The sequence below is a fragment of the Drosophila suzukii genome, chromosome 3 (genome assembly GCF_043229965.1).
Source record: "Drosophila suzukii chromosome 3, CBGP_Dsuzu_IsoJpt1.0, whole genome shotgun sequence".
Classification (NCBI taxonomy): Eukaryota; Metazoa; Arthropoda; class Insecta; order Diptera; family Drosophilidae; genus Drosophila; species Drosophila suzukii.
The window spans coordinates 37,500,566-37,644,744 of NC_092082.1; the positions used below are offsets into that span (position 1 = coordinate 37,500,566).

A 144,179-nucleotide genomic window follows, 5' to 3' on the forward strand; every position below is an offset into this window, starting at 1 on the left:
TTAATATTCGAATTTCCTTTTTGTATCGGCTTAGTTTTGTATGGTATAAATTCCAGGAAGATTCGCTATTGTTGTACTTAGCTCTATTAAAGTAAGTTCTACACTCTCTTTTGAGGTTCGCCAGGGTTGCGTTCCACCATGGGGGTTTGTGCTTTGCTTTGACTGTTCTGCTTGGGCAAGCCTTTTTTAAGGCCTCACCGCAGATATCAGTAAAAGTGTTAACTAGGTTATCTAATTATTGACCGTTTCGCATGTGCGTCGGTGGAGCGTGTAGGTTCCTGCTGAGGAGATTTTTGTAGTATCCCCAGTTGGTTAATCTTAGATTAGTAATGTTCTTGGCGGGAGGACAGTCTAGAGTTATTGTAAATTCTATGTATAGGTGGTCTGAGAATGAGTGCTCGATCACCACCCTTCTAGCTCGTTAAGTAGGGGATCAGATATTAGTGTAATGTCTAAGACTTCCCTCCTATTTCTAGTGATGAAAGTTGGGTCATTACCTTTTTTGCAGATGAATAGATTTGATTGAAGGAGACAGTCGTAGAGTAACTCACCCCTTTCGTTTGTGTTTGTACTTCCCCATTGTGTGTGGTGTGAGTTAGCGTCCCCACCCAGGATGAGTTCCTTAGATGAGTGAGTATGTATGCGTTGTTGTGTAGTGATGTTTGCTAGTGGCACTTCGTAGTCGTTTAGCTCCAGTCTGACCGTGGTGAGGTCGCCTTCGCTAAACTGTGGAATAAGAAATGTGTTAAAGTGTGCCTTTGTAAGAAAGCAGGTTCTGGTTTTACCTTTATCCTTGGTGTACAATAGCTTGTATAGGGAGGTTGATAAGCCACAGATGTTGATACCAACAATCCATAGCTCTTGAATGAGGACTACGTCTTGTTGCCTGTTGCCAGGCGGGTGAGGAGGGCAGCGGATGCTGCCTTGCTGTGGTGCAGGTTAGTCTGCAGAAACTGCACCATCTTTGGGACCGTGGTCGGAGAACAGTGCGCCCTGGTCGGGTTGTGTCCTGAGTGCACAGCTGCTTCAGGCTCTCTGTCAGCTCCGGGTCGGTTGACACGTAGCCAGGGGTGGGAGGGTGGCCTCCTCATGCTCCAATTCGTCGCCGCTCGGGGGTTCGTACGACGCACAGGCAGCCAGGTTGTCTGCCGCTAGCTTATCCGTGTCATAGATGCGCAGTTGCACCTTATCGAACCCATAGTTCACACGGTTTTGTTGGGCTGCGAGGGGTTCCAAGCAGGCCTGGTTCAAGAGGATTACCACGATCATGGTGACGCGCTCGGTTTTCTCCACCTTGACCACCTTCCAACCGTCTGTTGGAAGCTTCGGGTTGAACCTGGTCAGCACGCTGAGTATAGCCTCTGGTTCCGAGGGCTCCGACGGCAGCCACACCCTCGCTCTCAGTCGAGACGGGATGTCTGCGGCCTCGCAAGCTGCCAGCTTGGCCCCGGGGTAGACCCCGCCGACCATGTTATTGGCAGCCTTGTAAAGTGCTGCCGACCTCTCGTCTTCACAGGCGATCAACTTAACATTGCCCTGGTACCACCCTGCATCTGTGCAATCGGGTGGCGGGTCTTGGTTTTCGTCCAGCACTTTCAAGGCCATTGACGCAAGGGCCCGTCTAACCAGACCCCATTGGTTTCTTGGGATCCTACCGCCATCATCGCTCTGGTCGATGACACCAATGATCTTCCGATCCTTTACCACTTCCGCAAAGCATCTCGACCATGTGCCGCGGTTGGTTACTCTGGCCTTCTTGCTCGCTGGTTGAGCTGTCTCCATCGACCTTTCTCGCTTGTTGCTGTTGCTGGTGGTTATAGCGATGTCAAAGTCTGGGATTACCGCCTTTGCCCAGGCTATGTCCTCTTGGATTTTTATGTAATCCAGTTTTGACGCTTGATCCTCTCGTATCGGGTTGGTGGCCAGCCGTTTGAGGATCCGAAAAGCTTTCTTGCGCTCAAGAGGTCCTGCCTGGTTAGGTATCCTCTTGAACTCCTTTGCCCTGGTACTCACCACGAGACCGGCTTTGGCGATCCCCTCAGGTTGGAGTAGCTGGTTAGCCATACCTACGCTGGTGGGAGGCTTGGGCTTGTCGTTGTGGTGAACTGTGCTTAGCCGGCTGCGTTGTTCGCTGGCCTTGGCAGGGGTCGACGTCACAGGGACTAGGGTAATCGGAGCCGTGATTTTGCTCTTCTTGTCGTCGTTGGTTACGACTTCCGACTTTTTGAGAGTGTCGGGCTCTATTTTGTTGTTCATATCTTTTTTTGTTAGTATATGTTAAATTCTCCATATTTATTCCCACGAGCTGCGGAGAAGGGACAGAGAAGGGCAGAGATCCGCTGTACCCGGGTAAGGCTGACTAGAACAGGCGGTCGCCACTTGCCTGAGCTCACCGTTTGACACTGAGTTTTTTGATAACTCGGGCTCCCAGCCAGATTGACTCTCGGCACGGTTCCAATGACACCTTAGTCCAGCCCGGGGTGAGACGAGTTGTGTGGGTAGGAAAGAGGTAGGTTTAAAGAGTGTGGGAAGTGGGTATGTGTGAGCTATTTGTCGGAGGCGGCAGCACAAGCGCGACGTCGGTACTGCTACGGCGCACATACCCGCTGACTGTCCGGGGCTACTTAATTACGCTTCGTGTTGGGGGCCTTGCGGTAGCCGGGCCGTATCCAACTTCCACGCTTACTCGTAGCTACCCTGGAGAACCAGGGCGCTCGCTATCCGCAACCTGCGACCCGTTCGGTAGCCTTCAGCTCGGCGTCCTCCGAGCCATCCCACTAGCTCTTTGGCCGAATCAGGACGATAAAGGTGAACATCAGATACGGAATATCTATGATAACATATCCGATCGGGATAACCAACCTGGAGCAATTAAGGAAGTAATGCTACGAAGCTGAGAGGGTCTTAGCCGAAGCTGGAGCACCAGCGACCACAGAGGGAGAAGTACCAGGTGCATGAGGCGGACGCATCCCAGGATCAGGACAAGGATTGCGAGTTTTTAGAGACCTTTTCCCGGGGCACTTTGTTGGTCTGCTGGAATTTTTCCATTCAGAGACACAAGCATTACACGTGCGAAGCAGAGGTCCTTAATTAATTTAAAATTTGAAATGTAAAGACTCCATACATTTAAGAAAAATTGCCTCTCATTTAAGGCAATTTACCATTAAAATAAAAAAGGGTGTTAAATTTCTGGAGGCAGTGTCGAGCGGCAGTTCGAGATGATGTCTACATCTCGCTCGCTCGCACTCTTCTCCGCTCTCCATCTCTCCCCTAAGTCTCCGTTCCGCTCTGGAGCCCAACGTACTCCCGCGTTTTTCGAACCTCCGTTATTGAAACATCCAATTTCAGCGATCACGCCCACAAAATTTTGGTCCTTCGAGCCGGATTTCAAGATCTTTGGATTTTCATGTACTGGAGTTTCCTTTGAAATTTCCTACCAGGCTTGAGCCGCTTCAGATAAGTTCCACTTACTATTATTTGCCGGTCATACAGCCAGTTTTTCGAACCATATTTCGACTTACTTTCTGTATGATATAATGTCTAAATCCAAAAGTGATTAATCCGACGCAACGGCATTTAATATATGTTTTATATGTATTTTAATTCCGTTATTTGTGCACGAAAATATTTTAGTTTTCCTTTGCCCACAATTGTACACCTTAAACAACTCTAGTAGATATTCCAGTGCTACTACTTAACGAAATATATATCTCAAATATATTTGCAATTCCACTTTGTGTAAAATATAACTTAGCCACAGCAAAAACATCCCAATTATAAAATTTTCCCTGAAGATTTGCAGTCTTTATTATACCTATTACTCGTAGAGTAAAATGATCAGGATCACTAGCCGAGTCGATCTAGCCATGTCCGTCTGTCCGTATGAACGCTGAGATCTCGGAAACTATACAAGCTACAATACTGGGACTTGGCATGCAGATTCCTGCGCAGCGCAAGTTTGTTTCAGTAGAGTGGCACGCCCACTATAACGCCCACAAACCGCCCAAAACTGTGGCTCCTACAGTTTTGATGCTAGAATAAAAATTTTAACCGAAATGTATTGTTCTCGTCAATACCTATCGATTGATCAAAAAAACCTCCCACTCTAACGTCCATAACGCTTAAATCTGTCCACCGCCGGTAGGTGGCGCATTTCAATCTCGCTTTGCTGCTTGAATATCTCCATTTTCCTTTGATCCCATTAGTAACGGGTTTCTGATAGTCGAGGTACTCGACTATAGGGTTCATCCTTGTTATACCCGTTACTCGTAGAGTAAAAGGGTATACTAGATTCGTCGGAAAGTATGTAACAGGCAAAAGGAAGCGTTTCCGACCCCATAAAGTATATATATTCTTGATCAGGATCACTAGCCGAGTCGATCTAGCCATGTCCGTCTGTCCGTCTGACCGTCTGTCCGTCTGTCTGTCCGTCCGGATGAACGCTGAGATCTCGGAAACTATAAGAGCTAGGATATTACGATTTGGCGTGCAGATTCCTGAGCTTCTTACGCACCGCAAGTTTGTTTCAGCAAAGTGCCACGCCCACTCTAACGCCTACAAGCCGCCCAAAACTGTGGCTCCTACAGTTTTGATGCTTGAATAAAAATTTTTTCTCATCAATACCTATCGATTGACACAAAAACAAATTTTCCACGCCCCCTTAAACGCCCACAAGCCGCCCAAGCCTGGGACGCCCACAATTTGCATGCTACATAAAAATTTTTAACTGAAATGTATTGGTCTCGTCAATACCTATCGATTGATCAAAAAAAAAGGTTGCCACCTACTGCCGGTAGGTGGCGCATTATAATCTCGCTTTGCTGCTTGCACGTCTCCATTTCCCTTTGGTCCCTTTAGTTGAGTAACGGGTATCTGATAGTCGAGGTACTCGACTATAGCGTGCTTCCTTGTTTTAAAATTATAACCTCCTACACTTGGAAATAACATTTTGTAATTAGTTCTGAATTTTGGATTTTATTTAACTAAAGTCGGACCACTCTATCATATAGCTGCCATATGAACGATCGGAAAATTGGTGGGAAATTAATATAAAACAAATTATTACTGAAAAATATATTAACATCGTAAAACCCAAAAATGAAGAGAAGAAACCACTAAATAATTTAAGTATCAACATACACTTAAAGCTACCACCCTATTGTTAATCAGGTAACCCTTAATTTATTATTTAATTTTCTTTTGCCCTTGCAGAGAGAACAATGATTTCAATTAAAAGTTTTGCAATGCCGTGAAGGAGTTGATTCCGACCCCGTAATGTATATCGATTCTTGATCAAAAGCACTAGACAAGTCAATCTAGCCATGACAGTCTGCCCGTCCGTCTGTGCGTTTCTACGCAATCTAGTCTCTCAGTTTTAAAGTAATCGGGATGAAACCTTTCCAAAAGTCTTATTTCAATTGCAGGTAGTATATAAGTTGGAACGAGCCGGATCGGACAACTATATCCCGTAGCTCCCATAGAAAGGATCAACAAAAAACATTTTTTATTGTAAAATTATGACTTTAGTGTTTTTTAACATATTAAATTCTTGGAATTATAATTTTTTTAATATTTTAGAACTTTTAATTATACGTTAAAAAATCGGACGACTTTACCATATTGCTCCCATAAGAACGATCGGATAATTAATGTCAAAATAATACAAAGAATTATTTTTTGGATTTCGATAAATATATACGGTAGTAAATTGAAATGGAACATAATCTTAATATTGTTTTTTAGTTTAACAAAAAAAATGTGAAAGCTTTGCACATTTAATGCTCCCGACCTTCAGGCGTATACAAATTTCGGCTTGTCGAATCAAACTTTCTTCCTCGTTTATAATTATATTTCTTAATTTTTGTGGTAAACTATTTTTTTATTTTTATGTCAATCGATAGGTATTGACGAGACCAATACATTTCAGTTAAAATTCATAGGAACTGTAGGCACCACAGTTTTGGGCGGTTTGTGGGCGTTAGAGTGGCGTGGCACCCCGCTGAACCAAACTTGCTCTGTGCAAGAAGCTCAGCAATCTAAATACCAAATCCCAATAGCCTAGCTATTATAGTTTCCGAGATATCAGCGTTCATACGGACGCACGGACAGACGGAGACACAGACAGACGGACATGGCTAGATCGACTCGGCTAGTGATCCTGATCAAGAATATATATACTTTATGGGGTCGGAAACGCTTCCTTCTACCTGCTACATACTTTCCGACGAATCTAGTATATCTACTTGTAGTATAAGAATCAACGAGTAATGAGTATAATAAGTTCGAAACACTAAAAAAACCAAGCCCAAACGGGGTCAAAAAGTGCATAAGCCCGTCTGTTGACATTTCATGACCGCTCGTTCAAAAAATTTGACCAAAACATTAGGGTTGGATTCCGAACGAATGGGGCTTATGTGCATTTCGAGCTTAACTTGAGAACATAAAAATATAAATAAACGGGGTTTGTGTAACATTGCCAGATTTTTTGGACGCCATTGAGATTCATTTTATTTCCTTACTTTTCTTTTGTTATTGCTAGAATTTAATGTTTCCTGGTTGTTTTGCTGATGACAAAGAATTTATTTATTATTATAAGTACATATAAACACATAAGCATAAGAAATAATATTTTAATGAATCTTACCATTCACAACCGTCTTCTCGCGGACTCGAAACTGGACTACCATGTGTCAAAGGCGGACTCTCCAGCAGCTAGACCACCCAACGAATTTTTCAAGTACACTTGGCCCTCGCTTAGCACGGACTCTTTTAGCACGAACTCGGTCTTACACGTTTACAAATTTGTTCCCATCCCCCTTTTAACAACCTAAAAACCTCGTTCTAACACGCTGTAGTCGAGTACCTCGACTATCAGATACCCGTTACTCAGCTAAAGGAACTAAAGGGAAATGGAGATATGCAAGCAGCAAAGCGAGGTTGAAATGCGCCACCTACCGGCGGTAGACAGATTTAAGCATTATGGGCGTTAGAGTGGGCGTGGCACATTTTTTTGGATCAATCGATAGGTATTGACGAGACTAATACATTTCAGTTAAAAATTTTTATCTAGCATGAAAATTGAGGGCGCCACAGGTTTGGGCGGCTTGTGGGCGTTAGAGTGGGCGTGGCATATTCGCGTAACAAACTTGCGCTGCGCTGAAGGCTACGGAATCTAAATCTGAGATCCCAATTCTCTATCTTTGGTTACTTTAGTTTCCGAGATATCCACGTTCATATTTACGATATTTTCAGGCTTGTGGGCGGTTTGTGGATGTTAAAGTGGGGGTGGCAAACGGTTTTTTGGGTCAATCGATAGGTATTGACGAGAACAATACATTTCAGTTAAAATTTGTATACTAGCATCAAAACTATAGGAGCCACAGTTTTGGGAGGTTTGTGGGCGTTAGAGTGGGCGTAGCACTATGCTGAAACAAACTTGCGCTGCGCAGGAATCTCAGGAATCTGCATGCCTAATCCCAGTATTGTAGCTTGTATAGTTTCCGCGATCTCAGCGTTCATACGGACAGACGGACATGGCTAGATCGACTCGGCTAGTGATCCTGATCAAGAATATATATACTTTATGGGATCGGAAACGCTTCCTTCTGTCCGTTACATACTTTCCGACGAATCTAGTATACCCTTTTACTCTATGAGTAACGGGTATAGTGACTGAATTTTTTGATAGGGAGCCACCAAAAAAGAAAACATGTTAAAACAAATTGGCTTAAACTATAAATGCCGCCAAAAGCATTTCAAATTGATATGAATAACATTTTTGAACATTTTTAAGTTTCTATAAAGTTTAACATGTTAATTAATTATTTGAAGAAACTTTTTTAATTTAATACCAACCTTTAATTTTGAAAGTTTGAATGTTATGCATTTATTAAAGGCATATACACAATAACTTTTGGCTAATTTAAAACAAATGTATGAAACTTTAATAAAAACAGACCAAGTTTGAACAATAAGAAATTTTTTTTGCTGCTAATTTTGAGTTTTAAGAACGAAACCCCTTATTTTGTACTGAACCCATGTTTCGCTTAACACAATTTCGCTTAACACGAGGATTTCTAGGAACGTAACCCCCGTGTTAAGCGAGGGCCAAGTGTACAGACAATCGGGACACTAGACGTACATACATGCTTTCATGAACGGTTTTGATAACATTATATAAGAACGGTGTTCCCATTTCTGTCCAGGCATTTTTTAGTGACGCGTTCATAACTTTACCTAAATTTTTATTTTTTGACCAAGCGACGTTCACATAGTGAACGTATTGTTGTCAAATCATGAAAAATGTTCTTGATTTTTTTCGTTTTTTTTTCTAAGTGTACATATGTAGACCAGAAACAGAAAATATAGCGCAAAGCAGAGTATAGAATGGAAAATGTTTACCTGAAACAGAAAATATAAGTTGCTGTCATGCTAAGATTAGAATCCAAGAGGATAGATCTACGTACATAGGGAGCGCTTGAGCCTGCCTTTTTGGTTCTTTCTTTGCGATCTTTCTTGTTAGATTTCATTTATTGCGTACACAATGCGTAAGTGTAAGTGGGCTTTGTGTATATGTGTGCGAAAGCGCGGCAATAAATGTTGGACAAAATTTCATTCTTGTGATTTTAATAGAGCGAGAGCCAAGAACAAGAAAGTCGTAAAGGATTTTCCGCGATGGGCTGGGTATATTAATTAATTAATTATTAATTATTTTATTTTAATTATTTTTTCTGAACTGAAATAAATGGTACTAAATTTCATTTCTCCTTTCAATATTTTCATTATTTATAACACATGGAATAAGAAAAATGTATTAAGTTGTCGCGCGGATAGAAATCACGCCAGCAAGCTTACATAACGCAAGCACACTTACCTTTAAGCCAGCTAAGTCACGCTCAAAAGCGGAAAAATAAAGTTCGTTAAAGACTAGAAAATAAAATTGTGTTAGTATGTACTTCGTAATCTAAGGAAATATTTCAAGTTAAAATTCGAAACGGGGCATAGATTCCAATTTAGATTGCCTTTTTTCATCAGCCGCATTATTATTTTTGAGCATTTATTTAAACAATTCAATTCATTTAATCCAATTTAAAAAAAAGAAAACGGTTTATATTTTCCATCAAAGCATTAATTGATGTGGGGAAAAGTGGGGCCAGGATAGTAAGAAAAGTTTGGTTGACCATAGCAGCTATAAATAAAATGTCATGACCAAGAAAATAGTATCATTGGAAAGACTGTTCATTTGGCTATAACTTTCTCATACATCGCTTTGAAGTCAATTGCAGTCATCGAGAAACGTAGAAAATGTAAAATTAAATTAAATTTACTTCCGCTGTAAATGGTATATGGTTAGAAAAAATGTTTTTGTTTTATTTTTAAGCCTTTCGTCAAGGTATAAAAATTCCGCCTTTATTTTTTTGTTTGTTCCAATTGTTCCAGTTTAATTATACCCGTTACTCGTAGAGTAAAAGGGTATACTAGATTCGTCGGAAAGTATGTAACAGGCAGAAGGAAGCGTTTCCGACCCCACAAAGTATATATATTCTTGATCAGGATCACTAGCCGAGTCGATCTAGCCATGTCCGTCTGTCCGTCTGTCCGTCTGTCCGTCTGTCTGTCCGTCCGGATGAACGCTGAGATCTCGGAAACTATGGGAGCTAGGCTATTGAGATTTGGCGTGCAGATTCCTGAGCTTCTTACGCAGCGCAAGTTTGTTTCGGCACAGTGCCACGCCCACTCTAACGCCCACAAACCGCCCAAAACTGTGGCTCCTACAGTTTTGATGCTAGAATAAAAATTTTAACTGAAATGTATTGTTCTCATCAATACCTATCGATTGACCCAAAAAAAAGTTTGCCACGCCCACCTTAACGCCCACAAACCGCGAAAACCTGTGACGCCCACAATTTGCATGCTAGATAAGAAATTTTAACTGAAATGTATTGGTGTCGTCAATACCTATCGATTGATCCACGCCCACTCTAACGCCCATAACGCCTAAATCTGTATACCGCCGGTAGGTGGCGCATTTTAATCTCGCTTTGCTGCTTGCATATCTCCATATAGCTGAGTAACGGGTATCTGATAGTCGAGGTACTCGACTATAGCGTTCTTCCTTGTTTTTTTCTGTATTGATCTACGGCATAACATTATTGCCAAAAAGTTCGGCAGTGTCAACATTTTTTTTTTATTTCCCCGACCGCGTTTTGCACCTATTGGTTTAGTATTACTTAATGAACATCGAGTTCTCGTTGACAGGTGTAATCATCACAGGCACCACCACTGGCACCATTAAAACTATATATTTATTTCAAGAAAATCCGTAATATCAAATATTACCTTCAACTATACTTGCCCCAAAGGAAGAGTTTTAAGTTGTTGCATAATAACACTAAGATTAAATAGCAGAAAAAATGATAAACAGTTACGCTTTTGGCACAAAATTTCTCACAAGCGACCAACTTTCAATAAAGTGTCCTGAACAGAAAGAAAATATTTGATCGAACCTGACATTGACCGAAATAAATGCATAACTTCTTTAACTCACGGAGTTTAAAGCTCAACTTTTTGGTACCCCCTCTAGTGCTCATGCATTCGTTAAAAACGGCGCGCATTTTATTAGAGCCGTTTAGCCGCTAGAGCCACCAACTATCCGTGCCCCTTTACTGTCCTTACCCTACCCTCTCCTAAATATGTTTAGATCAAATCAGATCACTTATGTAAGACAAATACCACTTTCTTGGCTTTAGATGGGAAATCACAAGGTCGCTGAATAAAAAAACGATGTATTGGGTTGGCAAGAAAGTCATGTCGTTTTTTTTCAATATTTTCAAAGATGATTTATTTATATCAGGACTTATAATTAATCAATTATGTATTGGCCGTTTTGTTCGACCACTAATGACCATCTCTCGGGCAGCTGCATAATTCCGCGCTCGAAGAACTTTTGGTCTTTTCCAGCAAAGAATCGAGACAAGTGGTTTTCGACAGCCTCATCTGAATCAAAGTTTTTACCATTCAAAGAGTTTTGAAGAGAGCGAAACAAATGGTAATCTGAAGGTGCTAAGTCCGGACTATAAGGTGGATGTGGTAGCACTTCCCAATTCAGCTCCGTTAATTTTTGCCGAGTGACCAAAGATGTGTGGGGCCTAGCGTTGTCATGGTGAAAGACTATACCCTTGCGATTAGCTAGTGCCGGCTCCTTTTCTTTAATTTTTTCCGCCAAATTGGATAGCTGGCGACAGTACACATCTGAATTGATGGTTTCATTCCGTCCCAGCAGCTCAAAGTGCACTACACCCTTCCAATTCCACCAAACAGACAGCATAACTTTCCTCTGATGGATATCGGCCTTTGATGTGGCTTGGGCTGGCTCATCTTTCTTGCTCCATGATCTCTTTCGTTGGACATTATTGTAAACAACCCACTTTTCGTCGCCAGTAATGATCCGCTTCAAAAAAGGATCGTTTTTAATCCGTTGCAGCAGAGAATAGCAGATGTTGATACGCTTAGTTAGGTGAATTTCCTTTAAGTTATGCGGAACCCAAACATCGAGCTTGCTTACGTAGCCAAGTTTCTTCAAATGGTTTTCAACCGTTGTATGCGACACACTGAGCTTCTCTGACATCTCCCGCGTTGAATAGCGCCGGTTTTCATCCAGCAAAGCCTGAATTTGTTCGTCAAAAACGGCCGATGGTCGACCAGAACGTGGGGCGTCTTTAACTCCAAAATCTCCAAGCCTGAATTTGGCAAACCAGCGCTGACATTGGCGATCACTCATGGCATCTTTACCATACACTTCGCACAATTTTTCGCGAGCTTCGACCGCTTTTTTTCCTTTTCGGAAGTAAAAAAGCAAAATATGCCGAAAATGCTCACTTTGGTCCTCCATGTTTAATTTGCTATAGCTTCCACAAATGTTATCGAATAATTACCAAATTTTCGTCGATAGTACCTAAGACAATAAGCTTTAAAACGATACTAAAAAGTGTGACCCTGGTGCTCGATTAGTCGTAAATAAATTAGATTAAAAACGATTACTAAAAAAAACGACATGACTTTCTTGCCCACCCAATAGAAAAATAAAATTATATTTTACTTCTCGATTAAAATATTACAATCATAAACATTTTCTGTAAAATCATCATAAAAACAAGGAAGAACGCTATAGTCGAGTACCTCGACTATCAGATACCCGTTACTCAAAGGGAAATGGAGATATGCAAGCAGCAAAGCGAGATTAAAATGCGCCACCTACCGGCGGTAGACAGATTTAAGCGTTATGGGCGTTAGAGTGGGCGTGGATCAATCGATAGGTATTGACGACACCAATACATTTCAGTTAAAATTTCTTATCTAGCATGCAAATTGTGGGCGTCACAGGTTTTCGCGGCTTGTGGGCGTTTTAGTGGGCGTGGCAAACTTTTTTTTAGGTCAATCGATAGGTATTGTTGAGAACAATACATTTCAGTTAAAATTTTCTATCTAGCATCAAAACTGTAGGAGTTACAGTTTTGGGCGGTTTGTGGGCGTTAGAGTGGGCGTGGCAGTCTACTGAAACAAACTTGCGCTGCGTAAGAAGCTCAGGAATCTGTACGCCAAATCTCAATAGCCTAGCTCTCATAGTTTCCGAGATATCAGCGTTCATCCGGACAGACAGACGGACAGACGGACAGACGGACATGGCTAGATCGACTCGGCTAGTGATCCTGATCAAGAATATATATACTTTATGGTGTCGGAAACGCTTCCTTCTGCCTGTTACATACTTTCCGACGAATCTAGTATACCCTTTTACTCTACGAGTAACGGGTATAACAAGGAGTGGGGAACAAAATACGGGTACTTTTTTCGGTAAATAGGCATGTATTTGTCTCACATTTTTATTAAAGAAATAGGTATTACAAATCAATTGCGATTTTTCTTAAAATTATGTTGACATTTTTGTTTTATTCCTAAGTTGCCTTTAAAATAAGAAAAAAGTTTTCTAATTAACGTTACTCGCAGAATAAAAGGGTATACAAGATTCGTCGGAAAGTATGTAACAGGATGAAGAAAGCGTTTTCGACCCAATAAGGTATATATATTCTAGTTCAGGATCACAAGCCGAGTCGATCTAGACATGTCCGTCTTTCCGTCTGACTGTCCGTCTGTCCATATGAACGCTGAGATCTTGGAAACTATTTTCTAACTAACTTATAAATAAAATGATTTTTTGTTCTTATTATCAATCAAACAAAAACACCTCTTAACGAGGTAAAAAGTAGTGGCGAAGGCGCCTTTAACAAAAACTTCTGATATCAATAATTGTGACGAAAAATGATATTACATTCGATAAAATAAATAAACTATATTAAATTTATGATTTCGGCCCGCAACAGTAAATATTAATTTACCTACACGTAGATTTTCCGTTGTAGCGTGCCGAATACATAAATTTAATATAGTTTATTTATTTTTCTTTATTTTTTTTTTTCTTGTTTAAGAGGGTAAGTGCCCAAAATAAAAACGTCTTTGGGCATGTTTGCTAGAGATGTCGGCAAACATTTCCGAGAAACATCGGAACTTTTCCTTGGATCTTTTTAAGATTAAAACTTAGTGAAAGTGCAATATGCAAGGCATAGGCCACCGATTTTCTAATTTTATGGCGATTTTGCACTAAAACTGAAAAAGTGTTGATAGCATCTGATTAAAGTGAATTCTCCTTTTTTATCTAATCTTCTAAAAAACATAATTTTTCTCAATTTTAGGGCGATCCTACATAAATGGCGACTTTTATGGTATTTAGAAAACAAATTTTATGAGTGTATGCTTGAAAGGATTCCATCGTCTCAGCTTCCTGACATCAAGTTAATTCAATGTACCCAAATAAGAATGCCAAAGGGCGAAACAGCAAAACACGTGGGATCAACGCCGGATAGCGGAAACTATTTAGAACCCATAAAAAAAATATTGTGAACTTCCTAAGCATTGAATTGTTTTTAGGACTGTATCAAAATAAGCTCTGATATAAATAATGTTTGTGTCGTTCATAACGACTCGTTATTCACCACTTAACCCAGTCTTTAAGGGGGTTTAAATATAAGTAATCGGTAAATCGTAATCTTAACAATTTTATCTTTCAATTGATACCTTGGTCATTCAAATATTCCTCTTAAATCCACATCTGTCAAGCGGCAAAGCTTAAAGTATGCACTGTAGCAAATATGCCGCATACATATTGGCATATGTATAAACAGTGTAAAAGCGCTCGCAATAAGGATCGCTGTCCATCGAGCATGCTATATTAAATTAACAATTAGTCAGTTTTTTGTGCTTTTTTAAGATTTTAGAAAACAAAATTTTATTTAGCTCAAGAAAAAATAGAATGCTGTATAGAAGCAAAACTCAGAACTTTGAAATTCCGCGGATAAATGTCTTTAAGTAGAGTTCTACAGAAAGCGGATTAGATCGAGGATAATTTTTTTTAGACTTTTGGAGTACAGACCTCTGCTGTAGACTATCATATTACCAGTAAAACTTAGTTACAGAAATATGCGCTTGGCCAAGCATTTCTATATTAATCAGGGAGCGAGAATAAACTTGACCTATTTATACCCAGAAAGAGTATAATTCCGACAAGCCGATATTAATCAAATAATTATTATTAATATGTGTACACTTTAAATAATTTTACAAAATGTCCAAGAAACAAAACATAGTTATCTTAACAAGTACAAAAGTACATATACTTTAGTTTAATAAAAAATGCGAAACTATTGAGTTCCTTCGATTTAAAGAGTATAGGTCTGCTTTGTCAAGTTGTGTGATAATATGAGCTTAGCTAGCGTTTCCCTTGTTCGCAGCGACAGTTAAATCAATTCAATCTGCTCCCGTCCTAAAATGTTTGTATCGGGGGTTGGAATGCCAACGTCATTCCTATTGGTTGCCTACCGTTTCGGCTCAAAATCTTAACACGTACATGAAAATTTCACGACAAAGGAAAGCTATAGCCGTCTCTTTCCGACTCACTTCAATTGCCATAGCAGTAGGGTGCGAAAGAAACGAAATATACATCGTGAAACGAAGGTAGAAGCAGAGTTTACATCGAGCAGCAATGACCTTACGGAGAGCTTGCTTTTGGAACAGCCCACTTTATTTCTGTAGCTGGTATTGGCTGGCTGAAGTAAAATGAATAAGCAATATTTCATGTTTGTTTTGTTCAACTAAGTATGTAGCCAGTACCAAACACAGCACAAAGTCATCGTTAATAGGAAAAACTTATTCGAGGGCTATCCAGAAGCCATCTGAGGAGTACTCGTCAGTACTGTTCAGACCTCTTATTTCATTTGACGGAATCGTGTCGAGTGGATATTCATAATAAATTCACTGACGTGGGCTTATGTGTTGAAATTTACATACATACTTATATTGTGCTAAAGAAACAAGAATCAGATGTTGCATATTCTAAGTGAACTGGCGATAAATATTTTGAATTTAAGTCTTCAAATAAATCAATCTCAAATACTATATTTTTTATTGAGACTTGTAAAACATTTTTCATTTTTGTACGCATGTATATTAACAAATATACAAAATTAAGTGAGTGGAATTTGATATAGTCATAAGATAATATATATGTGTCATGTTAAACACTGAATTGACAAAATATAATGTTTAAGGGCTGTTCCATTTATTTTGCATTTTTATAAATATATGACAAACGTTTTATAATTATAACACAAGATACTTTGTTAATCAAAAGAACCATAATCTGTTTTGTAAAGTCCTTTTAATTTATCAGTACATATAGTGGTTTGATTGTTAGTTGGTTTTTTAAAACTAAACAAAATTTGTATACATGTTTTTAAAACCATGTTTATTTCACTTTTTATTCGAGTGGTACCCTCAATTCCCCGTAGGTCCACCCAATTTTTTTTTCTGTGCACTTTTGATTTATCCAGTAATTCATTATTTTTGTTTTGTCTCACACAAATTAATTCTGGATAAAAAATGATTATAGGAGGCTGAATAGTATTGAAATACATTTAGTTATTTCTGATTTCGAATAATTAGGTCAATGTCGGCGACAAGACCGATTTCTTGCGTAAATCTTTTGAAACCCGTTATTATACCCGTTAATCGTAGAGTAAGACAAGTCTAGTTTGTCGGAAGGTATGTAACAGGTAGAAGCAAGCGTTTCCGTCTCCATAAATTATATATATTCCTGATCAGGATCACTAACTGAGTCGATCTAGCCATATCCGTATGAACGCTGAGATCTCGCAAACTATAAAAGCTAAAAGGTTGGCATTTGGCATGCACGTTTTTGGGACTCCTGCGCAGCGCACGTTAGTTTTGGCAGGGTGCCATGCCCACTCTAACGCCCACAATCGACCATAACATAAATGTGGTCCAGCGACCACATTTTTTAATATATTGTAAAGAGAGTTTGTTCTTACTATCAATACCAAGATAAAGGACAAAATGATTGAAATTGGACTTTTCGTTATAAAGTTATAATTAAATAACAATCAATATTTTGAAAATTCAATCGAGATTGCACACCATATGCAGAAAATCAGCTGTTTTCACTAATACGCCACAAAGCCGCTAGGGTCAATATGGGTTGGTGTTATAGGCTTGGTGGCCCTAGTTAGCCCCAAGCAAACATATCTCCATACGTCTCGCACTCTCTTTAGCTGACTAACGGGTATCTATTATTTCGAATTTTATGTTTCAAAAATCGTATGATTATAACTGTTATTATTATGTGAAAATAAAATGAAACCAATAATAGCTTCGTTGTTATACCCGTCACTCGTAAGATTCGGTGGAAAGTATGTAACAGGTAGAAGGATGCGTTTCCAACCTTATAAAGTATATATATTTAAATATCAGTATATATCAGGACCATTATCCGAGTCGATTTAGTCATGTCCGTCTACCTGTCTCGGAAACTATAAAAGCTAGAAAGTTGGGACTTGGCTTGCAGATTCTTAGGGTTCTAGGACAACTAAAGTTTATTTCATCAGGGTGCCACGCCCACTCTAACGACCACTAACGCCCACGCTAAAACCTGTGTATCGGCCACATTTTTGAAGATTTTGTAAATAGTAAATGCAATTTTGTTTTTATTGTCAATATCTATAACTAAAACTGTTAAAACCATTAGCTTAAATTTGTCCGTTATGAACTGCCAAAATGTAACCTTTATCGAAAAAACGGCCTGCCCAACAAAACTTTGATCAACTATTCGTAGTAACGGAACAAAAAATTGGATTTTGGAAAATAAAAACTAATCAGATTTAATAATGTCAGAAGAGGGTATTATGAGACAGATTCGGCGAGATTCGGACCCTATATCGAATTTTATTTATCAAAAATCATATGGTGATAACTATCATATAGCTGCCATAGGAACAATCGGAAAATGTGTGTGAAAATAACATGAAACCAATAATACCATCGTTGTTATAACCGTTACTTGTAGATTATAAGGGTATACTATATTCGTCGAACTTATGTAACAGGTAGAGGCAAGCGTTTCCGACCATACAAAGTATACATATTCTTAATAAGGATCATTAGCCGAGTCGATCTAGTCATGTCCGTCTGCCTGTCTGTCTGTCCGTCCGAATAAACCGATTCTTGGGGTTCTGGGAAAGCAAATATTGTTTCAGCAGGGTGCCACGCCCAAGCCTGTCAAGCCTTTTTGTTTTATTGTCAGTATCTATCTTCATGCCAAAAATTTTCCAAATCGTACCATTCATTAAAAAGTTATAAGCAAATAAATAAATCGACGTAAGGTGTCGCTGATACGGGGTGTGCAGTATTGGTACAGTCGCTGCTTGTATGTATCCATCTCTCTCGCACTCCCCACTCTGTTCTATTACGATTTCTGAATACAAAATATACGTGTTAAGATGTTTGCCTAATACGTATGATTTGTTCAGCTTTAGATAGGTAATGACTTCACTCAGAAGTTTGCAACGCAGTCAATGAGACGTTTCCGGCTCCATATATATTCTCGATCAGTATTACCAGACGACTCGATCTAGCCATATCCGTCTGTTCGTCTGTCCGTCTGTCTTCCCTACGGGAACTAGTCCCTCAGTTTTAAAACTATAAGGATTAAACTTTCTTAATCATAATTTTGTATGCCTGGGCATTATAGGACAAGAAAAAACGCTATAGTCGACGGCCTCGACTATCAGATACCCGTTACTAACCTAACAAAAAAGCGCTTTCATTGACACGGCACATAACGTAAAACCTATGTGGCGCAGTGAAATTTCGTAAGCAGCCGAAGTTCTGTACAAATGTATCTCTATCCCTCTCGCACTCTATTGAATTTACTAATGACTACTGTATGGTTATAACTTTTTAATGAATGGTCTTATTTAAATCATTTTTGGCATGTAGATGGGTATTGATAATAAGAACAAAATCGCTTTCTTACAAAATATTTACAAATGTAGGTGCTAAATGTGTTTCAGGCTTATGGGCACCCTGCTGAAAAAAACTGGCGCTGCGCGGGAAATCCAAGAATCTGTATTCCTTATCCAACATTCTAGAGATCTCAGCGTTCATATGGACAGACGGGCAGACGGACATGGCTAGATCGACTAGGTTAGTGATGCGGTCAATAATATATATACTTTATGTATAGTATATGTTATGTATATCTAGTATTCCCTTTTACTCTACGAGTAACGGGTAAGATTGTTATGTACAAATTTTAATTTTTATTTAAGTTGTATCAATATTTGTATCTCAACCTTAATTTGGCAAACGGATAAGCTAAGTATTTTCGCTTTGTTTTGATAATTATTTTTAAAGGAAACTTGTTGGAACGCAATAATCCTATTTGAAGTGCGTTGTATGCACAATCATCTGATTATACTCGTTACTCGTAGAGTATTTTATCTCGGAAACTATAGAAGCTACAATTCTGGGACTAAACATGCAGTTTCTAGAGATTGTTGGACTGTTAATGGTTAAAATCGGTCCATTAGTAATTAAGTAATGCTTTTACGCCAGTATCTAGCAAAATGATGGTTAAATTAGTCACAGCCAGTAGGTAAAAGTGTAAGGAGTAGAATGTAAAACTGAAAGGTAGATAAAATGTACACATTGATACTTTTAAAGTTGGTTAGCTGAGTAACGGTTGTCTCATAGTTAAGGCACTTTAGCGCTCTTCCTTCTTTTGTTTTGAAAACGACAAATTGGGGCACGTCTGATTAGGTACATTTATAGATTTTACCAAATAAATGATAAAAAACAACATGTATTCAAAAAAAAATTTTCATAGATATATAATTACATATTTTTTAGCGCTTTAATGTTTCTATGGACTTGATAGAAATAACTTCGCATGTCATCCCACGGCCTTGTTAATACATCAATAATTGAAAACAAATCTTACAGAGATTTAAAAACTATTGGAGATAAACAATTTGTAACGGCATTAAATGAAGTAGATTTGGTTATGAGTTTATCTCCAAAGGAAATACTGATACCTACCGCCATTTCCCAACACCATCAAGTGGATACATCTACCAAATTAAATACAAACGAATCATCGACACAAAATACCGTATCTACAGCAGCCGCGGCAGCGGTTGCACATCACCATCACAATCTTTCAAGTATTCACCACCTGCAAAACCTTCAAAGTCAGCACCAGAATACTTTATTTAATAGTAATCACTCAACACCATTTAGCGTGACCGATATCTTAAGTCCTATTGAAGAATCGTATCGAAAACTGGAACTGAACGGGAACCCGCCATCTCCGTTCCGGTAAATATAATTTTAACTTTACATTTTGCTTCAATAAAGTTAAATTAAGATACATTTAACAGAAGATGAAAAAATCCTATTCGGGATGACACAGCAATCTCTTTTGTTGGAATTCTTACGTGCTAGAGCTTTGCACGAGTAGAGTTTAACACAAGATGAAGCGACATAGTCGAGTGGCTCGACTATTAAATATCCGTTACTCAGCTAACCAATTTTATTTATTAACCAATGGTCCAATTTAATTACCATCAGACCAATCATCAAAATTACGTATGTTGGATTATCATAAGCTGAAGAATCTGCGAGGACTGTTAAAATATATATATATATAAAATAAGTAAAATTGTAAATTTTACCCCGAATTCATTTAAACGTATTTCTTATCCGTAAAGTAAGGTCAAAAGATTGCTTTAATCTTGCCCAAGATTTCTAGAGCTCATGATTCCAAAAGTGTATTTTTATATTCGTAGAGGAAAAAAGTGTATAAAGTGAGTAAATTTTTGATCAGGATCACTAGCCTTGTCGATCTAGCTATGTCAGTCTGTCTCTCCGTTTGAACGCTGTGATCTTGGAAACTATGAAACTATGTCCTTAGGTTCAACGCAGTAATTTAATTGCGAAAGCAGAGACAGTCGCCCTGGCGACCCGTTACCCGTAGAGTAAAAGGGTATATTAGATTCGTCGAAAAATATGGAATAGGTTGAAGAAAGCATTTCCGACCCCATACAGTATATATATTCACTTGTCGAGTCTATCTAGCCATGCCCGTTCTTATTATGTTCTTATTATCAATTGCCTCCTATGTGACAAAAATTATTGAAATCGGACCCCATAATGGAAATATATTCGTGATCACCATCACTAGACGAGTCGATATAACCATGTCCGTTTGTCCGTCCGTTCGTCCGTCTGTCTGTTTCTACGCGAACTAGTCGCTCAGTCTTAAAGCCAAGAGTCTTACTTCTTTTGCATAGGTCGGAACGAGCCGGATCGGACCACTACGCACCAAATAGTGCAACATTTTTGTTTAATTTTAGGTTTGTTGTTTTTGACATTTTTTTTCAGAATTTGGAATTACATTTTTTTTAAATCGGACGAATATACCATATAGCTGTCATAGGAATGATCGAATAATTAATGGGAAAACAATATGAAAATATATGTAGCTTCTTTATTGATCATATTCTCTTCAACGCCGGTACAAATCCGGAAACTATGATCTCGAATTGTAAAAATCGGACCATTAGTAAATAAGTAATGATTTTACGTCAGACGATCGTTAATTTCGTCACAGCCAGTAGATAAAAGTTTAAGGTCTAAGATGTAAAAATGTAAGGTAGATAAAATGTACACAGTATGTATACTTTTAAAGTTGGTTAGCTGAGTAATGGGTAACTAATTGGCAAGGCACTCGACAATAGTGTTATTCCTTGTTTCGTTTTGAAAACGACAAAGTTTGGTTTGTGTTATAAAAAGTAAGAGGCTATTTGTACACAAATTCGTACTTAATGCCACGTCCCAACATTCTAGCTCTTATAGTTTCCGAGATCTCAGCGTTCATGCAGATGGACTTGGCTTGACCGACTTGTCTAGAGATCCTGATCAAGAATATATACTTTATGAGATGCGAAACGCTTCCCTTTACCTGTTACATACTTTGCGACTAATCTAGTTTCATATAGATTTGACAGATAGATGTGACATAGATTTATTTTTTCTTCAAAAAGGGTTAAAAATCGTACATTATAAATTTAACTGTACACTTAACTAAAAGTACACTTCAGTTCTGGGCTTCAAATGAACAAAATTAAGGTCTTCAATTCTTAGTTCACAGTTTTTGTAGTTATCGGACGTAAAATAGAATCAAATTCCGAAAAAAATTTAATCTTCATACCATACAAAATGTTCGTCACGATACCCTACAAGGAAATGTGGAAAATACGACGCAAAAGAATAATACACAACATACCAAGTACTGTTGCTAAAGATCTTGTTAATATGTGTATATATTTATCTGACTTGGGTTTCCACGAATCTTTGCTATAGCACTGCTGAAACACATAAATATTGAATAGATTTTAAAATTTTTTTTTTCTACCATGAAAATTGTGGCTACTACAGGCTTAGTCGGTTTGTCAGCGTTAGAGTGGACGTGCCAATCTTTTTGTTTGGGTCAATCGATAGGTATTGACGAGACTAACACATTTGAGTTAATCACTTTTCTAGCATGAAAATTGTGGGTGCCGCAGGCTTGGGCGGCTTGTGGGCGTTAGAGTAGGTGTGGCAAACTTTTTTTGGGTCAATCGATTGGTATTAACGAGATTAACACATTTCAGTTAAAATTTTTTTTCTATCATGAAAATTGTGGGCGCCGCAAGTTTGGGTGGCTTGTGAAACTTTTTTTAAGGTCAATCGATAGGTGTTAATGAGAGCATTTCAGTAAAAAAATGTACTCAAGCATTGAAACTGTATGCGCCCCAGTTTTGGGCAGCTTGTGGGCGTTAGAGTGGGCGTGGTACACTGACGAAACAAACTTGCGCTGCGCAGGAATCTCAGGAATTTGCATGCGCAATCCCAGTATTGTAGCTTTTATAGATTCCGAGATCACAGCGTGCATACGGACAGACGAACATGGCTAGATCGACTCGGCTAAATTAAAGTCTATAAACTTGTTTCACTTTAATTTATATTGTTAAGGGAATATATATGAATATATATTAAAAGAATTTAATCAATTTGCGCCATATTTTGGTTTTTGTTTTGATATATTTGAGCCGAAACTCACAAGTTTGATTTTGGCTGGCTTCGCTTTTTGTTCCTATTTCTAACTTATAAGATTGCCCATTACATACATTCTCCATACAGTCTCCAGACTTTTGTAGGAACAATAAACTTATAGAAAAACAAAGAAGAAACATAAGCAATCCATTGACTAACTGTTAATTTTTTAGATTTTAACACCCACTATTTTTGTATACCGTTTGCGAGCACATTACTTGCCTTTTTCTCATTACTTTAGAAGCAGTCGGACTGAACGTTTGCAAACTTATTACTTTTATTCCTAAATAAAGTACATTTTTTTTTCGCCAATGTAAGTGGGACATATCACAAATGCAAAAAAAATATAATGAAGCGTCACCTCGCTATTTTTAAAAAATAAAAGGGGATCCAGTAAAGTACCAGAAGTACTTAGTAGAGGCTGCAGAGAGAATGAGACAGCGACGTGCCAAATATAAGGATTTGACGAAAAAAGGGCAGAAGCTCCAGGAAAGTTACCGTGGAAAAATCGAGTAAAGCACCCAAATTACAGGCAAAAATTAAAAAAATATGCATACCCAACAGAAGTTGCCTTAGTCACTATAACTGTAAGCATGCGCTTGGAAAAACGTTGAAAAAATCAGAGAATTCCTTACCCCACGAACTATATAATAAAATTATAGTTTTAAAAAATCTCTGTAAGAAATACGTTCCAGCAGAAAGTTAAAAAATCTGAATCTGATCGTAAATTTGCGAAAGTACAAGAGTTCTTTTCTCGTGAACACATAAGCGTGCAGTCTGCAAACAAAAAAGATACGTTGACTTTCAATGCAGAGATAATTTGAAAACTAATTCATGGTAAGGACCGTGTCAGATTTTTTTGAAATATTTAAAAAGAATGAGTTGACGACCAATATATTATAACTATACAAATTATAACATATTTATAACATTCCAAAATTATATTCAAACGCACATTTAAATTCGAACAAGTTTCAAATTTTACTTGCGTTGCGTGGAGTTCAGATAAAACAGAATCTCTGGCTGTAATTAGAAATAGGTTTAAACCCACAAGGCAGAAGGCATTTTACATTCCTAACACAAAGTATTACCGATTAAAAAAAGGGTGGACCTAAAAGGAAATGTCTGTTTTCTGACGGAAGTAGTTCACAACGGAAGTAGTTCACAACGGAAGCAGTTCACAAGAAAGAACGCTATAGTCGAGTACCTCGACTATCAGATACCCGTTACTCAGCTAAAGGGACAAAAGGGAAATGGAGATATGCAAGCAGCAAAGCGAGATTGGAATGCGCCACCTAATTGTTTTGCATTGTCGCATGGCAAAAATGCGGTCGTTGGTGTTGTTGCTGTTAAAAAAAAAATTTGGCAAATAAAAAGAACTACAAATGTCTTGCTGGATAATGCATTGAATTTTTACAAATGTGTCCAAGCCTATGCTTCTGGTATCAGTCTCCAAAGTCCCATGGACTTCGAAAAATTCATAATGCTGCTTGCGATATATCATAGTACAGCATATTCAAGGAAAAAAATATTTTTTTAGTTCCTAATTATAATATTTTTTGATACATATCATGTGTTTCTCATTACTATTATTTGTACAGGTTTTTATGTTAAGTATGAAGTTATGTTTTTATTTCTCTTAATAAATTGTCATTAAAAATTGGAAAAATAGTGGAAATACTGTACCCTTAGCAATGCACAGTAACAAATGGTAGTTCTAAAAATTAAAAACATTATTTTATTATTGTTTAAAAATTTTTCTATTAAAATTCCTTGCTACATTTCGCAGACTTTTGCAATTTTTAAGCTGAGGTCAAACAAGACTTCTACTTTTTGTACCCTTCGTGATGCAGTATTTTTTGAAATAATTTCAAAACGACAAGTCCCCAAAGGTTGCTTTCTAAAATACAAATGAACTGGTAAAATTCATTAATCGTGCAAGAAAACACATCCGAAATGTTAGTTTTAGTTATATTTCTTCCACTTTACGTCGTACGAATGTTCCGTTCGCCATCCTGGAAGTGCCCAAATATGAACGCTGATAGCTCGGAACTTAGCAATTGTAGAGAATTGGAATTTCAGATTTAGTTTCCATAGCTTCGTACTTAGCGCAAGTTTGTTTCGCGAACATGTCACGCCCACTCTAACGCCCATAAACCGCGAAAAACTGTGGCTCCTACAATACTATTGGTTTTGTCAATACCTATAGATTGACTTAAACAAGTTTGCCACGCCCTTTCTAACGCCCACAAACCACCCAAAACAGTGGCATTCACAGTTTTCATGCTAGAAAAAAATTGTAACTGACATATCAGCAATACTTATTGACTGACTTAAGAAATGTTTGCCGCAATTTGCGATAGCAATCTCTCTTATTATAACCTTACGGGGGTTCTTCATCAGGATCACTAGCCAGTTGATCTAGCCATGTACGTTTGTCAGTGTAAACGCTGTGATCCGTGAAACTATAAGAGCTATAGAGTTGGGACTTAAGATTTAAATTTCTTTGCTTTGTAAGCAGCGCAAATTTATTATTTGAGTTTGCCACGTCCAATCAAGCATACACAAGTCACACAAATTAAAACTAGGAAGTACGCTAAAGTCGAGTATCTCGACTATCAGATACCCGTTACCCAGCTACCCGCTATCTCAATATATGGTTATGTGGCCGAGAGGCAGATCTAAGCTGAGTTAAGTTATGGGCGTTAGGGTGGGCGTGGCAAACTTTTTTTTGGGTCAATCGATAAATACTGACGAGACCAACATATTTCAGTTAAAAAAATTTTTCTAGCATAATAACTATAGGCACCACAGTTTTGGGCGGCTTGTGAAGTGTAGAGTGGGCGTGGCATCCTGCAGATACAAACTTGCGCTGCGCAAGAAGTTCAGGGATCTACATGCCAAATCCCAACTTTCTAGCTTTTGTAGTTTTCGAGATCTCAGCGTTTATCCGGACGGACAGACAGTCGGATATGGCTAGAGCGACTCGCCTAGTAATCCTGGTCAAGAATATATAACTCTATGGGGTCGGAAACGCTTCCTTCTTCCTTTTACATACTTTTTTCACTTACACACTTAGCCTACAGCGCCACCTAGCCTACAGCTTGTCACACACTTTCCGACGAAACTAGTATACCCTTTAACTCTACGAGTAATGGGTATAACAAGAGCAAACGATTTAGTCGATGGCCTCGACTATTAATACCCGTTACTCAGCTTAAGGGAATGCGAGAGGGATGGATATATGCTTAGAGCAACTCTGTTTTTTTCAGTTACACACTTAGCCTATAGTGCCACCTAGCCTATAGCGCCAACTACCCTAAAGCGCCCCTAGCGGGTTTGTGCCGTGGTGTGCAAACTCGATTAAAAATCAAAACGTTGATTATGATTTGGCTATAAATTTAAAATGAATGGTCCAATTTTTGGCATGTAGATGGGTATCTCGTTTAAACTTTTACAAAATATTAAACAATTTGGGACGCTAGACGGGTTTTAGTGTTAGTGTTGCGCAAAGTCCCAACATTCAGCTCTTATAGTTTCCGAAATCTCAGCGTTCGTACGGATAGACGGACATGGCTAGATCGACTCGGCTAGTGATTCTGATCAAGAATATGTGTCCTATATGGGGTCGGAAACGATTCCTTCTATCTGTTACATACTTTCCGACAAATCTTGTATAACCTTTAACTCTACGAGTAACGGGTATAGAAAGTTGTATTTTTCCCTTTGGGAATACCTACCGGCCAGATGAAAAATGTTAAAATATGACCATTACTTAATAAGTAATGAGCAAAAACATCGTCAATAAAGTCACAACCAGAATATAAAAGTGAGAGGGTAAAATGTAAACATCGATGTTACTTCGCCTCTACTTGAATGAACATTAAGTTTGAAGTTGGTTAGCTGAGTAACGGGTAATTGGTAGTCGAGGCACTCGATTATAGGGTTCACTCTTGTCTTTAAAATTAGTCGAGGCACTCTACTATAGCGTTCTCTCTTGTCCTTAAAGTTTAATTTTGTGTCGAAAGGGATACCTAGGATCTTAAGATACCTGTCAACCTTCGGTAATGTCGACGTGGGTAAAAAAGCGGGTTGTCAAAAAATGGGTTTGTTATCGTTGAGAACGATTAAATTTGTTCAGCATAGGAAAAGTTTGGGTTGGGAGGAATATACACATTAAAAATTGTAAATTGTATCTTGACTTATATTTCTATATATATGTATGCCACGTTTGGCAGAACAACAAGATGCAAGAATTTTTGCATCATGATAGGTAATTATGTGCGTTCAGCAGAACTATCGTATGGTATCATGTTGTTCTGCTGATCGCGGCCATTGTTAATGTAGGATTTCATTGAACTATAAGTATATGTTGATATAAATGTTAAGGTGATGTAAGATGATTAAATGAGGGACTGAGACCATAAATCTTGGTCGTTGATTTCGGTGACCTACCTTCTAAGCCTAGACGAGAGAGTTGATTTGTAAAGTTGTGTATTGTTTTTTTTGTGTTAAATATGACGTGGTTGCTAAAAGGGTGTTCGGAGTGACGTTGTCTTTCTAAATGATTTCGTTTACATAGGACTTTGCCAATAGGATTTTAGAGCGTGATGCCGAAGATGTTGCTGATTTCGGTGTCGGTGATGATGCCATTGTGGATGTTGGCTTGCCGAAGTTACCGTGGACCTTACAGTTTGCAAGGCGTAGTTCGGCGCCGTCGTTTGTTGGATATTGTTTTGCCGATAAAGGGCCTTTACTTTTCTCACGCTCCACTTGCATTTCATTTTAATTTGCAATGTTTATTTTTCTTGTGTGGCAATTTTAATTCTTCATGAAACGAATATTGTGTAAGGATTAGTAATTGACCATTCTTTACCGTTTCTTCACCGTTTGGTAATTACAAACGAATTTTTTCGAAAAAAAAATTAATTTTTTTAACAATTGTTATATTCAACAAGAAAGGAAGCTATATTCGGCAAGCCCAAGTTATATACCCTTGCCGGTCGATCCAATGCGAGCATTGTATATTAGGGAAGGTCGATTTGGGTGCTTAAAAATTATCTTATCTTATCTTATCTTATCTTATCTTATCTTATCTTATCTTTAAATACAGTTAAATGAAATATATTGGAAAAAAGAAAAGTTTATTATTAATATAAAAAACGTAACTATAAGCAACTCGTCATTGAGCCGGCCAATACACACTAAGCAATATTGCCAAACCAACTTATGGTCTAAACTGGCTTTTAACCCCGCAAACGTAAATTTTTTCCCTATTTGAGAAATATTTTAAATACAGAGAATTTTTTTTTTTTAATTTATAGAACTTAAATTTAGGAAAAATATTTATTTGAGTGTATAATTGAATTCCTATTATTTTGCGATTCCGCAAAATAAAGTAATTACATTTTCAAGAGTAGAAGTTAATATGTCAAGAAACGCGGAAGCTATAATTTGTATACCCTTGAAGATGGTGTAATGATTTCAATCAGTAGCTTGCAACTCAGTGATCACGTTTCTCATTCCATCACTTGAAGAGTTGATCTAACCATGTCCGCCTGTCCGTTTCTACGCTAACAAGTCTCTCAGTTTTAAAGCTATAAGGGTGAAAATGCCCAAAAGTCATTTTTCTGTTGCAGGTAGTATATAAGTCGAAATGAGCCGAATCGAACAGCTGTATCCAATTGCTACCATAGAAATAATCCCATAAAAAATGGTTTAAAATTATAGCTTCGGTGTTTTTATACCCGTTACTCGTAGAGTAAGATGGTATACTAGATTCGTCGGAAAGTATGTAACAGGCAGAAGGAAGCGTTTCCGACCCCATAAAGTATATATATTCTTGATCAGGATCACTAGCCGAGTCGATCTAGCCATGTCCGTCTGTCCGTCTTCCGTCCGTCCGGATGAACGCTGAGATCTCGGAAACTATAAGAGCTAGGCGTGAGAGATTTGGCATGCAGATTCCTGAGCTTCTTACGTAGCGTGCCACGCCCACCCTAACGCCCACAAACCGGCCAAAACTGTGGCTTCTAAAGTTTTGATGCTAGAGTAAAAATTTTAAATGAAATGTATTGTTCTCATCAATACCTATCGATTGACCCAAAAAAAGTTATTTACCACTTACCCCCGATTTCAATATATGGTTATGTGGGCGGCAGACAGATATAAGCGCTATGGACTTTTGGGTTCGTTAGAGTGCCAAATTTCAACTTTATAGTTATTATAGTTTTTGAGATCTCAGCGTTCATACGGACGGACAGACGCACATGGCTAGATCGACTCGTTTAGTGATGCTGATCAAGAATACATATATATACTTTATGGGGTCGGAGACGGTTCCTTCTACCAGTTACATACTTATGCCCGAATACAATACTCGTTTTCACTCTTCGTTTAACGGTTATAACAATTTCTTAAACAAAGAAAAGACTTTTTAAAAATATAAACATTTTCTAAAAAATAAAATCATGTTCATTCGTGACATATTTTTGTATATGCGTATATATTTTGCTTGTATGTACATATGCAGCCATCTTAGTCTTGTGCGCATGTTATGGTGTTGGGGTTTTTTAAATGTTGGTCGAATATTAAAATTTCGCGCGTATGTGCCTGTGGTTACACAAGTAACTGTCGTTATAAATGAAAACTGAGTGGGAGGGGTATCTGGAACGTAGACAATTTTCATTATCTTTTTGAAAAAACTTACATTTTTATTTGTCTGCCGGCGCGAAGAGCGAACACACTAGTGGAAGCAGACAAGCAAATGTGGATTATACTTGTAGAATTCTGTAACATTCGCGTTTCAGGTTTCTGTGCATTTTAATGCCAATTATATTAAGTGTAGTGACAAAAAAAATGGTGTACATGCCCTAATATGCATAAGTTTAACTGAAAACCGAAATTTTTAGGGTAATCATTTTATAGAAGGTTTGAGTATTGGCTTGCAAATATAATGTAATCTTTTATTTTGCAGAATAAATAAATGGTTACGTTGAGTATATTGTGAGCAACAGCTCGGAAACTTTGAAAATATTAAATTTTTTTTACAATTTATCTGACAAAAAGCAAGACATGTATAATTTTAAAGTTACCGTCAAAACAAACCAATCAAGCCATATTTGGAGAAAATATGTGGTCAATAAAATTTAATTTTATTAATAATAGCTTTGCTTTGCTATACCGGTAACAGAATTAGGCAGTGTTATGAACATTTTGGAGCCTAGTACTCACATCGACGAAAGCCGCGAGCTAACCATAGGAGTGATCGGGTCTGTTTTTCAGCGCGGTACTAAGATGAGCTAAGGAAATACCAAACAAATTCCAGATTTAGCGAGTGAATTTCGATGAACACCGTTAGCCGTGGCCTAAAGAATAAGAAAATTAATCTTTAATTAATAAATTAAAAATGGAAGGAAAGCCTCAAAAACGCATGCAGGTGGTCAGTGCAGATGAAAAAGTGCGCCTTATCCAAGCTGTTGCCCATTCTTGTGGGATTTCACCAACACGAAGCAATACCACGACAGGACCAATCCGCAGAATAGTTGAAGTGCTGGAGGAGATCCACTAGAGAATATCAGTTGGAAGGAACATCGATCTCCGACGAGTGGAGACGAATGGAGACATTGAGGAACCACCAAAGAGTGCGTAATTGTTATTAATTTATGTTTATTTGTTTATAAGTTTTACCAATGTTTTCGATATTTCGTAACTTAAAAAGTTTTACAACACTGTAAATATAAATATAATGAACCCCCTTACGTTGGTCAATACTGGCTTGTTTGGTTCGTTTGGGCGGTAACTTTAAAATTATACATGTCTCTTTTTTTGTCGGAATTATTTAAAGACTACGATATCAACAGAAAGCTTTTAGTCACTAAATTGTTAAAAAATGTCACATCTTAATTTTTTTTTCATCTAGCCTATTCATTTATTTGTCCAAATTAAAGAGTTACATTACAGTTGTAAACTAAAACATATATCACTTAAATTAGTCCGACTGTATAGGAACTACCATTATCTTCTTGGGGCATTTTCAAAATATTATTTTGTAATCTAGTGTTCTCAATACCAATCTACGTGCCAAAAACTGTTCAAATCGGACTATCCATTTAAAAGTTATAAGCAAGTAAAGGAATCGACGCAAGGTGGCGGTGTTGCGGGGTGTGCGTTCTTGGGAATAGTGCATATTTCAATCTCCCAAGCTCTCCCCTTGGATAAGTAACAGGAATCTGATAGTCGAGGCTGTCGACTATAGCGTTCTCTCTTGTTTTTGATCATACACTCTTTTACGCCGCTATACAGCTCTTTTTTTATTATTTCAGAGTTTCGAATGAAATTTAATAAAAATCGGACTACAATGTCATATACCTGCCATAGGGAGAATCGCAAAAAATGTGTCAAAATAACACAAAAACTGTTATAACACCTCTTAACGAGGTAAAAAACTGGTAGCAATCGCATCTTTAACATCCAAAATTTCTAATTTCAACTTTTGTAACTAGTATGTATTATACTGTCTAACAAAACAATATGCCTGTGTAGGCAGTTAGCTGTATGAAAGTTAAAGTGGTTAGATCTTAAATGTATCTTTCCAATGACATGTAAAACATGTATTTAGCATGAGGCGTTAAGGAGCTGACACTTTTTTCCCCCTAAACTTGCGGGTCTTTCAAAATGTTGTAAAACTAATGCTTTTAGTTTAATCGCATAATACGACATTAAAATCCAAAACCATAAAACAAACAATAAGGCAACCCGAAAAACATACTTTGGTCTTAATTTGAAAGTAACTTAAATTCATTGAAATTGAAAAACTTTGCAATGTAGTATCGTATTGTATTATTGCGGTAAAGAATGTGAAGAAATTATAAGATTTATATAACCGTTACTCGTAGAGTAAAAGGGTATACTAGATTCGTCGGAAAGTATGTAACAGGCAGATGGAAGCGTTTCCGACCCCATAAAGTATATATATTCTTGATCAGGATCACTAGACGAGTCGATCTAGCCATGTCCGTCTGTCTGTCCGTCCGGATGAACGCTGAGATCTCGGAAACAATAAGAGCTAAGCTACTGGAATTTGGCAGATTCCTGAACTTCTTACGCAGCGCAAGTTTGTTTCAGCAGCGTGCCACGCCCACTCTAACGCCCATAACGCTTAAATCTGTCTACCGCCCACTTAACCATATATTGAGATCGCGGGTAGGTGGCACATTACAATCTCGCTTTGCTGCTTGCATATCTCCATTTCCCTTTTGTCCCTTTGGCTGAGTAACGGGTATCTGACAGTCGAGGTACTCGACTATAGCGATCTTTCTTGTTACATTTTGCCTCTTCGGTTTCAATAGCTTAAATCAATCTCTGCTGAGCCAACCAACTTTTTAAAGGACTTAGTTCCGAAAGTTGAAGAACATCACAATATTTGATCAGTTATGATCGGACCATCGCTTCGTCTCAGTGCGAACCTAGGCCCCCTATAGAATGTTGACCAAAAACTTGGCAGCTCTAGCTTTTACTGTTGTGATGTGCGCTAATAAATTTAAATTTTCCTATTTTCCCTTATTTATCTTGATATAGAATCGAAAAAGCGTACATCTACTTGTACTTACGTCTACTTTCCGACGAATACTTGGCTAGGAAAACAAAATTAAGTTCCCCAATCGGAAAACGTTGTTTCCGACATTTCACATCAAAGCAACGCGCCACCGGGCGTCGCTTCCTTTATCTGCTTATAACTTTTTAGTAAGTGGTCCGATTTGAATAATTTATGTATATTGGTATTGATGATAAAAATGAAATCCCATTACCACTTTTACAACATCTTCAAAAATGTAAAAGCTAGACTAGGTTTCAGCGTTATGGGCATTGGAGCTGGCACTCCGATGAAATTTTAAAATTTTAGGACTAGTTCATAACGGATATCCACATCTGTGCTTGTATAGTAAATTGGATAAAAGAAATAATATATCTTCGGTTCCGAGAGCCACGTAGCGCCGATTACTATATAAGAGTTCAAGTGCGCTTGATAAACTTTTTTAGGTCGATCGATAGGTATTGACGAAACCAATACATTTCTGTTCTTGCGTAAGTACTGTAGGCGTTAGCGTGGGCGTGGGACTTTGCAGAGTCAAGACCTTAGCGTTCATACAGATAAACGGAGAAAAAAACAGTTTTGTACACCAAGAAAAGTTATAGACAACATTTTAGGTCACACATGATTTAAAAAACTCAAAATGGACCAAATGCTCATTTTTAGATCATTCACTGCCTAAAATGCTAAATTGTTCTCAGGTGAGCCGAATTATAACAAAATTTAATGTTGTTGGACACAAATGACCTAAAAATTGGGTTTTTTTTAAACAAATGCTTAGTGCTAACTTATGATAGTAATACAATTTATTTATTTTTATTTTTTATAACATCTTCCTAAAAAAATGAACAATCACTTATAATCGCTTTAAAATAGACGCAATTGACATTTCGCACAGAACATGTTCATTTCGAATAAAATAAAGTTGTAAAATATTGAATTTTAAAATTGAGGAAGTTTTAATGTTCACGAACATTTTGATTGTACACACTACTTGAACTTAGACGCTCACGCGTAACATGGTGCGATGGACCAATTGGTAAGGTGTCTGCCTCTGATGCGAGAGGTCCCACGCTTGGATACCCGCTTGAGCGTTAGGGCCACAGTAAATTAAATTTTTTACGAAACTTTAAATATTTCCTTACCAATTTTATATATAATATTGTCTTCAAAAAAAAATATCATTATTTCGTGTTAGAAAAGAAAAACAACAAGAGAGAACACTATAGTCGATGCGATCGACGATCAGATACCCGTTACTCAGCTAAGAAGAGTGCCAGGGAGATAGGGATATACAAGTAGTATTTGCTTAAAACTTTTTAATGAATTGTCCAAACTGAACCATTTTTGGCATGAAGATGGACATTTATAATCGAAGCAAATTCTAATTTAAATTTTTCAAAAATTTAAAAAAATATGGGTGCGAGACGTGTTTTAGCATTATGGGCGTTTGTGGGCGTTTGTGAACGTTTGTGGGCGTTGCAGTGAGCGTGGCGCTCTGCTGAAACAAACATACGCTGCGCAAAAAGCCAATTCCCAAATTTCTAGCTCCTATAGATTCCGTTCATATGGACGGACAGGCAGACGGACATGACTAGATTGATGGCTAGTAATTCTTATCAAGAAAATATGTACTTTATAGGGTCGGAAACCTGGCATGAAAATTGGTGGCGCCACAGGTTTGGGCGGTATGTGTGAGTTAAAGTAGGCGTGGCAAACTTTTTTAGGGTCAATCGATAGGTATTGATGAGAGCAGTTCTTTCCAGTTTAAATTTTCATTCTTGCATTAAAACTGTAGGAACCACAGCTTTGGGCGGTTTGTGGGCGTTAGAGTGGGCGTGGCTCGCTGCTGAAACAAATTAGCGCTGCGTAAGAAGCTCAGGAATCTGCATGCCATATCCCAGTAGCCTAGCTCTTATAGTTTTCGAGATCTCAGCGTTCATCCGGGCGGACAGACAGACGGACAGACGGACATGGCTAGATCGACTCGGCTAGTGATCCTGATCAAGAATATATATACTTTATGGGGTCGGAAACGCTTCCTTCTGCCTGTTACATACTTTCCGACGAATCTAGAATACCCTTTATTTCTACGAGTAACGGGTATAAAAACATAAGACGCCTTAAGATTGTTTATGTTTAGCCAACATTGAGGGGTTACATTGGGTTTTTAGCCCAAAAGCAAGCCATTTTCAGGATATTTTTAATTATTTCCAAATATATTTTAAGCTTACATGATTTGTTACACGTTAGGTACATTTGCTTAGTAATATAAACAAGGAAGCACTTTTTAGTTGAGTGCCTGGCTATCTATGCGCCATCTACCCGCAATCTCAATATATGGTTATGAGTAACGGGTTAAATCACAATTTTATATTGTTTTAAGAAAAAAGTGCCACCTATCGTTCATTCCTATCGGCTGTTTACGAGATTTCATAACGCGAAGCCAAGGTGGCGATAATGAAATTTTGTAAGCAGCCGCTTTTCTATATGAATTTATCTCCATCCATATCTCACTCTATTGGGTTTGCTAGTTATTTATTATTGTTTGGTTATAACTTTTTAATGAATGGTCCGATTTAAATAATTTTGGCATGTACATGGGTATTGATGACAAGAACAAAGTCTCATTTAAATTTGTACAAAATATTAAAATGTGTCGGCAGGAAGCCCAATAATCTTCATGCCGAGTCCCAACATCTAGATCTTATAGTTTCCGAGATCTCAGCGTTTATACGGACAGTCGGACAGACGGACATGGCTAGATCGACTCGGCTAGTGATGCTTATCAAGGATATTTATACTTTAGGATCTTTCCGATGACGGGTAACGGGTATAACATGAGAAAAACCTATAGTCAAGTGCTCCAACGAGTATCTGTTACCTAGCTAAAGGGAGTGCTATGAGCAACGCGACCGATTACTTTTTTTATAATATTTAAATCAGTGGGCGCCAGGTAGATTGAAGAAGACATTTTTAGCATTTGTAGGGGTTACAATTGTGCAATCTCAAATGTCTATCCTTTATAGTAGATCTCAGAGATCATACGGACGGACGGTCAGCCGGGCTTTTCTAGGTCGACTCGGTTAGTGTACTTTATTAAATACTTTTCAAGGAATACAATACAGTTCTTTAGTTTACGACTAACGTTTATAATTACAGGACCGTGTCGAGAAAATGACGGACAGCCCAAAAAAAATTGATTTCACATTTGTTCCCTTACCACGTACGTTTCGAGTGTAGTTTGAAATGAACCCCTATGTATCTTGTAAATCTATCTATAAGTAGCCGGCCAACTTTTGTGAAACTATGAAAAAACATATACTTTCAGGTCCAACTCAAGTGGCAGTAGCATTAATTCCCCTGGAGCATTGACTACTTCAACTATGGCCAACCCTTACGCTATGGGATCTTTATATCATAGCCCAGGAGTTCAAAGCTACTGCGGACCTACCGACAATTTATCACTTGCTGGTCACTATACTGACATGAGAAGCTCTGCATCATGGTACGGATCAACCGCAAACGATCCCAGATTTGCAAGTAAGTTATTTACTTAGGGGTGCAGTCCCCCTTACTTAAAGATGAATTGATAGATTTAATTAGTAGCTCGGTTGCTGTCCTTTTACAATGTCCAAGATAAAAAACCCGGAAAAGTGTGCAAAGAATTTTACCAGATTAGTTTAATTTTTTAAGCGGACACGTCTTTTGTCGTTGTTGATATTGTGTACATACGCTGATTCGTTTGAGTTAAATCAAGAGAGAACGCTGCAGTCGAATACCTTGACTATCAGTTACCCGATACGCAAGTAACAAGTCCTAAATAGCCTCGTTAATCATCTAAGGGGAGTTATAACAATTTAGTAAATGGTCCGATTTGAATAATTTTTTTCATATATATTGGTATTGAAACAAGAACCAAATCGTATTTAAATGTAGATTCGTATAAGTAACAAAAACAAAATCTTATTTAAATTTTTACAATTTATGGGCGCTAGACGGGTTTTAGCGTTATGGTCGTTTGTGGGTGTTAGAGTGGCTTGCCACCCTGCTGAAACAAACTTGAAACGCAGGAAGCCCAAGAATCTGCATGCTTAGTCCCAACATTCTAGCTCTCATAGTTTCCGAGATCTTAGCGTTCATACGGGCGGACAGACAACGGACGGACGGACATGGCTAGATTTACTCGGCTATTGATCCTGATCTATAGTATATATACCTTAAAAAGTCGGAAACGTTTCCTTCTACCATACTTTCTGTCAAGAAAAATCGATGCTTACATTCTTATTTACTTTACATTATTTGTACTGACCATGTTCTTGTTAAATACGGACGAAAGGTTATTACTTATTAGCTATTGGTCCCATTTTAATAATTTTCGGCGAAGGAAAATTTGAGTGCCAAAAACTCTTTCGCTTTATTGGCGAGGTACCCTGCTGAAATAATCAAGTAATCAATAAGATTTCGAGATCACAGCATTTACACGAAGAGACGGACATGGGTAGATCGACAGGGACACTTATCCTGATCAAGCTTATATATTGGCTGTAATTATACCCGTTACTCGTAGAGTAAAAGGGTATACTAGATACGTCGGAAAGTATGTAACAGGCAGAAGGAAGCGTTTCCGACCCCATAAAGTATATATATTCTTGATCAGGATCACTAGCCGAGTAGATCTAGCCATGTCCGTCTGTCCGTCCGGATGAACGCTGAGATCTCGGAAACTATAAGAGCTAGGCTATTGAAATTTGGCGTGCAGATTCCTGAGCTTCTTACCCAGCGCAAGTTTGTTTCAGCAGAGTGCCACACCCACTCTAACGCCCACAAGCCGCCCAAAACTGTGGCTCCTACAGTTTTGATGCTAGAATAAAAATTTTAACTGAAATGTATTGATTTCATCAATACCTGTCGATTGACCCAAAAAAAACGCCCACGCCCACTTTAACACCCACAAACCGTTCAAACCTGTGACGCCCACAATTTTCATGCTAGATAAAAAATTTTAACTGAAATGTATTGGTCTCGTCAATACCTATCGATTGATCCAAAAAATTTGCCACGTCCACTCTAACGCCCATAACGCTTAGATCTGTCTACCGCAGGTACGTGGCGCATTTTAATCTCGCTTTGCTGCTTGCATATCTCCATTTCTCTTTGGTCACTTTAGCTGAGTAACGGGTATCTGATAGTCGAGGTACTCGACTATAGCGTTCTTCCTTGTTTTACATTCAAAACACCATGTTTTAGGTAAAATTCCTTATATTTCTGAACTTTTTTTTTGCAATACTATTTAATAAAAAAACTCAAGGACCAGGATTGAGCCAAATTATCTTATTAGTTCGAATTTTTTAAGAACACCAACATGTAGTTTTACAATTGACATCGTTTCTTTTGTATTTATTTTTCTGAAATCTCTACCTATAAAATAATTTTTGGACACTTCGAAAATATTGTATAACCGCGGAAGCGGAGACTTTTTAAAGAGATTGGAGAGGGCAAGCGGAGGGCAGTGGTAGCGAGCGAGATGTAGACATCTGCCTCCACAGCGATCGCCACGACCCCATACCTCGTTAAGATATGTTTTTGTTTCATATCAGAAGTTTTTGTTTTAAACATCAATTATAAAATGGAAGTTTTATTTACTTTTGCCGTATATTGTACAATTATTAGAAGTCGTCATCCCCACACACTACCTGTAAAATTCGTCACTATATGGACTACCGTTCACAGTGATAAAAATTCCACTTGATATTGCTTTGCTTTCTTTTGTTCCTTGGCAACGGACCTTGAAGGTAGATGACGAAGGTGGAAAGGGAGAGACAGTAAAAATTATTGTCGGTGAAAAGGTTTGCCAATGCTTAGTGTACGATGCAGACGTTCTTTTTTTTTCCTCTTTTGCGACGGCATTCCAGAAATGAAGAAAAAGGTGGAATTTTCCTTAATTTAAAAATTAATATGTATGCTTATATCTTAAGCATAAATCGCATTCAGAACCGGACACCTTAAATCACGAGAAAGGTCGCTTACCAATGCGCTGTAAATGAATTCAGACCCGGACATATTAAATTACGAAAAAGGTCGCTAGGCCAATGGCTTACCGATTTTCTCAAATTAATGATAAATATCCCTGATGTAAGCTATGCTATCTTAGAATACACATAAGATCGCAAATAACTAACTATTGAAATCGATTACGTTCAATTCTGTTGACTAAGACACTACGAAGATAACGTTTTCAATATGCCAGCGCTAAAAAAAAAGCCTAAGCATGATATTTTATATACCTTATAGTATATATTTTAAATATCTTAGAACTCTGGTAACAAACAATATGACATTTAGCGCTGATCGCAATAAGTTCAGGTAAAAAGGTATTTGAGAAAATAATTGATTTTGAAATTATTTAGCTGTCATTGTTTACTTTAGAAATGGAAAGATGATTGTTGGTTTTTGCTTTTATGACCCTACTGCTTCAAGAGGTTATTATTGTTGTAAATGTAAACAAAAATACCCTAGTACATTATAAGCATGTAGTTATATATAATGCTTTATGTAGACTCTTATATACGAATATATAACATATTAATTCAATTGTTCCCTATATAAGCATAACCCAGGTAAAAATGTACTTCATTTGTTATACATGGTATAGGTATACATGCTTTCAGATATACAATTTTTGAGTCCTAAGTTTGAAACGCATTGAATGAGAGGGTTTCGTAAAATTCAAAATACTTGTTTCAATAGAGGACCCAAATAGAGGACCCGTTATTCGTAAAGTAAAATCGTATACTGTATGTGTCCAAAAGTTTCTAACAAGTAGAAGGATAAATCCCATTTATACTGTTACAAAATCTTCAATGTGTGCGGTAGACAGGTTGTAGCGTTATGGTCGTTTGTGGGTGACGGTCAGACGAATAACCGGGCATGGCAGTGCGACTCGGCTAGTGATTCTGGTCAAGAATATATAACACTGTGGACGGCAACCTACGTAGTGTCGAACCACAACAGGAGAGTGTGCGAAGGCGACTACCATATATAGCCGCAGAATTAAAAATCTGTTGTGATAGTCCGATTCTACCGAGTGATACACTAAGACTTTGAGAAAATCAATTGGCTTGGGAGAAAGAGCAGTGATAGTGCAAAAGTAAAAATTGGATTGTTAAAATCCGATGCCGTTTAAAAGTTATACCCAAAACGTTATATTAGTTTTACCACTTTTGAAAAAATCAGATAGTTTAGCGGTAAAACCGCTATAAATAGCTACATAAATTTCTAAAGGTTGTTACTTCAGAACTACTAAAACTGAAGGCCTATATGTCGTTGAAAGATATTTTAAAATGCTATTCAAGGCTGCTTTACATAATTTGTCTAAATACCATAATTTGAAAAAATTTGACCAAACGTTTTTTTAAATATTTTTTAAAATCTTTTTTTTCTATTACTCGAAACGGCCTTAACGATTTCTGTTTAAGCTTTAAACAGTATAGAGTGATTCTGTGTAAAACGTATAGAGATTTTATTTACGGTCTCAAAACGATTTCATAATTTTATCACAATAGTACACCAATTATAAAGGATTGAAAAAAAATAAACCCATTTGACAGAAGCAATGATATGGCGATACCATTTTTTGTTAAGTGGTGTAAAAAACTACTAGTTAATTATTATTGTTTTAACCTTTCAGATAACCGATAACTTTTTCCAAGCAACTTATAATCAAAACTTAAAACTAAAATTTCAATCGCGTTTTTTTGCAAATCGGCATTTTTAATGTTTATAAAAACGAGTTTCCCCACAGTTCATTAAAACAGTTTATATCAAATAAAATATCAATGCAGTCATTTCTTGATATTATTATACCCGTTACTCGTAGAGTAAAAGGGTATGCTAGATTCTTCGGAAAGTATGTAACAGGCAGAAGGAAGCGTTTCCGACCCCATAAAGTATATATGTACTTGATCAGGATCACTAGCCGAGTCGATCTAGCCATGTCCGTCTGTCTGTCCGTCCGGATGAACGCTGAGATGTCGAAAACTATAAGAGATAGAAATGCAGATTCCTGAGCTTCTTACGCAGCGCTAGTTTGATTCAACAGCGTGCCACGCCCTTTCTAACGCCCACAAACCGCCCAAAAGCTGTGGCTCCTACAGTTTTAATGATAGAATGAAAATTTAAACTGAAATGAATTGTTCATATCAATACCTATCGATTGACCCAAAAAAATTTGCCACGCCTTCTTTAACGCACATAAACGCCTACAAACTTAAAAAAATCGTAAGTATGAACGCGGATATCTCGGAAAATGTAAAAGATAGAGAATTGGGATTTCAGATTTAGATTCCGTGGCCTTGAGCGCAGCGCATTTTTGCTACGCGAATATGCCGCGCCCACATACCGCCCAAACCTGGGTCGCCCACTATTTTTATTCTTGATAAAAAATTGTAACTGAAATGTATTGTTGTCATCAACACCTATCGATTGATTGAAAAAAAATTTGCCACGCCCACTCTAACGCCCACAAACCGCGAGGTACTCGACTATAGCGTTCTTCCTTGTTTTAAATAAATCTTAGTAATAGTTGTTCAATAAAGTGTTGGGTCGCGTCATTCGGCTTTCAAATATTTACATGCATAAATAAATACGTCATTCTCTGGAGCTGACGTCATTGCTTTATTTAACTTCTTAATAACGTTCAAACTTTGGGGCGGTTTGTAGGCGTTGGAGTGGGCAAATATTTTTGAGTCAACCGGCCATTTCTGGATTTCAGGTTATTCTCAGCCTAAAATTAGTAAAATAGTACAAAAATCACTTGTTTGAACTTACAAAAGCATTTTGCCACGAAGAAAATCATATGGGCTTAGCTCAATGGAACACAAAGTGGTGCGTCCCGACACCTTTTTGTTTTAGCCAAAACACTTTATATTATACCCGTTTCTTGTAGAGTTAAAGGGTATACTAGATTCGTCGGAAAGTATGTAAAAGAAGGAAGCGTTTTCGACCCTATAAAGTACATATATTCTTGATAAGAATCACTAGCCGTCAGTCTAGTCATGTCTTTCTGCCTGTCCGTCCGTATGAACGGAATTTATAGGAGCTAGAAATTTGGGAATTGGCTTTTTGCGCAGCGTATGATTGTTTCAGGAGGGTGCCACGCTCACTGTAACGCCCACAAACGCTCACAAACGCTTATAACGCTCAAACACGTTTCGCACCCATTTTTTTTTCAAATTTTTGAAAAATTTAAATTAGAATTTGCATTGATTATAAATGTCCATCTACATGCCAAAAATGGTTCAATTCGAACCCTTCATTAAAAAGTTTTAAGCAAATACTACTTGTATATCTATATATCCCTCGCACTCTTCTTAGCCGAGTAACGGGTATCGAATCGTCGATAGTTCTCTCTTGTTTTAAAAATAATGTTGTAACGAACTGCTTCCGACGCGACTAGCTCAGAAATATTTTAAGTTCGTCTCACCAAATTAATATTGCGTAGCAGCCTTTAACCCAAGAAAATGCAAGATATCCGACTGGGACAAATCTGACAAATTTATTGTTATACCCGTTACTCGTAGAGTAAAAGGGTATACTAGATTCGTCGAAAAGTATGTAACAATGTAACAGGCAGAAGGAAGCGTTTCCGACCCCATAAAGTATATATATTCTTGATCAGGATTACTAGCCGAGTCGATCTAGCCATGTCCGTCTGTCCGTCTGTCCGTCTGTCTGTCCGGATGAACGCTGAGATCTCGGAAACTATGAGAGCTAGGCTATTAAGATTTGGCGTACAGATTCCTGAGCTTCTTACGCAGCTCAAGTTTGTTTCAGTAGACTGCCACGCCCACTCTAACGCCGACAAACCGCCCAAAACTGTAACTCCTACAGTTTTCATGCTGGATAGAAAATTTGATCTGAAATGTATTGTTCTCATCAATACCTATCGATTGACCTAAAAAAAAGTTTGCCACGCCCACTTAAACGCCCACAAACCGCGAAAACCTGTGACGCCCACAATTTGCATGCTAGATAAAAAAAAATGGAGATATGCAAGCAGCAAAGCGAGAATAAAATGTGCCACCTACCGGCGGTAGACAGATTTAAGCGTTATGGGCGTTAGAGTGGGCGTGGAAAATTATTTTTGGATCAATCGATAGGTATTGACGAGAACAATACATTTCAGTTAAAATTTTTATCCTACCATTAAAACTGTAGGCGCCACAGTTTTGGGCGGCTTGTGGGCGTTAGAGAGTGCGCTGCGCAGGAATCTCAGGAATCTGCATGCCTAATCCCAGTATTGTAGCTTGTATAGTTTCCGAGATCAAAGCGTTCATACGGACAGACGGACAGACAGACATGGCTAGATCGACTCGGCTAGTGATCCTGATCAAGAATATATATACTTTATGGGGTCGGAAAGGCTTTCTTCTGCCTGTTACATACTTTCCGACGAATCTAGTATACCATTTTACTCTACGAGTAACGGGTATTAAAATTGTCAATTTCCGATGATGAGGATGAGGATTATAGTCTTTTATTAGGAATGTGTCTTTAACAAAAATAGTTTAGTAAAGTCAAATATATGGCAAACATCGTTTTTTTGTAATCTTAGTTATACCAAGGAACCTGTAGGTGTTGACCCCATTACCATGGAAAAGTAGAAATGGTTTCTGGCCCTATCTAGCCATAAAACTGTACCTACCACAATTTTGGTCGGTTTTTGGGCGTTGCGATGCGCAGGAGTCTTGCTAGCTTTTATAGTTTCCGAAATCAAAGCGTTCCTATGGACAGACATACTTTTTAGGGTCGGAAATGCATCCTTCTACTTGTTACATTCTTTCCGACGATTCTCATGTACCCTTTTACTCTAATAGTAACGCGTATTAACATATTTAAAAAAAAATTACTATGACATAACCCAAAAACGCATTGGTTATCTAAAATTTTGGAATAATTCCTAAAAGGTCCACGGTTCCGTAAAGTGTTTAACTTAAAATAATTATTTGTTATGTAAGAACATCAAATTTTAGACAACTTTGACTAAAATACAAAATAAAGGCAATAAATCGTCAATTCCTTTTATTTTTTTGGAACCTATTTTTTATGAGTGTTGAATTTTAAGAACTCTCAACTTCATTCATGATTTAATAACTACTTAGTTTAAAGTGGGGATTATGCTAAAACTGTACTAAGTGGAAGGCATCTTAAGGCTTGACTTACCTACACAGCTCGTGCTTGGCCTGAACGCAATTAATATCGTCGGGCTTGACATCGAAATATGTATATTTTAATTGAAGTGTCTGGTTCAAATCGGTCTCTTAAAATAATTTATCATGTTTAAATAAGTAATTATTCCCTAAACCGTTAAATTACTGAATTTTTGAATTTTGGTTAGCCCTTATCAACTGCTCAACACAAACTATATTTCCAAAAATTTTAAGTTTTCATTAACTTCTAATCTAATTAGAAAGTGTCCTTAGTTTTTATTATCTTGTTCATAACCACATAAGACGTTCCCTCAATTGCTTTCATTTTCAGTCAAACTTTCAGTAACTCAGTAACTTAACAGTTTACTTAATACCAAACAGTCAACATAAATTGATTTTTTAAAATAAATATTTCAGTATCTCGCCTCATGAGCTCGTCAGCCAGTGGGACAATGAGTCATATGGGAAATATGAGTGGTCTAGCAGCTTGCAGCGTAAGTGATACAAAACCACTACAGTTTCCTTTAGCGCAAAGGAGAAAACGGAGAGTTTTGTTTACACAAGCTCAGGTTGGTACTATATATCCTTATTCTTAAATAATCTTTAAATGACATGGGATATCATATTGGAAATAGTATTATCTTAAGAACCCAATCTTACTTGCCGTTGCAATAAAACCGAAAATAAATTGTAAAATTGAGTCACTGGAACAAAGGGGACGCGCCCTGTAAATATGTTAAAAATGTATCACCATTTTTCTCGAAACACCTTGTTTCGATTTTGTAAAGGCCATTCAGGCTTAATCTAAAGGTTTCTTCTTCGTGACAACAAAGGTTTAAAAAGAGTTGTTCGCCGTTTTTTATAAACATAATCAAAACTTTATAAAGCGTAAAAATATGTACATTTTACATACGGTACAATAGGTGCACTGTTCCTAGTAGTTCTTTTAAAAATCAGTTTCTTTATAAATAAAAAGTGTTCCGATCTAGAAATTTTTTTTTGTGTGCTGGAAATATGTTTGTAGAGAAGTACGGTATTTCTTACAATTAAAATAGTTTGCATAAAACATTGAATATCTTGAAAATGACGAAAAAGTACAAAAATGTTTCTTTGGTTCTCTTAAGTTGGAAAGGAAGCTAGCTTCGTCAAGCCGAAGTTTATGTACCCTTGCAGGTCGTTCCTCTGGGAGCCATGTATATACAAGGTTTTTCGATTTTAAGGAAATTTAAGTAGTAACAAGAAAGAACGATGGAGATAAATATATACAACCAGCGACTGTTAGAACATTGCACACCCCGCATCAGCGCCACCTAACCGATTTATTTATTTGCTTATAACTTTTTAATGGATGGTCTGATTTGAACAATTTTTGGCAAGATGGTAGATACTGACAATGAAAAAAATGTTAGACCGGCTTTAGCGTATGGGTGTTTGTAGGCTTTACAGAGGGCGTGGCACCTTGCTGAAACAAACTTTTCCAGAACCTCAAGAATTCGCATGCCAAATTCCAACTTTCCACCTTTCCATCATGACCAGATCTCGGCTAGTGATCCTGATCAAGGATATACGAGTATATACTTTATATACGGAAACGCTTCCTTCTACCTGTTACATACTTTCCGACGAATCTAGTATACCCTTATACTCTACAAGTAATGGGTACAACAACCATGTTACCAACCATGTTTTCACATACATTTTCCGATGGCAGCTATATGATAGTTATAACCATACGATTTAAAAAAAATAAAGTTCTAAATAGGGACCCAATCTCATAAAACCTCATACTCTGCACAAGTACTGACATATTTTTTTTCATTCTGATTAGTTTTTAATTTTCAGAATCCACCTTTTCTGTTCCATTACTATGAATAATTAGGTAAAAGTTGGCGACAAGACAAGTTTCTTGAACAAAAACCCTTTTTTTGGTTATTTGTCAAGCCGTTTTTTCGATGAAGGTTACATTTTGGCAGTTCATAACAAACAACTTAAAGCTACGGGCTTGAACAGTCTTAGTTTTAGATATGACAACGAAAACAAAATTGCATTTACTATTTTAAAAAATATTCAAAAATATGGGCGCCACACAAAAACCTCAAAAAAAAACATTGCCTAAATAGTCATTGGATTTTAGACAATATTAAGTAGCCTAAGCTTTTGCTTAAAACTTGTAGGCAATTAAGTTAAAGATTTTTAGGAAATAGAATAGTTACGAAGCGCACCAGAAGAGTGTGCAAAGGCGACTACTATTAATAATCTGCAGTGAGGGTCCGATCATATTGAGTTATATACCAATCGAAAGGTACCGCAAACGCTAAATGGATTTCATACTTTAATAAAATCAATTGGTTTTCGAGATAGTGTAGAAGAGCAATTTTAGAAACTGTACACTGTTGGGGACGGCGGAGATAAATGCCCCAGTTTATTCTTACAGAAAATACGCGAAAAATAATAAAAGTTATTCAAAAAACAAGATTTTTAAAATGAAAATTTTAATTTTTAATTTTTTTAACAGTTGTTACGTGCACAAATTTGAGATCCTTTTACCCTCTAGTACTCCCTGTTAGAGGTGTCAGAACATCGATGTTTTTCACCCAAAAAATCGATGAAACATCGATGTTTTAAAAAATTAAAATTAAATTTTGGTAATTCTTAAATAGTTATGTCGGAACGACCCGACTAATTAACAAAAATCCGTATTTAGAGGGCGATGAATCAAGAATTTTGGTGTAAAAATTATTTTGGGGACGCGCTTAGTTTATTTCTTTCTTATTGTTTTTAATTTTTGTTTTTGTTGGTTTTGTTTTTAGTAATTTGCAATGATTTAAGTTGCATTTAACATGTGTGTTTTAAAAAAACACCAATAACTATAAGTGTATCTTCACTTATACACAAAATATACATACATTTATGCTTATATGTGACAAGTATATAAATCATTTGAAATTTGCAACTCTTTAATGAATATTATGTAGCCCTAAAAAGGGTCGATTTGGTAAAAAGGCAAACTTTAAAAATTTCTCCTGGCTAAACTAAGCGCGTCCCCAAAATAATTTTACACCAAAATTCTTGATTCATCGCCCTCTAAATACGGATTTTTGTTAATTAGTCGGGTCGTTCCGGCCCGACTATTTAAGAATTTCCTAAATTTTTTAAATTATTAAAATGCACACTTGTGGTTGCATTAAAAATAGAAAACAAAACATTTATTCACTTGGTGTTTTAGACTGAGAGAGAGATCATTTCGGAGATCATTTCTTATAACTATTGTAAATTAAACATTTTTGTTTTGTTTATAATTTTTGTTAATAAACATAAGTTTGTCGACGACGTCAGGCTTTGTCGACGTCAAGAATTTGTCCATCTTAGCGCCGTCGCCTGCACCACCAATTTAATGTTCTATTACTGAAAAACAGCAAAAGAAGAACTTTAATATTATAATAGAAAAAATTAAAAAAAATCTGCTCTTCTACGTACCTTTCCTTTGCCGGCACAGAAACATCGATGGTTGAAAAAAACATCGATGATTTAGAAAATTTCAAAAAATCGATGCATAGATGTTTTCATCGATGTTTTGACACCTCTACTCCCTGTACACTTAGCTGAGTAAAGGGTATCTGATAGTTGATGGCATTAATCACTGTGGACGGCAGTACACGTAGCGACGAAGCGCGCAAGAGAGCGTGCGAAGACAACTACTACATATAGCCGCAGAATTGAAAATCTGCCATTATGGTCCGATCGTAACGAGTGATACACCAATCGAAAGGTATCGCACTAACTAAGAAGATTGCATACCAAGACTTTGAAATAGAGATTTGTTTGGGAGAAAAAGCGGTGAAAGTGTAAGAGTAAAAATTAAGAAAATTGGAGCTGCTGGATACGGTGGGGATAAAAGCCGCCAGCTGTCTAGCTAGTTTTATTCTTCCTGAGAATACGCGTCGAATGACACCTCATTTGTTGAAATCCGATGTCCCGTTCAAAAGTAATTCAAAAAACAAGATTTTCTTCTTCTTCTCAAAATGAAAATGTTTGTCCCTTTGTTTGTGGGTTTGTTGCATCCCATCTTAGTTTAAGGGTTTTGGAAACCCTATGGGTGTATAAAGTAGCTTGAACTAGAGAACGTTTGTAGATTTCGAGTTATGACAAAAAGTTATTTTTTAAAACCACTTTTTGACTATTTTCTCAAAATTAAGTCAAACGATTTCCTTTTAAATTTCAAATCATATAGCCCTTGAGATTCCTTAACTTTTGATATATAACACTTTTTGCCCTAAAAATTACCGTTTTACCGTTTGGAAGATATTAAGCGATACAAAGTGCAACTCGTTTCAGCTCCGTATACGAAATATTTCATACTTATTGGAATAAACAAGAAAAAAACCGATTTGATGAAAAATATTCTTATTAGATTTTTTAAACGGAAAATCTGTAATGGTTTTAGGGTCCTTTACGTGCATGAAGCTAATCGAAATAGGAAACTTGATCTATTTGTTCTACCACTTTGGAAAAACCCGCTAGTTCGGCGGGAAATATAAGAAACGACAGAATTCTCTTGGAATCTGAAACTATACAGCCCTTGAGATTCCAAACTTGTGCTATTAAAATAGGTAATTGAAGCGATAAACTTGTTATTAAAAAGTTTAATATTCATGGGGACGACTCCTAGTCATGGTACTGGGGTACTTAAACTCTTGTGCTGATATCAAACAAAAACACCTCTTATCGAGGTAAACAGTAGTGGCGAACGCGCCTTTAACAACAATTTCTGACATCAACAATTGTGACGAAAAATGATATTACATTCGATAAAATAAATAAACTATATTAAATTTATGTACTCGGCACGCTACAACAGAAAATTTACGTGTAGGTAAATAAATATTTAATAAATATATTTAATATAGCTTATTTATTTTATCGAATGTAATATAATTTTTCGTCACAATTGTTGATATCAGAAATTTTTGTTAAAGGCGCGTTTGCCACTACTTTTTACCTCTTTAAGAGGTGTTTTGTTTGATTCTATAAAAGCCGGAAAGCTTTGTGTATAAATTCTCCCACAGATACCAAATCCAAGGGTATATAAGCTTCGGCATGCCGATGTTTTGGTTTTTTAAAAAAATAAGGAAACATTCGCTTAACATTTAAGATGTTAGGCTTGAAATTCTGACTGTGTATACTTGCATTTCTACACACGTGTTGCACATGCTTACCAAACGGTAAAAAGGAACGTACTGAATGGGCAAGCAAGCATTTGGACAATGTAAATAAAAAATGCTTTTATTTATTCGTCGTCGTCGTTAAGTGTACGGTAAACAGAAAATACAATTTTCATAATAACATTCTCAAAATATAAAATGTATTTACTTTACGTTTCTTTAAAAAAATAACAATAAATAAAATTATTGTGAGAAACACTGCTGTGCTTCAATATCGAGTTATTGGTTAAGAACAATGTTGCATATCACTGTGGACGGCAGTCCACTTAGTGACAAAGCGCACCAGGAGGGTGTGCGAAGAGACTACTATATATACACGAAGAAATGAAAATCTGCTGTAATCGTCTGCTTGTTTCGAGTGATACATCAATCGGAAGGTATTTCCAAAACTAAACGGATTACATACCAAGACTTTAAAAAAAACAAGGAAGAACGCTATAGTCGAGTACCTCGACTATCAGATACCCGTTACTCAGCTGAATAGAGATATGCAAGTAGCTAAGCGAGATTAAAATGCGCCACCTACCGGCGGTATACAGATTTAAGCGTTATGGGCGTTAGAGTGGGCGTGGCAAATTTTTTGACCCCATAAAGTATATATGTTCTTGATAAGCATCACTAGGCGAGTCGATCTAGCCATGTGCGTCTGTCCGTCCGCTCTACGCAAACTAATCTCTCAGTTTTAAAGCTATCGGGGTGAAACTTTCCCAAAAGTCTTTTTTCTTTTGGAGGTAGTATATAAGTCGGAACCAGCCGGACGGCCAACTATACCTTATAGCTCACACAGGAATAATCGGAAGAAAATTGTTATACCCATGCAGAGAGTATATTGATTTCAGTCAGAAGTTTGCAGCGCAGTGAAGGAGACGTTTTCGACCCCATAAAGTAAATATATTCTTGATCAGCATCACTAGACGAGTCGATCTAGCCATGTGCGTCTGTCCGTCCGTTTCTACGCAAACTAGTCTCTCAGTTTTAAAGCTATCGGGGTGAAACTTTCCCAAAAGTCTTTTTTATTTTGCAGGTAATATATAAGTCGGAACCAGCCGGATCGGACAACTAAACCTTATAGCTTACATAGGAATAATCGGAAAAGATTGTTATACCCTTGCAGAGAGTATATTGATTTCAGTCAGAAGCTTTCAGTGAAAGAGACGTTTCCGATCCAGGATGCAAGGGTATACAAACTTCGGCTCGCCGAAGTTAACTTCTTTTCTTGTTTTTTAATTATAGCTTTGGTGTTTATACCCGGTACTCGTAAAGTAAAAGGGTATACTAGCTTCGTCGAAAAGTATGTAACAGGCAGAAGGAAGCGTTTTCCACCCCATAAAGTATATATATTCTTGATCAGGATCACCATCCGAGTCGATCTAGCCACTCGTAAATATGAACTTAGATATCTCGGAAACTAAAAAAGATAGAGAATTAGGATTTCAGTTTTAGAATCCGTAGCTTTGTACGCAGCGAAAGTTTACTACGCGAATACGCCACGCCCACACTAACGCGCACAAGCCGCCCAATCCTGTGGCGCCCACAATTTTCATGCTAGAAAAGAAATTTAAACTGAAATGTATTAGTCTCGTCAATACGTATCGGATAATGCAAAAGTTTGCCACGCCCACTAACCAAGAGCAAAACATTTTTTTGGGTCAATCGATAGGTATAGATGAGAACATTACATTTCAGTTAAAATTTTTATTCTAGCATCAAAACTGTAGGAGCCACCGTTTTGGGCGGTTTGTGGGCGTTAGAGTGGGCGTGGCATTCTACTGAAACAAACTTGTGCTGCGTAAGAAGCTCAGGAATCTGCATGCCAAATCTCAATAGCCTAGCTCCCATAGTCGAGTACCTCGACTATCAGATACTCATCTAAAGAGACAAAAGGGAAATGGAGATATGCAAGCAGCAAAGCGAGACTGAAATGCGCCAACTACCCCTGATCACAATATATGGTTATGTCGGCGGAAGACAGATTTAAGCGTTATGGTTGTGAGAGTGGGCGTGGCAAACTTTTTTTTGGGTCAATCGATAGGTATTGACGAGACTAATACATTTCAGTTAACATTTTTTTTCTAGCATGAAAATTGTAGGCGCCACAGGTTTGGGCGGTTTGTGTACGTTAAAGTAGGCGTGGCAAACTTTTTTTGGGTCTTTTATTCCTTCCTTCTCTGCGTAAAAAACTTCTGACCAAAACTAAAATGCACACTTTTCATACATCACTGCGGACGGCAGTCCACTTTGTGACGAAGCCCACTGCCTCACTGCTGTGATGGTCCGATCATAACTAGTGGTGAAACAATCCAAAGATAATGCAAACAAAGAAAACAATTTGAATTCGCTTGGAAAAAAGATCAGCGAAAGTGTAAAAGTAAAAATTTAGAAAATTGAAGATTTGTAAAGATGAATTATGTGATTAATGTTTAAATCAAAAACTTCTGATATCAAACAAAAACACCTCTTAACGAGGTAAAAATCCAGTGACGATAGCACCTTCAGCAAACAAAAGTTATAATATAAACTTTTGTGACGAAAATGTATTATTCGATCTACTAAATACCTCGACTATCAGATACCCGTTACCCAGCTAATAGGACCAAATGGAAATGGAGATATGCAAGCAGCAAAGCGAGATTGAAATGAGCCATCTACCCGTGATTTCAATATATGGTTATGTCGGTGGTAGACAGATTTAAGCGTTATGCGCGTTAGAGTGGGCGTGGCAATCTCTTTTTTTTGAATCAATCGATAGGTACTGAGGAGATTAATACATTTCAGTTTAAAATTTGTATCTAGCATGAAAATAGTGGGCGCCACAGGTTTGGGCGGTTTGTGGGCGTTAGAGTGGCCGTGGCATATTCGCGTAACAAACTTTCGCTGCTTACAAGGCTACGGAATCTAAATCTGAATTCCCAATTCTCTGTCTTTTATAGTTTCCAAGATATCCGCGTTCATATTTACGATTTTTTGAAGTTTATAGGCGGTTTGTGTGCGTTAAAGTAGGCGTGGCAAACTTTTTTTGGGTCAATCGATAGATTTTGATGAGAACAATACATTTCATTAAAATTTTTTATTCCAGCATCAAAACTGGAGGAGCCACAGTTTTGGGCGGTTTGTGGGTGTAAGAGTGGGCGTGGCACCCTGCTGAAACAAACTTGCGCTGCGTAAGAAGCTCAGGAATCTGCATGTCAAATCCCAATAATCTAATCCCGAGATATCAGCGTTCATCCGGATGACCGACTCGGCTAGTGATCCTGATCAAGAATATATACACTTTATGGGGTCGTAAACGCTTCCTTCCGCCTGTTACATACTTTTCGACGAAGCTAGTATACCCTTTTATTCTACGAGTAACGGGTATAACAAGAAGAAAGTTAACTTCGGCAAGTCGATGTTTATATACCCTTGAGGTTACATTGATTTTTCGATCATTCCTATGGCTGCTTTATGTACAGAAGTTCGATATTGAAAAAATTTAATCACTGTCGACGGCAGTTTATGTAGTGACGAAGCGCACCAGGAGAGTATGCGAAGGCGATTATTATATATACACGAAGAAGTGAAAATCGCAGTAATCGTCCGATCGTTACAAGTGAAAGATATCGCAAAAACTAAATTGCATACCAAACTTTAAAAGAAATCAATTGGTTTGGGAGAAAGAGAAAATTTGATCTAGGTATATTTAATTGCAGCGTGCCGAATGTAACAAATAAAGAAAACGTATCTATTTAGTAGATCGTACGATACATTTTCGTCACAAAAGTTAATAACAGAACTTTTGTTTGTTGAAGGTGCGAACGTCACTAGATTTTAACCTCGTTAAGGGGTGTTTTTGTTTGATATCAATGTCCTGAAAGTTTTAGATGATGTTAAACAGCTTAACATAAAAATATTTAGTTCTACGACTTTTGGAAAAACTCGCTGGCTTGGCGGGAAACCCGCTTTAAATAGCTCAATTTTGTACGCCCGTAACTTGTGAATTTCTAAAGCTGCATGCTTGTGCTATATGTCGTGGGGAAAGGTGAATTGAAATACTGTGTACGCCTTACCTAACATGATTTGTCTAATTACCAGCGTGTAAAAATTATAAGCAAGCTTTTTTAATTCGATTTTTAGCTTTTTTTATATTCCAAAAACTATTTTGGTTGAAACTTTAAACTTTATAGCCCTTGAGATTCCTCAACTTTGGACAACATTGATATTTATATGTGCGAGTCCAAGCACTATTTTAGGGTCCGAGAATCATTTAAACTGCTACTAACAGTTTTATATAAGAAACTTGAACTCTACGGCTTTTAGGAAAGTAGATTAATTATATGATTGATGTTTAAAACAAAAATTTCTAATATCAAACAAAAACGCCTCTTAACGAGGTAAAAATCTAGTGACGACTGCACCTTCGAATTCTTTAAAGATTTGTCGTTGTTTTCGGGCCCATACATTTTGACTCGTCCTAATGTACAGAGAAACCACGCAACTTACAATTAAACAAACATTTTGATGTACATGCTTATGAACCATTTTTACGACTTTGAATATTGTCTCGATATTTAGCACATTAAAAATAAAATTTAAATTAAAAAACTTTCCTTCGAGGTATAGAAGGGCCGCAGAAATGTCCAATTTACTAAAATAGTTTTTTAGCTTTGCAGTCTACTCAACGAGTAACTCTACGAGTAACGGGTATAAATACTTATTTTATGTCATTATACCCTTACAGAGGGTATTATGGTTTTAGTCAGAAGTTTGCAAGGCAGTGAAGGAGACGTTTCCGACCCCATAAAGTATATATGTTCTTGATAAGCATCACTAGGCGAGTCGATCTAGCCATGTGCGTCTGTCCGTCCGCTCTACGCAAACTAATCTCTCAGTTTTAAAGCTATCGGGGTGAAACTTTCCCAAAAGTCTTTTTTCTTTTGGAGGTAGTATATAAGTCGGAACCAGCCGGACGGCCAACTATACCTTATAGCTCACACAGGAATAATCGGAAGAAAATTGTTATACCCATGCAGAGAGTATATTGATTTCAGTCAGAAGTTTGCAGCGCAGTGAAGGAGACGTTTTCGACCCCATAAAGTAAATATATTCTTGATCAGCATCACTAGACAAGTCGATCTAGCCATGTGCGTCTGTCCGTCCGTTTCTACGCAAACTAGTCTCTCAGTTTTAAAGCTATCGGGGTGAAACTTTCCCAAAAGTCTTTTTTATTTTGCAGGTAATATATAAGTCGGAACCAGCCGGATCGGACAACTAAACCTTATAGCTTACATAGGAATAATCGGAAAAGATTGTTATACCCTTGCAGAGGGTATATTGATTTCAGTCAGAAGCTTTCAGTGAAAGAGACGTTTCCGATCCATAAAGTCTATATATTTTTGATCAGCATGACTAGACGAGTCGATCTAGCCATGTCCGTCTGTCCGTCCGTTTCTACGCAAACTAGTCTCTCAGTTTTAAAGCTATCGGGCTAAAACTTTCCCAAAAGTCTTATTTCTTTTGCAGGTAGTATATCAGCCGGATCGGACAACTATATCTTATAGCTCCCATAGGAATAACCGGAAAAAAATTTAATAAAATTATATTTATGGTGTATTTATTTTAATTAGTTCTGAATTTCGAATTTAATTTTATCAAAATCGGACGACTATATTATATAGCTGCTATAGGCACAATCGTAAAGTCGGTAGGAAAACAATATGAAACAAATTATAGCTTCGGTGTTTTTTGACATATTATCCTATACTATTGGGAATATAATTTTTTTTATTTTTAAATTTAATAATTATAATTGCAAGGGTATACAAACTTCGGCTTGCCGAAGTTAACTTCTTTTCTTGTTTTTTAATTATAGCTTTGGTGTTTATACCCGGTACTCGTAGAGTAAAAGGGTATACTAGCTTCGTCGAAAAGTATGTAACAGGCAGAAGGAAGCGTTTTCCACCCCATAAAGTATATATATTCTTGATCAGGATCACCATCCGAGTCGATCTAGCCACTCGTAAATATGAACTTGGATATCTCGGAAACTATAAAAGATAGAGAATTAGGATTTCAGTTTTAGAATCCGTAGCCTTGTACGCAGCGAAAGTTTACTACGCGAATACGCCACGCCCACACTAACGCGCACAAACCGCCCAATCCTGTGGCGCCCACAATTTTCATGCTAGAAAAGAAATTTAAACTGAAATGTATTAGTCTCGTCAATACGTATCGGTTAATGCAAAAGTTTGCCACGCCCACTAACCAAGAGCAAAACTTTTTTTTGGGTCAATCGATAGGTATAGATGAGAACATTACATTTCAGTTAAAATTTTTATTCTAGCATCAAAACTGTAGGAGCCACAGTTTTGGGCGGTTTGTGGGCGTTAGAGTGGGCGTGGCATTCTACTGAAACAAACTTGTGCTGCGTAAGAAGCTCAGGAATCTGCACGCCAAATCTCAATAGCCTAGCTCCCATAGTTTCCGAGATCTCAGCGTTCATCCGGACAGACAGACGGACAGACGGACATGGCTAGATCGACTCGGCTAGTGATCCTGATCAAGAACATGTATACTTTATGGGGTCGGAAACGCTTCCTTCTGCCTGTTACATACATTCCGACGAATCTAGTATACGCTTTTACTCTACGAGTAACGGGTATAGTTATAACTGCAAGGGTTTACAAACTTCGGCTTGCCGAAGTAACTTCCTTTCTTGTTTTTAATGACGTTTATACATAACCTAACCAATCAAACCGTTTTCAATGTGATATGGTTTCTTTAAATATAATATTTTTTTTGCTTGTTTAAGCAGGTTGCCACGCGCACTCTAAAGCCCACTTGATGCTAGAATAAAAACTTTAACTGAAATGTATTGTTCTCATCAATAGCTATCGATTTACCACAAAAAAGTTAGACACCTTAATGTCCACAAACCACAAACATTTATACTTAATATTTCTTATTGTATAGTGGCGCCAAACAGTGATTTATTACGAATACATTACTGGTTCAGAGTCAATGGATCTTAATATAAAACATGGAAGAACGCTATAGTTAGATACCCGTTACTCAGCTAAACGGTCTAAGAAAAATGGAGATACGCAAGCAGCAAAGCGAGATTGAAATGCGCCACCTACCTTTGGTAGACAGATTTAAGCGTTATGGGCGTTAGAGTAGACGTGGCAAATTTTTTGAATCAATCGATAGGTATTTACGAGACCAAAACATCTCAGTTAACATTTTTGATCTAGCATAAAAATTGTGGGCGTCACAGGTTTTCGCGGTTTGTGGGCGTTAGAGTGGGCGTGGCATATTCGCGTAACAAACTTGCGCTGCGTATAAGGCTACGGAATCTAAATCTGAAATCCCAATTCTCTATCTTTGATAGTTTCCGAGATATCCAAGTTCATATTTGCAATTTTTCCTATACTTAGGGCAATTTTTCTTAATGTTAGGGCGATTTCATTTTTAGGGCGAATTTTCTAGTGTTTAGAAAAATAATTTTATGAATGTATACTTCGTCAAAGGTATGCCTACTCTAGTGCCAACCAGTCGACTGAAACCTGTGGTGCCCACCGTTCTTAATGCTAGAACAAAAATTTTACAAGAATGTATTGGTTTCGTCAATAGCTATCGATTGACCCGAAAAAACACATTTTTAAAGATATTGTGAAAGTAAAAGTTAGAATTTTACCTATCACAAATTGTTTAAGTCGAACCATTCACTAGAAATTAAAGTCTCTTTTCTGATCCATCTTTCTCGCGCTCCGTTAGCTGAGTAGGCATTAGCATTCTCTCTTGTGTTCTTGTATACTTATGGTTAACTCAATAAATTTACAATTTGTTTTAGGTGTACGAACTTGAAAGGAGATTTAAGCAGCAGAGGTATCTATCCGCCCCGGAACGAGAACACTTGGCCAGTCTTATTCATTTAACCCCAACACAGGTAAGTCACAGAGATTGTTATAATTTAAGGCAGACTCCTGTAAAGCATAGAAACTAAAATTCATTATGTCACCCAATTTATGGGTGACACAAAACCACCCTCAAGCTGGTTTTTATACCCGTTACTCTTACTCTACGAGTAACTAGATTTGTATACTACAATATTTTCGAAGTGTCCAAAAATTATTTTATAGGTAGAGATTTCAGAAAAATAAATACAAAAGAAACGATGTCAATTGTAAAACTACATGTTGGTGTTCTTAAAAAATTCGAACTAATAAGATAATTTGGCTCAATCCTGGTCCTTGAGTTTTTTTATTAAATAGTATTGCAAAAAAAAAGTTCAGAAATATAAGGAATTTTACCTAAAACATGGTGTTTTGAATGTAAAACAAGGAAGAACGCTATAGTCGAGAACCTCGACTATCAGATACCCGTTACTCAGCTAAAGTGACCAAAGAGAAATGGAGATATGCAAGCAGCAAAGCGAGATTAAAATGCGCCACGTACCTGCGGTAGACAGATCTAAGCGTTATGGGCGTTAGAGTGGACGTGGCAAATTTTTTGGATCAATCGATAGGTATTGACGAGACCAATACATTTCAGTTAAAATTTTTTATCTAGCATGAAAATTGTGGGCGTCACAGGTTTGAACGGTTTGTGGGTGTTAAAGTGGGCGTGGGCGTTTTTTTTGGGTCAATCGACAGGTATTGATGAAATCAATACATTTCAGTTAAAATTTTTATTCTAGCATCAAAACTGTAGGAGCCACAGTTTTGGGCGGCTTGTGGGCGTTAGAGTGGGTGTGGCACTCTGCTGAAACAAACTTGCGCTGGGTAAGAAGCTCAGGAATCTGCACGCCAAATTTCAATAGCCTAGCTCTTATAGTTTCCGGGATCTCAGTGTTCATCCGGACGGACGGACAGACGGATAGGCGGACATGGCTAGATCGACTCGGCTAGTGATCCTGGTAAAGAATATAATATATACTATCGGAATCGCTTCCTTTTACCTGTTACTTACTTTCCGACGAATCTACTTTCGTCAATGAAAAGCTATAAATAGATAAACAGTTTTTCAAATCCTTTAGGTCTGAATACATAAATACAGACATAAATACGAACATATTTACACACATATGGTTTTATTATTTAGGTTCCTTACTGCCTTTACGCTAGCACAATGCTCATGCCCTTTAAAAGCGAAGAGCATGATCAAACAATGACCACTTTTCAATTCAGTTTAGGGGTGTGTTTAAAATGTATTATACTGTTCATTGTTCTTTAATGCACTTTTATCTTTCATAAACAGAGACTGTTGTGAATACATATATTTTGTTTGCTTTATTCAGGGGTAATCAACATCTCTGTTTATGAGGGTATCCATTAAGGAAAATTTCCGAAAAATACCTCTGAAGGGTGACAGCACAATTCAAATGTTTTTATTGTTATAACACGTCGCATCTTGAACCTCTTGTGCAAACCGCAAAAGTAATTGCTTAACCTAATGACAATTATGTATTAAGTGGTAGGCATTGTTAATATCACACCCTTACAATTATAAAATATCTTTATGTAGACCTCTAAAAACGTGTACTAGGATAAAAACAAATAAAAAATGTCCATCAGCTCTGGTAATTGTGGCATTTATACCCGTTACTCGTAGAGCAAAGAAGTATGTAACATGTAGAAGATAGCGTTTCCGACTCTATAAAGTATGTATGGATGGAAAGAAAGTGATGTCTTTGATTCTTTGTGAAACATATTGAGATTTTCTTTATGGTCTCAAAACATTTTTATATTATATAGGATTTATTTATTTTATTTATTTATATTTATATTTTATTTATTTTGTTATATTTATGTATAACTTTAAATTACGTGGTGTAAAAAAAATACTCGTTATTATTATTTTGGCCAACCTTTCAGATAAAAAATTCTGCCATAAAATGTTGTCCTAAGACCTCCATGAGTTTCACCAAAATTAAATAAGACAGCTTATATTAAATAAAAATCAAAGCAGTATTTTCTTGTTATTATTATACCCGTTACTCGTAGAATAAAAGGGTATGCTAGATTCGTCGGAAAGCATGTAACAGGCAGAAGGAACCACTAGCCGAGTCGATCTAGCCAAGTCCGTCTGTTCGTATAAGCCCTGAGATCTCCGAAACTATAAGAGCTAGGCTATTGGGATTTGGGATGCAGATTCCTGAGCTTCTTGCGCAGCTCAAGTATGTTTTAGCAGGGTGCCACGGCCACTCCAACGCCCACAAACCGCCCAAAACTTTTTCTCCTACAGTTTTGATGCTAGAACAAAAAATTTAACTGAAATGTTTTGTTCTCATCAATACCTATCGATTGACGAAAGTTTGCCATGCCCACAAACTTCAAAAAATCGTAAACATGTACGCGGATATCTCGGAAACTATTACTGATAGAGTATTGGGAGTTCAGATCTAGATTCCGAAGCCTTGTACGCAGCACAAGTTTGTTACGCGAATAGGGCACGCCCACTTTAACGCCCACAAACCGCCCAAGTCTGTGGCGCCTACAATTTTTATGGTAGATAAAAAATGTTAACTGAAATGTATTAGTCTCGTCAATACCTATCGATTGATTTAAAAAAAGTTTTAGCGCCCACTCTAACGCCCACAAATTGACTAAGCCTATGGCGCCCACAATTTTCATGCTAGACAAAAATTATAACTGAAATGTATTAGTCTCGCCAATACCTACCGGTTGACCCAAAAAAAAGTTTGCCACGCCCACTCTAACGCCCATAACGCGTAAATCTGTCTACCGCCCACATACCCATATATTGAGACCGCGGGTAGTTGAAGCATTTCAATCTCGCTTTACAGCTGTGATAGTCGAGGTACTCGACTTTAGCGTTCTTTTTTGTTTTTAAATTATGTTGTATCGAGCTGTTTTCGAACGTTCTACGTGCTACATAAACGACGCGACTAGCTCAGAGATATTGCAGGTTCGTACAACCAAATTTATGTTGCGTAGCAGCCCGAAACCCAAGAATCTGCAAGATATCCGATTGGGACAAATCGGTAGAATATATTTATAAAAAGATGAAATCGTTTTGAGACCATAAAAAAAATGTAGAAAATCTGGCGACCACATTTTAAAAGATTTTGTACAGTGTAAATCTTATTTTGTTTTAAACGCCTAAAAACAGTCCCAATTTTTATATTGTACACATTACTCGTAGATTAAAGGGGTATACAAGATTCGTCGGAAATTATTTAACAGGTAGAAGGAAGCGTTTCCGACCATAAACAGTGTATATATTTTTGGTCAGAATCACCAGCCGAGTCGATCTAGTCTTGTCCTCCTATCTGTCTGTCTGTCCGTTCGTATAAGAGCTGAGATCTCAGATTTGGGATTTGGTTTGCAGGTTCTGAGACAGTGCAAGTTTATTTCAGCCTAATCTAACGCCCACAAATGCCCATACGCCCACACTAAAACCTGTATATCTTAACATTTTTTAAAGATTTTGTAAATGTGTGAAAGACATTTTGTTTTGATTAACAATGTCTACCTTTATGCCAAAAAACCACCCATCCATCAAAAAATTATAAGACAATAAAGGGATCGACTCTAGGAAATTAATAATTTTTTCAGCTTTTTCTAACTAAAAACATAATTTATTTACATCCAGTTACATGACCATTTGACCATTCGACCTCAAGAATTCGCGAGTCATCTGATATGAAGAACTCGCGAACTATTTGTCCGGAAGAGTTCGCGAATCATTCGGAAAATTTGAAGCGACTGTTTCAGGGACCTTGCTAGCAGCCAATGAAACAGTCTATTACTGTAAGACAAGGTGCGCAGTCTGGGTTGCACTGTAAGGAAAATTGGACGCAAATTTTGTTAGGGGCATTGTAGCAAGAGTTAAGTGCTACAGCATAGAGTAATGAACTATATAGATGCGCCAATTGCTCTGCCGCTCTCTTTAGAAAATGAGGCTACAAGGGTGGTCAAAAGTATTTTCACAAAAAAAAAGTTAAATATATTCATAATTTGAACTTACATCTTGTTAACTTTGGCATCAATGGAAAGGTAATTTAAATACCGTTTGAGTGATACAATACATTTCTTAACACATTCAGTACTTATTGAAAAGGACGAATTTGTGTGAAAATGTCCTTTTTGAACTTTTTTCCTCGACTTGAAAACTTAAATTTTTTGATGCAAAAAGTTTCTTCAAACAAAAATAATAGTAACTGCAAAAAGAATTTTTCAAAAATCATTTTGCTTATATTTTTTATGATTTTTTGAAAATGCTTAGAAACATGCATTTTAGGCATATTTTTCTCTTTTTCATACAAATTTTTTCCGACAGTGTCGCCTTTAAAAAACCATAAAAAATATAAGCAAAATGATCTTTGAAAAATTCTTTTTGCAGTTACGTATGAACACTTCAGGAGCGCTAATAATTCCAAATAGATCACGATTAAATTTGAAATAAAATTTTTCGTTAAATCGGAACTAGCTTCATAAAGTTCCATTTTTCATAACCCATCAAAATTGTTAAGACCTTTTTTCAAGATAATTGTATCGTGAAATCATCTATCGTTGGTATCAGGTAATGTTCTCGTTGAATTGCCTAAGCAAAGTCTGAGTTTTCTGTTTGATTTTTCACTATTGCAAATTATTCGCCCAACTGGTGCAGTAAGTTACTGGAGAGATTATATTTTCCTTTACTGTAGCCATAGAGTAAGAATCTATATAGAGTCGCCAATTGCTCTGCCCGGACCTCTGCCCAACCTCTGCTAAGAGCCAATTCAAGGCCAAGTTTGAAGCTAACTTGGGTGCGAAGCAACAGCAATAGGGATTTCGATTAAAAACAAAAACAAAACAGTGAGCAAGAGCGGTGCAGAATGAGGTGGGAATGAATTACAAGTTCGATCGAACTTTACAAAAAGAGGGGAAATAAGCTTTTTTCGCCTAGGGACATATCATATTTATATAACAGTGCACTTTGACGACATAGGACTTTTAGGGGAAAGTACTTTAGAGGGCTAAAAGATATGGGGTACGTTTCAATCCTGACAAAGAAAAAGCACAGGAAAGTGCTGTTGCGCTTATGAGTCATATCCTATCGAAAGTCCATTCAAAATATTAAAATTCCAGAAGATAAAGCTAGAGTTCTACGTATTCTTGGACTTTTTAAGTACATATCTAAATACATTCCAGACTTGTCTTTTAGATTTACAAAGCTGAGAAATCTTTCTATGAATGATACCGTGTTTGTGTGGACTGTATAACATCAATAAGAACTAAAAGACTTCCTTAAAACTATAACAACTTGTAATTAACAAGTGTTCCGACTTAAGCTGTATAACCTGATGTTTTTACTATTATGTTTACTTTTGAGAGTTTTTAGTAGAAAGCAATCACAAGCCCGTTAAAGTTTTACTACAGTACAGTAGTATAGTAGTATACAGTATCTCGTAAAATACGCAAATATGTAAGTAGAATAAACACCTAGAACGGATATGTTAGTGTCACACTGTTTGTCACAAGCTTAATTACCGGATGAAACTGGTATCCAAAACTAGCCGATGAAGAAGAAAACTATGAGTGTTATCTCAGGGCTTTGGATAATGATGAAAACTATAAAGGAAGTAATTTTGCCCAAACTTCTACAAATTCAAATTGGAATTGCGCTTTCGTCAGAATTTCGCTTTTCTGACTAATAACTCAGGTACACAGCCAAAATTTTCCACGAACCATTTCTAGTTTTCCATGACAATTGGATCCTCCTGAGTAAAAGTCCCATACAAATTTGTGTTCCATCACCTACAGGTTCCGCGGTATAGCTAAGAACACCAAAAACCTACGTTTGCTCACATATTGAATTATGTGGCCTAGGTCATTGGACTTATGCCGAAAATTCTTGCTGAAACACACTCTCAATACATGACGGCATTACTAAAAAATAGTCTATATTCATACACCATTGTCCATGTCTTTAGAATTTGACACAAAAAATTAAAACTCACAACATGTTCACAATTGCTCTGGTGGAACTAATTTTTATTTTTCTTTGAATCGATTGTCTACTGTACGCCATAATTTCGGTTTAAACCGATTTAATGAGATATTATTTTGGATTTGTTATAGCAATTAAACTTTTTTTTTCGTTTTATTATCTACTCCTAAATGCTGTCAAATTTTAAATAAGTCTTGGCAATGTTTTATATATAAAATATGTTTTTATATATAAAATACATATTTAGTTAAATCTTTTTAGGAATAAATCATTTTTTAATACAGCCTATTGAACCCATTTGCGCGAATTAGAAGTCCTTATGAACTAAGAAGGGGTAATCCATAAAGTTGATTTTTTGTAAGTACATAAAAAGTTGCATATAATGGACATAAACAAAAATTATGCGCTTGACGTCCAAAAAAAAATCTACCTAGACTGCAGAGCATGGGTGAATTTGAAGGACAGTCTTAAATAAGGCCCACAATAAAAGGGAAACTCATTAGGAAACCCATACAGGATCAACATGTTCACTTTGATAGCTCAGAAATTATGATGCTATTTTATGTAATACAAAGTTAACTATTATTTATTTATTCAACGCTGTGCTCGATGGAGCACTCATAATCATCCACCCTCAAGGATGGGAGTCTGCTGATTCTGATTTAAACCAAAGATGTGGCTGAAAAATTTCTAAAAGCCGATCACGTACTTGGTATTTGCGAAATTGAAGCTAAGTACCACGAGCTGAGATAAATGCCGAATTGAAATTCCAGAACGTCCACGACGTATTTAAATTCACCCGGATTAATGATGGGGTCATAAAACCCACTGGCGTGATCTTGGTAACCTTTGACTTATACAACTTTCCAAGCAAACTGGATATTTGTTGGCACACAGTCAAGGTTAGGGAATATATTCCCAATCCAATGAGATGCAAAAACTTGGACCTACGGCAAAATAATGCAAAAACACTGTCATGTGCTGTACCTGTAACCTCCCCCCTCACGCCACTATAACATGCACCAGAACTGAGTGGTAATTGGTAATTGTGGCATTTATACCCGTTACTCGTAGAGCAAAGAAGTATGTAACATGTAGAAGATAGCGTTTCCGACTCTATAAAGTATGTATGGATGGAAAGAAAGTGATGTCTTTGATTCTTTGTGAAACATATTGAGATTTTCTTTATGGTCTCAAAACATTTTTATATTATATAGGATTTATTTATTTTATTTATTTATATTTATATTTTATTTATTTTGTTATATTTATGTATAACTTTAAATTACGTGGTGTAAAAAAAATACTCGTTATTATTATTTTGGCCAACCTTTCAGATAAAAAATTCTGCCATAAAATGTTGTCCTAAGACCTCCATGAGTTTCACCAAAATTAAATAAGACAGCTTATATTAAATAAAAATCAAAGCAGTATTTTCTTGTTATTATTATACCCGTTACTCGTAGAGTAAAAGGGTATGCTAGATTCGTCGGAAAGTATGTAACAGGCAGAAGGAACCACTAGCCGAGTCGATCTAGCCAAGTCCGTCTGTTCGTATAAGCCCTGAGATCTCCTGAGATCTACCACGAGCTGAGATAAATGCCGAATTGAAATTCCAGAACGTCCACGACGTATTTAAATTCACCCGGATTAATGATGGGGTCATAAAACCCACTGGCGTGATCTTGGTAACCTTTGACTTATACAACTTTCCAAGCAAACTGGATATTTGTTGGCACACAGTCAAGGTTAGGGAATATATTCCCAATCCAATGAGATGCAAAAACTTGGACCTACGGCAAAATAATGCAAAAACACTGTCATGTGCTGTACCTGTAACCTCCCCCCTCACGCCACTATAACATGCACCAGAACTGAGTGCGCAAACTGCGCTGAAACACCTTGCCTCTTCACTCTGATTCATCTATGGTTCAAGACTTTTAAAAACATCTAAACTATGAAATTAAATGGTAAACGTAAAACATAATCTATTTACTCTCTATGCCTGTTAAAATTATTCAATGGAACATAAATGGTAATTTCAACAACTACAATAAACTTAAACTAATCCTGAACGACATATCCCCCGATGTTTTATGCCTGCAAGAAACCCTTGCCCCATAACTTCCACTTCTGCCCAAAAGGCTGTTGGCTATTTTCCCAGCCTTGCACATAATACCACAAGTAAGCAAGGTATTGGTGTGCTCATAAAGCAGCATATCACTCACACCTACAAAGTAATAAATACAAATGCTTTTAGCACGGCCCTTCAACTCAGTCTTTATAGGCTAATTACCATTATAAATATATACATTCCCTCTTAACAGGCATTCACTAGCAGCGATATTTTAAAGTCGATTCCAATATGATCATTCGAAACGGTGGCTCAGCAACCCACATTTCTACCCATAACACATTTACACATTTAGGATGTATCTTTCATTTCTCCACGACTGGCACATATTTCGGACTGGTCCATTTCCAAGTCTCCACATGGTGGTGATCACTTTCTCATACAAATTGTTCTGTGCCTGAATCTCAGCCCAGACAGTTCCCCCCTTTGCCAAAATACTAAACCGATCTAGCAAATTGGAAACTCTTCGAGAGGGAATGTGCTAATATTCCTCTACAGTGGAAACCAAACTTTATTAACCACCAAGTCGCTGGGGTAACCAAATGCAGCCGTGCTGCGCCCAATCGTATTGTTCCGCAAACCAAGTGTATACGGCACAAAGCCAGAGTTCCCATGTGGTATAACACCCTTCTGGAGCTTAGAAGTGAAAAACAAGCTTTGTTCTACACTTTCAAGTCCAACTTGACCACTTCAAACCTTTTGGAATACAAGAAATTCAACTCTCGGTTAACCTCACGAATCTGTCCCCAGTCCAGCTCAAAATGATATGGTCCGATGTCAAGTGCCTAGCGGGAGTGCCTCCCACCCCAATAGAGTGCCTAAAAACAGAAGCTGTGTTTGTTACCAGTGAGAGTAAAATAGCTGAAGAATTTGGTAATACTTGGTCAAATTACTCTGCAGACTGCAATTTCTCTCGGAATTACGTTGATCAAAAACAAAGCTACGTAAACAGAACTTACCAACATAACTCCATGCAATTCTCCGAAGCAACTTGAGCAAAAATTCACTCTCTTGGAAATGGAACTTGCCATTCAAACTTCCAAACAGATCACCTCCATCTTTAACAGGCTGTTGTCTCGCTGTTGCGGACGATGCCTTTATTTTTACAAAAAAAAAAACTCGATTCCGTCAAGGAAACTTTCTCTACTTCATCCGGGGCTTCACTTTCCATTGAAAAATGCTAAGTCCTACATATATGTCGTAATGTCGTATGTCCTACATATATGTGTAACTTTCCGGAAATAGTATTCAGGAACAAAAGTATAAGCAAAACGGATAATCTGAAAATTTTAGGGATTACCTTCGACTCTAGGTTTACATTTAAAACACACTGTTTAATATTAAGAAAACAGCTAGAATCTCGACTAAATATTTAAATTTCTCAGCTCTAAGTATTCCCATGTACATATTAATACTCTTATAAACATAACCAGAGCATTAATGCTCTCCAAAATAGACTACGGTCTCCCCATCTTCGGCTGGTGCGCAGCCACACATATCAAGAAAATGCAACCACCACACCATGAAGCTGCACGCAGATCAATCTACGCCTTTCCTACGTCTCCTATAAAGCGCATACTTTCGGAATCAGGACTACCCAGCAATCCCACAAGGATAAAAGAACCAACCTCCCAACTTATTCCAAAATTGTACACCACTCCAAATCGGTTACTGGCTGATGACTTTAAGAGCACTTTCAAAGATAGAAGGAAATATAAATGCCTTTATACTCTCCGAATATGCGCTAACTTTATTCAAGAATTGGACCTACCCCCACCAAACCGTTTCGAGTCGTCCGAGCCATTTCCAACCTGGTCTCAGAAGCAACCAATTATAAACACCAACCTGCGTATCTCAAGCAAGTGACCCGCTCCTAGCTCAGTATATCGCACCCGATTTCAAAGCAAAAAAGAGCGCCTCGGGGGAAAACATTGGCTGTATACCGACGGATCCAAAACATTGGAATCAACCTCATTCGCGGTTGTAGACGCCAACAACTCCATCATAGTGGGGGGAAGCCTCCACCCTTACATTTCCATATTCGTTGCAGAAGCCACTGCTATATTAGTAGCCTGCCGCTTTGTCATCGATCACAAGGGGAAATTTGTTGTCTGCACCGACAGTCTCTCTTCTCTGCTAGCAATAAATAACACCGAGTATCGCGACCCCACCATACGGGAGATACAAAGATAAGCAAAAAGTACTACACAAAAATTACATTCTTCTGGGTCCCTAGCCATCAGGGCATACGAGGAAACGAAGACGCAGCTCGCAACATGGGCTGCTCCCCACCCTTCATGTTTACTCCCATCAATTGCAAAGATATACACATACTGATATATCACCACTTTCAAACCCAAAAGATGTTGGTATGGAATAGTTTTAACCATAGGAACAGGAGATTAAATCCTACATGCACCAAAATACATCTCCCAGCTGCGATCGGTAGACCCCAGTGCAACACTTTTATCCGGCTTCGAATAGGACACACTGAACAAACTCACGAGCACCTATCAAAAGGGCAAAATAGTCAAATTTGTAGTTTCTGCGGTGGACATCCGAACATTATCCACTTACTAAATGATGGCCCTGGTCTGTCAAGCCTTAGATCAAACTTTTTTGGGCCCCAGCTACCTATACAAGCCTTAGAATGCCCATCTGCAGAAAACATTAAAAAATGCACGAATACATTAAAAAAGCAAAGCTCTTAATATAAGAAGTAATGTAAAATATGAAAAACAAATGTATATATATATAGATATAACCTTAATAAATACATAGAATAATTAAATCACAACCAGAGTCGAAGGCCACCGCAGCCAGTGCTTGGTAATTTTGCAATTAAGTTAGTCATTGTATGCTTAGCTTAATTTGTTTAATAAATAAATAATTTATTTTGGAAACTTTACCACGATTATAAACCAAAAAATCAGATAGAGAGTCCTCCAAAGTTTCAAAACACTTAAGCTAAATGGTATAATGGGGGCCTTTCAAACCCCAGAACTAAAACACATTTAAAATCTTGGCAGAAATGTTAAAAAACTATGTTTATTATGCAAAACCGAAGAAAAAACTACCCTGGAGCTATTTTGAAAGAGTCACACAACACAAGGAAAGATTCTGGTGTCTAGTGACGTCAAGGCCGGTCGTTGTTGTTGTTGTTGCATCCCAAGCTTTAAAACAATATTTGTTTACCTTATGATGTATAACATCATACATTTCAATCAAACAAATTTTCAAATCGCGTTATTTTTAAATTTTTAAGCCTTTTCTTTAAGTGGTGCTATTTTTGTTGAGGTATAACTTTGCTACATTTTTGATAAATGTATCGAAATTTGAAAAACCATTCGCATTGAGGGCATAACCACTTTTATTTTAGTTAATAGATATGTAACACTACTTACCCTTACAAACAGAATAAAAATATTGCAAGAAATGACCATTTTGTAGCACAAAGAGGAATTGCAAACACATTGGTGATATTTTTGTTGCCGCAGCTGTAATTATAATTCTTAATTAATCGAATTCGGTGGAATAGCCTATTTTATTTCGTCATCCCTTGTGAACCTAAGGCACTCGTAAGAAACTGCGGCACCTAAAACAATACATTATTATTATAATTATTCATATTAATATTGATATTAATATTAATATATTATTCCATTTGTGTAAAACTAAACAAAAAAAAATCCATTTGACAGAAGTAAAGAAATGGCAATGCCTTTTTTTGTTAAGTTTGTGTATAACGTTAAATTACATAATGTAAAAAAATAATCGGTTGTTATTATTTTGCCAACATTTCAGATAAAAACAAGGGAGAACGCTATAGTCGAGTACCGCGACTATCAGATACCCGTTACTCAGCTAATGGGACCAAAGGGAAATGGAGATATGCAAGCAGCAAAGCGAGATTGAAATGCGCCACCTACCGGCGGAAGACAGATTTAAGCTTTATGTACGTTAGAGTGGGCGTAGCAAACTTTTTTTTTGATCAATCGATAGGTATTGACGAGACCAATACATTTCAGTTAAAATTTTTGTATCTAGCATGAAAATTGTGGGCGCCACAGGTTTGGGCGGTTTGTGGGCGTTAGAGTGGGCGTGGCAAACTTTTTTTGGGTCAATCGATAGGTATTGACGAGAACGATACATTTCAGTTAAAATTTTTATTCTAGCATCAAAACTGTAGGAGCCACAGTTTTGGGCGGTTTGTGGGCGTTAGAGTGGGCGTAGCACTCTGCTGATATAAACTTGCGGTGCGCAAAAATCTCAGGAATCTGCATGCCTAATCCCAGTATTGTAGCTTGTATAGTTTCCGAGAGCTCAGCGTTCATACTCTGCGAGTAACGGGTATAATAACTCCCATAACATATATGTGTTCTTTTGAGATTTTGTTTGTGTGTCATCGTGCTTGCAGTTTCAAGTCTGTGTTAATTATACGACGCATTAGTTTATTATCCAGCATGTACGTAAATAAATATATTTCTGTACATATGTTTAAAAACAAGTTAATACAACGTGCTACCAATTTCGTTTTCTTCAGAAAAACGTGTTCGAATAGAAAACTTATAACAAAATAACACAAATTCTGATTTACTTGCGTTTTATGTGAGAAATGTCCTTTATTAAGATGAACTCTCGGTCCAGATCCTCTTATTTACAATCATTTTCAATTTCACTCATCAACTTAACCGTACACTTTGCACAAAAACGAAGAAGTGAATTTACAGCGATACAGATATTACGCTAATTCTTGCTACGTCTTCCCAACCCCAAAACCGACACTGCTTTTGACTCAGAATACTAAAATCGACATCGCTTTCGTCTCGATATCGATAAGTATAAAGAGAAAATACAACATTTTCAAACTGAGGAGAACCCCGTAAGCACAATGCTGCTCTATCTAGTTTCTTGTTTCTTGCGTATTGTTGTTTGGAAGAATGTTTCAAACAATCACATTGAGGAAGAACGATATACCAAAGAATTGATAAAAGGTCCTAACAAAAATTGTGTCCTCAAAAACTCGGCCTCAATTATGGGTTCACTTTGTAAGAAAACCAATGAAGGAACCAATTAAATATCTTATATCAAGGGTATGATTTAAACAACTATTTAAGAAGAAACTGATAACTAATAAATAAAACTGAAAAAAATAGTAGTGATGTACATGAAAATATTCCTGATAGTATATATTAACTCAAACACAGAAGGAAACATATATCCTTTGAGTGATACTACTTTTCGTAAGTTAAAGTAATACTGATAGGTCAATGGACTACAGAATAAAGCCCCTGCATATTTCAGTTCAGAAGAAAAGGAGAACCAACAATAGTATCAGGATCAGGGATACCTACTTAGCCACCTGCTGGATGTGGCTAGAATCAAAAAGTATTAATTTATTGTAAAAAAGTGTGTAAAAATAGTGAGAACACGGCCTAGTGTGTATTTGTAATATCTGTGTTATGCTAAAAATAACCAAAATTATGTATTGGTATTGAAGACTCTAGACCTGGGATCGGCAGCGGCCTATCTAGTGAGCATAGGGAAGTGTTCTGCCCATCCTCTGCTCGCTCACGTACAACGTAGATGTTCGTGTGACTTCGGCATGGGTCTTCGGGTCTTTTTTTCACAGCTTCGGCGCGCTTTTTTGTTGCTGCGGTAGAGGATCTCAGTGCAAAGCAGAAAAACGTCAGGCTTCAGCACGCCGCGCGCAAACTTCGTGTTTGTTACACTCACACTAATGCAAGGCAAACCAAGAAAGTGCTATAAGTGCGGAAAGGAGGGTCATTTTGTAAAAGAATGTGTCGATGAAGTTATTTGCTAAAAATGCCACAAAACCGGGCACATTTCTAAACAGTGCGGTGAAACTCAGCAGTCCTCTTCAGGCAATAAGGAAGCAACGAGCAACGAGGATATATCCCCAAAAGCAGGTCTTATTTACAAAAGCTTCAGTGATCAGAATATTTCTTTTAGAACTATGGTAGATTCTGGCAGCGATCTGAGCCCCATGAGAGAAGATGTGATCAGAAAATTCGAAGGTCTTAAGCTTACGAAAGAGATCAAAAATCTTAAAGGCATTGGGAAAGGTGAATTAATTACCCTAGGAAGTTCTGACCTAGATGTTGTCGTTGACAATATCAGCTTTACAATAACCTTCCACGTAGTCAAACGGAATGAGTTAGAGTATACAGCTATCAGAAAGTCGACATTTTGTTCAGCACAAATGGAATTCGCTTCATTGCGAAAACTACCGAAGTTGAATTTGCTGAAACTTTCAAGGCGATGTGCGTCACAGAATCGGTTTGAGTCAAAAAATCGGAGGTAAAAAAGCTTATCACAGAATACGAACCGAAACAGACAATTAGGTCTCCAGTCGAGATGAAAAAAATATTGGAAGATGATGTACCAATATTTCAACATCCGAGGCGTACATTCTACGAGAATATGGTTCTAATCGAAAACAAGTTCAGGAATGGCTAGATGCGGAGATCGGTATTCCGAGTTGCTCAGAGTACGCATCACCTGTGGTGTTAGTGTCAAAGGAAGATGGATCGAATCGCTTCTGCTGCGATTATAGGAAGCTCAATATAAAGATAAAAAGGGACAACTTTCCGATGGCGTTAATCGATGACGTGCTAGATCGTTTGCAGGATTCCAAAGTTTTCACCACCATAGATTTAGGATTTTTACACGTGCCAATCGAAGTTGAGTCTAGAAAGTTTACTTCTTTCGTAACACATAAAGGACAATATGAGTTCACGCACGTCTCATTTGGAATAAGCAACTCCCCCGCAGTATTTTGCCGCTATGTAGGTGCTGTGCTAAGAAATCGTCATCTATTGTACATTGACGACATTATCATACCAACGGCAGATGAGCAAACAGGACTATCAGTTTAGAAGGAAGTCTTAGAAGTTTCATCTAAAGCAGGGTTGCGCATCAAGTGGGAGAAAGGTCAGTTTTTGAAGCGAAAAATCACATTTCTTGTATACCTAATCGAAAACGCAAGGCAGTTGTTAGCTACCCAGCCCCGTAAAGCAGAAATGCACCTGAGCGATTTTTGGGGTTAACATCTTATTTGCGTTGTTTCATGAAAGGCTATGCTCTGGAAGCAAACCCTTTAAGTGATTTACTCCGCAAGACTGAGCTTAATGATCAGTGCTTAGTTAGCTTTGAAAATCTGATGAGCCTTTTAGCTACTGGCCCAGTTCTAAGACTGTACGATCCTTGTGCAGTAACTGAAGTTCATAAGGACGCGAATCCGAATTTAATGGATTTTGTGGAATCCTCATTCAAAAGGACTCAGAAGATCAACAACTTCACCCAGTAGAAATTATGAACAGAAAGACTACACAGTGCGAAGAAAAATACAGCGCGTACAAGCTTGAAATATTACCTGTCATCAACGCTGTTAAGAAGTGGCGCATTTACCTGTTGGGAGTACATTTTACAATTGTCACCGACTGCGTAGCATTTGCGATGACCATGAAAAAATACGATGTCCCACCAAGAGTCGCCAGATGGGCTACGTACTTACAAGAGTTTAAGTTTTTAATACAGCACAGAAGTCAGAACTTGCTTTTTTATCGAAGATTCAACAAAATATCGTTATTGTTAGAAACAACATTCTCTGTAAAGATGTTGCGAAAGAGCTTCTAGTCGTCCCAAAATCCATGCGTATCGAACATTTAAGATAAAGTGGAGAGGTTCGTCAAGAGTTGCGTAGAGTGCTTGATAATAGACTCAAAGAGAGGAAAAAAGAAAGGATTGTTGACACCAATTGACAGTCGAAGAACCTCTGGGTACTTACCACATTGATCATGTCGGTCCTCTTAGCGAAACCAAAAAGAAATACAACCACATTTTAGCTGTGGTAGACGGACAGGAACGCAACGGACGGACCCTATAAGGTCACAAAGAAGATGAAACATGGGCGCTACGAAGTACAAAAAGTAGGAAACCATGAGGGGCCGAATTTAACAACTACAGCAGCCGAGTTCATGAAGAAATGGAGTTTATTCAGGGGCGAATAAAATTGTAGGATGGCCGAATGTAGGATTGGGAAATTTAGTATTAGTGTATCACCCTAGTAGCGTAAAAGTAACAGCGACATCAACGGTTTAGGCCCTGTACCTTATTTTGAATTTTAATTGCTCTCCTACTGTCCGTTTATTATTTTGTTATCCACTACTATTAATCGAGTACATTAAAGAATATCGAGTAGATTAAAGAATATCGAGTCTTTCATAGAAAGCATGGAGTATAAAAAAGCGACGCTATTAAACAAGAGTTCAGCAAGACGTAAAGGGAAGAAGTCGTCCAGTGCGAAGTTCCGATTTTGATAAAGTTAAATACGAAATTCAGAACTAATTAAAAAATAGTTTTTCAAGCGTAGGAGGTTATATGTTAAAAAACACCGACGCTATAATTTGTTTCATATTATTTTGCCACCAATTTTGCGATCGTTCCGATTTCGATAAAATTTAATTTGAAATTCAAAACTAATTAAAAAATGTTATTTCCAAGCTAAAAAACACTAAAGAGCTATAAGATATAGTTGTACGATCCGGCTGGTTCCGACTTATATACTACCTGCAAAACATATAAGACATTTGGGAAAGTTTCAGACCGATTGCTTTAAAACTGAGAGACTATTTTGCGTAGAAACGGAAGGACAGACGGACATGGCTAGATCGACTCGTCTAGTCATGCTAATCAAGAATATATATACTTTATGGGGTCGGAAACGTCTCCTTCACTGCGTTGCAAACTTCTGACTAAAATCAATATACTCTCGGCAAGGGTATAAAAACACTAAAGAAATAAATAAACAAATAGTTGTCCGATCCGGCTGATTTCGACTTATATACTACCTGTAAAAGAAATAAGACTTTTGGGAAAGTTTCAGCCCGATAGCCTTAAAACTGAACGATTAGTTTGCGTAGAAACGGACGGACAGACGGCAATGGCTAGATCGACTCGTCTGGTGATGCTGATCGAGAATATATATACTTTATGTGGTCGGAAACGTCTCCTTCACTGCGTTCCAAACTTCTGACTGAAATCATAACACCCTCTGCAAGGGTATAACAAGAGACAACGTTATATTCGACGCCATTAGCTATCAGATAACCGTTACTCAACTAAGTGTACTGGGAGCACTCAGGGAGTGCGAGGACGATAGAGATGTACAAGTAGCAAGGCGGCTGTCCGTACTCTTTATTTGTTATAACTTTTTAATGAATGTCCCGAATAAAACAATTTTCGGCATGCAACTTAAAATTGATAATCAAAACTAAATCTCTCTTTCTTCAAAAATATTCAAATATGTGGGTGCTAGACATCTTTTAGCGTTATGGCCGAATAAGGGCGTTAGAGTGGGCGTGTCACCTTGCGCTGAGCAATAAGCTCAAGAATCTACATGTCAAGTCCCAAAATTCTAGCTTTTATAGTTTCAAAAATCTCAGCGTTCATACGGACGGACGGGCAGACGGACAGTCGGACATGGCTAGACCGACTCGGCTAGTGATCCTGATCAAGAATATATGTACTTTATGGGGTCGAAAACGCTTCTTTCTACCTGTTACATACTTTCCGACGAATCTAGTATACCCTTTTACTTTACGAGTAACGGGCTTAAAAATTTGTTCTGCATTATTTTTCCGATCATCCCTATGGGAACTAAAAGAAATATATGTCCGATCCAGCTCTTTCTGACTTGTACACTCCTGCCTTTGACAAAACACATTTGGAGAAGTTTCATCCCGATTGTTTTGAAATTGAGAGGCTAGTTCGTGCAGAAACGGACAGAAAGACGAACGGTCAGACGAACATGGCAAGGTCGACTCGTCTAGTGATGCTCATCAAGTAAACGGTCGGGTTTTTTGTATTGCGCTCCCAATTTTTTTTCAATTTGATAAAGCATGTTACGAACAACGTTGAGGTGGTGATATTCCTAGCTTATAGCCCTGCACGCAAAATGGCCCGGCTCTAAATCGTCAGCAAATGACTCTGTGTTCTTGAGAGGCTATAACTTATGGCAGTTCGATTATATATACACTTATTAGATTAGATAGGTAAGGATACAAATTTTCTTAGAGCACTCCGAAAGGGGTGTTATTAGGATCAGATCGGGAACGGGGTTGTTTCGCTGATGCTGCAGGAAGTCGCCCAGCATCCTAGCAATGGCTGGTAGTGGCTCCTCCAGCTGTCCCTTAGCGGTCGGTCTATCCGTCCCTATAGAAGACATCGCTTCCTCCAGCTTTGCATTAGCTTTCAAAGGAGAGCACGCCGGAGATCGTATTACTGGTGGTTCTGCTAAAAAGATACTTTCGCCTGTTGCGGTATTGGTTCCTGTGTGTTAAGTGCCACAATGATTGACAACAGCTTAAATTCCATTTCCTTTTTCATCTGTACTGACCTCTTGGAGTGATTTTTTGCGTGGCTTAGGGTTTATCTTTCCAGAACACAGCTAACGGCGTTCATTGAAGTTCTCTTGCTAAATGTGGTATTTTTTCTGGTATTTCCTTTGCTTATCTGGGTAGCGTTAGCCGCTTATTTACTTCTTTCTTTCTCCTATGGTTAGCTCGCGGTTTTCGTCGATGTGAGTGCTAGGCTATAGAAAAAAGTAGCGGCTCCAGGTTACTCCCTTGTGGGACACCAAACTGCGTCACCTGAAGTAAACAAGGAAGAGAATTTTTAAAAAAGGACCTTTTGTGTCCTGCCATTCAGATAACTTAAGATACAACTGTAAGTATCAACAGATAAATTAAGTAGTCGAGTTTTCTAACCAGATTTGATGTGATGACTCAAATCCTTTACTAAGGTCAGTGTAAATGAGTTCTGTTTGAAAATTGTTTTTAAATCCCTTGATTCGTCTAGTGATGCTGATCCAAAATATATATACTTTATGGGGTCGGAAACGTCTCTTTCACTGCGTTGCAAACTTCTGACTGAAATTCTTATACATCTTGCAAGAGTATACAAATATTTATAGCATGTTAATGGAGACTTGCCTCCGGAAGTAACAATGCATTCGCTTAGTTGACTTCTCAAATTTGTATACTAACACAGACAAGTGTCACACAGTACAAAGTCACATCAATCATTTTAAAAACTAGGGAAATTCTCGATTTTCTCCTGGGTGGCATAATTGGCAAATTCGGCGAAGAGAGCGGCAGAGCAAATGGTGTCTCTATACATTTTTACTTTATGGTGCTACATTGGGCAGAAACACGCCGTCCGGATTAAATACAAAGCACAGATTCAGTAAACGGCCTAGTGAGTTTCTAATATGGTTAATTTCACAAAAAGATATGTCAAGCAAGGCTTCAGTGAAATCATGTTGAGCTAGTTTAAGTAATCGGTTTAGCGTCGCTTGCGACTGGGTATGTTTATCTTGTGCTCTGTGATTTTTTTCAATTTGTCATTAACATCTGGTGCCTTACTTTGTGACCTAGTCCAACATAGTGTTTGTGTTTTAAATCGTTTAACTGACTAATTTATTGTAGCAATTTTAACAAAGCTACATTATGGTTTAAGCCAGTGCATTTTGTTATTGTAACTTCTGTACGCTGTGGTGAATTTGTTTTAATAGCTTTCTGTTGTGGTTTCCCATAGCTTTCGTAATCTCTCTCCCGGGAAATGGAGATATGCAAGCAGCAAACCGAGATTGAAATGCACAGCCTGCCCGCGATCTCAATATATGGTTATTTTGGGCGGTAGACGTATATAAGCGTTATGGGCGTTAGAGTGGGCGTGGCAAACTTTTTTTTGGGACAATCGATAGGTATACGAGACTAATACATTTCAGCTAAAATTTTTTATGTAGCAAGAAAATTGTGGGCGCCACAGGCTTGGGCGGTTTGAGGGCGGTAGAGTGGGCGTGGCATGTTCGCGTAACAAACTTGCGCTGCGTACAAGGCTACGGAATCGAAATCTTAAATTCCAATTCTCTGTCTCTTATAGTTTCCGAGATATCCGCGTTCATATGTACGATTTTTTGAAGTTTATGGGCGGTTTGTGGACGTTAAAGTGGGCGGGTCCATTTTTTTTTCAATCGATAGGTATTGATGAGAACAATACATTTCAGTTAACATTTTTATTCTAGCATCAAAACTGTAAGAGCCACAGTTTTGGGCAGCTTGTGGGCGTTAGAGTGGGCGTGGCACGCTGCAAACTAGCGCTGCGTAAGAAGCTCAGGACGGATAGACAGACGGACAGACGGACATGGCTAGATCGACTCGGCTAGTGATCCTGATCAATAATATATATAGATTATGGGGTCGGAAAAGCTTCCTTCGGCCTGCTACATACTTTCCGATGAATCTGGTATACCCTTTTACTCTACAAGTAACGGGTATAAAAAGGCATCAGTTCCAAATACCAATTTTCTCAAGTACTTTTACCCGATCGGTAACGGCAGCTATGTCGACATCCACTGGCGCTGTGGGGCCTAAAGCTTCACTGCCGGCAGTACCCATAGCTTTCTGTGCCTACAGGTGAAGTTAGCTCTACAGGAGTCCCTGGACTCGGTAGTCAGAAGAAGGATGTTCAGATTTTTGGTGGGGGAAGAAAGAGACTCTCGGTTGTTCCATATAGCAAGCAACAGACGGAGAACTAATAATAGGCCTTCAACGGAAGTACCTGCGCCAAACAACTGTGCAGTTTATTTTTGGCCTATCAAAATGTAATTTGAAGCTACCGAAGCTTTATGCTGACTTCTCTGCTTTTTCTGAAGACATTCTGGCCTTTACTGAGACTTGGCTGATAGGGGAGGTATCTGGCTCTGAGGTTCTGTCCAATATTTTTAATACGTATAAAACTGGTCCCCTTTTACTGAATCACTTGTCTCTATACCCTTATCTGTCCATGACTTCGTTGACGGTCTGTTAGAATTATCATTACAGAAAGTAAGCTTTATAAATTATTTACTAAGCAGACAATTAGATCTTGTATTTGTTTTAGTTCCGTTTGAAGTCACGGTGTCTAGAACTGACGCACTAGCTGTGCCAGCAGACCGATATCATCCCACATTGGAACTAACAATTTGTCTCCCATGTGTCGATATCCTCTCTCCTCTACTTTCTTTAACTAAAAGGAGATGATTTCGTAAATGTGACTATAATAAACTCAACAACATGTATTCTCAATAAAATGGGACAATTGTTGAATATTGAAAGAGCTACGGAACTATTTTACAGCGCCCTAAACTCGTTTTTTAGTGAGTGCGTTCCTGATAGTCTTCCTCCAAAGTTAGACATGCCTCCATGGTTTACCAATGAGCTGCAAAGACTTAGAAACCTTAAAACAAACTTCTATAAAAAGTACAATAAAGTCGAGTAGTTATAGTAAAATCTCCTAGATCTACAAGTTGGTCTCTTTCGATCAGCTTATTTGATACAGACTGTAGAGCAAAAATATTATTTAAATAGTCCAAGAATTTTGATGAGGCCGGTATCCGCGATAATTAAGACTCCACCTCCTCGCCTGGACTGTTGGTAGTGCCTATAAATAGTGTACTTACCAGAAAAATTTCGGCTTAGGATTATCTCCGGATTTAACCAGGATGCAAAAGAAAGTCCATTCGTGTACTATTTCGTAAGCTTACTACGCAAGCCTGTGATAATCTGACAAGAGTTAGTTTTTTGTAGAAGGTGCTTGGACAGAAGATGAAAATGCCTCACTACTATCGCCTTGCAAGGGGAGTCGTATTTTTTCCAGTATTTTTCTTTCGTTTTTCAACTTAAACGTTGTCAACTGGAGCCGGTAGACCGGACTCACTATTTCCTGGAAGTATCAAATATTTATGGTAGGCGAAACAACGGGTAGGTTGACTGCGCACGATTCAGATTGCGATTGATTCAGATCTTTTTCAGCTGCTGATCTTAGCAACATTTAAGGATTTGCTGTGGTCGACCGCTGCTCCGTAATGGAGCTCTGATAATCATTTTCCTAGCAAGGTCATACCTAGTTCGGTCTTTGTGACCGGCACATTTGATACGACCCATTTTTTCTTAAAGCCGGCTCTGATAAGCCGATTGCATTTTTTAATGGAGCAGACAAATTTTAATTTAAATTATATTTATATCCCAGCGCTACAAGAGCACACTTATAATTATCGCGCTAGTCACATTGAGTGGATATTTTTAAATTATTGTTATTTTTAAATTATTAAAACAATTTTTCTCACTCTCTTCATTAAAATTAATAACTAACATCAAATTTTCATAGTTTCTTAGTTACTATAATTATTGTATTTAATATTTTTATTTTTTATTTTATTTCATTTTATTTGTTTTATACTTATGTGTGCTGGTATCTTAAGAGATCTTTAACTTTATTTTAAAATTATTAAAACGACAGTAGCATAAGGGTGAATCATTGCACGAGTTTCTTTATGCACTTTTTGAAATTTCAAACCTCATTTGCTTGGAAGAAGAGAGTCTGGAAGAGAGAGTCTCGGGTATTTCGTTGAGCGCATTCTAGATGCTAGATCAAATAAAACAATGGTATATCAAGCCATGAGATGACTGCTTTAAAATGGGAATACGATTTTAAGATTCGCAAAAAATCGCATTAGGCACACGGAGTTAACTGAGTAAACGATCTTCCGTCTCTTTCTTTTCTCACGCGCCTTACCTTTGTTTTTCAGCAATTTAAAGTTTAGATAATTGAAATTGGTATTGAGTTTATTGGAGAGATAGCGGAGATTTCAGCGTTCATGTGGACGATTTTTTAAAGTTTGTGGGCGGCTTGTGGGCGTAAGAGTGGGCGTGGCAACATTTTTTTGGGTCAATCGTTAGGTATTGAGAGAACAATACATTTTAGTTTAAAATTTGTTTCTAGCACTTAAAACGTAGAAGCCACGGTTTTGGGCGGTTTGTGGTTTTAACCGTTGGTCCAAATCAAAAAACAAGAGAAAACGCTAAATGTCGATGGACTCGATTATTATTTTGTTGTAACTTTTTAATTAACGCTCCGATCTAACTAAATTTCGGAATGTAGATGGGTATTGATAACAAGAGCGAAATCTTTTTAAATTCTTACATAATTTGTGCGCAGGACGGGCTTTCGCGTTATGGGCGTGTGTTCGCGTTTTGGGGGACTTTTAAAAATGAAAATGCTTGTCCCTTTCTTTGTGGTTTTTGCAACTTTATGGCTGTATTAAAAAGTTAGATAAGGAAAACTTTTTTTCTACGACTTTTGGAAAAACCCGCTAGTTATGCATAACGTCAGTTTCCTTGCAATTAGTGCTGGGCAAGCTAAAAAGTATGCAACTGCAGTTACAATAAAATAATTTTCATATATTTTTTAATTTTTTGCTTACTGCTCCGCTATTTATTCTGACGTTTCCCGAATACTAAACTTGGGTATACACGTTTAAAAATCTGTAAAAAATCGATTTACCGACGGGTTGTCGCAATCAATGGCTCATATTCTTCGTTAAAGTTCTGCCTTCAAGAAAAAAACATTAAACTAATTATGGTTTTTAGGCGTGTATTTTTAAAGAAGCCATTTATGCCAGCATTTTTGCATTTTTTCCAACTCTGACGAAGTGTAGCTTCTAAACTAATGAATGGAAGTCAATGCTGTGTATATGAAAGTTAAAGGGCATTCTATTACCTGTAAAATGAGTCTGAGGCCGAATTCGGTTTATCAGAACTCGAGTTAGAAAATAAAAAAGAAAATACAAAAATTAGTACCATACAACAAATTTTAAGTTCCCTTTTCTTAATTAGGGAGATGTACCTTGCCGGAAAACCAAGGTCGCCTTCATGGCGTATTTCGTGGAATTTGTTTTGTAAACTGGTCTTATTAAACGGTGAGAAATCAATTTCAAATGTTTCTTTAAATAAGTACAGGATACAATACCCAAGTGGACGTGGAATTGCAAATTGACACATCAGTATTACCAGCTAACGTGGATAGAAAACTTCTAATATAAAATAAAAACACCTCTTAACGAGAAAAGGGGTCGTGACGATCGCACCTTCAACTTCCAAAAGTTCTGATATCAAATTTTATGACCATTCTATAAGATGTGTTTTTAATTTACATGTACAATATCAAACAAAACAAGGAAGAACGCTATAGTCGAGTACCTCGACTATCAGATACCCGTTACTCAGCTAAATAGAGATATGCAAGTAGCAAAGCGAGATTAAAATGCGCCACCTACCGGCGGTATACAGAACTAAGCGTTATGGGCGTTAGAGTGGGCGTGGCAAATTTTTTGGATCAATCGATAGGTATTGACGAGACCAATACATTTCAGTTAAAATTTTTTATCTAGCATGAAAATTGTGGGCGTCACAGGTTTTCGCGGTTTGTGGGCGTGGCAAACTTTTTTTGGGTCAATCGATAGGTATTAATGAGAACAATACATTTCAGTTAAAATTTTTATTCTAGCATCAAAACTGTAGGAGCCACTGTTTTGGGCGGATTGTGGGCGTTAGAGTGGGCGTTGAGTTTCCATTGAGTTTCCTAATAGTACTCCAATATGCCCTGCTATTTGTTATGGAATCCAATGATCTCGCTAGGTTAATGTAAAATTTCGTCCGAGCGTGTTGACGAGTTAACTTGTATGCGGCGTTTGCTTCATGATACATTACCGCTGCACTTGCTGCGTTAGTTGATTTGGCCTGCCTTAGCAAGTTGAAGGAAAGTATTCGAGCTGCCTCACACTGCTCCGTGTACCACTCTTGCTTAAAGTCTGTGGGCTTTCTTCGTCCTCGATTATTAGCGGCTTTGGTAATGCACTCTGTAAGAAATTCTTCAATTTCGTCAGGGGTTATGCCACAAAATTTGTTGCCAGGTTTCGGTCCAATTTTGTCCTATAGTTTTCACTCTCTCGATTTCGCCAGATCAAACTTGGTAGAAGTCCAAGCGGCGCTGTGCTGGCGTCCTATGTTGTGGAGAGGATGACTGTAACTTCCAATTGGAGATGGTCAGAGAATATTTGACTGCTTACTTGGAAGTCCTTGATAGTTTCTATCCATATACCGCGTACCATACATAGGTCGATGGTGAACCGAGCTTCACCTCTCATAAAAGTGTAATCGCCCAAAGGATTGCTTGCCGACCTTCCATTGACCACCGTGAAGCCAAACAGCTCGACCAAGTCCATTAGGTGCCGGCCATTGGCGTCTGCTACTTTGTCTTTGGCATTACGGGCTTTGTTGAGGGAGCTTGTGACTAACTGTTGGTCGAATCCATGAAGTTGAGCTTCACCCAGCCTTGCGTTACAATATTTTATTATCAGTGCACTTTCGCTTAGTCGTGGTTTAAAACCTCATATAACTTCCCAGAATCTCTTTCCCGATGATTGCAGTTAATATACACTGGCAGCAGGTGCAGGTTTTCATTTTCTACAGTCCTTAGTTGGATAATACTAGTCTCATCTACATTTATGAATCTGATTATATTCCGGTCGTGAAGTTCTTTTCTTATTCCAAATAACATTCCACCACTTTCTCGTCCTCTTGCGCTAGTTCGGATGGCGGGCACCCATCCAAGCACAAAATCTTTAAATTTGACTTCGACAACATCCAATTTGAAAAGACGCAATGTACTGAAAGAAATCGTTATATATAAGCTTATTTTTTATTCCTGCCACGTTATCGGCCTCTTCATTCGCAATTGCACCTGCAACATTACTACATTTTAACAAAGGACTACATCTACTACATTTATTCTTGTTTCTTTTTAGTTTTTTGACTTCGACTTTTGGCTAAGGGACGCATAATTAATGTGAGACATTTCCAAACTGTTTCCGTATATTTCCTTTAATTTTGTGTCAGCTGGTTTTCCTTGCCACATAAGCACCTTATTATTATTAAAGGACAATCAATTTCCGTCTACGTTAATACTGTCGTTTTGGACTTTTACTTTTGTTTCCCTGCGAATGGCCAGAAGAAACTTTTTACCTCTAGAAGAGCCATATTATTCGCCTGTTTTTCCAATGTCAAATCCTTGTCAAGGAACAACTGACTACCACGCAATTTATGGCCATTCTTTAAAATATTCTCCGCTTCTCCTTGGGATTCACATCGGAAACCCTTGAACCTTTTAATTGTAGTTTCTCTTCAATCAGAGTTTTGACAGCAGTTTTTTTCCACCATCCGACCTTTTACAACTACATTTTTTTCTTTTGTTGTTCTTGCAACATATTTATAGTTCGCCTATCTGCTTCTCTATCTGAGCAAAGGCTTATAACCTCTTCTTTGAGCCGCGCATTGTCGTTGGTAAGCTGTTTGACCTGCAGAGAAATAGCTCCAATATCGCTTTTCAGCTCTTGTTTAAGCCCTTCGACGTCCGATTTAGTTGGCAGATTTTTTAACTTTATGTCGAGCAGCTTCGACATAGCTGATGTCAGATCCTTCAAGGATGTTCCACCTGCAATGTTTTGGGACATATTCTCCAGCTTCCGTTTTTGTGATGCCTGCACCGGTGATAAGTTGTTATCTTTTTCATCCGAACTCGACATGATTAATAACACCTTTTATTTACCCGCCTAGCAGAATGCTCTATTTCAATAAAAAAAAACCTAGCGCCCTTGCGTGGTGGCCGCTACCCGATATGTGCCACGTTCTCGTTGAGTGTTAGGCAACTCACTGCGGCTGCGACCAGCTGATGGTTACCACCTCTAGTCTTGTTTACTTCTTCCCACGCCGGTTCAACTCATCCGCGCTTTCCTGCCTTTTCCCGGTTTTTCACAACTTTCGCCGAAAAAATGAGTGAAAACCGAGCTCAGCTTTCTGCAAAACTAAATGCTGATTCTCGATAGGTACGCTGGTCCACTGCGGATCCTCCGTGTTTTCTGCGGTCAGTGAGCACAGCGTCGACGTTTGGCCGTAAGTTTGTGTTTATTACGGTGCGGTTGTCTTAAGAAGCGAACCTTTTCTCGGAGCCTGATAAAAAACTCGACTACACACTTCAATTCTTCGTACATATACACACAATATACCAAATATGAACATTTTATCAATGTCATCCCTTTTCACCTATTTAGTACTTATATTATTATAATCCAAAACTGTTAATTTTTTCTTTATTTTCAGGTTAAGATTTGGTTCCAGAACCATAGATATAAATGTAAAAGGCAAGCGAAAGAAAAGGCAATGGCTGAACAAAACCAACATAATCAGGTAAACAAAACAAATAAATCTCTACAATGCACATTCTAAAATAATATTTATATACCTGTTACTCGTAGAGTAAAAGGGAATACTAGATTCGTCGAAAAGTATGTAACAGGAAGAAGGAAGCGTTTCCGACCCCATAAAGTATATATATTCTTGATCAGAATCACTAGCCGAGTCGATCTAGCCATGTCCGTCTCTCCGGATGAACGCTGAGATCTCGTAAACTATAAGAGCTAGGCTATTGAGACTTGGGGTGCAGACTCCTGAGCTCCACGCCCACTCTAACGCCCACAAACCGCCAAAAACTGTGGCTCCTACAGATTTGATGCTAGAATAAAAATGTTAACTGAAATGTATTGTTCTCATCAATACCTATTGATTGACCCAAAAAAAAGTTTGCCACGCCCACTTTAACGCCCATAACGTTTAAATCTGTCTACCGCCGATAGGTGGCGCATTTTAGTATCGCTTTGCTGCCTGGTCCCATTTCCCTTTGGTCCCTTTAGCTGAGTAACGGGTATCTGATAGTCGGGGTACTCGGCTATAGCGTTCTTCTTTGTTATTTAATGAAGTGTAATAACAGTATTCCTAGCACTTATCTTAGGTAGGAGGTTATATGTTATATGATACAGTAGTCCGATTTTGATAAAATAAATTCGAAATTCAGAATTAATTACAAAATATTATTTTCAAGCGTAGGAGTTTATATGTTGAAAAACACAAAAGAAATAATTTCTTAAAATTTTTTTTCCGATTATTCCGATGGGAGCTATAAGATATAGTTGTCCGATCCGGCTGGTTCCGACTTATATACTGCTGATCAAGAATATATATACTTTATGGGGTCGGAAACGTCTCCGGCACTGCGTTGCAGAACTGACAGAAGTCATAATACTTGCAGACGGTATAACAAGAAAGGAAGTTAACTTCGGCAAGACGTAGTTTGTATACTCTTGCAGCTATATATAATAAATTTAATTCGAAATTTGGTTATAAATATAAACGATTGAGTTGTGTGGGCTGTATGTAATTTTATTCTTGCCAGTTGCAAAGCCTATTTGATACTGAGATGAATTTCACAAAAAGACGCCGTCGTAGCAGCGTTGCCAGAAACGAAAAAATGTATATATATATATATGTATGTCGGTGTTCTGTTACATATGATAGTGATGGCATTATGCGCCTAAACATGAGAGTTTATTAAAGACTGCAACCGGTTACGAACATCCCGGCCCGCCCTGAAACACAGTTTCTGAATGGGGCAAAACAGCAACCTTCGTGATTGGTCTGATCATTTCTCCAGTTGATATCTTCAGTTTGACTGCTCGAACGAGGTTGTTCTTCCCTGGATAGGTTTTCATAACTCGTGCGATGTGCCAAGATGCTGGTGGTGGTGGTCCTTAACGAGAACTAACTCACCGATCGAGAGGTTGGGTGTTGAAGTGGTCCATTTAGGACGTTGTAGCAGAGTAGTCAGATACTCCTGATGCCATTTCTTCCAGAATCCTAATCGGCCCACAGGGAATTTCACAAAAAGACGCCTTCATAGCAGCGTTGCGAGAAACGAAAAAAGGTATATATATGTATGTATGTCGGTTTTCTGTTACATAAGATAGAGATGGCATCATGCTTCAATATGAGAGTTTAATAAAGACTGCAACCGTTCATGACCATCCCGGCCCGCCCTGAAACAAAGTTTCTGAATTGGACAAAAACGGCAACCTTCGTGATTGGCCTGATCATCTCTCCTTGACTTGTCTGCAGCTTGACTGCTCGAACGAGGTTGTCCTTCCCTGGACAGGTTTCCATAACCCGTGCGATGTGCCAAGATGCTGGTGGTGTATTGGACTCCTTAACAAGAACTACATCACCGATGGAGAGGTTGGGTGTTGAAGTGGTCCATTTAGTGGTAGTAAGATACTCTTGATGTAATTTCTTCCAGAATCCTTGAAGCTTAGCCTGGATGCTTTGCCAATATCCTAATCGGCCCACAGGGAAATGGCTTAAGTCTGGATCTGGCACAGTGGTAAACGGTCAACTAATTAAGAAGTGCGCTGGTGATAAGTAGTTGTTTTCGGTATCCGATGTGTAGCATAAGGGGCGTGAATTTATCGTTGCGCTGATTTGAGCAAGCAAAGTACGCATCTGTTTGAAGGTGACAGTTGAATTGCCCGTGACTTGGCGCAGATGCAGTTTGACACAGCGAACTGCCGACTCCCATTGCACATTGTTGGGCAGTGTGGTAGCGTTGATGAGATTACGTGCTCCAATTATTTAGAATCTCGAACGAACGATAACAAACAGTGAAGAAACGCCGGGGTGAAGATTTACTCGGTGCTCGTATTCCAGGATCAGCTTCGAGATTCGGTGCGTTTTTGGTAGCAAGGCTGGGTGTTTTGCTTCTCGTGACAATTGCGATTGGTGCAGTCGTCCGCCTACTCTCAGCAAGTCGTTTTCGTCTATCATTGGTGCAAGTCTGACCAGCTGCGATCGGTTCCTTAGGGGTTTCTTGGCAAGGAGCAATTGATAGTCCTCGTAAAAACAGCGTTGCAAATGATCCTTGCTGCCTTAATCTCTTCAAGAGCTCTTGAGGCCCTATCGCAGGACTTATTTTGTGTGCGTTGAATGAATCGCTTTACATAGGCGACAATGTGAACGAGCTTGAGCCAAGAAGAAACTCGTGCGATCAGCTATTCGAGTGGATGAACCTGAGTTGCAACCGCCACTGTAGGCGAACAGTTGGACTTGACTTCTCCTTGAGTGCGTTTGTCTGAAAGAGATAAACCAAAACGTGTATCGTTCAACTTTACCAGGTATTGATCCTTGTCCCGTAGCCACAAAGGTCCATTCCACCACAAATGGAAGTCGGTGAGTTCAGCAGCCATCAGAACCCTGGAAGCGCAGTCAGCTGGGTTGGAGTCTACATGCCGTCAGGCCTTCCTAGGAATAGTGTCCGAGGTCCTGTTTCCAACAAAAGTCTTAAGTTGAGCTGGTGCATTGGATAACCAGGAGAGCACTATTGATGAGTCGGACCGGGCAAAAACAGTTATGTTCTTGTGGTGTAATCCAGAAGAAATCGAACGAATATGTGGGCTTAGAAGTGTTGCTGCGCAAAGTTCCAGGCGTGGCAAGGATTGCGGTTTCAGTGGAGCCACCCTTGTCTTCGCAGCCACAAGGGACACAAGAGTCCGAGAAAATCAAATATCCTGGAGACGTCGGACAAGACTTGTCTCTTTGATCAATCAGGATTTGCCGCTAGACCTATGTTACGACAATTGTGCGTCGGTATCATCCGTTTGTATGAATGAGGTCTTGGATACCCATTTCCCGAGTTCCAGATTTGCGCACGTCATCAGCTGAATCAACTCGTCTCGGTTTCGACGTAGTTCATCCTCATTGTTTGACCCAGTAAGAACATCATCGACATAAAAATCCTCCAGTAGAATTTTGGAAGCTTCCGGGTGTTCCTCTTGATGATCCACATCGTACCGCCAGGAATTGTGCACATGACGTTCCGTAGGTTACATTGCACAATCGGAAATGCTTAATCCAAGAAATAATTACAATCAAAACCAAGCGCAAAAAACAAATATAAGCGCCGGTCAGAACAAACCATCTGAACCACATCCACCGTTAAAGCGGGAATCAACTGGTTCAAGTAATCAGCCTGCTCAAAAAAATATGAGAGTAAATAATACAGAAGAGGAACATTTTTTAGATCAGAATCCGGAGTAAGATTACCCTACTTGATGAGAACAGACAAAAAATCGAAAAAGAATTAAAAGTTTTAATTGACACATTAGCAACATCCTGTTACAATAAAAAGGGAATTTATCAAAATAAAAAGAGCTCCCAATTTACAGGAGAGTTTCAACCATTAATGGGTTGACAATAATAAAATATTATCATTTAATAACATTATTTACTACAAAACAAGTATTTTATGAAATAGAAGGGTTAGAATCCGACTTACTTATACGTTTTAATCTTTTAAAAAGAAAGGAGCGGTGCTTGATATTCAAAAATGGACCATCAACTATAACGGAAAAGAAGAAAACTTATTTTACGATGAAGATAGTATTTTAAACCAATTATCGTTAACTGAAGGAAAAACAAGGAAGAACGCTAGAGTCGAGTATCTCGACTATCAGATACCCGTTACTCAGCTAAAGGGACCAAATGGAAATGGAGATATGCAAGCAGCAAAGCGAGATTAAAATGCGCCACCCACCCGTAATCTCAATAAATGATTATGTGGGCGGTAGATAGATTTAAGCGTTATGGGCGTTAGAGTGGGCGTGGCAAACGTTTTTTTTGGATCAATTGATAGGTATTGACGAGACTAATACATTTCAGTTAAAATTTTGTATCTAGCACGAAAATTGTGGCCGCCACAGGTTTGGGCGGTTTGTGGGCGTAAGAGTGGAAGTGACATTTTCGCTTAACAAACTTGCGCTGCGTACAAGGCTACGGAATTTAAATTTAAGATCCCATTTCTCTATCTTTGATAGTTTCCTAAATATATGCCATCATATTAACGATTTTTTGAAGTTTGTGGGCGGTTTGTGGGCGTTAAAGTAGGCGTGTCAAACTTTTTTTTGGGTCAATCGATAGGTATTGATAAGATCAATACATTTCAGTTAAAATTTTTATTCTAGCATCTAAACTGTAGGAGCCACAGTTTTGGGCGGTTTGTGGGCGTTAGAGTGGGCGTGGCACATTGCTGAAACAAACTTGCGCTGCGCAGGAATCTCAGGAACCTGCATGCCATCCCAGTATAGTAGCTCCTATTGTTTCCGAGATCTCAGTGTTCATACGGACAGACGGACAGACGGTCAGACGGACAGACGGACATGGCTAGATCGACTCGGCTAGTGATATTGATCAAGAATATATACACTTTATGGGGTCGGAAACGGTTCCTTCTCCCTGTTACATACTTTCCGACGAATCTAGTACACCCTTTTACTCTACAAGTAACGGTATAATTATCCTTCCACTAATAGAACATATTATAAAAAAATACTTTGAGGATCAAAGTGGAATTAAAACAGAATCACAAATGGTTGAAAAAAGTTTATTTAGCTTGGGATCACAGAATCCCGAGCAAGCCGACGTGGAATTATCCGTCAACAAAAAAACAAATAGTTTGGGATCTAAAAATCCTAAACAAGCAGACGTAGAATTATCCTGAACACACCAACGAAGAATTTTCCGTTTTCATCGCTACTGTGGGTGGCGAGAAAGTGCTTCTCGACTTGTTTGTCTTCCGGTTCCAATTTTGTGTTGCTTTGAACGTTCTTCAGTCCCCAAACCTTCTGAAGCGTGTAGTCAATATTCAATGTTGTGGTTAGTGCAATAGCATTGCTTGCGTTCGATGTGATAAGTGAAGTTATAAACCATACCGACGAAAAAGCGATAAGATTACCCTTGTTGTCGTACATCTTTGGTCCTGTGAACACTGACCATACCATTCCCAATAGTATATCAACTGGTGTGTTTGCGTTGAAATGTGCAGCTGCAGACCGTTAAATACCTCGTTTATCGATGCGTCGACAAATCGCGTTCCAGAGATGAGGTGATTCTGCCTAGCACTTGGGCATAGACAAGCAAATGATCATCGGATATGCGAGATTTGATTTGCAACGTGCTGCATCCCCTTGTCGTGTCTGCTTTTACCGAAGAGATTCCCGTAACCAAGATGCGTTATGCCGACCGTGGCAATATAAGATAGCTTTGGGGCACACGGGGCCAAATCTGGAGAATATGGTGGATGGGGTAGCAGTTCGTAGCCCAATTCGACCAATTTGGCCTTGGCGAGGGCGGAAGTGTGAGCCGGTGCGTTGTCATGATGGAAGAGCACTTTTTCTTCGCCAAATGGGGCCGTATTTTCTGTTATTCGGCGGCGAATCGGCCCAATAATTCGGCATAGTACAGCCCTGTGACCGTTTTGCCCTTCTCCAGGTACTTGATGTAGATAACACCTTGTGAATCCCAAGAAACTGTGGCCATCACCTTTCCGGCCGATGGGACAGTCTTCGCCTTCTTCGGAGCAGGTTCGCCGGGTGAAGTTCACTTTTTCGACTGTTCCATGGTCTCTGGTGTGTACCAGTGGATCCATGTTTAATGGCGTGGCTCATCAAAAACCGACGTGCGACCACGCTGAAACTCGTTAAACCAATTTTTGACGGTAGCCATCGAAGGAGAAGAGTCACCGTCCAAAAACAGGAATCGAATCACAGACCGATAGTGCTCATTCTCCATTTTTCTAAAATCCGCGGACACGTCCGATTCTACACGCAGTCAAAACAAAACTACGAGTCCGATTCGGCTGAAATTTCGACAACTTCACTACGAGAATGTACTAAACGATAGCAAATTTCTCTTGCGATAGTGACGCCATCGGGCGGTGAGGCTAAGTACTTATCGGACTGCCCTCGTATATATGTATGTCGGTCAATGTTACATAGGATAGATATGGCGTTATGCTCCTAAACATGAGAGCTTATTAAAGACTACAACCGTTCACGAACAAGATTCTTAAAAATACAAAAAGGATTTTCCCAATAGTATAAGATAATATGTCAAAAAAAACTGATACTATAATTTGTTTCATATTATTTTACCACCAATTTTCCAATCGTTCCTGTGGCAGCTATATGATACGGTCGTCAAATTTTGATAAAATTAAATTCAAAATTCAGATCTAATTAAAAAATGTAGCGTAGGAGGTTATATGTTAAAAAACACCAAAGGTATAATTAAAAGACATTTTTTTTTCCGATGAGATATAGTTATCCGATCCGGCTGATTCCGACTTATAAACTATCTGCAAAAGAAAGAAGACTTTTGGTTTCAGCCCGATAGCTTTAAAACTTAGAGACAGACGGACATGGCTAGGTCGACTCGTCTAGTAATGCTGATCAAAAATATATATACTTTATGGGGTCGGAAACGTCTCCTTCACTGCGTTGCAAACTTCTGTCTGAAATCATTATACCCTCTGCAAGGGTATAATAATCCCCCATCTTGAACCATGGCCCATTTCTTCGGAAATTGACGTCAAAGTTAAAATTCCCAAGTTTTTCATCATATCTTTTATCCAAAACCGCCCTTAAAAAATAAATCTTAACTTTAATTTTTCTTGGAATCTATTGACCGTTGTATGCTTTAATTTTGAATTATAGCAATTTGGTGACATTTTATTGGATTTGTTATAGCAAAAAAAAAATTTCTTTGTTTTAGTATCTACTCGTATATGTTGCCAATTTTAAAAAAGTTATGGTAGCCTATTGAGTCCGCGTAAGCAAATATATCGTCTTCAGAATATTACTTTTTTAAAACAGCGAAATGTCCCCAGAAACGAGTATTAAACATCTCAAAATAAATTTTATTATGTTTTCAAATTTGTCATAATAATAATAATTAATATAAAAATATTTTATGTATAGCCGGGAAGAACGCTATAGTCGAGTACCTCAACTTTTAGATACCCGTTACTCAACTGGAAGGACCAAAGGGAAATGGAGATATGCAAGCAGCGAAGCGAGATTGTAATGCGCCACCTACCCGCGATCTCAATATATGGTTCTTTGGGTGGCTGACAAATTTAGGCGTTATGGGAGTTAGAGTGGGCGTGGCAAACTTTTTTTGGGCCAATCGATAGGTGTTGACAAGACTAATACATTTTTTTCTAGCATGGAAATTGTGGGCGCCACAAGTCTGGGCGTCTTATGGGCGTTAGAATAGGCGTGGTATGTTCGAGTGATAGATCTGAAGTCCCAGGTCTCTATCTTTAATAGTTTCCGAGATATTAGCGTTCATACTTACGATTTTTTGAAGTTTGTGGGCGTTCAAGCGGGCGTGGCAAACTTTTTTATTCTAGCACTACAACTTTAGGAGCCACCATTTTGGGCGGCTTGTGGGCGTTAGATTGGGCGTGGCACACTGACGAAACAAACTAGCGCTGCAGGAATCTCAGGAATCTGCATTCCTAGTTCCAGTGTCCCAGCTTTTAAAGTTTCTGAGATCCCAGCGTTCATACTTTAACTGGTCGTGCGTTGTATTTTAAAATACCTATTAGTTAATAAAAATTAAGTAAATAAGTTAGTATGTTATTCTTTTAAGAGCTGTTTTACACCATTTAAATGATTCAAGGGCACTAAAAATTCGTTTATGGACAAAGTGAAGAAATGGTACGAGTTTAATCCCCCAAGACCTTGATTTTGTAGTACATTTTTAAAAGAGTATCGAATTAAAGATGAGGTGCCAATCAACGCGTATTTTCAACAAAACAGAATAATAAACTGGGTTCCGGCCACAATAGCTCAAATTTTTTTTTTATAACTTTTGCTCTTGTCCCTTAAACCAAGGGGTTTTCTTACAGTTTTGGTATACATCACAACAGATTATATTTCTGCGTATATATATACAACTAGAAGTCGACTTCGCAAATTCTCATCACAACGTGCCACAAAACTTGAAAAAATGGAAACTTTAAATGGTTTAATGTTAAAACTGCATCTTTTGGGATACCTAAACTATGGTTTTTGTAGTAGTAATTCCTCTTTAGATAAGAGCGAAAAAAGTAAACAACAATTACATTGAATTTTTTTGTCGTTAATCCAATTGTAATTTGTTATTTGTTTTCCATGAGTGTGATATTCGTTTACAGAGTGCATTTGATATTATTATACCCGTTACTCGTAGAGTAAAAGGGTATACTAGATTCGTCGGAAAGTATGTAACAGGCAGAAGGAAGCGTTTCCGACCCCATAAAGTATATATATTCTTGATCAGGATCACTAGCCGAGTCGATCTAGCCATGTCCGTCTGTCCGTCTGTCTGTCCGGATGAACGCTGAGATCTCGGAAACTATGAGAGCTAGGCTATTGAGATTTGGCGTACAGATTCCTGCGCTTCTTACGCAGCGCAAGTTTGTTTCAGTAGACTGCCACGCCCACTCTAACACCCACAAGCCGCCCAAAACTGTAACTCCTACAGTTTTGATGCTAGATAGAAAATTTTAACTGAAATGTATTGTTCTTATCAATACCTATCGAGTGACCCTATTGTCGAGACCAATACATTTCAGTTAAAATTTTTTATCTAGCATAAAAATTTTGGGCGTCACAGGTTTTCGCGGTTTGTGGGCGTTAGAGTGGGCGTGGCATATTCGCGTAAGAAACTTGCGCTGCGTATAAGGCTACGGAATCTAAATCTGAAATCCCAATACTCTATCTTTGATAGTTTCCGAGATATCCACGTTCATATTTACGATTTTTTGAAGTTTGTGGGCGGTTTATGGGCGTCAATAGCCTAACTCCCATAGTTTCCGAGATCTCAGCGTTCATCCGGACAGACAGACGCACAGACGGACATGGCTAGATCGACTCGGCTAGTGATCCTGATCAAGAATATATATACTTTATGGGGTCGGAAACGCTTCCTTCTGCCTGTTACATACTTTCCGACGAATCTAGTATACCCTTTTACTCTACGAGTAACGGGTATAATAAGGCAAGGAATGAAGGACGTTAGGGAAGACAAAGTGTGCAACTCAATCTCAATCGACAATCAATATGTAGCGAATACTACTGGGGAAAGTAAGGTAAATTTATTTGTAAGCTGAAAAACTTTTATTTATTCTTTTAAATCATTTTCATCTCCTTTAAAGTATTATACTCCCTATAAAATTCACTCAATCCAACAACCAGCGAAATGGTCACGGAGAACGAGCGAAATATGAGCCGGTGCATTATCTTGATTCAAAATCCAACAGTTGTTATTGCCCATAATTCTAGCCTTGTTAGACGAATTGCGAACAGATTCCTTGGTAACAGTTTGGCCGGGTGGAAGAAATTAATAGTGCACCACACCACGGAAACCGAAAAAAAACAAATTATTATTTATTTAATATGAATATATATATTAATATATTTAATTTAAATGGTGCTAAACATATACATACCCTCTATAGCAGAGGTGCCAACACAATTAAAATGAAATGTAAGTGAGTGAGAGCGAGGCGGAGATGTGTCACTCCCACTCTAACGCCAACAACGCTTGAGATGAGATTTGACTTTTTTATTAATACTGCTCTCAGCTGTCGCACATCTTGGGAAATATATTTTTATTTGTACAATAAACCAGTATGATTTCTTAATAAAGCACACAAGAGAAATAAGTATTGGAAACTGAAAATTAAATAAACAAGATATATTTAAATAACATTAATATTATAAGTTCACTTACGACTTGCCACTCACGGACATCAACGCGGTGTACTTTATGCGCCTTATATACCGAGCTTTTTCAGAATAAGTAAAATGAGGTGGCTCCTTCGTCCGGTACTGTCGATCAGGCGAAAACTCGGCTTTTCAAACTGTTTTAATGTCTAGTCTACATTGGGGTATACACTTCTGAGGCACTGCCTGGAGCACGTATAAAAAAGAATTGAATCCTGCCAAGCCAACATTTTAAGACATATGATAAACGCCCCATACTTTACAAGAAACACTACAACAATTCTGTTTGTACATCTACCACTAAAACTGGCACTCGCTATAGATCAAGACTAGTCTCTCACACAAACAGACTTGCTCTTACACTTTCCAGACCTATGAACAGAAGAAGACTAAGAAGATTGCACCCATCGGACAATTGGTACACTCATTCGACACTTAGAAGCATAGACTGCCACACTGCCCAATTTTTGGGATGTCCTTTTTTTTAATTACACACCATGTATATCTTACCGTGGGTGAAAGTAAATTTAGTTTCACAAAACAAATATTAATAAAGCTGATAGTTTGATTATCGAAAAATGTTACTGCTTTTGTCGCAGCACCGACTTTTTCCTCTCTTGTAAAGCTGTCCAGGTTCCTTATAGCTCTCACTGTTTCATTTTCTTTGAGGATGCCCTTGATAGTGTCACAAAGTTTCAGCGTTTTACTGCCTCTTGTATGTTCAAGGAGCATATCACCTAATTTGGATTTCCTGACCGAGCTGATGGAGATATAAGATTCGTGAGGACTTATAACTTATTTTGAGCTCCCCCAATATCAGTACCGCTTCAGTTCGTGATAGTATGCGCACCCTTTGCTCTTCTCCTTTCTTCCCACGCTTACCAATATCCTGTGTTATGGGCCTCTGTGTTTCCACAGGATGTGGTTTCGCTTTCTTTCTTTGTTGTCATTCCTTTGAAGCCGTCATTGGCTTCCTTGCCTTCTTGGTTGAGTCCTGTACGGCCGTACTGGTTGCGTACTTCCGTACCTTTTTTGATAATGATAATGATAATGATAATGATAATGATAATGATAATGATAATGATAATGATAATGATAATGATAATGATAATGATAATGATAATGATAATGATAATGATAATGATAATGATAATGATAATGATAATGATAATGATAATGATAATGATAATGATAATGATAATGATAATGATAATGATAATGATAATGATAATGATAATGATAATGATAATGATAATGATAATGATAATGATAATGATAATGATAATGATAATGATAATGATAATGATAATGATAATGATAATGATAATGATAATGATAATGATAATGATAATGATAATGATAATGATAATGATAATGATAATGATAATGATAATGATAATGATAATGATAATGATAATGATAATGATAATGATAATGATAATGATAATGATAATGATAATGATAATGATAATGATAATGATAATGATAATGATAATGATAATGATAATGATAATGATAATGATAATGATAATGATAATGATAATGATAATGATAATGATAATGATAATGATAATGATAATGATAATGATAATGATAATGATAATGATAATGATAATGATAATGATAATGATAATGATAATGATAATGATAATGATAATGATAATGATAATGATAATGATAATGATAATGATAATGATAATGATAATGATAATGATAATGATAATGATAATGATAATGATAATGATAATGATAATGATAATGATAATGATAATGATAATGATAATGATAATGATAATGATAATGATAATGATAATGATAATGATAATGATAATGATAATGATAATGATAATGATAATGATAATGATAATGATAATGATAATGATAATGATAATGATAATGATAATGATAATGATAATGATAATGATAATGATAATGATAATGATAATGATAATGATAATGATAATGATAATGATAATGATAATGATAATGATAATGATAATGATAATGATAATGATAATGATAATGATAATGATAATGATAATGATAATGATAATGATAATGATAATGATAATGATAATGATAATGATAATGATAATGATAATGATAATGATAATGATAATGATAATGATAATGATAATGATAATGATAATGATAATGATAATGATAATGATAATGATAATGATAATGATAATGATAATGATAATGATAATGATAATGATAATGATAATGATAATGATAATGATAATGATAATGATAATGATAATGATAATGATAATGATAATGATAATGATAATGATAATGATAATGATAATGATAATGATAATGATAATGATAATGATAATGATAATGATAATGATAATGATAATGATAATGATAATGATAATGATAATGATAATGATAATGATAATGATAATGATAATGATAATGATAATGATAATGATAATGATAATGATAATGATAATGATAATGATAATGATAATGATAATGATAATGATAATGATAATGATAATGATAATGATAATGATAATGATAATGATAATGATAATGATAATGATAATGATAATGATAATGATAATGATAATGATAATGATAATGATAATGATAATGATAATGATAATGATAATGATAATGATAATGATAATGATAATGATAATGATAATGATAATGATAATGATAATGATAATGATAATGATAATGATAATGATAATGATAATGATAATGATAATGATAATGATAATGATAATGATAATGATAATGATAATGATAATGATAATGATAATGATAATGATAATGATAATGATAATGATAATGATAATGATAATGATAATGATAATGATAAAGTGGGGTCCCTTGCGCGCGTTCATCGTCTACTCACACAGAGCTCTAAGGCTCGTCTCCACTTAAATACCAATATATATCACAGTAGATATTCATTGGCACCCAAGGAGGGGCGATATTATATATATTATACCATTTCTCTTTTCTTCTAGCGCAGAATTCTTCCGATAAAAGCGGCTACTGCCCTTCAGTTCTCTTCGCTTTCGCACATTTTGGTGACTATAGTTTCCGGAGTAATCTGGAAATATTTTGTAGTTTTGCTGCGTACAAAGCTAAGGAATCTAAGTCAGATATCCCAATTTTCTATTGTATATTAGGAACTTCCCGAACTATCCGCGTTCATCTTTACGATTTTCTTTAGTTTGTGGGCGTCAGAGTTTTTTTTTGGGTCGATCGATAGGTATTGATGAGAACAATAAATATCCGTTAACACTTCTTTTCTGCCTTTAAAGCTGTATGAGCCACAGTTTTGGTCGGTTTGTGGGCGTTATAGTGGGCGTGGCATATTCGCCTAACAAATTTGCGCTGAGAACGAGAGTAGGGAATCTAAATCTGAAATGTGAGTCCTCTAGCTCTTAAAGATTCCGAGTTTACGGCGTTCACACCGACAGAAGGACACGGCTGGTGCTCCTGATCAAGAATATATACAGCTTATGGGGCCGGAGACGCTTCCTTCTACTTGTTACATACTGTTCTCCGAAACCAAATTATACCCCTTTACTGGATTGGGTATAATTAGATAAAATATGTTTTTTTATATGCCGCTTGTCAATACCTACTGCATCGCCAAAAGTGTTAAAATCGGACCATTAGTTAATAAATAATGTTCTTAAGCTCGTATCTAGCAAGAACATCGTCAATAACGTCGCAGCCAGTTAGCTGAGTAACGGGTATCTGATAGTCGAGGCATTCGACTATAGCGATCTCTCTTGATGAAAATTAGCGTTTTTGTACCTAATAATATTGTTAAAGTCATGCTGATAAATTTGCGGTTTTTAATGCTATTCCCCTATATATTTTTCTAATTCTAATACTAATTAAACACTTAATTATTCTTGAGATAAAAGTTCGGGTTTATCTTTTAAAACATTTTTTTCTTATCTTTGATTCTAGTCTGCAAGCTCTCCAAGACGTGTTGCCGTTCCTGTACTTGTAAAGGACGGTAAACCCTGTTCCGGAAATAACAATTCTACTCAATCGCAATCACATGGAAATAGTACCACGTCGACAGGAAATAACGGTTCTAGTAATAGTGGAAATGCCAATAGCGGAGGAGTTTCTGTAACTGCCAATGTTTCGAGCGGTCTCAATCTTATAACAGGAGATGCTCCCAACTCTCACTCGCCAGATACATCTACTTCCTTACTTGCTGGTTATGGGACTGTTGGAGGTTCCAACGTTGCTATGCTGCAACAACCCTGCAATAATACTTTGATGTCAAATAGCTTGGCAATGGCGTATAGAAACCAAAATAATTTCATTTCGAACGGACACCAGCAGCAATGTGGCGGGTATTTACCGTTACAAGGGCGAGCATGGTAAAACTGTATGATTAACGTTCGTTTAATTTTACTAAGTGTACTCTATTCGGTTATGTATGCAGGAGAGATTACCTTAATACAAATAAAAATGTTGTATCGGATATCAGATTCATTTAATGAAATATACATTTATAGTATATCCTTACTTTAACATCAATAGTAAACAAATTTACTAAAATATACATAAATTATTACATAATAATTGCTCAAAAATATTATTAGAAGTGTATATAACTAGGCCAATGTATTTAATAAACATCTATTATTGAATGATATATGTAAATTCAAACTTTAAGAGCAGACTTGGGTTACCATGACTTAATTTTACAAGGAAGATACATGAGAAATTGTATTTATTAGCTTCTTACCTTCCAGGGACTTAAAAGAAAAGCAGTTTATGAAAATGTTTCAATTGGTTAAACAAATTAAACAATTTTGTTTCGCTGGTCTCGTAGAAGCCGCTTACTTACGTACGTTTTTATCTTTAAAACAATATAAAAAATTAAATAATTAAAAAAAGTGTTTTTTACTTGAAAATACAGAAAGAAATTTAAAAAATTTAAGTACAAGGAAGAAGGCTATAGTGCCTAGACTATGATATACCCGTTACTCAGCTAAGGAGAGCCAAAAGGAGATGGAGATATACAAGCAGCAAAGCGCGGTTGTTGTGGTTATGGGGGCTGCAGACAGATTAAAGCGTTATGGCCGTTGAAGTGGGCGTAGGAAACTTTTTTTTTAGGATAAACGATAGGTATTGATGAGACAAATAAATTTTAGATGAACTTTTTTTTAGCATTAAAGTGGGCGTGGCAAACTTTTTTTGGGTAAATGACGAGACCATTACATTTTTTATACCCGTTACTCGTAGAGTTAAGTAGTAGGGAATGACGGGTTCTGGGACAATTAGCATATTAATGGCCCCCGGCCCCCCTCCCCCCTCATTAACGTATGCGGGTTCTGGGACATTTGGCATAATCCAATAAATTAACTGATTTTAATGGGCTTTGAAGTCATAAAAATGTCACGATCATGCCCATAAAGAGTATACTTAATTGCCCCCATCGCCCCCACTTCCCCATGTGACAATATTGATCATGTATCCTTCCCCTCATTATGTGCAGTTAATAGTCAGGTAAAAAACGTGTACGTGATAAAGGTCGCACAACCATAGTATCCAAAGGTTGTTATCTTAGAGGAACACATCCGATCATGTTGGGGAAAGGTGTGATCACGTACCCTTTGTCTCATTATCACAGGTGTTGCTGTGCACGTGTGAAAGGTCGCACACCCAAAGTATTCAAAGATGGTTATCTTAGAGGAACATGTCCGATCATGTTGGGGAATAGTGTTTCCTATGATTGTAAAACTAATTTAGAAATCAAAAAAACCCCAATAAAATAAATCTCACAAGTTAATGATTCTCAGATGTGGAATATTTTCAAAGACACATTTTTGTTTCCGCCCCAGAACGTTTAACTGGTAAATTGTCTAAGATTCTCTCCTTTCCACAAATGGGTAATAAACATGTCATAAAAGGGATTCAAGCAAGAGCTACCCGAACATGCGCACCTGTCAATTACCTGACCGCAATAAAAGGGACACATGCACAACCCAGAAGGCGCACGCTCATTTACAAGATCATGGGCCTCACGCCAACGACCTCATGGCTGACTGCTAGCTCTAATACGTTCCCATAATAGGGGTTGAAATCACGACCGCGCAACAACTCGCCAGTAGCCGACATATCTCAGTCAAGGAAATATTTTCCATTCTCCGTACCTGTAATTTCAACTCGAAATAAAAAGTCAGAAGTTTATTTTGGTATTGCGAACATGTTTTATTATGTTATTTAATCATTTTCATTCTTTTTTCTAGATTATAGTATTTATTCATAATGTTGAGTGCTTCCTTTTTGTAATCCGAAATTCGATGGCATACACAAGTATCAACTCCCTCAGTGGCTGCATAATTGCTCCACACGCAGGTGTCCATATGATTTCCATGAATAGATGTTTTTATATTACCTCGTTCACATTCAAAGAGTTTTGATTGTATGAACTGGAGCCGTACATAGTGTGCATTGAACAGAATTCCGTCAAATACATTCAAAAAGTTATTTATTTTAACTGAATGCATGTTGTCTATCTAAGTCAACAATCTCGTCTTACCCTTTTAAATATGCTTACACAATTTATAAGGAAATTTTCTACAGGTTTTCATCTTCTTCTTTTACCCAAAAATATGCATTCTCGAAATTCAAAAAATGAAAAATCTTTTATTTTTCGTCTTCTTTTACCCAAAAATGTGCATTCTCGAAATTCAACGAATGAAAATCTTTGTTTTTTCCCAAACTCGAAATGATTTTTTCCAAACTGTCCCCTATTGGCTACCTGAGTATGATGGTGTGTCTAAAAAATGACCTTTCCTTTCCCACCTGCAGCAAAGTATGTGCGACCTCTTCTAACCAACACTCTCCTTTATTCTATGATTTTGTGTCTCCTTTATCGATTTGATGGTGTCCTATTGGTTACACTTGTATCAAATATTTTTCAAAATCAATACTTCTCATCTCTTCTAACCAATGAATAGTCGATGTAACCTACTAGAATTGCCTATATTGTTTTCGAATTTAAAAAAATCTTAAGTATGCATCTCTCATCTTCAATATTATCGTTCACGCCCACTTCAAACACTATAAATGATCGAGGACAATAGTTAGTCTTCCAAAAATAGTCTTGAAGTGGGATACTCTGCTACATCAAACACAACTTAAGTAAAAGTGAAAAGTGATCGTGAAAAAAGAATTTAAACAAAACGAATGAATAACCAAAATCAGCTTTGCCAATCCTGCAAGTGTTTCTTGCTAAAGAATAAGTGGGCAAATCATGTCCGTTTGGAGTTGCATAAGCGAAACGCAACTCAACCCCTTGACGAAAGAGTTAAAAAAATTTCTGAGGGATTCAAGGGAAGAATACTACATTACATGTATGTAAACGATGGATCGGACTTGATCTTACCTGAGAGTCTCTTGAGTGAAGCTGGATTGTCCCTGCTACCTCATCTCAGCATTCTGTTAGAAAGTTATACTTCAGCAAAAGTCAACTTTGAACTATTTGCAGAGTATATACTTTTTAAAGATGAATCTGATGAAATTGATATGAAAAGTTTTCAAAATAAAATGACGATCATGAATAAAGATTCTGACTTAGAAAATATCTTCCAAGAACATACCATGGAAATAATTTCAAAAACACAAGAATTTCAAGAGAGAGATAGTGGATGGTCTTTTATAAAATTGATTCGCTTGGAAATGAATGTGAATCATTATACACCGATGGCTGGTTCATCTTTCATACCACTACCTCGTTTCCTTTTAACGAAAAAAGCAATAGTTAACGTTTGTAACGAAAATGATCACTATTGTTTTAAATGGGCTTTGATTTCTGCCTTGAAAATTGTTAACAGGCCGCAAAGATGTTCGGCATATAATATTGATATATCGCTGGAGATAATTCGTATAAGTGATGAAATAATATTAGATTTCACAGGGTTGACTTTCCCCCTTGAAATAAAATGTACAGAAAATTTTTTAAAGAAGAATACTCATATGAGTTTAAACGTATTCGGATATAATGAAGAGACGAGGGAAATAATTGGACCACTTTTTCAATCGGAAGTGGAAAAGCCTCTTCATATCAATATGATGTTTTTGGAAGAAGGTGGAATTGGACGTTACATGTACATTAAAAATATTTCAAGGTAAATTCTTTTATTCATTTTTATCTCTTTTAAGCAATTAAATAATTTGTATATATTTCTCTTTCAAAGACTAATGACTGCTCAGAGAGGAAATCAGAAGAGGGCGCAATATTTCTGCAATGTGTGTTTAAATTTTTCCAAAACTGAGGAAGCTGCATTGAAACACAAAACGCTCTGCAGTAGGAAGGTCTCAAAGATGCCACACCCCCAGAATAATACATTGGAATTTACTCAGGTACAACATCAGCTTCAAGTTCCATTCGTTGTCTACGCGGATTTTGAATGCATTCTGGAACCGAAAAATCTTGAAGTGAGCCCCAAATTATTTAATATTAATGAACATATTGCAATATCATATGCGTATTATATAAAGTGTGCTTTTGATTGTAGACTAGATAAATTTGTTTTAGAAACAGAAAAAAATTCGGGAGTAAGTTTTGTAGATTCATTGATAAAAAATTTAACTAAATTGAGTGATGACTACTTAAATAAAATAGTTCCTATGAGAATGACTTTGGATGACCAGAAAATATTTGATAATTCATTGAATTGTTTTATTTGTCAGAAAGATTTAGGGACTGATAGGGTTAGAGATCATGGTCATTTCACAGGTCGCTTTAGAGGTGCAGCCCACTCTAAATGTAACTTGGATTATAAAGTTAACAAATTCATACCAGTATTTTTTCATAATTTTTCGAAATACGACAGTCATTTGTTTATTCAAGAGTTGGGAAAGATTCCCGGTGAAATTTCCGTAATACCAATAAATAAGGAAAACTATATTTCTGTCTCAAAGAAAATAAAAAGTTTAAGTGGAAATAGTTTTGAAATTCGTTTTCTCGATACATATAGATTTATGCCATCAAGTTTAGATACCGTAGCTTCTAACAATTGAGAACTTTCAGTGAACGGTCGTGTTTTTGTCTTGCGCTCCGAATTTTTGTTCTTTTTGTCCATAAACCATCGGGGTTTAATTCATATTTTCATACGTCTATATAACTTTTTATGTCCCTAACAACATCCGTTCGCTTCGCGAGTGCATAGTGATTGTTTTGTGTTTAAATTAACAAAATTAGTTTGCACGTCTAATCTCTGTGCAGTGTTTGTTGTTATAGTTTTTTTCTAATTGCCTTCTTCTTTTCTTCCAAACGCTGTTTGGAGCGGTAAGTGTCTAAACGGTAGTTACCCGCTCTCCCGCACTCCCGCTTATAACTTTGTTTTTGGAACATCTAAAACTTACGCTCCCCCAGCTTACTTACTCCCGCTCATTCTCTCCCGCTCTCTAACTCTCTCTTTTACTTGCGTAGCTTTATTCTCTTGGCACTGTGGTTCGGAATATCGCGATAATGGCTGTCTGCAATTTAAAGAAATGCAAGTCGTTAATTTCGGCTGGACAACAAAGCATTCCGTGCCATTCGTGTGAGAATATTTTTCATGCAAAATGCCTTGGCTATTCGGGCCTGGTACGCGATGCAATCGACATGAGAAGTGGCTTGCGCTACTATTGTGATGAATGCATTGCGTATGAAACCCAGGCACTCTCTATAAGGCGGCTTACAAAAAGCACTGTTACGGAATTAATCCGGAGCAGCCGTAAAAATACGGATCTGCTTGTGGCGCTTGAGTCGCAGCTCACTAGCCGTATGCTATCTGAGCCCGATTCTCCTAAGCGTAAAAAGATCGCGGTCGATAGACAACCCACGGTAGCCGCTAGTGTAACTCTCTCTGGCGATCCGGGGTCTGCAGCACAGCAGTCGATCTCAGCCGCCGCACAAATGGTACTGAGATCGAAAGCTAAAAAAGATTCGGTTTCCGAATGCAAAGGACGCGAGATTTTGCCGCATGAGACGCCCGAAAAATCTGCTATAAGCAATACTTTAGGTGACTTTAATATACCTAGGGCGACATGGTCCACCGTCGAAACCTCAAATATATTGTTACCTTCAACGCAGCATGATTTTCTTGACGGTTTGCTTGATATTTCATTGTCTCAAGTAAATCATGTATTCAATTTCTTAGGACGATTACTGGATCTATGCTTTGTTTCCAGTCCAGATTGTGTCTGCATAGCTAGAACCTCTGCAATTACTTTACCAGAAGACCATTATCACCCAACGCTAGAGCTGACTATTGACACGGGTACAAAAGTGTATGAAGTATCTGAAAAAATAGCTAAACGCATTCCCTGCTTTCGTAAAGCGAACTTTGCACTCATTAATAGCCTTATAGCTTGCTCGGATTGGTCCAATCTGTACTTAAGTACTAATATAATTGAAGCGGTTAATATATTTTATAACATATTAAATGAAGTTTTTGATACATGCGTTCCTACGTATTATCCTAAAATTTCAAACCAACCTCCGTGGTTTAACAAAGAGCTGGCACGACTTAAAAATGTAAAGTCTAGACTCTACAAAAAGTTTAGAGCTGCAGGTTCACAAGCTGCCTTTTCCCGATACTTAAGTGCTCGGTCCGATTTCACCGTGCTTAACGCTCAGTGTTATAAAAACTATTTAGCTCGTTGCAAGACCCAGTTTACACTGGATCCAAAACAGTTTTATAATTTTGTTAATACAAAGCGTAAATCTTCTAGTTACCCATCATCACTTAAATTTGAAAATTCGGCTGCTAGCACTGATCAAGCCATAGCCGATCTTTTTGCACAGTTTTTTCAAACCACCTATTCAACATCAAGTCCTCCAGATCAGTCTTACCCATATGTCATTCCTAAATCAAACTTTATTTGTTGTCCTGTTATAAGTAAAAGCTCACTTCTTTTAGAATTGCAAAGGGTCAAACCAGTCTACTCTCCGGGTCCTGACGGAGTCCCTGGATGTGTGCTTAGGTATTGCGCTGAGACTTTGTGTAGACCATTGCACAAACTGTTTACTTTGTCTTTAGAAACATCCGATTTCCCACACAGATGGAAGGAATCGTTTGTTATCCCGCTTCATAAAAAAGGGAGTAAATTGAACGCATGTAATTACAGAGGTATTTCAAAGCTATCAGCTATACCGAAGCTCTTTGAGAACATTATTACGCCTCATTTACAACACAGTTGTAGGTCCCTTATTTCCTCTTGTCAACACGGATTTATAAAACGTAGGTCAACGACAACCAACCTTTTGGAGTTTACTTCATTTGTTATAGGAGGTTTTAGAAAGAATCGTCAGACTGATGTGGTCTACACTGATTTTAGTAAGGCGTTTGATTCTGTAAGTCACCCGATTTTAGTCCGGAAATTGGACCTTTTAGGGTTTTCAGGTGATCTTCTTAGGTGGATTTTAAGTTATTTGAATGATAGGACTCAAAGGGTCATTTTTAAAAACTCTTTGTCATCCCTAATCCGAGTTACTTCCGGTGTACCACAAGGAAGTCATCTTGGTCCGCTCCTGTTTACATTATTTATAAATGACCTTCCATTAGTCTTAACGAAGTCACGGGTTCTTATGTACGCAGATGACGTTAAGTTGTGCCTGCAATATAATGACCCCGCACAAAGTTTAGCTTTACAATCGGATCTAAATGCATTTCAAACATGGTGCATGGATAATGAATTGAATTTAAATGGTTCTAAGTGTAAACTAATGACCTTTTTTCGTGTCAGCCCCCACTACTCAACGTATACTTTGAGTGGTTGTGCGTTAGATAGGATAACGCATGCTGACGACCTTGGAGTCTACATGGATCCTAGACTTAAATTTTCCGATCACATTACTACTATGGTAAATAAAGCCAGGGGCGTGCTTGCATTTATCAAAAGGTGGTCGAAGGAATTCGATGATCCCTATGTCACAAAGACCTTGTTCATTTCATTAGTCCGACCAATTCTTGAGTACTGCGCTCCTGTTTGGAGTCCCCAATATGGGGTGCATATAGACCGGATTGAGTCTGTGCAAAAAAACTTCTTAATATTTGCCTTACGGAGACTTAACTGGGATACAAGCCTAATACTACCATCCTACTCTAGTAGACTGCTTCTAATTAACTTACCATCGTTAGCTAACCGTAGAACTATGCTTGGTATTACGTTTATTAGAAATCTTATTCATGGTGATGTAGAGAGTCCCGAGTTACTGGGTCGCCTGCATTTTAATGTGCCAAATAGATTCACTAGAAACTATATTCCTTTAGTATTAAATCACTGTATCTCTAATTACGCAATGCATGAACCTTTTAGAGTACTTTGCAATGATTATAATAGACTATATCATCTAATATCTACTACTGACTCACTTCCTATCTTTAAATCAATAATACTATCCTCCCTAGTAACTAATTAGTTTTACTTGATGTATTTTGTCTATTCGTATTGACCTGTATTTTTAATTGTCTATTGTTACATTGTCTTTTTCTTTGTCCGCGATTATGTTTACTCGCCCAAAACGGTGATGGGCTCCGCGCGTAACAAGCTTTGCTTGGTGTCGTAGGGCCACTTGTTTGTACTGACCATAGTGCATCAACGTCCAAGAACTAATTTAGTTGATGATCAATTGAACTCTGTAAAATCGTTTTATCGGTAATGATATAGAATTTCGACTAATGCGTAAGAAGGGTATATTTCCCTATGAATATTTAGATTCCGCTAGTAGACTCGAGGAAACTTCCCTCCCACCAAGGGAAGCATTCTATAGTAATTTAACGGAAAGGGAAGATTGTGATCAAGCTCTTAAAGTTTGGTCGCATTTCTCTTGTTCCACTCTTAAAGATTATTTAGAATTTTATTTAAAAACTGATGTATTTCTTTTAACCGACATTTTTGAAAACTTCCGAAAAATTTGTATGCAAATTTATTCACTTGACCCAGCTCAGTACTTTACGACACCAGGTCTATCTTGGGAGGCAATGTTGAAATCTACAAATATTCAACTTGAATTGCTGACAGATATAGATATGTATAGATTTATTCAAAGTAGCATTCGAGGTGGTTTAGTTCAATGTTGTCATAGATATACAAAAGCAAATAACAAATATTTGTCAGATTATGATTCCTCGAAGGAGTCTTAATTTTTAATGTATGTAGATGCGAATAACTTGTATGGTTGGGCAATGTCACAACCTTTACCATATAAAGATTTTAAGTGGATGTCTACCACAGACATAGACAATTTTGATATTAATAATATTCCAATCGATAGCAAATACGGTTATTTTTTGGAAGTGGACTTAATATATCCATACCGTTTACATGATCTTCATAATGATCTTCCATTTTGTCCGTTAAATTGTCTGGCCTCAAAAGAGGATAAGGTAAAAAAATTAATTGCTGACCTGGGAAATAAGAAAAACTATGTAATACATTATCGGAATTTGCAACAATGTATACAGAATGGGTTAGTATTGAAAAAGATCCATAGAGGTGTTCAGTTTTTACAAAAGCCTTGGTTAAAGAATTACGTTGATCTAAATACTTTACATAGGCAAAATGCAAAAAATAAATTTGAAAAAGATTTTTTTTAAATTAATGAATAATTCTGTTTACGAAAAAACAATGGAAGATCCCGAGCGCAGGGTCGATATTAAGCTTATTAGTACATGGGAAGCTCCAGATAGCTCGAAGACTGGACGAAAAGCACATTGTGCCAAAACTTTAATTTCAAAAGTATTAGACTTATTGAAATGGAAAATGTATGATTTTCACTATCAATATATGAAGCCAAAGTTTCAGGAAAAGTTACTCTTAAATTATATGGATACTGATTCATTTATCTATACAATAAAAACTGAAGATTTTTATAAAGATATGCGTAATGATCTTGAAGCAAAATTTGATACATCGGACTATTCAGATGAAAGAATTAATCTATATAACTTCAAAAGAGTTAACAAAAAAAGTTTAGGGTTTTTTAAAGATGAGCTTAACGGTAAACTCATGACAGAATTTGTAGGTCTGTGCTCAAAGGTTTATTGTTATAGAATAGATCAAGTTAAATCTTCACATAATAAAGCAAAGGGAGTGAGTTCACGAAATCTTACAATTGAAGACTATAAAAATGTTTTATTAACTGGGGCCTCACTATATGATAATAGAACAATGTTTAGATCAAAACCACATAAAATAACTACAGTTAAAGTAAATAAAAAAATTCTTTGCGGCAAAGATAGCAAAAGAAAACGTAATGTTAATTGTGTTGAACACAATTTTTAGAGTTAAGAAATGAAGACCATGGTACGACATCAATAAAACATCAGAGATTAATTGAAAAAGATATTTTAGAAAATGTTGAATGGCTAGAATCAAATTCATTTTGCTTGGGTGAGATGATACAAAATAATTATGTGAACGATGGAGAATCATTAGATAGCCTTAAATTTCAAAAGGAACATATTGAAAAAGAACTATTTTATAAATCAGTTGAATTGGAGATGTTTTATTATGATCGAGACCTTGGAAAATATAAATGAAAATGATTTTGAGTTTGTAAAAAGTATTTTTATTATATTTAATTTTAGTTTAAAACATTGTACAAAAATGTTAATATTAAACTTATTATAAGATAAAATAAATATATAAATAAAAATTAATATACAAATAAAAATTAATTAAATAAATCATTTATTATACTACAAAATGTCTTCCTTGTTTATCCAGCTAGTCTATGAAAACCCGAGCCACTTAACCAAAACCTTATTTCCTTTTCGCCTTACAACTTTTTCAACTAGGTATGTGTGGGGAAATCGTGTTTTTTTCAGTTCTTCTTTATAGAATCCGCCCTGAATCGGGCTACCATCTAAATCTTCAAGTAAGTATGTTTTATGGTATGTATTCTTCACCTTTCTAATTTTAAAGATTTCAGTTGTATAGTTTGGTGTATACCCTTTCTCAAAGACATGTTTATATTTACTGATACGAACGTGGTCCCCCTTACGGAATTTACTTGCAACAAATATTTTCAGGTGATTATACGATGTTTGTAATATTTGTTTTTCATTGGAAGAATTGACTTTACTTGGACTCATTTTTATTGTTCTATGCACTCTATTATTATATTTATAAATTAATTGTTTATACATATCTATCCACTTATATTTTCCATTGAAACTAAACTCACGCCACATTAACTCTTTAAGAGTTCTATTGAAACGTTCAACTATTGATGCTTTTAGAGTACTGAAGGTTGAATAATGATTTATCCTATAACTTTTCATTAATACCTTAAATTTGGAATTAAAGAATTCAGTGCCATCATCAGTTTGCAGGTTTCTTGGTGTTCCGTGACCCGATTTAAATATTCTCTCCATGGCTTGGGAAACATCATTTGCATTTTTTGATTTTAATGCCTCACCCCAAGCATATTTCAAAAATGTGTCTATAACAGTCAACAAGTATCGGTACCCATCATTAGATTTTGAAAAGGCTCCCATTTCAACCAAATCTGCTTGCCACAGATCGTTTATACCCCTTGTAATCACTCGTCTTCGTTGAAAGTTTTTTCGAGATGGTCCGTGCAACTCATTTACGATTTCTCGCTTAATCATATTCTTCTAATAGGCTGAAAAGCGACACCTTCTAACTCAATTGTGGTTTATTTCGGTAATGATATCGGTTTTGTTACATATTTAAATATATAGTCCTCAATGGTTTTAATCTTTTCCAGAATTTTGTCAAAAATTTGGTCAGCGCTGTCTGCCCTCTTATTATTCAATTCAATTTTATTTTCTAAGCTTGAAATTTTTGTGAGTCGACGATTAACATTTTGAGTTATAATTTTTCTTAAATCTTCTCCCAACTTTCCGAGGATCTCATCAGTATATTGTTTCCTTGCTAGGTCATTGTTGTCTAAAGGCTTAGATCCGTTTTTGATACGTTTATTTTGAGCATTTAGATTACGTCCTCATCGATGAATAATCCCTCATTAGAATTAACACGTCTTTTCAAATTTTCTGATCGTTCCTTATCAACAGAAAAATGTCCAAACTTGTCGACAGACATGATGTTTATAAATGTAAAACATATTTGCCCTTCCTATTTATACCCATTAATATATAATCCTTTCTTCACGCAATTCCTCTAATTTTGAAAAAATTTCGTTGTTGTGGCTGGTGTTACCCGCTCCTTTTGATGCTACTAAAATTTCCAATCGTTCGACTAACTCATTTACATCATTCCAATAAACATAGTTTGGATTTGATTTCTGAAGAGTCATGTAACCAAAACCTGTTTTTGAGCGAAGTGGAGTAGACGTTGTAGGACTGAAATCTTTGTCTATCAACTTCTTAATAATATGGCTATATTTGTATGCTCGTGTACCCTTGATTCTGTTATTAGGTTTAAAGCCTACTCTATGTATATTCGTTTCTAAAATAATTTTTTTATACATTTTCAAGTCTTGATCATCATAGTTTTCAGGTTTACGAAGAAAAATTAGAGAGTACAGACCAGGAGTCAGATCAAAACTCATTCCACTAGAAAATGTTATTTTATTATCTTTAATTTTTAATTCTTTATCTCCCAAAGTTAATGAATTGTTTGCGTTTTTTTTAGGTTCATAACCCTTATCCAACACATTTCCTCTGGTCAAATTACTGATATTAAAATCATAATTATAACTAGTGTTATTATCTTCTAGCTCTGCATCCACACCCATATCGGCCTCTCCTGTATACATCGGTAAAGGTGTTGTCCCTTCTTCTTCACTCTTTTTCGTCTCCTTTTTCTCTTCTTCTATATCTTCCCCTATATTCGTTTGTGAAAAGAATTGACTATAGGAATCACTATCATCGAAAGACCTTGGTGGAGTTATGTTTCGATTAGACTGCAGATCTTTCTCATTAGTTGTAAAGTAGAAATCGTCAAGCTCTCTCTCATCATCGTCGTATTTCTTAATTTGCTTCATTTCACGCTTTACTTTTATACTATCTTTTACATTAGAAATCTTTTGTTTTTTATTTTCCTTAACAAGTTCATGTAAGGGTTCAGTAATACGTTTAAAAGTTTCCTCCAATTGTAAATTCGTATGATTTTTGACTTGTTTGAGATCATCGAATTTTCGCTTCAAAGCGAATCTAGCTTTGGTTAACTGTGACAAAATATTCATTGTAGTATATTGTTCAAACTTTATAGGTGAAAGATGTAGAATTTCCGAAATTCATGTAGTCACTCCTCAGTTACTAAACAAATACTCTTTAGGGAACGCCAAGATCTGTAATATTTATATACCATTTCCGAATAAAAAAAGATTCGATACATTTTCTTCATTATATTTTAAAAAGTGTATTTATTGTTATATTCTTAAAATCTCAATCTTTTTAATGATTACTGACTTATTTCTCAACCATTTCATTGATGATATCATCTTGAAGAGAGGTGTACCTTTCCGGCATGTACAGAATGTGCTCCTCCAACTCGAGAGCAATAGATTCTCCAACCTTTGTTGTTTTGCGCTCCGCCTTGAGGATCGGGAATCTTACATTTTCAGGCATCCTTGTCTTCGATAGCAGTGTCTTTTTATTACATTTATTGAACTCTTTAACTACAATGTTCATCTGGTTTTCCTTATTCATGATGGTTGTTGAGTTTTTTGGACTTGGTACAGTTGTTCCACGTTGTTTTTAGCTGTATTTTGATGTTTACTAACTGTTTAGCACTTGTTCAGTACTTGTTTCGTAGTTGCTTACTACTTGTTTTAGCTGGTTAATAGCTGTTATAAGATGGTTATTATCTGTTTAGTAGCTGTTAACTAGTTGTTTACTAGTTGTTATAAGCTGGTCACCAGCTGTTTTGAGCTGTTATGAGCAGTTATAGGTTTTTTTGTTAAGAATGATCAAAAATTCTTGTCCTCTAGATGACGTTCGATGTGAAGTAGAAACTTAGACTGTGAATTTGGACGCGTGCAGGTCCACTTTTTATACTATACAGAGTTCACACATACACGTACCCATACATTGATCTTCAACCCCCCAAATGTAAATTAACCATTTAAATATAACGGTTTTGACTCCACATTTTCTACGAAAGAAAGTAGAAAAGCGAGGCACAGGTGTCCACAGTTGTATGTATCAAAGTTTTGAATTCTATCGTAGTTGTATTGTATTCTATGTCACAAGTATTTCACAACTTCTCTAGGCGGCTGAAGATTTCCAAAACTGTCGAAATAATGTATATTATTTTTATTTTTATTATATGCAACCCAATGTGTACCACTTGATCGTGAATTATCTAAGTTTACTATACCACACTCCCTACTTTTTGGTGCTTCTGGGAGTAGATCTCTCATAAACACCCCTCTAAAATGTGGGATATATTTCTTAGCAAAATGTATAATGTCGATATTTGATAGTGGTCTATTGGGTAGCAGAGAAATTAGTTTTTTCGCTTCTTAATTCCTTTCCCCTTACTATAGGGCTTAAGAAAGAAACCATAACCCTTTCTATAGGGCTTGAGATATAATCCTTCTCCTACAGCAACACTTTCAATTTTCCTATTGTGACGTTTTTTCTCCTCCATATCTTCCTTAGCCATTCTCGCATTGTTAATTGTTTTTGCAATTGCTGCACTACCACTTGCTAAACTACCAAGAGCGCTGAGGTCTGTCAAGATCGGCACGATTGGTAGAAAACCTCCAGTTTTGGGTACATTAATTACACGAGGTACTTTAACATTTTTCTTAGAACCCATTGATTGATGAATTGATTTACGTGCAACTTTAATTGCACTCATAATGTCTAATGGTTTTTGTTTTTTTAATGTCTTAGTAGCAACATTAATAACAGTCGAAAGGTTTGTCTTCTTCATTTTATTCTTCAATATCTTTTTCCTTCCTTTCTTTTCCGTTTTATTCAATCCCATACCAAATTTTTTCTTGGCTTTCATTATATTTGTAACAAAGTATGCTGCTGCTGCTCTTTCACCAAGACTGCTATCTGGTGCCTTGACACGCGACCAGGCTTTGTCAATTAATATGGAGTCTGCCCTATGTCGTTCACTCAATACCTTGTTTTGAGAATATGCAATATCGTGCTCTTTGCAAGCTTCATCCAATGGGTTTATTCCTTGATCACCACGTTCCAACCGTTTCTGTAACTTTGTACCCGGTCCACAAAAATTATATCACGGAATATGGGCTTCAAACGGTAATGTATTAATTAGCTTATCGACAAGACCACCACCGTGTTTACAATTAAAAATACGACTGATGCGATTATAAAAACGATTCTCCATTTTATTGATGTTTAATCATCAAAGATTTCTCATTGAATGAGGTACATTAAGTTAAAAGATGCGTTTAATAAGACAGAAACAAAAAATTTTAGTTAGAAATATTAACGATGAAAACGAGAAAAATCTACCGCCACGACATAGTGCTCTCTTAACGAACACAATAAGGGCTCTAATTGTTGGTCCTTCGAATTGTGGTAAAACTATTATTATGTTAAGTCCAATAGAGAGTCCTAATGGATTAAAATTCGAAAATGTTTATATATTTTCAAAAAGTTTATATCAACCTAAATAAGAGTACTTGGAGAAATTAATCAAACCGATTAAAGGAATGGGATATCATACATTCTCCCATAATGAGGGTGTACTAGACCCCAGTGAAGCCCAATACAATTCCATTATGATATTCGATGACGTAGCTTGTGAAAAACAAGATAACATAAGATCTTATTTTTGTATGGGTCGACATAAAAATATCGACTCTTTATTTATGTCAAACGTATAGTCATATACCTAAACATCTGATTCGTGACAATGCCAACTTTATTATAATGTTTAAGCAAGATGATTTAAATATGGGACATATATATCGGGACCATATTAACACTGATATGAATTATGAAACATTTGTGAAAATTTGTGAAAAGAGATATTAGTTTTTTCGCTTCTTAATTCCTTTCCCCTTACTATAGGGCTTAAGAAAGAAACCATAACCCTTTCTATAGGGCTTGAGATATAATCCTTCTCCTACAGCAACACTTTCAATTTTCCTATTGTGACGTTTTTTCTCCTCCATATCTTCCTTAGCCATTCTCGCATTGTTAATTGTTTTTGCAATTGCTGCACTACCACTTGCTAAACTACCAAGAGCGCTGAGGTCTGTCAAGATCGGCACGATTGGTAGAAAACCTCCAGTTTTGGGTACATTAATTACACGAGGTACTTTAACATTTTTCTTAGAACCCATTGATTGATGAATTGATTTACGTGCAACTTTAATTGCACTCATAATGTCTAATGGTTTTTGTTTTTTTAATGTCTTAGTAGCAACATTAATAACAGTCGAAAGGTTTGTCTTCTTCATTTTATTCTTCAATATCTTTTTCCTTCCTTTCTTTTCCGTTTTATTCAATCCCATACCAAATTTTTTCTTGGCTTTCATTATATTTGTAACAAAGTATGCTGCTGCTGCTCTTTCACCAAGACTGCTATCTGGTGCCTTGACACGCGACCAGGCTTTGTCAATTAATATGGAGTCTGCCCTATGTCGTTCACTCAATACCTTGTTTTGAGAATATGCAATATCGTGCTCTTTGCAAGCTTCATCCAATGGGTTTATTCCTTGATCACCACGTTCCAACCGTTTCTGTAACTTTGTACCCGGTCCACAAAAATTATATCACGGAATATGGGCTTCAAACGGTAATGTATTAATTAGCTTATCGACAAGACCACCACCGTGTTTACAATTAAAAATACGACTGATGCGATTATAAAAACGATTCTCCATTTTATTGATGTTTAATCATCAAAGATTTCTCATTGAATGAGGTACATTAAGTTAAAAGATGCGTTTAATAAGACAGAAACAAAAAATTTTAGTTAGAAATATTAACGATGAAAACGAGAAAAATCTACCGCCACGACATAGTGCTCTCTTAACGAACACAATAAGGGCTCTAATTGTTGGTCCTTCGAATTGTGGTAAAACTATTATTATGTTAAGTCCAATAGAGAGTCCTAATGGATTAAAATTCGAAAATGTTTATATATTTTCAAAAAGTTTATATCAACCTAAATAAGAGTACTTGGAGAAATTAATCAAACCGATTAAAGGAATGGGATATCATACATTCTCCCATAATGAGGGTGTACTAGACCCCAGTGAAGCCCAATACAATTCCATTATGATATTCGATGACGTAGCTTGTGAAAAACAAGATAACATAAGATCTTATTTTTGTATGGGTCGACATAAAAATATCGACTCTTTATTTATGTCAAACGTATAGTCATATACCTAAACATCTGATTCGTGACAATGCCAACTTTATTATAATGTTTAAGCAAGATGATTTAAATATGGGACATATATATCGGGACCATATTAACACTGATATGAATTATGAAACATTTGTGAAAATTTGTGAAAAGAGATATTAGTTTTTTCGCTTCTTAATTCCTTTCCCCTTACTATAGGGCTTAAGAAAGAAACCATAACCCTTTCTATAGGGCTTGAGATATAATCCTTCTCCTACAGCAACACTTTCAATTTTCCTATTGTGACGTTTTTTCTCCTCCATATCTTCCTTAGCCATTCTCGCATTGTTAATTGTTTTTGCAATTGCTGCACTACCACTTGCTAAACTACCAAGAGCGCTGAGGTCTGTCAAGATCGGCACGATTGGTAGAAAACCTCCAGTTTTGGGTACATTAATTACACGAGGTACTTTAACATTTTTCTTAGAACCCATTGATTGATGAATTGATTTACGTGCAACTTTAATTGCACTCATAATGTCTAATGGTTTTTGTTTTTTTAATGTCTTAGTAGCAACATTAATAACAGTCGAAAGGTTTGTCTTCTTCATTTTATTCTTCAATATCTTTTTCCTTCCTTTCTTTTCCGTTTTATTCAATCCCATACCAAATTTTTTCTTGGCTTTCATTATATTTGTAACAAAGTATGCTGCTGCTGCTCTTTCACCAAGACTGCTATCTGGTGCCTTGACACGCGACCAGGCTTTGTCAATTAATATGGAGTCTGCCCTATGTCGTTCACTCAATACCTTGTTTTGAGAATATGCAATATCGTGCTCTTTGCAAGCTTCATCCAATGGGTTTATTCCTTGATCACCACGTTCCAACCGTTTCTGTAACTTTGTACCCGGTCCACAAAAATTATATCACGAAATATGGGCTTCAAACGATAATGTATTAATTAGCTTATCGACAAGACCACCACCGTCTTTACAATTAAAAATACGACTGATGCGATTATAAAAACGATTCCCCATTTTATTGATGTTTAATCATCAAAGATTTCTCATTGAGTGAGGTACGTTAGGTTAAAAGATGCGTTTAATAAGTCAGAAACAAAAAATTTTAGTTAGAAATATTAACGATGAAAACGAGAAAAATCTACCGCCACGACATAGTGCTCTCTTAACGAACACAATAAGGGCTCTAATTGTTGGTCCTTCGAATTGTGGTAAAACTAATATTATGTTAAGTCTAATAGAGAGTCCTAATGGATTAAAATTCGAAAATGTTTATATATTTTCAAAAAGTTTATATCAACCTAAATAAGAGTACTTGGAGAAATTAATCAAACCGATTAAAGGAATGGGATATCATACATTCTCCCATTATGAGGGTGTACTAGACCCCAGTGAAGCTAAAAACAATTCCATTATGATATTCGATGACGTAGCTTGTGAAAAACAAGATAACATAAGATCTTATTTTTGTATGGGTCGACATAAAAATATCGACTCTTTTTATTTATGTCAAACGTATAGTCATATACCTAAACGTCTGATTCGTGACAATGCAAACTTTATTATAATGTTTAAGCAAGATGATTGAAATATGCGACATATATATCGGGACCATATTAACACTGATATGAATTATGAAACATTTGTGAAAATTTGTCAAAAATGTTGGGAGGACAAGCACGGATTCCTATTAATTAGCAACGATAACGATATGGATAACAGATGATACAGAAAAGGATTTGATCAATTTATTATGATTTAAGGAGTAATTTCAATATAAAGCTTGGTTAGATACTTACAATCCCACAGTTTATCAAGAGATTTCAATATGTCTAGATCACTTGCATTGTCCTTGAATGGAAATAGTTCCATTATAAATACAAACTTTTTTCCACCTATCGAATTGAATGGTCGATATAAGTGCGCTCTTATCGATTTTAATATGTATAATTCGATTCCAAATATTGATGAAAAAATAACCTCTTCCACATCGGTGACAAGGTTATTACAATTCCAACTGGATCATATGAATTGAATGATATCACCGATTTTATTTACAATAAACCAAAAGACTATAACCTGGAAAATACATTTAAAATTCAAAGTAATAATAATACACTTCAAGTTGAAATAACTACCATGCGAGAGTCAGTTTACTTTAATAAGGAAAGATCGGTTGGACAACTGTTTGGTTTCCATCAAAAAGTACTAGAGCCACATCCTACAAAAACCTATCGATCAGATCAGACCGTGAACATATTAAAAATTAATACAATTCGTTTGGAATGTAATATAATCAGCGGTTCATATGTAGATAATACACCGAATCATACATTACATGAGTTTGGTATTAATGTTCCGCCTGGGTATAAAATGACAGTGACACCACATAACCTAATTTATTTACCAATCAACTGTGACGAAATAAGCACACTATCTATACGCATAGTTGATCAAAACGGTGATTTGATGAATTTACGTGGTGAAAACGTTTCTATTCGCATGCACATTCGGTTATTAGAATGATTATTTATAATAAAAGACGTAGCTTAAGTCCTCAGCCAAGCATTACTAATTGTAAAGCTATAGAAAGAGGATCGAACGAAATTTTAAATGTTCGAGAAAAGGTTTACTCAGATGAGAGTATTTCGAAGAAAGAGTTTTATACTTATTCATCGTATAATCAAACATTTAAACCAAACGACGAAATTCGAATTACTATTCAAACTCAAGACTTGTACGTGCTTCCTCACAAAAGTTACCTTAATTTTCAAGGAATTATTAGAAAAGATTCACCGAATGGACCTACAACTGATAATGTTACCACTTTTTTTTAAAATAATTCTATGGCTTACTTTTTGGATGAAATTAAGTACGAAATAAATGGATGTGAGATTGATAAAACACGATTTGTCGGTATGACTACAACCCTAAAAAATTTCTACGGGACCCCACTTTAACTTTTCTGTACCATTAAAAAATTTATTTGGATTTGCTGAGGATTATAAAAAAGTTTTGTTAAATTGTAAACACGAACTAGTGTTGATGCTAAGTAAGAATCTTGGTGATGTGTTTGAACAAACCAGAAATGAACAAACTTTTAAATTGGAAATGACGAATATAACCTGGAAAATTCCCCATGTAACTCCGAGCGATTTTGCAAAAATTAAGATGTACGATATTATTAAAAGTGGTGTAAACCTACCAATCGCATTCCGGAGTTGGGATTCATATGTTAACCCCAAATTGGGGTATGGAAGTCAACACAGCTGGAATGTGAAATTGTCGGCTAACCGCGAAAAACCAAGATTTGCCATAATTGGACTTACACTAAATGGAGAACTTATCACAAATAACTTATCAAGCTTGAAAGTTCACTTGAATTCTTAGTCATATCCATATGATAATCTGAATGTTGATTTTAGTAAGAATCAGTATGCTCACCTATATGAAATGTATACAAGATTTCAATCTAGTTACTATAATCGTGAATCACAACCATTTTTGACCCAAAATGAATTTAAATTGAAGGCCCCTATTATTGTGGTTGATCTTTCATATCAAAACGAATCAGTGAAAACTGGTCCTATTGATGTGAGAATTTCAATAGAACTGAAGACACCAAGTCATGAAAATACCCAAGCTTACTGTCTCCTCATACATGACCGTTTAGTTGAATATAACCCATTAAACGGACTAGTACAACGAGTTGTTTAACATTAGAAAAATGTTGAAAGATACTGATTAGATTGATGTTCAAGGTTTCTTTGATAATAATAATAATTTTATTCTAAAAGAAATTGGAATTGTATTCGAAAAAGATCCAAACTTGAATAATAGTTTTTTAATAGAACCACCATATGATTTTACTTTGCTAAATACAAAATCTCGAAAGACTGCAATTTGGTTAACCAATACACATCACAAAATTTTTTGGAACGATGGAGAGAACAGTTTTCCACAAACTCGAAAGTATCTAAGGACAATTACAAGCGGAAAACAAATTATTTGTATAGGTGTGGAAAAGAAACGATTTCTACAGAAGTTTTTTGGGAGTCGTCAGCTCATTAATATCGAGGAAATGGGCTGTCCGTCATTAAACAGGTTTAAAGGAAACCGGTTCCCCTATTGTGAAACACACCTTAAGGGCGGGGTTTGTGCTCTAAACAATGCATACATTATTTTGACATTTTTTAAAAGTAGCTTCAAAACAATAAAATAATTTTTATACATTATTTTAAAGTTGAGACTAGATGTGTAAGGATGTGCAAGAAAACAAAATTAACCAAATTAAGTTTCATGAGGAAATTGACCAATTTATTGAACAATTTAAAGGAGAAATAATTGGTCAACATTTTCAATACCTTCTATACACAAAAACTATGTTCATGAATCGAGGTGGACATGACCTCAAAACTACGAATTATGGTGAACACTTTACATTTTGTAATCCAGAAATGACGTCGGAAACGTGCACCTGCTTCTTCTATGCAAATCGCCGGAATCATAGCAGAAAATTAATTTCTATATATAAAATATATGTTCGCAATACCAAAATAAATAAATGTAAATGAATAAATGTTTTATTATGGTACAAAATAAACTTCTGACTTTTTATTTCGAGTTAAAATTACAGGTACGGAGAATGGAAAATATTTCCTTGACTGAGATATGTCGGCTACTTGCGAGTTGTTGCGCGGTCGTGATTTCAACCCCTATTATGGGAACGTCATATGAGGTCGTATGAGGTCGTTGGCGTGAGGCCCATGATCTTGTCAATGAGGGTGCGCCTTCTGGGTTGAGCATGTGTCCCTTTTATTGCGGTCAGGTAATTGACAGGTGCGCATGTTCGGGTAGCTCTTGCTTGAATCCCTTTTATGACATGTTTATTACCCATTTGTGGAAAGGAGAGAATCTTAGACAATTTACCAGTTAAACGTTCTGGGGCGGAAACAAAAATGTGTATTTGAAAATATTCCACAGAATTATTTTATTGGGGTTCTTTTGATTTCTAAATTAGTTTTACAATCATAGGAAACATTATTCCCCAACATGATCGGACATGTTCCTCTAAGATAACAATCTTTGAACACTTTGGGTGTGCGACCTTTCACACGTGCACAGCAACACCTGTGATAATGGGGCAAAAGGGTACGTGATCACACCTTTCCCCAACATGATCGGATATGTTCCTCTAAGATGAAAACCTTTGGATACTATGGTTGTTCGACCTTTCTCACGTACACGTTTTTCACCTGACTATTAATTGCACATAATGAGGGGAAGGATACATGATCAATATTGTCACATGGGGATGTGGGGGCGTTGGGGGCAATTAAGTATACTCTTTATGGACATGATCGTGACATTTTAATGCCTTCAAAGCCCATTAAAATTAGTTAATTTATTGAATTATGCTAATTGTCCTAGAACCCGCATATGTTAATGAGGGGGGAGTGGGGGCCGGGGGCCATTAATATGCTAATTGTCCCAGAACCCGTCTTTCCATACAACTGAGTTAAAGGGCATACTAGATTCGTCGGAAAGTATGTAACAGGCAGAAGGAAGCGTTTCCGATCAGGAAACTAGCCGAGTCGGTCTAGCCATATCCGTCTGTCCGTCCGTCCGGATGAACGCTGAGATCTCGGAAACTATAAGAGCTAGGCTATTGAGATTTGGCATGCAGATTCCTAAGCTTCTTACGCAGCGCAAGTTTGGTTCAGCAATGTGCCACGCCCACTCTTACGCCTACAAACCGCCCAAAACTGTGGCTCCTACAATTTTGATACTTGAATACAAATTTTAACTGAAATCTATGGTCCTTATAAATACTTATCAATACCTACCTACTAACCCAAAAAAAGGTGGCCAAAACCACTTAAACCCCCACAAACTTAAAAAAATCGAGAATGTTAACGCGGATATCTCAGAAACTAGACCACGAATCAATCGATCGTTATTAACAAGACTAAAACATTTCAGTTAACATTTTTTATCTAGCATTAAAATTGTGGGCATTACAGATTTGGGCGTTTTGTGGGCGTTAAAGTGGGCGTGGTGTGTTCGCGTAAGAAACTTGCGCTGCGTACGGAAGGAAGGAATACAAATCTGAAATCTATTTAGCTAAAATGACAACTTGCAAAAACAATACACACATGGGTTGTCCACTTTTTCAAAATTAAAATTTAAAAGCGGACATGGATAAGTTGAAAAAACCAACCTTTAAAAATAAATGACAGTGGCACAACTATTGTTTTAACCTCAGCTTTATGTATATGACTTTATCTTATTTCGTTTATTACTTCGTTAAAAAGAAATTATTTGAAGTGTGGGGTTCGAGAGATAAAGAGTTGCAATTTTAAAATGTTTTTACTAACTAACAAAGCAAGAATCCGATCGCCTGTAACTGCGGTCAAAGCGAATAAGAGATTCTAGCAGCCATAGAGGTAAACAAATAAAGGTCTAATTTTGTAACGCAGTGCTATTTTTTGCAAGCGGTTGGAGAAAGAACTCAGAAAGAGAGTTTGGAGACCAAGGTCGGAGAATGAACTCAGAAAGAGAGTTGGAGACTAATGTGTGGATAAGACTTTGCAGGCTAAGCGAGAGTGTCGTGTGCAAAAGGAAATAACGGAACTCCACCGGAAGGAAATGCCACGTCTCGGCAGCAGAGCGGCACACAGGCGTTCAACATGCATCATGAGAACCATCGAGAAGGCAGCAATAGGCAGAACTCCAGTTTGAAGCTGTGCGTGAAGGACAAGTGGGTCAAACAGGAACCACGGACTTTGGACCTGGAGTGAAGAGATTCAGCGGGCCGTGCGCAAAAGGGAAATAACGGTTCCCGGAGGCCCTAGGAGTCAATCCGTCAAGATCAGTCTATATATCAAAGGGAACAAGTAAGTCAACAAAGTAAACTACAAGTGAACCACAACAAGTTGAGTCGTCTAGGTCAAGGCGATCTGCTTATTCCTGTCACAACTACATTACGCCTGGAGAGACTATCAGAGTCTGAGCAGTGAAGGCCTGCGACAAGAAATCGTGAGCTCGTGGAGAAACCTGTCTAAACCCAGCTAGACAGCTACGCGGAAACGTAACGGACAATAAGCAAAAGGGTCAGGCTAGGATGGAACGTTCGTTTACACTAGGCGTAGCAGCGAAGTGAAGCGCTAGGCAGCGCCGTCAGCGCGAACGGAGTAGAGCCCCAGTGCACAGTGGTTGCGTCCATAGGACAAAATTCAAAAAATCATAACAAAAAAAATTTTCGAAAAGTAACCAAATCGCCTCTAAAATTACCAAACTTCTTCATAGCAAACCGGTTTTTTCTAGATATCTAACGGGACTTTCTAAAAATAGAATTGAAGTTGTGAACACGTGTTTATTTGCAAAGCGCATCTGCACGCATCGCGAATATTTCACAATAAAGGCGAACTTCAAAGTGTTCAGTCAACTAAGTACGCTGCCCATTTTAAATTGTATAAAATGGATTTTGAAGTTAAAGGTATTATTTTTAAGATTCAATATTAATAAACGCTAAATTGTGTTGTCGTTATTTTGAAATGAATTCTTTACTTTATTATATTTTTAGTATCTTTTGTATTCGTGTTTTTTATGTTTACTAAAAGTTTTAACTTATATCCCCCAAGATGCCCCGATTCATTTTTTATTCAGTGTATTTGTCAATATCTTAAGGTATAATAATAGTTAAAGCTAGCTGCAGATATTTTCAGATGTGTGCATAATCAACCATATACTAACACCGTCTCTTTTTTAATTCAAGGTCAAAGCAGCTGTTTTGCATTGTAGTTGTGCTGTGTCTTTGTGTTCGTCCTTAATGTTTAATGTTTTTTATAGGTTCAAATTTTAATTTTTATAGCGTTATATCTTTACTAATTTAATTTTGGTAGGTGACTCCTCTCATTGTGTCTTTACTCGCTTGTACATATTCAATTGTTGGTGTACAGTAATCGACACCAATGCAGAAAAATTACGGAAGGCCATCGAACATGTGAACCGCAATATTGAAAACATTGGCTACGTGTCCGAGATGAGCGTGTTAACGAAATGTATTGGATACATTTGCAAAAAAATTTCTTCGTTTTGGACACAATATAAACGAAAAAGGCATCAGTTCTTGAACTCCAACCTAATTGGCTTAACGAAAAGGAAACAATTTTAATGAAACGCACTCCAAGTAAGCCTCAAGAAATAATCGAAACTGCTCAGCGTGGACGTCCGAAAGTAGACTTTAGTGAGTCATCAAAATGAACTAAGAGACGAAGAATTGCTGAGCTTTCAATAACTAATGAATCTGCAGCTTGTGACTTACGATCGTGCAACTTTCAATCAAATGCAATGTGTAGTAAAGCTAACATCGATGAAGTCCTGTCGCCTCTCATGGAGGCAAACTTGAGCAAGCATCAATATTTTCTAATTCGACGCTATGTGAACTCAAAAACCTCCTTTGACCTTTTTCCAAGCTACGGTCAAGGCTAAGAAATTAACCTATCCGGACAAAATAAAAGTAAGTGAATAAAAAGCTGAAGTCGAGTTACAGAGCTTGGTTGACCACACTGCAAGGAGGATTGTAAAACTTCAGCATGATGCTCTTGAAAGCGTTGGAAGTGATTCCTCTGATAACCTGATTTTAATTGGAAAATTGGGATTTGACGGCAGCACTGGACATTCAGAATACAAATAGAAAGTCTGCAATAAGGATTTGAGCGATTCCAGTCTTTTTGTGACATCATATGTGCCATTACAACTTAAAACCATGGAAAATGGTCCAAAACATGAAAAAATAATTTGGAAGAATCCGCGACCTTCGTCTACACGATACTGCAGACCATTAAGATTACAATTTGCAAAAGAAACGGATCAATTAGCTGAAGACGCAGAAAAGTATTTCAAAGCTAAGATTGAAGCGTTGAATGCCACGCCATGAAATGTGTCCGGTAAAGAAATTAAAATTAAACACAGCTTGCAGTGCAATAAGTGTATCAAATCTTAGACTAATTAATGTAACTCACAGTCATATGACTGATGTTGTGCTAAAGGGGCCCGAAAGTAATAGCTGGCTTGGCAGGTCGTTGCGTTGTAGACGGGATCGGCTGGAAACCCAAGTCAAGCCTCTTGCGAGGCGATGGGGTGCACAGAGAGTTTTTCGTTGTCGGACGCTTTTTGTTTGTCTATTTCATCTTTTACCGTAAGAATGCTTAGGTCCCTGTGGATGTTTTGGTTGCGAATATACCATGGTGCCCCAGTGATAGTTCGCAGGATTTTCGATTGAACGCGCTGTATAATGTCTATGTTGCTTCTGCTGGCGTTCCCCCATAGCTGGGAGCCATATGTCCAGATGGGCTTGAGAGTGGAGTTGTAGAGCAAAACCTTGTAGTCCAGACGCAGGGGCGAACGAGCGTTGAGAATCCAGTGGAAGCTGCTGACCTTTAGTTTTAGATGTACTTTCTTGCGTTCGATGTGTCTTCTCCAGGTTAGTCGTCTGTCAAGGTGGACGCCGAGATACGTTACATCGTTGACTTGGGGAATCTGCGTATTATTCAATAATAGTGGAGGGCATGTTTGCCTGTTGAGAGTAAACGTTATGTGTTTACATTTTTGTTCATTTATTTTAATCCGCCAATCAGATAGCCACCTCTCTACTACGAGGAGGTGGTTTGCTAGCTGTGTTGTGGCTCGGCCTGGGCACCTCGAGCGACTTAAAATTGCGGTGTCGTCAGCGAACGTAGATGTTGTTAGCTGCTCGTTCGTGGGAATATCTGCTGTGTATAGGAGGAACAGAGTAGACCCTAGCGCGCTTCCTTGCCGGACTCCAGCTTTGATAATGTAGTCGTCGGATGTTGATGTATTGCACCTTACTGCGAAGGTCCTGTTGTATAGATACGACTCAAGAAGCTTGTGAGTGTAATCAGGTAAGTGTGTTTTGATTTTGTGCATGAGGCCATCTAGCCATACTCGATCGAAGGCTTGAGATACATCGAGGAACATTGCGCTGCAGTATTCCCGATGCTCAAAGGCTGTGCGTATTTCTGATGTTATTCTGTTAACTTGTTCGATTGTTCCATGGCTTTGACGAAATCCAAATTGATGAGCAGGGAAAACATTGTGTGTTCCTAGATATGGTGTTAAGCGAGTTATAAGACATTTTTCGATCAGCTTAGACAGACACGATAATAAACTATTCGGTCTGTAGGATGACGGAATCGTGTGGTCTTTTCCGGGCTTCGGTATCATAATGATAATAGATTTTTTCCATTTGTTCGGATAGTAGCCGAGAGTTATAATCCCATTGAAGAGCTTACAAATAACCTCAATGGCAGAGTTTGGAAGTTCAATTAACATTTTGGGGTTACTTGGTCACCGCCAGGGGCCTTTTTCGGTTTCAGTTCCCCAATGACTTTCGCGATCTCCTTTGGCTGAAACAATGGTGGTAGGGAAATAGATTCAGATTCGATTTGTGGTAGGAAAAATGAACCAGTGGCAGGGTTCGGCTGGAAGACGTTTCTTAGATGTAAAGCAAAAGTTTCGGCTCTATCTTCGTCGCTGCGGGCCCAGATGAGTTTCTTATCTTAGTGACTGTTTCGCTTGGAGAGCTCAGATTTGGGTGAGCCCTCCACAGAGGATGTTTTGTACTGGTTGGCGATAGTTTTTTAATGTACTGCAGCTGTGCATTTTCTGTTTCTTGCTTTAGAGCTCGATTTAGTGAGCGAGTGGCTTCCTTAAGACGTTGTTTTGATGACGGCGATCTGTTGGCTTGCCAGGCACGTCGCAGGCGCCTCTTTCTAGGACTAACCGTTCAATTTGCAGATTAGTTTTGAAGTGGTTGGTTTGCACGTCCCTGCCTTGTGGTGTTGAGATAGTGGCCGCCTCCACGAATACTTCTTCAAGAGCATCGGTAGAGCAGTCGATGTCCGTTTCGATGTTGAAGTGAGGAGTTAATTTGATGTGTGAGCTTACATACTTGTTATATTTTAACCAGTTGGTTCTGTGCGACATCAGCCTGAGAGGGTGTCCTGTAGTTTTTGTGCCTTGAAGAAGAGTTATTAGCACTGCCGAATGGTCTGACGACAGGTTCGAAAGAGCTTTGGCGCTTATTACATTGAGGGGAATGTTTTTGTCACCGCAAAGTCTATTAGGTCTGGAACTTTCCTGGGGTCCTGGGGTCTGTTGGCCAGTATGTGGGGCTGCCAGGGGAAACAGTCAATTGTATAATTGCCTTCCTTTGGCGTGCTCCCCAGTTCGTGTGTTTGGCATAATAGTCGCCAGCAGCTATAAAGCGATCTCCCAGCAAGTTGTAGAAGTCCTTCAGAAATTGTAAGGCGAGGCGGACAGTAGACAACGGCTTGTAAGTAATTAGTTGCAAATCTTTAATGAAAGTGGTGCTTGATGCGTTACCAGATTAGGATGCCGCTTCCACCTTTTAGACGGTCTGTGCCTCTTATTTGGAAGTTGTATTTGTTTGTGAGGTGCGTCTCTACCAGTAGCATAATGTCGATATGATTATCATTCAGGAACTGTGTTACTTCGAGGTTGTGCCGTGAAACGCCATAGGAGTTCCACTTTGTTATTCGTAGACTTGCCATCTGTTATTTAGACTGCTTACCTGCAAGTAGCTGTAACACCATGTTCTGGTTTTGAACCAGTGTTTGCATGGTCGTTTTCATGAATGACATGAATTCCATCATACTTTGCATAGTGACCATCATAGATTCCAGAGTGCTTTGTGACTGTACTTGGATCTGCTGAGCGTTTCCTAGATTAAAATGTAGTGGGATTTCCGTCCCTGACCGAAGGGCATCGGCGTATGAGAAGCCCTTCTGGGTGTTTAGTTGACCAAATGAGGATCTTGCAGCCGTGCCGAAAAATACTTCCGGCGTCGTACGCGAGTAAGTGTACGCCATTTGGGGTGTTCTGATGTCGCGTTGCTGTCACTTTTCGCATGCGGTCCTTCATGTCCTTGTAGATCGGACAGCCCCTGTAGTTTGCCGTGTAGTTACCTTGGCAGATAACGCATTTTTTCTCTTTGGGGTCTTCTTCGTTAGCGGGGCAGTTAGCCGAATTGTGGAAGTCTCCACAAGCTACACAAACTGTTCGAAGTGAACAGTATGCCCTGGTGTGTCCATACTCCTGACAATTTGTGCATTTTTTTCGATGTCATTATAACTTTCTTGATAAAAACTTAGTTTGGTGCCTTATTTTTATAATTTTAAACCGACTCTATTTTTCGCAAAGCAGCTTTCGTGCGCCTGTGATACCAAACAGCTGTTTTAACAGCCGATATTTTAGCAGATCGTGACTCTGTTAAAATTTCTGTTACGTAACATTGAAGTTTGATGTTTTCCCAACACACAACACGACCACTCGACTCCTCGTTGAGCCGCGTACCGTCTGATCTGCTCCTGAACTTTGCTCCCATGAAGTTGGTGGCGTTGTCGCTGTACATCTGCTCCGGAAGATACCTCCGGCCGGCGAACTTTTTGAAAACAGATAAAAAGCTGTCAGATGATAGATCGACAACTAGTTCAAGGTGAACAGCCTTTGACAAAAAACAAACGAGGACGGCCACGTAAGTCTTGATAGGGGGTTTTCCGTGCGATTCAGTCCGATAAGTACTTGGCCTCACCGACCGATGGCGTCACTATCGCAAGAGAAATTTACTATCGTGTAGTACATTCTCGTAGACGGCTACTGTCGAAATTTCAGCCGAATCGGACTCGTAGTTTTGACTGCGTGTGGAATCGGACGTGTCCGCGGATTTTAGAAAAATGGAGAAAGAGCAATATCGGTCTGTGATTCGATTCCTGTTTTTGGACGGTGACTCTTCTCCTTCGATGGCGACCGTCAAAAATTGGTTTAACGAGTTTCAATGTGGTCGCAAGTCGTTTTTTGATGAGTCACGCCCAGGTGCCCCGAAAACGGCTACCACGGAGGATAACGTGACAAAAATTCACTATCTCGTATTGGCAGACCACCGATTGAAGATACGCGATATAGCTGAGACAGTAGGCATGTCAAAAGACCGCGTGGGTCATATCCTGCATGAAATTTTGTGCATGAAAAAGCTGTCAGCGCGATGAGCAGAGCAGTGCTTGACACTGTTTAAGCGCAATCCGAAGGAGTTTCTGTGTCGTTTCGTGAACGACCACGAAACATGGATCCACTGGTACACACCAGAGACCAAGGATTAGTCGAAACAGTGGACTTCACCCGGCGAACCTGCTCCGAAGAAGGCGAAGACTGTCCCATCGGCCGGAAAGGTGATGGCCACCGTTTTTTGCGATTCACAAGGTGTGATCTACATCGACTACCTGGAGAAGGGCAAAACGGTTACAGGGCTGTACTATGCCGAATTATTGGGCCGATTCGCCGCCGAATTGCAAAAAATACGGCCACATTTGGCGAAGAAAAAAGTGCTCTTCCATCATGACAACACACCGGCTCACACTGTTACCCCATCCACCATATTCTCCAGGTTTGGCCCCGTGTGACTTCTTTTTGTTTCCAAACTTGAAAAAGTCACTCGCTGGACAGAAATTTGCGTCGAATGAGGAGCTCGTCGCCGCCACAGAGGCCTATTTTGCAGACCTCGAAAAAACGTATTTTTCGCTGGGTCAAGTGTATCGAGCGAAAAGGAGATTATGTTGAGAAATAAATCGCCTCTTTTCGAAAATTTTCGTTTTTTACATAAGTACATATCGGACCACCCTCGTATATTTTTTATTTTTTTAGTTTTTTAGTTTTTTTGTTGAGAGGTTTTATCATTCTCTCACTCAGGTTGCGATAAAATCGGATTATATTATTTGCTCCCTTTATTATATTGTAGTATGTTCACATATTGAATGCACACTGAACTCAGTGTTTCGCATTAATATTATTACATATACATTGCAGCACTTGGCCACAATAAGTAAGCCACAAATACAAGTCCCAAACAGTTCTTCAAGTCCCCGGTAATATGATCGCCGTTTAGTGCACTTGGACTGGGCTGGGACTGGACAGTGCTGAGTCTGCATATTTGACATGTCACCAAGCGAACATAAGACCGCCCCTCCACCGCGGCGACTCTTCGCCAGCTACACTCTCAGTAGCTGTACAAAGAATTGTAATAGAGTTAAAAATTCATTGAATAAAGAGAACTTCAATGCAAAGGTTGGCTTAAATCTTATTGGAACATCAACATAAGACCAGGAAACTTCCGCCGTCTACAGCTCAACTCGAGATGAGAAGATTACCGCGGAAGACGAGAATGGTCCAAACTGAATGAAAGTTAACGGAAATCAACAGGATCGGCACGACGACTTGGATGAAAAAAATAAAAAAGTCTGAGTGAGTAGAGTGTGAGTGATGGGGTAGACGCGGAGGTGTCGACAAAAAAAATTAAGAAAAGAGTACACTACGTGTACTGCCGTCCGCAGTGATAGGTGTATAACAAAAAGGGCCCTAAGCCAAGCAAACGATCTAGATAAGATCTAAATGCATACGCAAAACATTATGATAATTATAATAAAAATATATATTCAAAGATCTTAAATTAAATATATATAAATTGAAAAAAAAACTTTTTCAAAATAATGGTCTAAGTAATGAGAAATGAATTAATTGTCTAAGAAACATAATTTCTGAATAATGAAATTAATAAAATAAACAAGGAAGAACGCTGCAGTCTCGTACCTCGACTATCAGATACCCGTTACTCAGCTAAAGGGACCAAAGGGAAATGGAGATATGCAAGCAGCAAAGCGAGCTTGAAATGCGTCACCTACCGGCGGTAGACAGATTTAAGCGTTCTTGGCGATAGAGTGGGCGTGGCAAATTTTTCTTTGGATCAATCGATAGGTATTGACGAGAACAATACATTTCAGTTAAAATGATGTTTACGAGGGCAGTCCGATAAGTACTTGGCCTCACCGCCCGATGGCGTCACTATCGCAAGAGAAATTTACTATCGTGTAGTACATTCTCGTAGACGGCTACTGTCGAAATTTCAGCCGAATCGGACTCGTAGTTTTGACTGCGTGTGGAATCGGACGGGCCCGCGGATTTTAGAAAAATGGAGAAAGAGCCATATCGGTCTGTGATTCGATTCTGGTTTTTGGAAGGGAAATCGCGCAGCGGTCGCATGTCGGTTTTTGATGAGCCAAGCCCAGGTGCCCCGAAAACGGCTACCACGGATGATAGCGTGACAAAAATCCACGATCTCGTATTGGCAGACCGCCGATTGAAGATACGCGAGATAGGTGAGACAGTAGGCATGTCAAAAAACCGCGTGGGTCATATCCTGCATGATATTTTGGACATGAGAAAGCTGTCGGCGCGATGGGTGCCGCATTTGCTCACACCGGACAACAAACGCAACCGTGAGAAAATTCTTCAGAGCAGTGCTTGACGCTGTTTAAGCGCAATCCAAAGGAGTTTCTGTGTCGTTTCGTGAACGTCGACGAAACATGGATCCACTTGGACACACCAGAGACCAAGGAACAGTCGAAACAGTGGACTTCACCCGGCGAACCTGCTCCGAAGAAGGCGAAGACTGCCCCATCGGCCGGAAAGGTGATGGCCACCGTTTTTTGGGACTCAAAAGGTGTCGATTACCTGGAGAAGGGCAAAACGGTCACAGAGCTGTACTATGCCGAATTATTGGGCCGATTCGCCGCCGAATGGCAGAAAATAAAAAATACGGCCCCATTTGGCAAAGAAAAAAGTGATCTTCCATGATGACAACGCACCGGCTCACACTTCCGCCCTCCCCAAGGCAGAATTGGTCGAATTGGGCTACGAACTGCTACCCCATCCACCATATTCCAGATTTGGCCCCGTGTGACTTTTTTTTGTTTCCAAACTTGAAAAAGTCACTCGCTGGACAGAAATTTGCGTCGAATGAGGAGGTCGTCGCCGCCACAGAGGCCTATTTTGCAGACCTCGAGAAAACGTATTTTTCAGACGGGTTAAAGAAGTTTGAGCATCAAGTGTATCGAGCTAAAAGGAGATTATGTTGAGAAATAAATCGCCACTTTTCGAAAATTTTCGTTTTTCTTTTGGAGGCTAAGTACTTATCGGACCATGCATGATAATGGGTCCTAGGTAAAGAAAATTTGGCATCATACAGGATTGGCGCATTAAACAATCTGCCTCCAACCCGAATCAAACGAAGTGTCACACCATCTAATTTGCTGCTTGGGCCAAGCTTTCCGATTTCTCTAACTTTTTGTACTCTGATATGAACTCAAATCTTTGAGTTATTTGCACTAGCTTAAGAAACGATACCCGTAGTTCTTTAGCCGAAATAACCTCCTCGCGATGACGTTTCTTTCCTTGAATAAACCGATTTACGTATGCCATGATCCGCAGTAACTACTTAAGCTTAACTAAAAGATAAACATCTTTCAACAAGCTCAGCAAGCACATTTGGTTGTCCTTTTGTCACGGAATCATACTTTCCAATTCGAAGTTGTTGAGCAAGGGAGCTACGTAAGACCATAACTTGGCGAGAATATGTGCTGCACACAACTCAAGCCTTGCAATTGATTTTCTTTTAAGGGCAGTTAGCAATCTCGACGAATGACTTCTTCCAACAGTGGTACGGACATCGATGCAAAAGCCGCATGCTCCACTAGATGCATCAGCCAATCCGTGGACCTGAACCGAAAGACAGATATATCAAGGTATAGATATTTTGTCTAACTCTCCCAAATTCTGCTTAAATCTATTCCAGCTGGTACACACATTCATTGGAACCAACTCGTCCCAATTTAATTTGTCGCCACAGCTCCTGTTGTAATATCTTTGCTCTTGTGATCAACGGGAAAAATATGCCCAAAGGATCAAATAACCGAGATGTGACGGACAAGATATTACGTTTAGTTGGTGGTAAAAAATCAAATGAATCCTCCAAGTGATAATGAAACACGTCATTTTGAGGATTCCATCTCATGCCAATTTTTTTCACTGAAGCGGACGAATTAAATGTTAAAGCCTTCTCTAGTCCTTTATTAGCCAGCAAACTTGGATGATTTGTGGCCCATTTGGCTAAATCGAAGCCCCCTAGTTTCAAAACTTTAGTCTCTCTCTGCGTATGACTTTCAGCTCTTCCAAACTGTTAGCTCCTGAGCATATCATCGACATAGAAGTCACTGGATATCACTTTCCATGCGGCAGGATATGACTCAGCGTAGATCTTTGATAGCTCAAAGACACAACGGATGGCCAAAAACGGAGCTGAGGCTGTCCCATAAGTGATCGTGTTCAGACAATAGGCTTAGAGAACATTTGTCGATTTTGCTCTCCATAAGATAAGTTGGAGGTTCCGATCTTCTGCGGCAACGTAAACTTGCCTATACGTTTTCGAAATGTCAGCCGTTAAGGCATATTCGTGCAATCGAAATCTTGCTAAAATTGCGTAACACTCCCCTTGAATAGTTCCAACCACCATTTAGGTTTCATTCAATGGAATATAAGTTGACGTCTTGCTCGATGTATCGAACACGGCTTTCCACTTTGTGGTGCCACTGTCAGGTCTTAGGACACATTGATGCGGAATATAAGTGGGGTCCTGGAGGAGGGGTTGGAAGAAATGATATATGACCAAGGTTAAGATACTCTCTCATGAACTTCTGATACATGTCATGCAACTCATTATTAGTTGCAAGTCTGCGCTCCAATGCAAGAAATCTGCGCTTTTCCGTCTCAAAGGATAAGAATAGAATACTTGGGTCCCTTTTAAATGGTAGCTTCACCTCAAAACGACCCGACGAAAGGCTGTGTACGGTGCGCTCAAAGTGTTGCTCGCAAGCGACTTGTTCAGCTGTATAATCAGCCTTCGATCAGAAACATTCAACCAGAGAGTCGAGAGAACCTATATTTTCATGGACAGTGACGCTGCACACCTGAGCTCTATTTGATCTCTGTTGAGTATACTTCCCTGAAACAATCCAACCTAGCAAGTTTTTTGAATTGATGGATGTTCGGATCCCAACATTGTTTGGCCTACGCTCAGCAGTTCGAAAAAGGATTCTGCGCCGATTAGTAAGTCCCCTTTTGCGGGCTTGTAAAATCGAGGGTCCGCCAACTCAATGTTTGCTGGAATACTCCATTGTTCAAAATTGACCTCATGTTGATATGTTGAATTCGATTTTAAAACCCAAAAATCGCTTGCGAAACTATGAGAATTTACTTAAGAATGATGAGCGATTCTTCTCTGTTTAACCGTAGACGGTGTGCTAAATCCTCGGCCATAAAATTGATTTGCGAACCAGAATCTAAAAGGGCTATTGCCAACTGAAATTGTCCAAATCTATCCCTTACCTTTACTACGGCAGTAGCAAGAACAACTTGATCACTACTAGCAGCATGGCATGAATGTGCTTGATTAGGATGATCAAAGGCTACTGACTGTGTCTGAAAATGCCCTTGCGGCACTAGGCAACAGTTTGTAGCTGATCTACCCCGTATCGACTTTGCTGCCTTTCACTTCTTTACTACATGTTTTGGATTTAGGCAATTGATATATAAACGATTGTGTTTGGCGAAATCGAATGCTTAAACTGTGATTCGTCGCTGAGCAATGTCTACATTTTGACTCAGTCCGACGATCTGATTTCCCTATATTCGAACTTTGTTTAACCTTGCCCATGCTTTTAGTTGCTTCCTCAGCAGCCAAATGCTTATATTGTCTAACTGCTCTTTAAAGCGAGAATTTGTAGCATGATCCACTTTGGATACAGCTATATGAATAAAAATGGCATTATTTATTTTTTCTTCACTTCCCAGTGACTGTAATGATGCATACAGAGCCAATATTTTATCAATAAGAGATCTTAACCTGACGCAGAGGGTTTTAATATGTGGGGAAGATCGAATAATTGCGAAATTGTGTCAAAAATGATAAAACATTTACTGTCATAAACATATTTTAAACTGGCCAACGCCTTCTCCGAAATTTGAAACGAAAGCAAATGTTTGAATTTCTCAACGTTGCTTAGAGATGTATCATTGCTGACCAAAATCTCGAAAAGACTTATAAAATTTTTACATTCGTGGAAAGCACCACGCTCGTCGCAGGCGCCTCTTTTCTAGGTCTAGCCGTTCAATTTGCAGATTAGTTTTGAAGTGGTTGGTTTGCACGTCCCTGCCTTGTGGTGTTGAGATAGTGGCCGCCTCCACGAATACTTCTTCAAGAGCATCGGTAGAGCAGTCGATGTCCGCTTCGATGTTGAAGTGAGGGGTTAATTTGATGTGTGAGCTTACATACTTTTTATATTTTAACCAGTTTTTTCTGTGCGACGTCAGCCTGAGGGGGTGATCTGTAGTTTTTGTGCTTTGAAGAAGAGTTATTAGCACTGGCGAATGGTCTGACGACAGGTCCGAAAGCGCTTTGGCGCTTATTATATTGCGGGGAATGTTTTTTGTCACCGCAAAGTCTATTAGGCCTGGAACTTTCCTGGGGTCTGTTGGCCAGTATGTGGGGCTGCCAGGGGAAACATAGTCTAATTTGTTGTTCGGTTTTATGATTGCATTGCATAATTGCCTTCCTTTGGGAGTCACAAGGCGTGATCCCCAGTGCGTGTGTTTGGCATTATAGTCCCCTCCAGCTATAAAGCGATCTCCAAGCAAGTTGTAGAAGTCCATGAATTGTCCTTCAGAAATTGTAAAGCGAGGCGGGCAGTAGACAGCGGGTATGGTGAGGTTTCCGTTGCCTGACTGCACTTTGATAGACGTGGCTTGCAAGTAATTAGTTGAAAACCTTTGGTGAAAGTGGTGCTTGATGCGTTCCCTGATTAGGATGCCGGTTCCGCCGTGGGCTTTACCATCTGGATGGTCTGTGCGGTAGAAAGTGTAGCCTCTTATTTGGAAGTTGTATTTGTTTGTGAGGTGCGTCTCTACCAGTAGCATAATGTCGATATGATTATCATTCAGGAACTGTGTTACTTGAAGGTTGTGCCGTGAAACGCCATTGGCGTTCCACATTGTTATTCGTAGATTTGCCATCTGATTATTTGGACTGCTTAGCTGCAAGTAGCTGTAACACCGTGTTCTGGTTTTGAACCAGTGTTTGCATGGTCGTTTTCATGAATGACATGAGTTCCATCATACTTTGTTGCATGGTGACCATCATAGTTTCCAGAGTGCTTTGCGACTGTACATGGATCTGCTGAGCGTTTCCTAGATTAGACTGGAGTGGGTTTTCCGTCCTTCCGTCGATCGAAGGGCATCGGCGTATGAGAATCCCTTCTGGGTATTTAGTTGGCCAAATGAGGACCTTGCAGCCGTGCCGAAAAATACTTCCGGCGTCGTACGTGAGTAAGTGTACGCATTTTGGGTATTCTGATGACGCGTTGCTATCACTTTTCGCATGCGGTCCTTCATCTCCTGTAGTTTGCCGTGTGGTTACCTTGGCAGTTAACTCATTTTTTCTTTTTGGGGTCTTTTTTGTTGGCAGGACAGTTAGCCGAATTGTGGAAGTCTCCACAAGCTACACAGACTGTTCGAAGTGAACAGTATGCCCTGGTGTGTCCATACTCCTGACAATTTGTGCATTGCACTGGGCCGTTCCTTTTATGTGGCTCTTCCACGTTAATTCTTCGGTGCAATAAGTATTGCAGGTTATAAATGGGGTGCATTTTTCTTCAGGACTCTGCTGTCTGGCTCCAGCTTTACCCTGAAGAGTGGTTGCGGCTCTTTTTTCCTGTTTATAATGTTACTGACGTTCTTTGCAGAAAACCCTTTTTCCTTGAGAGCTTCGATAACTTCCTTGGCGGTTACGTCGGGCTCGATTCCTTTTATTACCACTTGCAGGCCCTTGCTGCTTTTTAGTTGGTACGTGTAGTAGCTTTTCCTAGCTTCCTCCAGGTATTTGGATACTGCTCGGAAATGTTCTTCAGATTTGGTCTGAAGCTTGGTTTCATGGATATCCCTTTTTGTGACCGGAACAACATGAAAGTTTCCGTCCCCGGTCAGTGCAAAAATTTTGTTGACCAGGGCGTTCGAGATTTTCTCCCTAATGTAAATTGGTGGGGGCTTAGGTTTCGGTTGGGTCTCCTGAGCCCGTCCTGATTCATTTTCTGCTAGAAGAGCAAATCGATTGCTGTCGGATCTCCCGGGTAATATATCTTCTACTTGGACACGGTTTATTTTTGACTTGTTACCTACCGCGGTGTTCTGCGGGCTAAGCTTACGCTTGATATGGATGTACCGATCTAGTCCGGTCTGTATGGCCGGACCCGCTTGCTGAATTTTGTTTTGGTTTTGATTTGTTGTCGTGGTTTTTGTTGCCGTTGTATTTAGAGCTGCGGTTGCAGTCGATTCCGAAATAATAGTCGTAGCTGTGGTTGTCGTTGCTTTTTTTGCCGTAGCTGTAGTTGTTGCTGACAAATTTAGTGCGGATGCAGAAGTTCTACCGTTGCATGTTGTTTGTGCGCCAGGGGTCGAAAATGATGGTGGGGGGGTTTTGCATTTTTGACTCCACGCCGTCGGAGTAGGGGCAGCCGTAAGTAAGCATGGTGAGCAAGATCGTGCTCTTTGGCTATCCACCGACAGTAGGCTCGTTTTTTGCACTTCGCTATCACGAGTTGTGACATACGAAAAGTAACCGTCTCTTCGGCTCGCGGAGCTGAGTCGCTCTTTATTCTGTTCGTAGCTCATTGAGCTTTTATTAACGTGGCACTTATTTATTATTATAAGATGAAAAAATCTATGTGCTAGCTAAAGTCATTACACCGATTTTGTGAGTTGAAACCTAAATTTCTTTGGGTTTTAGCGTCTTTTCGCTTATTTGAAATTAACCAGTTTAGTCTTTGTGTTTTGTTTGCATTTAATTTATCAACTTTCTTGCACTTTTCGCGGAGCTCGCACAAGACACGTCCGCTCTCTTCAGCGGTCGCGTTTAAATCTGGAAAATTGTTTGAAAAAGAAGGTTAATGAATCACGCTTTGAGTTTGGTTTGTCTCCATTACACTCCTATATTCGTTTTTTTGAATACCTTTTGCATGTATCGTACAGACTTGACCTGAAGAGCTGGAGAGTTAGTACTCCAGAAGGAAAACAACTACTTTCGACAAGGAAATCCCAAATGCAGAATGATTTTCGCATACGAATGGGAATTATTGTGGATACACCTAGGAGTAGAGGAAGTGGCACCCCAAATGATGGCCACACGGCCAGAGCGTTTTTTTAAAATCCGAAACTAACTGTTTGGCATCAGGCTACAAAATCAAAAATTCAAAAAATTTGAAGAATATGCACTTGATACTGCCAGAAAGCTGATTAGCTTGTATCCATGGTACTATCTTCCACCATCCGTACACAAAATTTTAGTTCATGCTCCAGATGTCATAAATTATGCACTTGTGCCGATTGGAGAATTATCAGCAGAGTCAAAAAATAAGGACAACAAAATGTTTAGAATACAGCACACCAGGAAGACTTCTCGGATTGAGACAAACACAGACTTGATGCACAGATTACTTCTGAGCTTAGATCCTTATGTTACTGGCCAAAGAAAGCTCCCACATTAAAAAAAGTCCGTTTTATCAGCATCAGTATTTGAACCACTCGATGACTTAAATTAAATATATCCTGTTATCATTTATTTTTTAAAATGTTGTTTTCTTTTGCAATAATTTGTATTTTTGTTTATTATGAATGGTGTGTTCTTTTCATGTAATTTACACTGATTAATCCAAACTAACGGATTAATATTGGTGAGCGGATAATAAACCACTCCTCCTCCTCTTAAAATATCCCTTAAATGTAATAATACTTAAATAAGAAAGTTTGAAACTGAAAATAGCAACGCGTTTGAAATTTGGTGCGATATTTTGTATGGTAGCGATATGGTCGGGCGAAATGTCAAATTTTTTTTGCTATAATTAAAATATTTGTATTGAATTTTGGGAAAAATCTTGAAACGATACCACAACTAGAAGTATTTTTGGCCGCGGCTTCCATACAGGTCCAACCACTGTGCAGTGGGACCATCCGGGACAGAGCAAGGGACAGGCGGTTGTGTGTCGAAAGGAAAAATCCTGAAGAGCGCAACATCTGTTCACCCTAGTCTGAGAGCGGTGACGCTTCCATAAGCCCACACGGCTGATCCCCTTGCGAGTCCAAGACGTTATAAGTAGTCGTCGAGACAACGCATCAGAGACAAGCATCTTCAGGGACCTTCAAGGATCTTCAGGGAGCTACAGGGCCGGATCACCGAGTCAACGAGGCGAGCAATCATTGAGGGGACCAGGAGCCGTCGGAGGTACTGAAGGCCACGAATGCCGATAACAAGGCCAGCCAAGCCACCAAACCGCTGTAATATTATGCCCGCAATAAACCCACTACGAACCCCAGAATTCTGTGCTTTCTCACTGAGCTACGACGAACACACAATCTACTGAGCTAGCCGCACGAGTCTCGTAGCGAGCAGACACACTAATGTCAGTTCGTTACAGCACAGCGTCCCTAGGCCTGTCGACTGCGTTGAAAATATGAGATATTTTTTGGAAAACCGGCCACCCAAAACTGAATTTTGATGGCATCATTTTCGTAATTTTGTATGTGATAGTGTTTGTCAAACCAAAACAAAAGGTTATACTTGAGGGTTCTCCCTCTTTACGCAACACGGAATTTTTTTGTTAAGTCCATTCCAAATTTTTGAAGTAAAACAAGAGAAAACGCTAAGGTCTACGGTGTCGACTATCAGATACCCGTTATTCCGCTAACACCTATCGTTGCTTCCTATCGGCCGTTTATAAGATATTACTAACACGGCACATAATATGAAACCTAGGTGGCACCAGTGAGTTTACTACTTATTACAATAATTATTATTTGGTTATAACTTTTTAGTGAATCGTTCGATTTAAAAAATTTTTGGTCACATCATTTAGATTTTAACAAAATATTAAATAAAAGTGAGAGCTAGAAGTATTTTAAGGTTATTGGCGATTGTGGGCGTGGCACTCTGCAGAAACAAACTTGCGCTGCGTAGCCCAAGAATCTGTAAGGGGAGTCCAAATATTCTAGCTCTTACAGTTTCCGAGCTCTCAGCGTCCACACGAACAGACTGACGGACGGACATGGCTATATATACTTTATAGGGTCGGAAGCGCTTCCTTTAACGAATCCCTTTTACTCTACGAGTATAAAAATAAAAAAAAATTTTAACCAAATGCTTGCTTAAAATAGCTTGTTGTTATAAACCTTTGATACGGTATTAATAAAATAGGTCATTTTTTACGTCAAAAGGGCTTTAATTTCAGGAGGCAGTGTCGAGCGGCAGTTTTATCCAGATGTCTACATCTCGCGCGCTCGCACTGCCGTCCGCTCTCCCTCTCCATCTCTTCCCGAAGTCTCCGCTCTGCTCTAGAGCGCTTAAGTTAAGTTAGGCTTAAGCAGTTCTTATTTCAAAGTGTACAAATAAACATCTATGCACGTCGCGTAAAAACCCCAAAGTACCCCCGTGTTTTTTGCGTACCATTCGATCATGGGGCTTCATCTATTTTCAACGATCAAGCCACCCCACCCCAACATTTTGGTCCAGTCGAAGCCGAATTTCAAATTCTTTGGCTTTTCCTCTCCTGGAGTTTCCTTTGATTTTGTCCCAGCAGGCTTGAACCGCTCCAGATAAGTTCCACTTACTACACTCAAAAAAAAAATCACCATAAATATTAGAAAATCGCCCGTGATTTCAAAACGCCATTGAATTAAGAAATATTTTCTTGATTATAGAAAAAATGCCTACAATTTAAGGAATTCGCCATAATTTTTTTTTTTTTTTTGTAATGAAGAAGAGGAAGAATCCCACTTTTTCTTCAATTAATGGCGAATTTTTCTTGATTTTTTTTCTTGAAATAATGGTAAATTCTTACTTAAATTTAGGAAAGAAATACCCATATTTTAAGAGAAAGTGACTTTTTTTAATACATTTTGATGGTGGTCTAGCTGGTAAAGACGTCCGGTCAATAAACAATCGAACAAAAGTACCTGGTTCGAGCCCACGCCACGGCAAGTGTACCCTTTGTTTATTTATTTTTCTTTTTTTTTTTAATTTATGTAATTTTTATTCTTATTAGTTTCACTTTTCTATTTACCAAATTGTTTAAACGGTTGTTAAAAAGGTTTAGATTAGAATAAACGTTATTTGTATGCGTAAAGCTGGACCAAAAGCACCTTAGCCCTCTTTAGTCATTGTATGACAAGAAGCACGCGTGGCCGAATGGTTAAGACGTCTGGCTATGGTGTGTGAGCAGTTGCGGGTTCGAGTTCACGCCGGGGTTGTCTGAGGTAAGGATTTTTCCATTTGTTATATTTATTTATATGTTTATAAAAAGTATTTATATAAAATAAATTTTTAATAAATTCAGGTAAATATAAAAATTTTCAGACTGTAGTAATAATTGCCATTAAAATTAGAAACGGTTTTATCCATTTAAAATTCAACATTGGTATACAAAACCAACCAAATTCCTCAAATGTAAGGTGTAAAATGTAAAATGATGTAATCTTACATCATAAATATTTTTTTTCTTATTTTAATACATTTTTCCTTAATTTTAAGGTTTTTTACCATACATTTAAGAAAAATTTGTCATTATTTCCAGAAATAGCAAACCATAAATTCAAGAAAATTATTTATTTAAAATAAAGGTGAGTCGCCGTTGGATGAAAATCATAGGCGATTTTCTTGATTTAAAGGCGAATTTCTTGATTTAAGGGCGATTTTTTTTTTGGGTGTATAATTGCCGGTCATACAGCCAGTTTTTCGAATCCTATTTCGACTAACTTTCTGTATGATATATTGTCTAAATCCAAAAGTGATTAATCCGACGCAACGGCATTGAATGTATGTATTACCATTCCGTTATTTGTGCCCGACAATATTCCAGTTTCTTTTGCCCACAATTGTACACTTGAAACAATTCCAGTAGATATTTCAGTGCTACTGTTCAACTCAAATATTTCTCAAGTATATTTTCAATTCCAATTGTGTGTAAAATATAACTCAGCCACAGTAAAAAATTCACGATGATAAAACTTTTCCTTAAGATTTGCAGTCTTTATTTTTTACTATGTTCCAGATGCGTGTGTATATTTAGATAAATATTCTAATACAGTCCACTGTAACTACTCTTTCTAATACAGTCCACTCCAACTACTTTTCTCGACCTACAAATACGGCTAAACTATTTCTAAAATTAAAAACAAAGTTACAAATTCCACAAATTTACTCCAGCAAATCGTTGGCAATTTAGTTCTGCAGGTGACAAACAAACGCACCAGCATACAAACATAAGCGAAGTCTTTCCAATTCCCGCAACATTATTCCGCATATGTACAGTGTAGATACATACGTATATCGATATTTTCGCCAATACACAGTGGGTCAAGAGCTCACAATAAAAGTTCCTTCCAAACATCCAATATTAAAGTCCGTAATTCTTTATATAAGTCCGACCATCTGATATAATAAATATTTATTGACTCTGCCTATCCGACAGTGTGACCGTATATACTTACAATCTTAATTGGTTCCTAAATTCTAATTTGATTCCAATCCGTTTCCTTACTTCTGAATTAAAATTCTAAATTATTTAACGTCATGGCAACATCAGTAAAATCCGCTTTAACTCGATTTATGTCCACAGCTGACTGTCTGATCTACTTTGAGGCCACTGTGAACGCTCCAGGTGCTCTTACCCCAACGTTATTCGCCTGTAAAATCCGACGAGATCACTTCAATTCCTTGTGGCAAACGGCAAAGGCAGCATACGACGTATGCTCCGACTGCATTATAGATGCAGGCGAGAGCGCCGCAGACACGAAATCCATACTAAAGTCCAAGTATTACCAAACGTACTCCACTTATTAAATATTTGCCGCGCAGCTGATGGAACAAATTCAAAAAGGCTCCTCCCAAATACCTCAAGCTCCAGTAACTCCGTCCCAAAATTCCACGTCGTATGGCTGTCGGCTCCCTCCTATCGACACAGAGGTTTTCTCTGGCGATTATCTTCGCTGGTCGACTTTCCGGGACCTTTTCACGGCAATATTCATAGACAATCCGAGTCTAACGCCCGTTGAAAAATTATTCTATTTAAATTCAAAAACAAGTGGCGAAGCTCATTCCATAGTTTCAAGATCCCCACTCACCAATGATGGCTTTCGCTCAGCCTGGAATAACCTAACTGAGCGTTTCGAAAATAAGCGATTGCAGGTGAACAGTCACCTGAAAACACTTTTCAATGTGCAATCCATAGCAAAAAAGTCGGGAGCAGCCTTAAAGAAACTTCAACGCACTTTTCAAGGTTTCTTAACTTTCTTAAAATTTTTCGGTGTTAATATTCAGAATTGGGACCCTATCATGGTTTATATGTGCTCGACAAAACTATCAAAGCTCACTCTCTCATTGTGGGAGCAGTCTATCCAAAATAAAGCCAAAAATTTCTACGTGGCCTGAGCTTGATTCCTATTTGACGGAGCGCCATCAAACTCTTGAGGCCGTCGATAGCTTCCGATCTGCCAATTTCCACCACGTCCAACTTCCAAAAATAAATTCCTTCAACACAAGGCTAGTTCCGATACCCAAAGGCTGCGATCTGTGTTTGAAGAAGAACCACCCCGTGCGTATATGTCCACGCTTCCTACAAATGACGGTAGACGATCGCCTAGCCTATACTCAAAGGAAGCAGTTGTGCTCCAATTGCTTTGCAAGCAGCCATCAATCCCGGGATTGCACAAGCGCTCACAACTGTATCACTTGCCAAGATCGGCATCACACATTGCTGCATCGAAACTGCGTCCCTACTACTCCGCCGATTCGCTCCAAGGCCAGTATCCGCCTCAGTTCCACACATCATTTCGTCCTATTCAGCGCAAGTTTCCGTACAAAAAATCCCTCCTAAGAATACTCCGTCCCTATATTGTGTTCCATACCCCGCCTTGGATGGCAGACGTACTCGAGGTATTAAATCCTACCAATGCCGAGTCTGCCAAAAGATCCATCCTCTACGGAAGTGCCACCAGTTTCTTCGGCTAAGTCCCCAGAATCGGCTTCAGGAAGAACAAATCCAGAAGTACTGCTCCAATTGCTTGGCTCACAATCATTCCAAGGACTCCTGCCGCAGTGGACATCACTGCCACAAGTGTGGAAAGGGCCACCACACTCTCCTACATACGGACGACCGATCTTCACTACCAACATATCCCTGAGCCTACTGTCCTGAGGTTCTTGCTACGGGTGTCCTCGCAAGGGGGGGGGGGGGGGAGGGGGGAGAATGTTTACGTCAAAAGGTCGTTTAATTTCAGTCTCCGCTCTGCTCTAAGTCTCCGCTCTGCTCTGGAGCGCTTAAGTTAGGTTAGGCTTAAGCAGTTCTATTTTCCAAGTGTACAAATAAACATCTATGCACGTCGCGTAAAAACCCCAAAGTACCCCCGTGTTTGCGTACCATTCGATCTTGGGGCTTCAACTATTTTCAACGATCAAGCCACCCCGCCCCAACAGTCATATATTAAATTCTTAAATTGGATAAAAATCCTTACCTTTTCGACTTATACAAATAGGCATATTTTCAAAATTCGCTGATCACTCTGACGTTCGAGCATAGTCAAAAACAAGAGAGAACGCTATAGTTGAGTGTCTCGACTATCAGATAACCGTTTCTCACTTTAAAATTGAAAACTGATAAAAGATAAGTTAAAATGTTAAAATGACCGCTTTAAAAGTGGAATACGCTTTGAAGATTCAAAAAAATTTCTCTAGGCACACGGGTTTCGCCATACGAGAGTTAGTCGTAGAATAATGGGAATACAGAATTTTTACAACACTGTTACGTGCACAAATT

At 37.8% G+C, this 144,179-nt stretch overlaps 1 protein-coding gene and 1 long non-coding RNA gene across 11 annotated transcripts; one reads left to right on the forward strand and one right to left on the reverse strand.

Annotated features, from left to right (window-relative positions):
- Positions 1-15,289: 15,289 nt before the first annotated feature.
- scro (scarecrow) lies at positions 15,290-98,696 on the forward strand. Of its 9 annotated transcripts, XM_065868471.2 has the most exons (8): positions 15,294-15,579; positions 18,459-18,609; positions 19,315-19,782; positions 35,484-35,695; positions 43,780-43,931; positions 56,413-56,508; positions 83,712-83,798; positions 97,994-98,696. In XM_065868471.2, the coding sequence occupies exons 3-8, from the start codon at positions 19,355-19,357 to the stop codon at positions 98,420-98,422; spliced, it is 1,404 nt and encodes a 467-aa protein (XP_065724543.1). In that variant the 5' UTR covers positions 15,294-15,579; positions 18,459-18,609; positions 19,315-19,354; the 3' UTR covers positions 98,423-98,696. The 9 variants fall into 9 exon arrangements, with proteins under 9 accessions (XP_065724548.1, XP_065724545.1, XP_065724543.1 ...); XM_065868473.2 differs by lacking the exon at positions 18,459-18,609 and having other exon boundaries at positions 15,293-15,545; XM_065868472.2 differs by lacking the exon at positions 18,459-18,609.
- A 42,771-nt stretch (positions 98,697-141,467) lies between these two features.
- Positions 141,468-142,718, reverse strand: LOC136117554 (uncharacterized). 2 transcript variants are annotated; one of them, XR_010655093.2, is made up of 3 exons: positions 142,489-142,718; positions 141,856-142,405; positions 141,468-141,796 (listed from the first exon to the last, which is right to left on the reverse strand). It is a non-coding gene; the product is annotated as an uncharacterized lncRNA (long non-coding RNA). The 2 variants fall into 2 exon arrangements; XR_010655092.2 differs by having other exon boundaries at positions 141,856-142,428.
- Positions 142,719-144,179: the final 1,461 nt, after the last annotated feature.

Bases quoted from the DNA above. Each gene is read 5' to 3' on its own strand.
- scro (XM_065868473.2), top strand. From the start codon at position 19,355: ATGTCATCCCACGGCCTTGTTAATACATCAATAATTGAAAACAAATCT. The intron at 19,783-35,483 runs GTAAATATAATT...ATATACTTTCAG, and splicing joins AACCCGCCATCTCCGTTCCG to GTCCAACTCAAGTGGCAGTA. The intron at 56,509-83,711 runs GTAAGTCACAGA...CTTTATTTTCAG, and splicing joins TTCATTTAACCCCAACACAG to GTTAAGATTTGGTTCCAGAA.